The sequence below is a fragment of the Cupressus sempervirens genome, chromosome 8 (assembly GCF_028749045.1).
Source record: "Cupressus sempervirens isolate cs-2001-9-10 chromosome 8, ASM2874904v1, whole genome shotgun sequence".
Classification (NCBI taxonomy): domain Eukaryota; kingdom Viridiplantae; phylum Streptophyta; class Pinopsida; order Cupressales; family Cupressaceae; genus Cupressus; species Cupressus sempervirens.
In genome coordinates, this window is record NC_143125.1 from 545,388,747 (window position 1) to 545,532,925 (window position 144,179).

The 144,179-nt window shown below is 34.5% G+C and overlaps 2 protein-coding genes and 1 pseudogene across 7 annotated transcripts; 1 reads left to right on the forward strand and 2 right to left on the reverse strand.

Moving 5' to 3' along the window:
* Positions 1-357, reverse strand: part of LOC149543606 (uncharacterized) — a 63,078-nt pseudogene extending 62,721 nt beyond the window's left edge.
* A 23,927-nt stretch (positions 358-24,284) lies between these two features.
* SAMBA (valine-tRNA ligase) lies at positions 24,285-105,076 on the forward strand. 6 transcript variants are annotated; one of them, XR_016355666.1, is made up of 6 exons: positions 24,326-24,807; positions 26,991-27,092; positions 98,813-98,983; positions 103,507-103,576; positions 104,633-104,737; positions 104,834-105,076. XR_016355666.1 is itself a non-coding variant. In XM_089798388.1 (3 exons), exons 1-3 carry the CDS (start codon positions 24,630-24,632, stop codon positions 98,905-98,907), a joined length of 375 nt encoding a protein of 124 aa, XP_089654514.1. In that variant the 5' UTR covers positions 24,285-24,629; the 3' UTR covers positions 98,908-99,220. The 6 variants fall into 6 exon arrangements, 3 of the variants coding, with proteins under 3 accessions (XP_089654514.1, XP_089654516.1, XP_089654515.1); XR_016355667.1 differs by lacking the exons at positions 104,633-104,737; positions 104,834-105,076 and adding an exon at positions 103,694-104,196 and having other exon boundaries at positions 24,318-24,807; positions 98,822-98,983; XR_016355665.1 differs by lacking the exons at positions 104,633-104,737; positions 104,834-105,076 and adding an exon at positions 103,694-104,196.
* LOC149543608 (uncharacterized) lies at positions 77,507-83,664 on the reverse strand. Its single transcript, XM_089796543.1, has 6 exons — positions 83,298-83,664; positions 83,028-83,180; positions 82,542-82,942; positions 82,032-82,437; positions 81,619-81,896; positions 77,507-77,686 (listed from the first exon to the last, which is right to left on the reverse strand). Exons 1-6 carry the CDS (start codon positions 83,509-83,511, stop codon positions 77,507-77,509), a joined length of 1,632 nt encoding a protein of 543 aa, XP_089652669.1. The 5' UTR covers positions 83,512-83,664.
* Positions 105,077-144,179: the final 39,103 nt, after the last annotated feature.

A 144,179-nucleotide genomic window follows, 5' to 3' on the forward strand; every position in this document is an offset into this window, starting at 1 on the left:
AATGGCTTTGAAGGCATCATACATTTTCTCTCCAACAGACTCATAATCCTCTTCATCCACCTTGATAATGTAAAGCTTTAACATGCCTTCATGGATCTTATTCATGGCTTTACAAATGGTATCCATTAAACTAGCCATGCTCACCTTCTTCCTCTTTGCCTTCTTTGATGAGGATGGTGATATTCTTTGTGTCATAGTTGCACTTGATTGGTTAGATTGAACAAAGTCATCATCCAAATTACCATTAAGATCAACTAGTATATTGAAATCTCCTTCATTATCAAGATTGAGGGCCTCATCCATAATGTACCCTTCTTCAATCTCTTGAGTTGTGGCAACTGTAGTACCTTCTGCCATGTCATTCCCACAATGAAGGCTAGCTCATTATAGTATTGGAATGGCTACCTTTTATACACTTTTTCATTTATGAATTCTTTCCTCTACAATTTGGCAATCAATTAAGTGATTATTTGTCTTTCAATACTAACTTTACAATATAAAGTTATACTTAAATCAAATGAATGTTAAATATCATTTTACCTTCAAAATGTCATTCCAAACACTATCTTCTACATCCACGCATTGTGTACCTTCATTCCAAGCAAAACTACATGTATTTCTTAAATCTTTCATTACTCTAAATCCCGCCTTCCAAGTTTTCAATTTATTCTTCAAATTATCCTTGGTCAGATTTTACTTTAGTTCATCGTTTAATTGCCTTTGAATGTAGGTCCAAGCTTCTTTTTTGAAATCGCCTTCACCTTCTCATCCAAGATGGACTTGCTCTTGAAGCAACTCAAGGAATTTGTGCTCCATATCTCTAGTCCATAGTACTCTGTTTGTAGAAGAAGGTGTATTGCTGACTTGCATTTCTTGAACCATGCTAATGAACATAACAAAAATGGGTCAAAAATATCAAGCATATATTATTGACTTCATTACTAAAAAGCCTACATTCCCAGAGGACTTCATTAGTTACAAGCATATATTGTTGACTTAATTAGTTATGAGCATATATTTCTGACTTCATTAGTTAAATAGCTTGACTGCTTTTATATTCAATAATATTGCTCCCAATAGACAAATAATAGTTTCATATTGGTTACTCTACAAAACAATTGAATGTAGGCTGCCTTATAGTTTCATGAACAGGATGGTTGGCTTGTGGATAAAATTAATGAGAAGGTTGGATAGTATGTAAGAACGTATAATATTGGAATATGCATGATTAACAATTCAGAAAAGCCCTCCATTGAGATTTAGAAAGGTTGCATTTTTGGGTTGCATTGAGGTTCAAAAAGGCTGCATTTCAAGGCTCAAAGATGGAAAATATAAATTTATATAAAAGAGCTTAACTACGTACCAAAGAATGGATGTCAGATTCAACTTTTTAAAACAAATTAGATTACAACCAAAACATGTGCTAATTTAGCTAATGAATGAATATACTAGGAACCTTGACAAGTCATTCATTGATAAGATAATTTCCACAACAAGTCAAATTGTGATATTGCTATCAGGATTTAACTACATGACTGAAAATCACACAGTTAAATCCTCATAGAAATATCACAAGTCATTCATATTTTAAAAGTTGTTCTAGAAATTCTAAGATTAGCAACCATGGAAAGGATTCCAATAATATACTATTTGGCTAGAACATCACGGTTGAGATTTGTTCTTAAAAAATTCTCCATGTTCATCTCCAAAATAATAATCTATTCCAAAGCAAAAATAAATAAATAATGCTTTCTTAACAAAGAAAGACAAGATAAGATAACCCACAGTTAAGCCTTCAATTTCACTCTCTTCTTTCTTTTGGTCTCCTTCCTTTCAAATTTCAAACTTGAAATTCTTCTATAGTAAAGCACATCTTCTTAAAGTATTGCCTTATAATGGACATTGTGCCTGACATTGTGTAATTTGGGGACAGATGGGGATGTTTTTAATACAATACAAAATTTGTGTAATGAATTTGAATGCATGTTAATGAAAAGACGGGCTATCTAGTCGAAAGAGCCAAACCAAGCGTGGGACCCAACCCAACTCAATTGGTCTCGTTGAGTATATATGAGCTATATTCATTTTCTTGTGAGAGAAACTCATTGGGAGATATAAGCCACCAAGGTTAGAGCGAGACTCCTCAACCAATCAATCTAGTTCAACTATCTAATATAATACCAATGTTATTAGGCTTGATGTTGGGCTTAACTGATGTAGATAGCACAGGGTGAACCCATGCACGTGGCAAAAGATGCACTGAACAACAGAGGAACAATAGCTTCATTATGTGCAGAGGATCATGTTCTTCAAATACATGCTCAATAATGGGATGTGTAACTCAACTGGCTATCATTGATGGCATTAGCTTTGGAGTTATTAATTTTGTCCTCTTTGCCACTTATGGTTTCAGCTTCTTGGTGGGAGCTGAATTGGTTATCCACAAATTGAACACAAAACAAGCTAAATTAATTTTTAAGGTTTTATTAGTATTTCTATTAAACAATTACCACTTGTAGTAGAACTACAACCCTAGACAATGGTTGAATTACAACGAATTTGTGGAACCTTCAAGAAAACTGCAATGCAACAAAATGAAAGCAATAACACTTGGATATATAGGGATCAATGTATTGTGCACAAACAAGGCCGTAGACTAGAGAAATGGCAATGAGTAGGAAATTCATTCCTTGTCTTATAATGATCACAATCATAGGTTCCTAATAGAGTAAGGAGGGGTACTTGTGTAATTAAAAATGTACAACGTATCAACAACTCTACAAATGTGTTAACAACTCTACAAGTGTACAATAACTCTCCAAACATGCTAACAAAACAAATTCATTCATTCATACATCTTTAACAACCATAAAAATGATTAAAAAGTCACACATCTTCTATTGATTCAAATAAAAATGATAAAAAATATTTTCCAATATATATTCTACAACAAAATGTAACGTTTCAACTAGAACTAAGCTCAAGATCTACAATGTTCCCACATACTTCGAGCTATTTCATCTCGAAAGTTTCCCTAATCATCTCTATCTTGCTGAGTTGTCCCATATGTCTCAAGTATTGGTACATTTATCCCATCATGCTCATCCTCTTCAATTTCAACTTCAGAAGGAATGCAATCTGCTATTGTTATGAAGTTGTGTAAGATACAACATGCTAAGACAATCTTAGTTTGTTTCATGATTTGATAAGATGTCGCATGCCTCAAGATAGGAAAACATTGCTTCAGAATGCCAAATGTATGCTCTATTTGTATTTTGAATAGAGGAGTGTCGGTGATTAAATAACTCTCATGGAGAGTTAATCAAATTTGCTCTACAAAACTCCTTTAGATGGTAGCATGTAAATTGGTAAGGGGTGAGAAATCTGGGTACATTTGGATATCCCACAGCAACCAAATAAAACTTACCTATAGAAATGCACAAAAACTATATTTTTATAATCTTGACATGTATCTTATAACCCTAACAAGATGATTTCACATACCGGGATGAACATATTGTTATAACCTTGACATGTATCTTATAAATTTGACAAGATGATTCCACATACTAGGAGGAACAACTAGTGGATCTAATCTCGACAAAGCATAAGCAAGAACACAACTATGTTGCATACCCTTCCCAACCAACAAGAATGTATTGGAACTCATAATCAAAGGAACACACCCATAACATTTTGCGACAAGTTGCCTTTTCTATCATGATATTTAGCTTGTATGTCCACATCAACAATAAATGGTATATGGGTTCCATCTATGGCTCCAATGCAATTCTATACATTATAATTTTGTATTCAAATTTCTATTAATATAATTAATAATCAACATAATAACTACGCCAATAAGAGAGTTACCTTGAAGTAGGGATCAAAATGATCCTTCCCAAGAATTTCAAGAGGAGTATTTGGGGTAGCAAGCAACATATAGTGAGCATGGAGCACCAAGATAGCCCTCAAGACCTTGTGGAAGTATCTGCTAATTGTCTCTCTTGAGTGACCAAAATTATGAGCAATCTTACGATTCCTCAAATTGTGCCCAAGGGTATGAAGGAAAATCACTAGTTGCTCTTCTAATGTGATGTTGCAAGAATCTTCAATGCTTCCTTTCTACCTAAGAATAGTGGATAGATGAAAGAAGGTTGTTCTAGTCATACGAAGTTGGTCATGACAATAAGTCTCATTTGAATGAATAATACTCTTGTAAAATGGGATTTCATCTCTGTTGCACTTACAACTCTCTTTTCTAGCTTCTTGTGTAGATGTTGCAATAGATATTGCAAGGGTGACAATATCAACTACAAGAGAAAGCATGATTCTAGTCCTCCTAGCAATGAGACTGTGAATCCTTAGATCATTAGCAAGAGCCATCAATGACCAATATACAGATCATAAATTTTTTTGATGACAATAGAATGTAAAACAAAAATTATTAGCAAAAATGAGTGTTAAAATCACTCATTTGATATTTTTCAGAATGAGTGTCCTAGTCTTACCAACTACAAGTGTCATGTCAAACAACGAGTTTCAAGAAAATAGTAGATGAAGCAATGACAATTAAAGTAGGTCTATAATGCTATTAATATCATAATCTCAAGTTGGTCAAATGCTCTAGACTGCAACAATAATCTACATCTATATTAAGAGCAAGTGACTCAATTATATGCAGCCACAAATGACAGTAATGAAATGCCGATAATATATACTACATATAGGCCATGCAATAAAACATACATATTATCACAAAGGTAGACTAGATATAAATTTGTGGTTTGAGGTACAATAAATAATGACATACCCATCAACCCCATTTTGGGACCTCAACTCCTAATGCAAACACAATTCATTAACATATTCAATTACACAATTCATTAAACATATTCAATTACTATTAAGTATTGATATTTATAGATTAATCATTCACCACTTGCTTACCTTAAGTTGGTAATGGTATTTCCATATATGGAATTTAGATGACACGGGCTAGTTTTTTTAGTTTAGTTTCTTGATATCTGTGTTCAACTAGTGTTTGAATTATCCACTGCAGTATATAGATTATAACGTGCTTTCTTATTAAATTTATTATAAAGGTTGACTAGTTTTTGCATTTGCCTTTGTTAATATAGGTTAGAATTTATTACTTCCTACCTCTATTTCAAGAAATTGATTCTTGCCAAACAGGATGGATTAAATGCTCTATTGTGTGTAGTTAAAAACTCAAAAATAGGTTCCAGGTCCAGTTCAGAGGCATAAGAGCATGGTACAAACAAAGAGAAAGATGACCAAGAAAGGGGCTAGGGTGCCTATCATCATGGTCCTATAGGATTGGGCAGCTGGGTCATAGTTCAAGTGATTTGAAATAAGATTTGATTATAAGGCAATTTGGAAGGTCTTGAGACTAGTTTGACCCTTGTTTTGTGATGGGAACACTTGTGAGGACCATGACACCTAGCTCTAGTATCCAACCATTTTAAGCTAGATATGTTGATGGTAGTTTTAACATTTAACATATTGATTGAAATGTTGATTGTTTAATATAGTGTGTCTCGCTAGTGTAATCATTTTGATCCACTACATGGATCACCCAACACAACACATAATGTTGGGAAGTGGAATTCATGGATTCTCTCATCAATTGGTGTACAATTAATCTTTCATAATATAAGTCCATTGTTTTTAAGCAATCACATCAAGTAATAATGTGCAACATATAATAATCCAATAATCAACTACATAAGATAAATGTCCAGTAATCTCATCCAATCAATTGAGTTATAAATGTAAGAAAAAGGTCAAGATGTGAATAAGCATAACAAAAAGAGAAACAATAGGACCTACATTCCACAAGGATTCTAATAGCAGATGATATTTTGAAGTTTCTATATCATCAAAGTGGGCCTTCTGTCTTCTAATAAAAATGTCAGGTTTCTATCTAGTGGAATAACAAGTTTCTATCATTTCTCCCTCAAATTGAAAACCTACTGATATTCCACAAAACAATTAAGATAGTGTGCTAGCATATCCAACATTTATCTGCACATCTTTATGTTTGCATAACCAATCTTATCATCTCATTTTTATAAGGATTTTTCATCAACATAATTTTAGAATACAAATCATCTCAGTGCCATCCACATAACAGAGAATCTCTAACTTTGAATTTAAATCCATATGTCATACAACATTAAATCGTATAAGAAATTGCTTATATATTCAAAGTGCACAATAATAAAGTTTGAAATTACTATTCTCAACCACTTTGAACAGTTAACAACCTACAAAATTCTCTCAATCAACAACCACTTGCAAACCCATGAAAATGCATTAGAAAAAGCACACATCAGAAATATGCAGGCCTACTTTTTATACAAAACACAACCTGAGCATGAGGTAATAGATCCTTGAGATTTCAGGCTTGTCACTCTAGTTAAAAACCCAGTGATGTTCTAATATTTCCAAATTACGACAAAATGCTAATATTTCCAACATTTTAATTTGCAAGTCATTTCCGTTTTCACAACTCATCCTCCACAATTCTTTGGTGAAATTAAAATAAACATCTTGTATTTGGAAGGATCTGTCATCAACATATTTTCAGATTCAAGACACTTTAGCACAATCATCCACACAATTAAAAACCCATTAAATCAATTATGTACCATGCTCTTATGCCTCTGAACTGGACCTGAAACTATTTTTTGAGCTTGTAACTACACACAAGAGCTTCGATTCCAATGCAGTGTGTCCTTTGTCATGAATTAAAATGTTATTTGCCCTTGTCACGAGTGGAAACCCTAGATTGAGAAGATGGGTTTTTACTACACGCTTTGTCTATGAATTCACATCTGTTGAAATAGCAACCTCAATCTATGTTTTCAATTTGAAAAAATGAAAAAGGTCACAAATAGACAAATTAGCAAATTTTCTTTCGGGGCTTCTTAATCGAGGAGGTCAAAAAACTAGTTTCAATAGTCTTATTATAAAAACTCTCAATTTCATAACTCAAGGGGTCATATTACTTGAAATGGAAAGATACATACTAAATGTGGAAAAATCTATAGCAGACAAGAAATTGTACAAAATGTGTGGGGAAAGTGGTGAGGATGTACCTGGAAAGAACATCCATAAAAAAAAGCTCTGGCTAATATAAAACAATAGTGTATTAACAATGCTAGGGCACAACAAAAAAAGTAGTAAAGATACCTATAGAAATGCAGTGTGTTTGGCGACACATGAAAAGTCCTGCCAAAAAATACGAAACCCAAAATCCATTAGGTGCAAAACATATAAAATCCAAGAAATTGTGAAAGGGCTTCACTTCATATCAAGCAGAGATTGGTACCTGCTATTCAAACCCAAGGGCATACAAGGCAAAGCTGGAGAAATATAACCAATGTAAACATTCTTTCTTGGCTCTCTCAAATGCTCAACTGGAACATATGGAAAATCATTGCATCAAGCGGCAAAATGAAATGGGAGTCAAACTCACGGACCTGACAAAAAATAAAAATTGCTTTACTAAAAAGTGGAATAAGTATAGGCTATTCTTATTCCAACTTTTTTTATGAATTCCGCTATGCATGTTTTAGTGTAAAATGAGGAGAGGAGGATTCTAATTCCAATTTTATTTTTCACACACAAACGTTAAATTGGCGAATTCAAGTATATAACTTTTCCTAATCCGCTCCAATTCTTGCAACCAAACGGGCCTAAGAGCTCTTGTTCTTAACAATGAATATCATAACCATCCATCTAACAAGGGACACGATGCGTCATAGTTCCTACCATATGGTACAAAGGAGGTTGGAGTAGATTGGATAGGGCGAAGCTATTCATAAAACATAAAAATAATTCTCTTTATAGGTTTCCACAAAGAAGTAGAGATATGTTAATTTTCTGTTCTATGTGTGGTGAGCACTGCCATCATACATAGAACAACAATAACATAAAAATAGGTTTAGAACTGTTGCAGCACATCTCTGAAGAGATTTATATTCATATCTGATTTATCTTTTTATAAGAAGATAGCGAGGTTAAGAGTTGTTTTGATTGATCGTGTCTTCACTATCATGGAGTGAAGGATCAAAAACCCACAGTATCAATACAATTACTTTGATTATACAATATCTTATAATCATAGCATGAAATATAATCCATAACATGACACTTATTAGAGATTGAAATGCTCAAACACAAATATCTAATCATATAATAGTGTCACTTGGGTAGGCATCACATGGTTAGTTTCAGTGTGGTGTCCCTTTTCACTAAGGTTCCTATTCATGTTGGCATCAATATTGATAAGTAGGAGATAATTACTACAACAAGTTAAATTGTGATATTGCTATCAAGATTTATGGGAAATGGTTGAGGTTTTATGGAAATAGCTTTATTCAGTGTAAAATCAATAAACTAATCCTGTGAAAATAATGTTACATTGTTTTATCTTCTTCAATTATGGTATAATTGTTGCTTCCTATGCATTTACTATTTCATGGTAGCTGTATTATCAGAGCATGTTATAGGATTTCCACACAAAGGCACTGATATGTTTTCTCTTTGTTGATATACCCATGCAATATGAGGCCCGAGAGGTTTAAAGATTGAAGCGTAACCCTTTTACTAAGATTTTATGGTCTGCTCACCATTGTGGGCTATCATGATCTGCATTGCTTCTTCTTCTAAGACCCAGAAAGATGATATTTTGGATTACTATTTTATTTATTAGTTGAATTGTTCCATAAAAGCTTTACTCAATGCAGATCTAATTTGTTTCTGAAACAAACTTGAGTTTTCCCCTTTGGAGGTGAATTTACATTAATGAAAAAATAATGAATTGATAATTAAAAAGTTTCTTGAAGTATTTCATCGATTCTCTTCAAGAAGATGACCAATTACAATGCAAAATTTTGCATAATCTAGTTTAATTAATTCAGCATAGCTAAGGTCCGCTCCATAAACAACATTATGTTTAAGTTGGGCTCAGTTTTCATTCCACTGTAATTTAATGAAAATTCAAGAGCTAACAACAAATTTAATTAGGTAACATGAAAATGCTAACCTGGTTTATGAACAATGTAATTAACTCAAACACTTGGTAACCAAGTTATGAAAATAAATAAGACATATTAGCCGAGGAAATGAGCATATGATGAAAAATGACTAGAATGTATGTAAAAGAAACTAAGTGCAAATGTCTGAGTAGAAATGAAACAAAACTGACTGAAATGGATATAATCATGAAACAAAATTGATAAAGAATCAAAGATACTTCCTACAGCTGCTACAGATTGACTTTAAAGTTTATAATAGGGTTTTATAGTTAAGGTTTCTAATGGGATTTTTATGTGTCAGATATGTTTCGTTGCTCAAATTTTAGAAGTCTACAGAGCCTGACCTAAGGTATTTATGGCAAAACAAATAAGTGACAAAGATAGATTAGTTGAACTTGAATGCTACAGCTATACACAAAGTAATACAAACACCTTTCAGTTAAAAATAATTTTAAACAAAATCAAATGCCAACAGTCTTGCCTATTCAAGATGACACACATGTCTATAATTGGTCATGTCTATGTAGATTTAGAACCGCTTTTGAATGGGAAAGGATTACCAAAGCATATGTCTAAAATGCAAAATACAAACTCTAGAACATCACCCTATCCAAATTGTCGGCCTCTATGCAACACACTTACTGAATCCTCATTACACTACAATGTAGAAGTAAATTATTTTTGAATGTTGTGTCCCTAGTCTTCTTGTTTGGATGCTTGTGATGAATGCTTAGATACGCATATCAGGTAATCCATTGCTAAGAGACCAACAAAAGGACAATGACCACTCTCAAGCAATGAATCAATTATCATGAAGTAAATAAGACAGTAGAAATGACTAACATGAGCACACCAACAGCTAAAAAAGATATAGGAAATGTTTAGCAAAGTTTGACCCACAGGTAATCGTGCAATCCCTCACAACATTAAAAACATTCTATTTATAGGCCCGAGAAGGAATCTAACTTGAAGTACTCATAAAAGGATAGAGACATGATGAGCACTTATAGATACATTCATGAGTCTAGATCTCAATTCCCCTGACTTTTTGTTTCATTTTCCACAGGATTAAAAAACTGATACTAAAATTTAATCACTTTCTACAGAAATTGAAAGAAGATAAAAATGACAGGAACTCCTATGAATATTAGAAATACAAATAGGGGAGAGATAAGTGAGTATATTTGGAGAATGCTCTACCTACACAAATAGCACTAGTGGCTCTAAAGTTATAGCCTGTAGATAGTGGCCACTATTTATGCAAAGCCTTAGTAAGGGTCCAATAAATGACAGAGGGAATCAAATAATCTAAAACCGTCCACTACTTTGATATCTATGGTGATGGTGTTGAATGTTCCTTAACAGTTTTTCTTGTGACCATTTGTACTTGATCATTGAAGTACAATGGAACTTCATTTGTAAAAACTATGCTACAATAGGACTTTCATAAAAATACCATAAGAAACAATGTCAGAGTTCTTATGCAAAACGAAGGCAAAATTGATTGTAATCAAATCTGTGAATGCATAATTAAATAAACAATTCTTAAAACATATACACAGTCAATTACAAAAGCTGGGTATGGTAGATAATATGGAAATCAAATCATGGATAAGACTCTATTACATTATAACTTGATACATAGACATCACTGTACACATATTGTTGTAATATATGAAAAGCAAAACATAATATTATTGTTATATTGAAGGCTATAAAATTTTGGAGTCAAAGGAAGTATGTATATAGAAGGCTATCAAGTTTATGTGCAATAGAATTTGATAGCGGATAAATACATCAAAATGATGTTCTTATTTTTGTCTACTTTCATAATGCAAAATCTGTCTTGTTTTTGATTTCGTGATCTGCATTGCCTCTTCATTTTGTGGAAGAAAGGTCAAAGCTGGAATTCTATCTTTGATCCTTGAAATAATTTCATCCTGACAAATACAAATAGACTTTGTAAATAAACAATTTATTAGAAGATTAGACATTTCTTGAATTGTATTTGCTTTTAGGCTGTAATCTATATGATATAATTTTGCATGTTTGTGATAGCTAATTGACACATGAATTTAGAACTATTCATTTTTCTTTTAGCTTTCAATATATATTTAGAAGCTGGTTCCAATAGGTGCATGCACTCTTATGAAATACTTACAGCTATGCGTTGATCATGAAGATAAAATGTAATGTTAAAATACAAATTTGAATCCTAGTTGCATATCTAATGTATATTTCACAAACCTGAGATGCAAAGACAATCAAGTTATGTACAGGAGATAGTATATATGCATTTTACATTGTAGAATATATAGACAGTGTATTTACATTGAATGGCCAAATCTGATGCCTGCAAAATTGGTACCATGATTAATGCATTGCAAATGACATGTGATAGAGAAAATGTACATGATTTTTATAATTATAAATAGGTAAGGATGAAGAGGTAGTACCTATGTTGTTTCATGTGTAGGTTATTGGTTCATAAGAACTGCATGTGTAATGGTGTTGTATTGGTTGAGAGTGTATGTGCCACTTGCTGAAAAGTCTCAGAGTATAAATATTACTTCTGATTTGTCATCAATGTATTGCTGATAATTTATGTTTTTAAGAGCAGGAAGTAACTGTTGCACAATATTGTTTTCAATAGAGCAATTAATTGGTTGTTGGCTATGATTTGTGATAGCTGCTTTCAAGTACAATGAATATTTGCATGAGACAGTTTCATCACATCAGTCGTAGTGACCTTTTTCTCCTTCCAGTGCTCCATAGCTTTAGAATTTGCAGTTGCATTTTGGACAAAAAGTGTGGAATGGACTTGAATATGGATCTTCCACAACTAAATTTCCTTTGACCTATTGACAGTGTGCTTGTATTAGTATTCTTTAAAACATGGAAAATGAAATACTGAATTAAAATGACAAAAGATCTGAAATAACTTGCCTGAACTAGAGTTTGGAGCTGTCCGTGGAGTGCATTTACTGTTCTTTTGTTATGTAGTTTGCAGATAAATGTTGCTAGAGTTGTCCATAGACTTGGTTTTTGATCATTTTTTTTAGCTATGCTCCTAAAGACCAATGATGGTATTTCATTTCTTTCAAGTTGTTCATGTATCTGGATGTATTGGGGTGTGAAACTTGAATGCATATATAGCTAAACACAAATAGCAAAGTTAGTTTTTTAATTTCTAAATTTGCCATAGTGAAATTGTAAAATGTGATAGAAAGACGAAAATGGATAATTATTTTCATAGATTTATCAATGAAGTTATTTGTATGAGCTTACCAGTGCCTTGCTCATGTCACTGTTTCCATCCTTGATTTCAAGCACATACTGAGTACCTTTTTTGTATGCTGCCAGAATTATAGCACCAATTGTTCCAGTGGAGTAGTCAGTTGTGCTTGTGAGTAACTACTTTATAGTTGTACCAGGAATGAATCTGTATTCATGCAATATAGCTGGTATTGTTTGAACCGTGCTGGAATCTTTTAGAATTAGTATGCAGTCATTGTCTCCTCGATCAAAATCTGATTTTGGTTCTATGTCAAGTCTGTTATTTTTAATGCCATGCCTAGAATTATTTTACTTTCATATTTACTGAGAAGGTTGTTGCCACTGGCATTTAATGTTATAGTAAGCTCTCCTTTTGAATATGTAAGATCAGCACGTAGAACTTCACGTGTTTTGGTTGCTTTGTCCAGGAAAGTTTTGTAAACTAACAAGACATCAACTTTGAAACTTTGTCCTGCTTTTCTTGCATTCATATCTTCTATTAATATACATGGTTCATTGTCTTCTTTCGACCTGTAAAAAGTAAAGGTCAATATTTTTTATTAAGAAATATCTGCAAAGATGAAAAGATTGGAAAGTTTAGATTCAAAATACCTTTTAGTGAGTTCCTGGTGATCTTGTGGTAGTTCACTTGGCACTCGCTTTGGTGGAGTCATTGTTGTTATAAACATAACCCAAACTAGAGTCAAATTGCATATAGTTGAATGAATGTTGCAAGATGATCTGTCCACTATGCTTCAATCTTGTAAATGGAGCATGTACTTGCTGGTGAATTTGTCCATACATGATCAATGAGTGGTTTGTTTATGTTGTGTGTTTGATTTAGCACGAATTGAATATTGTATTTTTGCATGTGTTTCATGAGTGTTGTTGTGGTTATGTTTTCTATGGACATGTTTATGTTAAAGTCTCCAACAATGTAAAGCTTATTTATTGATATGTAGCTTGTAGCTATTTTAGTAATAAGCATTTTAATTTCGGCAATTGTTGTATGTGGTCGTACATAAACATTACAAACATTAACTTGAGAATCTGATTCATTAACTTTAATTGTTATGGCTTCAATGTTTTTTGATCTATGTTATATTGAATTAGTCACGAAAAGATTTCTTGAAGTAAGTATTGTTATACCATGTATATGATACATTGAATGGTTGTTGTATTTTCCAAACAAAATATCAATATTGCGTGGGAGGGAAAATAGTTCTTGTAGGCATATGATATCAATGGACATTGTATCGTAATCATTTAAAATGTCATTTGCATGAGCATGTAGGCTACGTGTGTTCAATGTACATAGCAATATGTGTGTATTCTGAGTTGTACAAGAGAATTGACTTTCAAGTTTTCATGTTGCATTTTAGTGTAGCCGAGACATTTCATGATGGATTTTTTTGTGGATTTTGAAGTTTGTTGGAATCAAATGTTTCAAGAGATACAATGAATTAATTGTTCTTGTTCTTGAAAGTGTTGTGTATGTTAAACCGTGTTGTGTTATGCCACTAGGATCGAATGTAAGACCATCCATTGCGAGGCCTTGGGCTCTATGTATTGTTCTGGCACATGCTACTTATATTAGGAATTGTTTTCTGGTTCGAACTTTTTTGGTAGTTGATATTTTTGGAATCGATCTTGCAATTCGAAGGATAGGAACCCATTCTTTTTGAATGTTTGGAATGTAGTATTGGCATAGTTTATTTCTTTTTTGTTGGCCAATTTTTGTATTGTTGAATTGTATCCAAACTATGTCCACTTCTTCTTGTTTGGTATATGCTTTAAATATTTCGTCTAACCCATTTACAAGGCCATCTTGCATGTTGTAGTTTCCTGGAAAAATTTCAACGAGAATGTTTGGCTTTACAGCTATTTGAGCTGGTAGAATCATTTTCTGTGTATATAGTCGCATTGCATTGAAATTTTCATCTTCAAAGTCTATTGCATTTAATATAATGTAGTTCCCAAAAACCTTGGAAAGCATATTGTTATTGTGTGCATTGACATCTTTTTTTTTGTAGAATAGATATGGGAATGTTGGATCAGTAGGTGGGGGTTGAAGACAGGTTTGATTGAGATAGTGTATATCATCATATGTATGTTGTCCTAGACATATGTTATTTAGAGTTGAGACAAATTTCTCATCTTTTTGACGCATTGTAGTGCTTAGTGAATAGCATTTAACATTATCAATCCAAAATGTATAAGGCATTAATTTTGTTGTCGATGGTTTGTTGTCAAAAATGGTTGAATCAAGCACTAGAAGTGCTTGATAGAAGTTGCCATAGAAAATTGTGTCTAGATTGCCAAAGTATGATGTTGGCAATTGCATTATGTCACGTAGTTGTTTGTTAATGTAACATAGGAAAGTAGAACCTACCAATGAAATTTTGTCTATGAGGAGTGCACGTAATTGACTATAGTTCTTTGACATTGTATCTAATGTTTCTGTACTTGGTGGAATGAAATCTGATTTATTAAAAGGTATGTGAAAAGTTGAATGCAGTGTACTTCCACCTATATTGTATGCTACCTTTCCTGCATATGCAGTTATTAGGCCTTTAGGTTTATCTGGATCATTGTTAATGGAATTGTTGTAAATGCGAATAAGTGCTTGAAAAATGGTTGTTGCTGTAAATGTTTTTCTAGTTCCAGGTCCTCCAGTTAGAAAAAGATGTAGAGGAGTTTTTATGTCTTTGAGCTTTTTCATTACTATATAGTTGACGATTACTTGTTGTTCTCTATTTAACTTTCTCCTCAAGTTATAGTAGTCATTGTTATTCATTATTTGAGGGAGTTGTATGATTTTGAAAGATTTTTGACTAGCACTTTTATACTGTTTGGGAAGTTTGCTTTCTATATCTTCATGCATATCATATTGTTCATCTAGTTCTTTAATTATTGGTTGTTGGCAAGTATTGGTTATGTTTTCTTCGTTGCCATTTACCGCATCAATAGCATTGTCAATATCACCCCAAGTTGAATTTGTGTTGTATGAAAACTTTGCTCGATTGTTATGAATTATATTTTCATTATGCATGTAGGTCTTTTCCCATGAGCCGTAATTTTGTTTAAATGTATCTTCAGTTACAATGAAGGGAACATATAGCAATAATTGTTCCCTGCAGTAGTTCTCTAGCTGTAAATGTTTGTTAAAGTTAATTAAATGAATGATATTTGGTTTAGCTTTTGGTTCAAGCTTACTTCCATCTTTTTTAATAACTTGATACAAATTCTGCTAAACATACATTAGCAATAGCTTGTCGACGGCGCAGGTAATATTCAATTAGTGATCTGCACATTACATTTTCAAAATTGTCTTGTTCTTTTTTTAATTGTTCAATTGGTTTTAATATAAATGTACAATCATTATGTGATCGCGTATCAATAAATGTGCATTTTCTAGAACTCGAGTGCAGTGGTAGAGCTAAAACTAAATGAGGTGCTTGTTGAGCGGACATTTGTTGTAGGTTTAGCAAAGCATTTCCAAGTTTCCCTATCATCTTGAGTGCATCTATATTGTCTCGTTGATGATCATCACATATTTTTTTGAAAGTCTTTGTCATAGACTTGTCAAATTTTGCTATGTATGAACTACAATACATTGCGGCAGCATATGCATTGAGAATAAACTGTGCATCTGTATTGGCTTTCCATAAAGGAGGTATCATTTTTCCAAAGCTATTATTCGAAATCTGTGAGGGCTTTCTCTGCATAAAGATTGTTTGTCTATGGATTGTTGACCTTAAAGCAAGAATGTAGTTTTCTTCAATTATGTCTATTTTGTTGAGGAAATTATCAAATGTAAAAGATGTGTCATACATTGCAAGTTCAAGTTTGCATTGAATTTTGTTAACTATTAAGCTTATGCTTTTTTCTTTTTCAAGTAACGGATCAAGTATTGTCATTGCTCTCATTGGTGGAAATGGAAAGTTATGTCTACAATGTTTATTTTTCGATCTTTTGCATTGCTTCGTATGATGATGTCTGTGGAGAATAGCAATATCTGGATCAAAATTTTTTGTTTTGCATGTAAGATATGTATCAACAAAATTTGTAATACTTTCATTGCTATGCTTTCCATAGACAGGTGCATCTTTCACCCATATGAGAAAGTGATCATGTTCATTTCTTCGATTTTGGAATTCTGTTACCGAAAAGAAATCAACTACATTTCCAAAAAAAGAATGGTCTGAAAGTATTTTTTTTTAGAGCGTTTATCTGATGTCTATAGTATCGCACACAAGCTATTGGATCCTTTTTAATTAGTTCATTTGTATTAAGTTCTTTTATCATATTTGATATGTTTTGTTTTGTTGATTGATGATTGTTGTACAGTTGTTTGAGTGTGTTCATTAGAGCCTTCCAGTTTTGTTCAGCACTAGTAAATGTGAGGAAAAATGTTGGAGGTCCTAATTGTCGTATCATAGCAAAGACATCTTTTTTTAGTTGATGTGCATAGTCTGGAGATATAGAAATTCTTTTGAAGTCGACATAGCTTATATTTGATTTTAGTGTTTTTTCTAAGTTTGGTTTGTGTTTAACATCTTTTGCTAATAGCTTTCTTCCTTTAAGTTGTCCTTTGTGAATTCTTATCCATATTGTGGATATAACTTGATGTATGAGTATTTTTATTGTTTTGAAAAAAATATTTCTTATGTGATATGAAAAATGTCTTTGTGAGTGCAACAATTCCCACTTTGCAATTTTTTGGTATGATAGTTTTTGGTCAATGTCATGGTCACGCGGATCACCAAAAAATAGTGTTGGAAGATTTGTTTCTTCTGCATATTTGTCTTTGAATATTCCAATGAGACACTGGTTTGATGCAGGTGCAATTTCTAGTAATTTGTCTTGCATTTTATGTATGTTAATAGATTCTGTGAATCCATGTACCAAAGTTTCACAAGGTTCATTCTCAGTGTCACTTTCACGCTCACTTTCAGTGTCATTTAGCTCATTTTTTTCAATAGCCTCATTATTTGTTTGTAGAGCTTGTTTCCAATTTCTATTAAGTTTGACATGTTCTATTTGGTAAAGTGTTTTTCTTATTAGTTGTTGAAGGGCTTGCATAATAATGTTTGGTCGTACCATTCCCTTTTGAAATGCATTTTTGTATTCTAGTTTCCTTTTCAAGGACACATCAATTGTTGTTGTACTAGTAGTTGGTAGAGGCAAAGCTGCCTGTGTAACATTAGTATCTATAGGTACATTGATTATTGAACCAGTTAAGCCAACTTGAGATCTTTTGTGCCCCAATTCCCAAATTTGTGCAAATGCAATCCGCAATGAAACAAGACACTCTTCTAATTGTGTTAGCATTTGCACATATTGCATTGGCTTTTTCATTTGAATGTTATACGGTGTAGCATATTGAGGAATCTTGTATTTTTTTAATGCATCATTACATTTGAGGCAAATAGAATTTTATAATGTGTTGGAATTTGATTTGACTAAATTGCAATAAGTCTCCTTTTGTTGAAAGTGGAATTTTTTAATGTGTTTCTTGAACTGTAATGTTTCACAAACGCTGCACATGTGTGTGGGTGTGTCGTTAATTGTGTTCTGGAATACATCAATTAGGGATAACGTTCTCTTCCTTTTTTTAGAGACTTGTTCTACAATATTGTTTCGAATAGACTTTTTAAACTTTTGGAGGGAAGTCTTTTGTTTTGCAACGTCCTTTTGTTGATTGTTATTTTGGTTTTTGTTTTCTAATTTTCGAAGACAAGTCTTTTGTTTTATAGGCTCCTTTTGTTTGTTGTTTATTTGTTGATAGCTTTGATCTATTATTGTCATAGTTTTCATATTTACATTTCTTGTTATTTGGTTTTGTGTAGTATTTCTAATTGATTTCTTAAATTGAGAGAAACGTAGTTGTTGTTAGTTTTGTGAATTTGGCATGATTGATTGTATCAACGGTTCAAAATGGCTACAAAGTAGATTGACATCATGGAAGAGAATCAAGTATGGTTTAGTTGTTAAAAATTCATTGAAATGCAAGTATTTTATCCCCGTTGTAGATGACCAAACACATATTCCTATATTCAACCATTTGGACAACCATTGTATACAAAATATATCTCCCCAAAGACCTAGTTCATCGCTAATTATTTTAGGATGTGCAGTTTTTTGCATTCTTCGCAAATATGTGTCATGGTCCCCAACTCTATGCAATTCGTAAAGTATTTCTAGATGCAATTCATGGTTATAAGAATTAACTGCTTTTGGTTCTTGTTTTTCTAGACTGGTCAAAAAATGCTGAACAATGCCTTTGCGAAGGTCAATTGATGTATACTTATTGTCAAGTAGAAGTTGTAGTGAATCAAATAAACAGTCCCCAACATTATATGTAAATGTTGGAATTCTAGACAATCCTTGTTGCCTAAGTGCATTGTCAATGTCAAAGGACATCTCACCGTTTTCTAGAATTAAAATTTCACGTAGTGGCCTCAATTTTTTAATTAGAATTATAAGGAAATTAGTCTAAATGAAGTGGTCATGAAATCTCTTTTTTTTTTGAAATGGAAGAGAAAAATTATAAAAAGGAAAACCTCTAACAAAAAGCAACGTAACGCTAAAAAATACCTTATAATAGTATTAATGTATAAACAGAATTGAAGGAAGTAAATAACAATAGCTTTTTCCTTAATAATCTTACCTGAATGCAAAAGCTTTTGCTAATACAATGCCTGGGACAATTTTCCTACTTCAGCTAATTGCACCAAAACGCTTAGAGAGAATGAAGTAGCATGTGATAAGCTGTTTAGAGGAAGAAAAAAAAAACATAAGTAAATGTGACGAAAAAATATAACAGCATCAAATAATTAGTAAAGTAAAAATGGTAAGGAAAAAATTACAACAAATATATGTTTAGAAATAATTGAGAATTTATTAAATTAACAAGACCTATAAATAAGTATAGATCAATTTATTGAATAAATTATTATATCTAAATTCATATATATATATATATATATATATATATATATATATATATATAGAAATATATAAATTTCTATAAAAAAATTATCTTAAAATTAATAATTATAATTCATCAATACAAGCATTCAAATATTATACAGTTCCATCCTTGCTTATAAAAACCCAAGGAAATTAAAAGAATATTTCTTAGTTCTGGATTCCCGATTTGCCAAGTAATTAAACAAATATTCTTTAAGAATTGCGCTTGCACAATATAAAATTATTTATCAAGATTTTCAGTGAGAGGTGAGCATGAATGAATTTTAAAACTGATGTTTTAGGAAAATTGTGGAGTAATCATGAATTTTATGCTTCATATCATTTGTTGATAGGTTGCTAAATTTTACAAATATTAACATATTACAATATTAAAAAAATATTATCATATTTGATTAAAATATTAAGATTATACAAATTACAAAAATAAACATAAATGTAAAACTAACAGGTAGAAAATAAAAAGTCAACATTTTCCATTTTCTAAAAGCATCTCCCAATCTTAGTCTCACTTTAAGGATCTTTATTATATTATTCGAGGGATTAGTCGATAAGTTTTAAGGATCATTAATTTACTATGTTTTTATTGACCTTGAACTGAAAAAGGCAATGGAAAAATTAAACCCACTATTTTAATTTATAAAATCAAGCAATTAAAAAAATTTGTTTTAATTTCAAACAATACTTATAATTATATATTCCACATATGACTATTTTTTACATACGTTCAAATAATATAATATTTGGCTTATGACTACTTGTAGATTTTTTGCAGTTGATACTTGTAATTTGCAATGAACTACAGTTCAGGTAACACTTACAACCACCTTTTAGTTCTAAAGTTGACAACAATGATAACTATTGGTGATGTCTAGTGAAAATCCTCGTTCCCTTTGGAAATTCTAGATGAATTCTGTCTACATTTTGATTTGAATATAAAGTGTGGCTTGGCTTATAGCATTCAACTTTAATCTGTATTTCATGCACATGGTTTTTCCTACCATATAGATAATTCTTAATTCTGCATGATTGTATACTGGTATTTAAGTGTGACAAAAAGCTCTATTATGCATTTGCCCCAGCATCAAAGGAGAATGCTATTGGATAAATTATTAAATTAGAGTTCCTCGCTCAATATTTAATAGATATGACATATGGAAACTAAAACATTTAAAGGTTGCTTGCCCTCACATTGAAGATTATTTGATGATGAAAACCTCCTTTTAACATGCAATGATTGATTTATGATCAATCATAAAGGGGTTAAATGTTGGGTTCAAGTGTGAAGATGGGTAGAGAGTTGGATGCTCATGACAGTTGCATCACAACATTTTGAAAAGCTCATGGGAGACAATCATTATAAGCAAGAACTAGAAAACCAAACATCAATACCCTTGAGAAGGAAGTTTTATTCTACTTTCTAATGATTAATTAAACCCAAAGCAATTAGGTGTTGGCTTAAAGACTTTGTGATATACAGAGTTAGATGCTTATTCCATAGTTACAACGCAATAGTTGATGCATAAGATGATTCGAGACCATATTGGTTGTTGCAGGAACATTGTATAAAATCAATTAGAATGTGGTTGCTGCAAATTTTAATAATAAAAAACTTTATGGTCACACAAGATATTAGCTTAAGGAAAATACAAGATTGGACAGCGTGTACCTCAACCCACTCATGCGTTTGATGCCTTAAATGTGCTTGGGGTAGGAAAGAGAAAGAGTTTGGATGGAATGTACAGAGTTCTTAAAAGAGATTTCTGAATTCGACAACATGTACTTAAACTTCTTCAGAGGGTCAAATGTCTGAAAGAAATGGTTTAAATATATTTTTTGGATTAGAGGTGCACAATTAAGATTATATCTCGAATTTAATGGCCAAAATAACTTAGCATGGGAGGATAAGATGAGATTGATGTAAGTTGAAGGATAAGATAAAATTAAGTGATCAATGGATAGATTATCTTAATTTGCATGGAGATATGAGATGCAAGCAATTGGAAGATTGGAGTGAGTGCAAGTGGATGAGGAAGGTTGTATCATGTGATGGATGATCAAGCCTACCTTAATTCAAATGAACGGTGAAGATGCAAAAGGTTGCGTTTTGACTTTTTGTGGTGAGGTAGTCGATCTTTATTTATTTTTAAATGAGATAAGAAAAGGATAATTTCCATTCATCTAATTAATTAAATAGACATGTTTACGAATAGATTATGTGATATTGGTGATCTCAGATACCGAAATCTTACATTAAAATGCAATTATTTACAAAACTATTTGAAAGCATGTGTTGATAAAAAATTTGAGGCCTGGAATTCCTCTCTGCCTACACCAATATATGAAATTTCCAATCCTGATTAGGATGAAGAGGAAGAAATAGGGCCTCTAGAAGTGAAAATTCTAAATTATTTGTTTGATTATATGCTTTGATCAATTATCGCATTACTGATAATATCTGCTCTATCTTTGCTACAAAGTTTTTGTCTACTTCCAGATCTATTAATGTCTGATTCACCACACAAGTGGCCCCAAGCTCTTATATTTCCTTGTTTTTAAATGAAAACTTGCCATATTAGATAGTAATATAAGCAATACAATATAATTTATATATATTCTAGCCATCCATGTTATAAGTTATTTTTGCAATATGAATACAGATAGTTAAGTTTATAATAGGCTTTTATAGTTAAGGTTTCTAATGGGATTTTTATGTGTCAGATCTATTTCGTTGCTCAAATTTTGGAAGTCTAGAGATCCTAACCTAAAGTATTTATGGCAAAACAAATAAGTGACCAAGATAGATCAATTGAACTTGAATGCTACAGCTATACACAAAGTAATACAAACACCTTTTAGTTAAAAATAATTTCAAACAAAATCAAATGCCAGCACTCTTGCCTATTCAAGATGACACACTTTCCTATAATTGGTCATGTCTATGCACATTCAAAACCCCTTCTGAATGGGAAAGGATTACCAAAGCATATGTCTAAAATGCAAAATACAAACTCTAGAACATCACCCTACCCAAATTGTCGGCCTCCATGCAACACAGTTATTGAATCCTCATTATAGTGCAATGTTGAAGTAAAATATTTTTGAATGTTGTGTCCCTGGTCTTCTTGTTTGGATGCTTGTGACAAATGCTTATATACGCATATCATTTAGGACTGACATGACAAATAATCTTATGACCTTCAAGAGATCATTTTGTAGGAAAGCCCAAGTGACATCGAGAATTCTAGGTAAGCTCACCATGGTTTCTGCCCTTTAGATGGGTTATAATCCTGTTAGGCTAGATGACTTTTCATTACAAATAGGAAGCCTTTAGTTTTCAAATAGGTAAGGCCTAAGCGATTAAAAGACAAAAGATATATATGCTAGCAGAAACCACATTGGGATGAAAGAATGATACAAAAAATCCAAAACTAAAGCATATAACTACCTCTTCTTGAGTGAATCATATGCAGATACGATAAGGTCACTTGTATCAATTCTCTGAGTTTTGCTCCATGTTGTAGACATGTAGAATTAACTATTTGTGACTGAATCAAGGTTGACCCTGAACATACCTGGCTTTTATAATACATATATTTTTATTTTATTAATGTGTTTTGACTCTGCAACTCATTGGACAGTAGAACAGAGGAGAACAGAGGGCCAATATCTCTGCCTTTATAAACACTGCACAATATTCATGGGTAACTTGAAAATTTGGCTCATCATATTATTTTCGTGTAGACTTGAACTTCGGATATTTATCAGATTTCAAGATAGCATAGGTACAGTTGGATCCCTTGAACATAAGTAACCCTATAAAATACTCACTATAAACAAGTCAAATTTTGGATTTCCCAGATGTCAGAAATTCCAAATGAATTTCAGAAAGTACAAAATTGCTAATCTAAAATCATCCGCCAATCAATCAGAAGTCAAAAGAATTATGCGAGAATTACTGAAAAAAATGATATAATCCCCAAAAAATACCATATGCAATCATGTTTATTAAATCAGAAAAAATTGGGAGGAATTTGCTTAAATCTAAATTCCTCAATTAACTACACCATTCCCAGTCCCACTCAAGCAATCTAAGGCTGGACAGATCGAACCGAACAAAAAATATCAAATTCAACAGAATAGACGATATTGAATCCAACCAAACACAAAATATTTCTAGATAAACATTGACTGCACAAAGAAAATATGGAAAAATAAATATTGAACACATAGATTAGAAGTGACTTGAAAGCTGAAAATTGAGGAGAGCAGAAGTATCCGCGAATCTTGCTCGTTAAATTTTAGGTGTTCTAGACAAACAACACTAGAAACGGTTAAAAAATTCTAAAAAGCGCTTAGTGGAAGAAGAAGTCATTTTGAGAGGTCATGACAAGAAATCTCACCACTGCCCACAGAAATAGAAATCCAACATGACTGTTTATTAGATTTTTGTATACTGCTGCGACAAATGAGTGTAGACAAGCACGTAATCCTAGATCCCAGTCGAATCCTATGAAGATTTTCAACTACCAAAAGACAAATTTCCTTGCTTTGTGTGAATGCAGAGAATAAGCAAACATAAATGTAGAAAATCAACCGACCACAAAAACAGAGATCTTCGAAAATGTAAAAGGTCGAGATAAAGGCGCAGGGCGTCGGTGGAAGATAATGATAAACACGAGCATTTATGAGCATTTAATTAAATCTGAACAACTAACATTAATGCAAAATTCAAAGCAGGACAACTATGCGCTGATATGTTCGGCGCAATTTATCGTGACAATTTTAACCGACTTTGGTTTGAAAAAAAACAATTTTCTCCTTGCCTAAATTAAGTACAGCCAATAAAACGTGAGATAAACAATATTAATAAATGTCTGAAAAATACTTGCTGAAAATAAACATTAAAATAGCTTTAAGAAATGGAAAAATACATTTATGCCATTGGTGAAAATAACAAGACTAATAACACCTCCATGAATGCGTATTCCCGATGGGCAGGAACTAAAAATTCATACACGATTCCTTAAAAAAACTATTTGCATTACAATATTACTGAAATCCCATATAAAATTATTCAGAATCACCGGCCGTTAACTTCGCTGGGCAGATTAAATAGATTTGAATTTGAGTTGAAACTGGCCCTAAAAATCAGTTATCTACTGATATGTAAACATACCATATAAGATCGGGCACAAAATTTTGTGCTTCAAATATTTGCAGGATTACCATATGGGATTTTGATTTGTAGGGAAGGCCTGCATTCCACCTTGTTTTGGTGAACCAATTGATATGGCGAGCACAGGTACGCGAAGTACAAATGCTAGCAGTGCATCCAATGCCAGTGCTAATGCGAGTTCCAATGTCAACATGAATGTAAGTTCGGGGGCAACATTAGATGAAAGTCTCTTCAATCAACTCACATCGGAGGCGAGCTTCCCTCAAGAGCAACGGGACCAGACTCTAGACGGTATTTCTTTTGTTTTCGGTTTTTAATCTTTTGAGAAACATGTCAGGTTTGCGTTTCTACAAGTAGAGAGTTCTGCGAACTAGGGTTCAGTTTTTTATTTTTTTGCAGTTTTCTAATGGAGAGAACTTTGAGAGACCAGTCTTAAGGTTTGTGTTGTTTCTCTGATATTTGACCAGACTGTATTAAAATAGTCAAATAGCCGTCATTGCAAGAAATCCTCATTCGAGGATTCGCATACGAGAGAGAAAACCCAGGAACAAGAATCTATAGCCTCACATAATAATGTCTGGGACAAAGAGGGGAGAGAGGACCTAATGTCCTCATCTTTATCGTTCTCTGTCTTCACAATGTTTGGATATGAATTAATGAGTTGGTTCTGTCGTCTATGACACACGCAGCGACGTACAAGGCTTTGAAAGCCATTCAAGTCACGAGCATCTTTGAGATCCACAGCAGAGATATTGATAGTGGGATGGGAATTGTTATTCTTATCCGCGATACCCCTCCTCCTGACGGCTTCTTGTATAAGAAGGTTTGTTTAAGCTCAAGAATGTCCTTGATAGTTAGGGTTTGTCTTTTTATGTCGAGAGTTGTTTTTTACATTTGCAGGTTTTTTAGGTACAACGGCTAGAATTTTGTTTTACGTGGAGAGAGGAGCTGGATTTAATGGGGGATTGCTGAGGAACTGGATTTTAAGTTTTGTATTGTAACGCGCACGGTTCTTGTTGTTTTTCATATGTGGATTATTTTGGTATGCTTAAGTCAGGGTTTCTGTCTTTACTCGGAGAGGATTATGTCAAAATATGGTGAAGCTCTAGTTGATTCTGCATGTGGAGATTTTTGAGGTACCAGGGTTAGAGTTTTTTTTTTTTCCATGTGCAGGGTTCTGAGAAAATAGGATCAGTGCTTCTTGTTAAGAAATGCAGAACATTGACAATTCTGTATTACTGCGTTTAGTGTCTGTGTTGTAAATGCAGTGTTTGGAGAAGACAGATTTAGGGGTTTTATAATAATTTAATAATATTGGAACTTCCAGTCTAACATTATTTAGTATTTTTTATTTCAAGTTCTAAGCTCTACCTGCAGAGGCTTCTGAGAGACTTATTATTTGTTTTTAATTTTCCCAAGTAAACAATATTAAGAAACCAGGTTTAGGCACTTACTGTCTGTACTTTTATATGCAGAGGCTTCTGAAAAACAAACGCTAGATTTTATGTTTTGTACTATGCAGATAGGTCTAAGAAATTAAGTTAAGTTCTACTTATTCACATTAAACATGTCCGACGAACTAGGGTCATGTATTGTGGGTTTGGATTTGTTTTACATAAAGGCTTCTGCAAAATGATGGCTAGGGCTTATGGATATATATGCAGATGACTGTCTAAAACCAGAATTGGTCTGGGGTTCAATTTTAATGTTAATGAATAAGTGTTGTTTTTTTAGATATATAGAGTTCTGTGAAACACTAAAGTATCTTTGTTATTGTAGCCAAAGGTTCTGAAAATCGAGTGTTCAGGTCTGTGTTTAATTCTAGAGGCACCCGACAAACAAGGGCTAGGGCTTATGCTCTACATACATAGGGCTCTCATAAAGTAGGTTTGAATTTTTGTTTTTATATATAAAGAAATCTGAAAACTAGGGTTAAGTTTCTCTTTTTTATGCAGAAATTCCTGTAAAAGGGACTACTGATTTTGTTTTTATTTGCCAAGGGTTCTAATTTTTAAACGACTAGATCTTTTGTTTATGTCCACATGCCTAGACGGTTTGGGTTTGTGTTTTATCTTTTTACAAGTAGTGGCTTAATAAATAGGGCTAGTGTGAGGGAAATATTTAGGGCTGGGGAATACTTTACAAGTATAGGATGTTGAGTGGATCTGTATAAAATATGTGTTGAATCATTCCTTTCCAAAGCTTACATACCAAAGACTGCATTAAAACATCTATTTGATTCTTATAGTGTAAGCTTTAAGTAAAGTCTGGTCACGTAATTTCTAAAAATATTTTCCAATCGGGTAGTTTTTTTTCTTGTTTAAAATTTTGCTGAAAAATGATCTTATTTATAAAATAGCCCATAGACATATAGATGCTTTTAATAAATTGTGTCTAGAAAATTAGGGCTGGGGTTTATATTTTATCTTGGAGGATTTTAGAAACTAAGGTTAGTGTTTTGTGTGCAAGTGCAGCACTAAAGGAGGATGTTGTTGGGTTGCTTGACAAGTCATTGGAGGTGGATGCATGGAAGTTTGCTGCACCACGGTCTCAATTACATCTCCTCTCATCAACAGGTAGGTTAATGTCATTCTTTGCTAATCATTAATTTTTTAAAGAATTTCTTTACTTGTGTTACCATTTTTATTTTATTTATGATAGCTAATGGACAGAAGCCTAGTTAAATTATTATTTTTTGTTGAAATTAATTATTATTGTGTGTTAAGTTCGAAGAGACTCGAACCTCCCACATGAGAGGCTCACGAGTTACCATTGTGTTGTAGGCTCTTGCCTCTTGAGTTGCCATTTTTCACACACATATACACACATCCTTTTTGGCAAAAGACTATATATTAGTTCGTAGACTTCTATAGGGATGCATCCTAGTGGGCCTGAGTAATGTGTTCAGTACTTGGGGACTTGAAGGTGACATCCTCTTCCTATCCTTTCTTTTGAAAGTTTTGAGGGATGTTTGTTTTTGGGTGTTTTTGAGTACTCCGTTTTGTCCCCAGTTACCTTCTTGCTGCCTTGCGTTGAGGATTGTAGATCAGATGTGGTATGATAGATGTTAGAAATTATTGGATTTATTTGTATTTAAGATAGAAGAATTTTTCTATCTTGATTTACTTTCACCATGTCTGCACACAGGAGCTTTGAATATTAATCATAGCTTTTCTGTTATTATTATAACTTAATATGTGTAAGGAATCAAGCTCAAGTATTATAATGGAAAACAGTATAGGGAACAAACTCCAAAAGTCTGTAGCTTATGAATCGAGTGTCTGCAATATAAATCACCAAAGAAGACATTATGAAGTTTGTGTTCGTTATGGTGTATATTGCAGATTTTCCACCCAACTTGAGAGTTGACAAAGAGTCACACCTGATGGAAGTGACTCGGCATAAAGTAACGACCATCTGGTCATGACTTTTAAGTCAACCAATATAAAAAAACATGCTAACCTTTGTATAAGCAATTCAGTCGATGGGAAATATGGATTAATTGGTCAATATACTAATTAATGTTTTTGAGTCAGAACTATTATTATTATTGATATGCAATCAGAATATGATTTAAATTATATATATATATATATATATATATATATGATTTAAATTATATATATATATATATATATTTGAATTGCATAATCATAAGAACATATATTAGATATATATTGGGTACTCTAATTGCCTTGGGTAATTAGAGTACCCAATATCACATAGCTGCAATAAAAACCATTGTAAAGCAAAAAAACCCTAGAATAGGGGATCATGAATGCCCCCCAATTAAAAAAAAATATTGTCAAAACCCATGCTTATTGCTGTTTCGCATCCACCAAAAGAGAAGGGTAATGAGAAGAAGAGGAACATGAGAAAACAGAAGAAGAGTGAGAAGAAAAGAGATTAGGAGGTCAGTTATTCAGATATAATTGGACGATGATCTGTGCTTTTTTCTCAATGCACCCATGATGCAATATTTCTTCCTTTGGAATCTCTCAATATTTTTGATATAAATCATGCTTTGTATTAGTCATAGTTGTTAGGAGATTAATAATGGTTTAGTATGACATTTTTGGAATAAAGTAGGAGACAGATACTTGGAGAAGCCATGTGTGTGTGTGTGTGTGTGCGCGCGCTGCAGAGAAGTGACAAGTAGGTGCATAGGAGTGGCAAAGAGTGCACACTTGATGAGTTGGTACAAAGTATTGGAATGGATGTGAGGGGCTCCTCTCCAGTTTTTTGGAATGTGAAAATGAAGCTGTTGGTGATTCCATAGAGCAGGACAAGTTGATCAAGGCATGCTGGGTTTTTGGTGACTTAATATTGAAGGAAAAACATGTATTTAGTAGATCCTCTATGCGATTAGAGCTTGACAACCCTCTTGATTTGGATTTCCTTTCAATGACTGGCTTTTTTGGTACATCATACACTAGAGTAAATGCTCTGCCTCCTCTCTTGTTTGGACTTTTTTACATCATCACCCCATTGCAAATGGGGACCCCTCTTTTTGTTTGGCAGTAGAATAGTTAATTGACTTAGTCTAGGTTTGGCAGTGATTTTGAAGCCTCAAGGTTGGCAAGACATGAAGTTCGAACAAGATCTTAGAGGATGTGAGTCAATGCTTAGTTGCATGTTCAGATCTAGGGCTGAACTGGTGGTTTCAATTTTCAAGCTATAGTTTGAGAACTTGGTGAATCTGAAAATGCAAGTTGAAAGTCATAAGATTTCCCAAGGAAAAATGAAATCTCAATTTGCCTCTTAAGTGCAATTCACTTGCACATGCACAATCCAAAACCTTGCTGAAACTCCAATTTGTGAATTGATGAAACTATTTCCAGGAGCTGTCAAGTGTTGTTTCAATTTCACATTGGCACAAATTTCATACAAAGGTGGGGATGTGTGTTTTAGTGGTTTAAATTTCTGATTGGAATCATTGAAATAAAGATCAAGACAAACAAAAAATAAAATCTGGGCAGTGTTATGAGTTTTTTATGCAAGTTTGTGAACATTTTCAGCATTGTAGAAAGATGATCAAGCACTTCAGATCATGAAATGTATTCTACATTTAAAGATCTGATCCAAGACATGGCAGGAGTTTGAGTGGAAATGGAGATCTATTTTGCATTTAGAAGGAGAATCAAGCGAATGCTATTCATTGAACAAAAAATTGAAATCAATATGGTGAAGCGCTTAACACTAGCTATGTTTTGAATTGACCTTTGGGTGAGCCCAAGCAAGGTCAGATTTACAACCTCCTTGGGGCTCCAAAGCCCCAGTACACCTTGATTTCCGCCCCCTTGTTGGACTCTAAACTTTGTAAACCTTGACACGATGTTTTCTAATTGGCAAAACAAGGCAATTGCTTGTGGAAAAGACATGAGAGGGTGGGATCTAGCCGCTGTTAAAGAACTGCAAAACATTCAGGAAGCTTGATCCAGTCACTTCACCTTGGAAAATAGACAAGCCTCAACAAGAATATGGAGAATTAAAGTCAAATTTGAAATTAGAAATGCAAGTGCAAGTATAAAACACAAAAGGGAATCATATATTTGATATATTTTCCAACACTTACTTTTTTTTGGGTTAGTTGATGCCAAGGCCGGATTTTTGATCTGCTTGGGGCCTCAAGCCCAAACCAACGATGAATTCCTCCTAGCACGTATGGTGCATTCCATAAATGCAAGGTGGAGTTGAAAGGTGAAATCAAAGCAAAACACAAAATTGACTTGTCCAAAATCAGAATTCAAAATGATACAATGCAAAATCTGGGAGACTTGATAAGAAACTTTAATGGTTTCTAGTCAGATTTGAATTGGCTAAGGCAAGAAACCATGCAATTGATGGAGAAAATTGATCGTGATATGAGGAAAATGAACTTGCAATTGCGAAAACCACACAACTGAAAGGAGAAATTGATTTGCAAATCCAAAATTTTGAATAATCATGTGGAAATTGGTTTTTTTGAAATCAAGACTTAGCGAATACTAGTTTGAATTGACCATTTGGGTGAGCTCAAGTGAAGTCAGATTTCTGATCTCCTTGGAGCTTCAAATCCAAATTTGACCTGCTTGGGGATCCAAGCCCACAACACAAGGTGGATTCTGCGCAACATGTAAAGCATGGTTGTTGAAACAAGAGGGGAAGACTTGATGAAATTGTTGCCAAAGTAATGCCAAAAATATTCCTAATTTATCGTTGTTTTCATGCTGAATACTTGTGGAATTTTGGAGTGTTCCATGCTTTCCACATTGCTCACTTTAGTTTATATTTGCTTTAGTTGAGAACAAGTTAATTTTTTTAAAGTTAAATAGACAATGAAAGATATTGTTGTTGAACCATGGGGATACCTCTTTTGGTACTTGTTGACTGCAACTAACATTGTAAGGATGGTCTGAATACATTGCAAGCACTTGACTTCAATTGTTTGATGTTTATTTATTTGCATAGTTTATGGTTTTGATGAGCATAATAAGTAATTTGAAAATCATGCACGCACTTTTATAAGATTGCATCCTCCTCACCGTAGTTGATTTAGTGAAGCAAGGACTGGTTTAGTTTCACCACAACATCAATAGTATCTTGCATTAGTAGGGTTAGAATCATGGGTAGCCTAGATTTATAAAATTCATATCCCATTTGCAATTTTATTTAAGTCATTTTTAGAAGTAGTTGCACTTCAATTGCTGTATCATTTTCATTTAGAAAGTTGATATATTCTCCACAAAGGGTTAATGTAAATGCAAATATGGATACAGATACAAATACAAATATGGTATTGGGTACGGATACGGTCATTTTTTGAGACTCCCAATATGGATACAGCTGGACACAAAATTAATAAATAACATATATACATATTTTAACATAGTTTTCTAAGTTATTATAGGGAATTTTCATTACTTCAAAATTAATATTGACACATAAATGCTACATAAATATTTATAAATGAATTTAAAGCTTTACAATTTATTTGTCTTTCTCATTCGGTGGAGGTTTTGTTTATTCTATTTTTTAAAAAAAATTGCTTTAATATATATATTTTACATTAAAGGAAAGATCTACATCAAATCTTTAAAAAAAACAAATCCCATAGTATTTTGTACAGTCATAGATCAAGTTTATTAGGCAGACATGGGTACAATATTCGACGTGTATCTAGGCAGTATTGGATATGTTTTAAAATTGGATACGGGGATATGCGCGCCCAAGGAGGGACAGAGGAGTTTCTAGCAACTCTGTGCATAGATGATAGATCTACAAGGAGTGTAGAAATTGTAAAGGTTTCTAGGATCTCTGATAAAGATAAACTAAATCTCTTTTGATGCAATATCAATATATACTGATGTAGATATAATTAGAACTGTATATGCAACTGAATTAGGTTTTGATTAGTAATATCGATGTGCTCTTGACAGAGTAAGTAGATCGATAATGTTCTTGATCACAGTCCAAATGATATATGTCTTTAATAGATTCGAGTGAGGCAACGATATATGACTTTTACTTGAGTGTTATCACTGGTGAATAGTAGATCAATGCCGTTGTTATTGATAATCTAATTCCCCAACGATCAGTGATAATATATGAGAAGAAGAGGTGCATGTCGGTGCATGTGCCGTAGGGACATGACTATACATGGCCCATTGGCCACGTAGAGTCATGGCCCTATAGGGTCATGCACTTCTAATAAACTAATTGTTTCAATAACAAACTAATAGTAATCAGACACCGAATATGATTAAGTATATGATGATTAATAAACATGTGTTAGGGATTATATATATATATATATATATATATATATATATATATATATATATATATATATATATATATATATATATATATCTCTTTGTGATGAAATAACATATCACATAACATATCTGAGAACTTCACTTCTTCTGAAGCTATACATTAACATAAATGACTCTAACCTTGCCCACTCGTGCTATGATATTTGCAAATTTCTTATTTAGAAATCATGCTTCTATGCTTCTTTCTGACTAGTGGCTTGATCTTCTTTTAATGGGAGCATCCTTGATAACATATTGACTTCCTTTATCTTCACTACAATAGTCTTCTCAATTTTCAATCTTGGGGACATACCAATTTCCTTAACGACTACTAATGTTGATTCCAATGATTTCCATTTAGTCGATGATTGCATTATGGCTATAAGTGATGATGTTGGTAGCAGATCTTTTGTCTTTAATTCACTTTTAAAGTTCCTATTAGTGCGAGATTTTTATCTTGCAATTTGAATACCCTTTTTCTGAAGTTGCTAGATCATGTATTTTTCCTTGTCTCCTTTGAATCTCTGTGATTATATGTTTTTTCCTTGATCATGGGCTTTGGTTCTACGAGAATTTCACAATGTTTATTACCAAATAGGTTCCTTTCTTTGACTCGATCTAGGAGATTCTTAACTCTTATCGTCTTTGGCTATGTTTGTATAGCTTGGGCCTTGGTTCTCCAAGAATTTTGGGATGTTTATAACCAAATAAGCCCCTTTCTTTGACTCGATCAAGGAGATTGCTACCATTTATCCTCTTTGGTTATTTTGTTTGTATAACTTGGGCTTTGGTTCTATGAGAATTTTGGGATGATTATAACCAAATAAGCCCCTTTCTTTGACTCGACCAAGGAGATCCTACCATTTATCCTATTTTGCTATGTTTATATAACTTAACTTTGGTGATGGTGAACTTGGTTTTCATGTAATTCTTTGATTAGTTGTGTTGGAGCATTTATGAAACTAGTTGATCAAGGTGCTTCTCCAAGAAGATATGCAAGGGTGTGTACTTTGCTCGATATCTCATGTAATTCCCCTTTCTACCCCAAGTAAAATAAGTTCAAATTAAGATGAGTTATCTTATATTATAAAGTCTTATAACTTTTTTGATGTATTCTTAAAAGTAAATAATTTAATATAAGTTTAAATTCAATATTCCTTCAATACAATATTAATGCGACAACATATTAATCAATGATTTACTGAATATTAAATAAAAGAACCCTTGCGATATCAATCTTAACCATAAATAAAATATTAACTATAGTATAAAGTATTACGATAATAGAGAAACATCTATTATTAGTTAATGATAATCTATTTGTAATTTGTTGTAAATATTAGAATGTTTCTATTATTTAGTTATCTTTTTTAGCTTTCTTTTAGCTAGAATAGAATATTTGTATTCTTTATGATAGTTTCCTAAGGAAATATTGCTTTAGTCCTTTGTATATATCGGCCTCTCGGTCTCTGTTGATAACAAGCAAGTATTTTACCAATTCCTTTGTAATATGGCATCAAAGACAATCCTTCAATTTTTTTTGAAAAATTTATAATTCCCTTTGAATTTATTTGCTAAGATTTTTCTCCAATGCCCGTTTAGGGTTTCCATTTTTTTGAGAAATTCTTCATAATCCCTAGGTTCGAGTTAGGGCTTTTTTGCAACTGCCATTCATCTTCCAGTGATTTTTTTTGCTGGCATCAAATCTGCGCCCAATCACTCCATTTTTTTGCAAATACGCCATTCATTTTGGGTTTCTTGCAGCCAGAACCATTTTTGCTCGAAACCTTAATTTTTTATATCGGATTCAATTTGTTTTAGAAATTCTTGATGGGTTTTTTCAAGAGCTCAATTGGGTTGTCGTCTATTTTTCTGGGTACCTTGATTTTCATGCCTCGAATTCAGAAATCAACAACACTATCTTTCTGGGTTTCTTTGAGAGCTGTTCTGAGTCATCCTTCTATTTTTTTGGGTCTTCCATTTTTTTGCTCGAAGAATGTGCCTCCACAGATTTTCTTGTTCTTTCATTGAAAAATGTGCCATGACATCTCTAACAAACATTCTGCTTGAGTACAACTCAAAATTCAATGTTTGAAATTATGGCACTTGGAAGCAGCGAACCCTAGCAATTTTTGAATATCGGAATACCTATCAAATTGTTCAGGGTGTTATGAAGCGTGCGACTGCTCTTGGTATTGATCAGGTTACTTGGGATTTGAATAGTCGAGTGGCGATGATGTTTCTCAAATTATCCTCGGCCAATGATCAACTCTCTCAAATTCCATCCGACAAGACAACTGTCAAGATATGGACACATCTCAAAGGTCTTCATGAGACTTCTTACAAAAGTAGAATTTTCTTTTTGAAGAACACTCTGTATTCTATTATCATGGATGAGCGAACCTCGCTCTAGGCCCTAGGCCCACCTAAACAGGATATAGGAAATCCGTGTTCAGTTGCTTGCCATCGGTCACAAGATGGAGGAAGAGTACATCGTGGTTATTACTCTTTGGAGTTTACCAAAAACCTATGAGCATTTTATTGAGACTCGCAACATCATGTCTTTTGGTGTTGATATGAAGTTCGTTGATCTCTGCACAATTTTGCTTTAGCAAGATTGGTGGAAACAACAGTTCGGTATCAGTTCTAGCTCTACCTCCATAGAGAAAGTCTTCGCTGCTAAATCCTTTTAGAAGGATTAAGGCAAGTTTATGCAGTCATCTCAGTAGAAGTCATCTGCTCCAGCTTCAGATGACTCCTAGAAGAAGAACATTCAATGCAACTATTGCCAGACGTTTGGTCATATGAAGGTTGAATGTCGGAAACGCTTAGTTGCCCAATCTAAACAATCAGGTTTACAGCCCAAAGCGAATGGTGCAAAGCACACTGAGTAGATGGAATTTGCCTTTTATGCCTTCATGGCGAAAGGAGTTACAAATCATGTGAAGTCGTTTACCTGGTACATTGATATAGGTGCCTCCTGTCATTTCACTCACCGCAAAGACTAGTTTATTGACTACTAGCCTTATTCAGATTTTGTTATTTTTGGTGGTGGAGAAGAGTACACCATTGTCAACAAAGGCAACATTTAGATTCAGTGTGTTGGGAGGAATCTCATTTTTCTCAATGTGTACTATGTTCTAGGGATGGGACTAAATCTACTCTTTGTCAGTCAGTTACCGCAACATTCTCAACACTTGGATGTCACCTTTAGCTCACATCAGTGTACCATCACTGATTGGGTGTCTTAGTCTATTGTTGCAATGGGTCTTGAGGATCATGGCCTTTTTTGACTTATTAATTCTCGTGATTCTCAAGACTTAGCTATGACTGCGTGGCAGTCTTCTGTTAGCACACTCTGGCATTAACGATATGGCACTTAAAATGTGCCTTATCTCTCTCAGCTTGCTCAGGATGATCTTGTCCTTGGATTGCTAGAGATTAAGACTCAACAACTTGAAGTTTGTGATGCATGCCAGGCTGGGAAGCAACATCGTACACTTTTTACAAGTGATGATTTATGGCGAGCTTCTCAGGTACTTAAATTTGTTCATGCCAATATTTCCGGCCCTATGGCCACTACTTCTATTCTTGGGTCCAAATAATTTTCTATTGTTTGTTGATGATTTCAGTAGAAAAATGTGGGCGTATTTCCTTAAACAGAAATCAAATGCATTTCTTGTATTTTAGAAGTATAAACCTTTAGTTGAAAAAGAGTCTGGGAAATTTATTATTACTCTTCGATCAGACAATTGGGGGGGGGGGAATTTTGTTTTCATGATTTCTCTGGCTTCTTGGATACTCATGGCATCAAACGCTAGTTAACCACACCCACATACCACAACAGAATAGTGTAGTTGAATGTCGGAATAGAACAATCACTGAGATGGCTTGATCCATGCTTGAACACAAACATGATCCGAAGAAGTTCTGGGTAGAAGCAATCAACACTGTAGTTTGTCTTTTGAACTGGTCACCCACAGTGGCAGTCAAAGGTAAAACTTCGGAAGAGGTTTGGTCAGGTCGCAAGCCCAACATCAATCACTTGAAGGTTTTTGGCTCCCTTGCTTTTGTTTGGATCTCTGATGGGTCACACACCAAGTTGGATGCCAAGAGTTCAAAACTCATGCTTGCTGGATAGGATAGTCTTTACAAAGCCTACTGCTTGATCAACATAGAGACATCTCGTCTCATTTACAGTCGTGATGTAGTCTTTGATGAGTAACGAGGACTTTTCATGCCTGTTTCTCTTGTTCTTGATCTAGCAGACCAGCCTATGAGGGCTCATAATTTGGGAGTTAGGCTTCAATGAGGTCCACCTGATGGGAGGGCTCCAATAGCTCCTGTAGCTCTAGTTATACCAGTGATCGCTGTTCAGACACCTCCAACTTCTCTTGTAGAATCACCTCGATTTGTAGATGCTTCACGGGAGTTTGATCCAGATTCTTTTGATGAGGAACTTGATCACCAAGCATCTCTTGATATTAATGTTGGTCGTTCTCCTCTTCGACCTAAGTGGTGGGCTAAGACACTTGCCGATCTTCGTGATGATGAACTCATTGATGGGAGAACTGCTCAGAAAAAGAGCAAACCTACAGAGTCTGTTAACTTTGCTCTCATGGACAACATTCATAGCGTGTTTGAATTTTAACATATGCCGAGGCTAAAGGAATTCCAGATTGGGAACATGCCATGACATTTGAACACCATAGCTTGCTGAAGAATTACACCTAAGTCCTTTATGATCTTCCACTAGGGAAGAAACCCCTTGGCTGCAAATGGTTTTACAAAATCAAATACAAATTAGATAGTACTTTAGACAAGTACGAAGCTCGTTTAGTTGCAAAGGGCTTTTCTCAGCGTTAGGGCATTGATTATGAGGAGATGTTTGCTCCTATTGCAAAGATGAGCTTAATCAGATTAGTCCTAGCTATGGCACACAGTTTGGCTGAAAGGTCAATCAAATGGACGTCAAGAGTTCTTTCCCAAATGGTGATCTCCATGAAGAGGTCTACATGATGCAACCTCTTGGTTTCAAGGTTGATGGTAAAAATCATCAGGTTTTCAAATTGGTAAGAGCTCTATATGGCTTGAAGTAGGCCCCTCGGGTATGGTACATAAAAATTGAGAATTATCTTAGTGAGCAAGGCTTCAAGAGGAGTTCTTCGAACTCAAATTTGTACATCAAGATTGCTAACAGTGACATCATCCTTCTGGGTATTTATGTGGATGATGTGATCATCACTGGTAGTTCGACATCTTTGCTTCTGGGAATGAAACAAATTTTATTCTAGCCTTTTGATATGACTGACTTTGGGCTCATGCATTATTTGCCTAGGTGTTGAGGTTTGGCAACAGTCTTTTGGTATTTTCATCTCAAAATCCAAATATGCTTCTATCTACACCCATGGAGAAAGGTCTCAAGTTATTAGCCAAGTTTGATTCTCCTCTCGTTGATGATACCAAATACATGCAACTAGCAAGCAACCTCATTCACCTCTTTGCTACTAGGCCTAACATTAGCTTCATAGTCAACTACATCTCATGCTTTATGACAGCTCCTAAGGCTGATCGCTGGATGGCATCGAAGCATGTGCTTCGTTATGTGAAGGGCACTTCTGATTATGGACTTCTTTATTCTCGAAGTTCTAATCCTAGAGTCAGTGGGTTCACAAATTCAGATTGGGCAGTCTCTGTTGACGATAAAAAGTTAACTTTTGGATATGTGTTCAGTTTGAGATCCGTGCTGTCACATGGACAAATAAAAAGTAGTAGGTAGTTTCCCTCTCCTCTACAGAGGTTGAATACAGAGGGACTGGTAAGGCAGGATGTGAAGCTATTTGGCTTCGTCGGATGCTTGGGGATATGCAAATGTCACCAACAGGACCAACTACTTTGTTTGTTGACAACAAAGGCGTTATCAAATTAGCCCAAAATCCAGTCTTCCATGAACGAACCAAACATTTGTATATTCACTGTCATTACATACGACAACTGGTTGAAGATCGGACAATAGATTTGCATATGTTCCTACCACAGATCAGACTTTAGACATTCTCATCAAGCCTCTTGGTCCTCATAAGTTTGTTAAATTTGGAGGACAACTTGGTGTTGTGGATAGATTAACTATTAAGGGAGGGTATTACGATAATAGATAAACATCTATTATTAGTTAATGGTAATCTATTTGTAATCCATTGTAAATATTAGAATGTTTCTAATATTTAGTTAGCTGTAGTTATCTGTTAGCTTTTTTAGCTTTCTTTTAGTTGGAATAGAATAGTTCCATTCTTTATGATAGTTTTCTAAGGAAACATCGCTTTATTCTTTTGTATATATCATAGTAACGAGAATCACGGCGATTCACGCTATTTGATTCAAGCCAAACGATTTTTTCGGAATCGGTGAATTGAATCAGCGATAAAGGGTTTATGAAATAAGTTACTAAATTTCAGGGTTTTTTAAAATTTGCCGATTCGTGGTTGATTTGATTCCGATTCATGGCCGATTTGCGATTCGATTTGACCTTGCCGATTCCGATTCTCGTTACTTAGGTATATATAGACCTCTCGGTCTTTGTTAATAACAAGCAAGCATTTTATCAATTACTTTGTAATAAAAAGATGGATTCTACTTGTAAATAATAGGAGACATTGGTTGCACATAGAGGATCGATTACAAGTCCTGGTTTTTTCACAAACAAGATGTGCTCTAGGAGGACATGATTCTTATGCAGATTTCCACACCTTTTATACTTGAAACAAATGCTACACAACATGAAAAAACACAGCCTCGAGCAGACAATTTTGTGTGTATACTATACCCCGAGTCAGACACATTGAGGGGCCCTTCTACAATTTTTATTACCTAGCTAGAGAATTATTTTCCGTTCAGTATTATGATCAAAATTGTATATTCACACATTTCTTAAAGTTATCCGAAATTTACAATTGCAAAAACCAATGATAATTAATCTCATATGTTTCATCTTCATCAATTTTTCTTTAGTATAGATATTTTAACATGTAACTTCAATATATAATTTAAAAGTATCCTCCTTTGTTGACATAACATTGACTTAGTGAATTACATGACTATCCCATAGTTATACCATGTAGTACCTCATCATTATATGTTCAACAAGCATTAGAAGGTGAGAATCATGCATTCCGAATTGCATTAATATCCTCTTTTATTATGTACAAGGTTATTGAGTTGATCAAGCTTAATCAAACTACAAGAATAATAAAATAAAGTATTCTTGATAGACATCTTAACAATAATATAACGATAGTAAATGACACAGAGTGATTTAGACAAATACTTTTTCTCATTGTAAGTGACTATGTGAATTGGATTTTAATTTTGATTCAAGGATGATGATTGATTGAATAAATTTATAGACACAATTATTTTCCTTGAACTATAAGGATACCCTCTCATTGGCAATTATGTATGATACTTTAAAAATGTGATACAAAACAATTATTATAGTTAAAATAAATTTATTATGAACCAAAACTTAAAATTGATACTGTTAAATTGTGTGCAATGGAAAAATATTTAATATAACTTTGCAATTTAGAAATAAATTGATGTTTTGAAGTTTCTCCCCATGTAAACATAACACGCCCCCATAGTTGATTTTAAAATGGCATATTTGGTTTTTAAAATGTGAATTCGAGGTCCTATGGGTTATGGGCCTATTATGTAATTTGCATTGCAAACAAACCTATATGTCAATTCCAAGCAACAAAACAACCATAGGGAAACAAAGGAAGGGTCATTATTATAGTTAATCCACCCGCCTACCACACATTTCAATTGAACATGATGACAACTATTCTAATATGCTATGTGACTTTACTAAATATAGCATATTAGAATTATTTTGTAGAGAACATGTGAATCGTATTCCTTATAACATTTTATATAGATAATATGTACTGTAAATTGCTAACAACATTTTATATAGATAACATGTTCTGCAAACTTACAACATCATCTACACTTGTTATAATGTTTTAGGATAAATTCCATTATTATGGTCATATTCTTATTTTTTATTTTCTCTATTCTTTAAATGGAAACACATTGCATTAGTGTATTTGATTCACAATTCTTTTTATTTTGTTCTGTGAAATTCTAAGTACATTGATTGATTCCTCTTCACATTTAGCCGAAACATGTACAACTTGATATACCCGCGTTATTTGGGATTTCTTTGTTTTAGTTTCAATGTCATTCATTAGGGCTTACATAAAAATTTCAAATTCTAAACGTTTATGATATTTTTTTTCAAACTTCTCTAGGTGATAATATTATCTTTTGTAACTCAAAGATTTATTAGAGTAAAATCTCTCTAATTTTGTTTCTCTCTCTTTCGTAGATTCACTTATATTTCTAATGGTCACTCTTCTTCTATGTTTCCATATTCTCTCTCTATTCAATATGGAAACTTTCTCTCTCTCGTCAAAATGTTTCTATTTCTCTCTTTGTTCGTTATAGAAACATTCTTGTGAATACTTGTATATATAGATCATTTATGATCTTTGTTTAATAACACATTCATTATTTTACCATAATATGGTACCAAAGTCAACTTTTTCGAAAAATAATTTCATTATTGAAATTTTCTTATTTATTTTTGGAAATAGCTTTTGAATATCTATAATTTCTTCATGAAATTTTAAGATTCATAGATTTTGGAAATCTTTGCCTTGACATGTTTAGTTTTTTTGTAGGAGTTTGTTTTTTTCTTCAAACTTGAGTAGGGTATATGCAATTTTTTTTTCTGGACTCCTTAGAAATATGTTTCCAATTTTTTTTTTCAAACCATCTAGGTTTCTTATATCTTGGGAGGGAGGCATTTTTCTGCAAAATTGTGGCTCTACTCTTTGTAAATCACGTTTTTTCTAAGGTTGCAATTATTCTAGAGGTTTGCAAATTGTGTTTTTTCATGCACTTGCATTTTCTTATCTTCTCTCTAGGACTCGTGTCTGGTATAAACATGATTTGATTGCGTTTTTCATTCTTCCTCTTCGTTGTTTGCAGACATTTTTGCTTTTTGTGGCTTCTATTTGCTTTTTGCTCATGATTTTATTAGATTTTTGGTTCCAAGATTGGTCGTTTTCTGCTGTTTTATCAGCATCTAGGGTTTCTCAACACCTTACATCCTTACATCTTTGAGCCTGCAACCAGACCTGATTTTTCCACCATTTTTCAGTCAAATTTGCCTTCTTTGGTTTTTCAAAACGACAACGGTTTCTTTCGAACCTTTCTTTTTGCGTTCCATTATTCAAAATTTTTGAAGATTCTTGGTGGCTTTTTACAAATCTCTGTTTTTTCTGGGTGAATTATTTTCTGTGCCTTGATTTTTGTGCCAGTGGAATTAAAATATCATTTTACATTCTTTCTAGATTTTTCTAGAGCTTTTTTGGGTATCGTTTCATTTTTTCGGGTCTTCCATCAATCTACCTCAGAGTTTGTGCCATTTATGATATTCACACTCATTTGTATCGAAAAACATGTAATGACATGTCTCACCAATCTTCTCTTGGAAGGTAGTCAACGATTCAACAGGGAGAACTACAACACCTGGAAGCAAAGAATGATGACAATCTTTGAGTATTATCGCCTTGAGGTGCTTGTTCTGGATACCAAGACTCATCCTACCACAGTTGATGCTAGTCAAGAGAAGTTTCATGAACGTAATCGTGAAGCGATTATGCTCATTAAGCTTTCAATTATTGATGATCAACTGCCTCAAGTGTTGTTTGGCAAGATAGCCACAGGATTTTGGAAAACATTGAAGGATCTCCATGAGACATTAGAAAAAAAGCAGAGCCTTCTTTTAGAGGAATCAACTATTCTCTATTATTATGGATGAAAGCAGGTCTTTACAGGAATATCTTCTAAAGATTAAGTACATCAAAGATGATCTTAAGGCCTTTGGCCGTACAATGGAGGAAGAGGATATGGTGGTCATTACATTGAAAAGTCCACCATCATCATATGTCCACTTTATTGAGACGCTCAACATAATTGCAACTAATGTAGACCTCAAATTTCCAGATTTGTGCACCAAACTTTGCAGCAGGATAGTTGGAAACAACAGTTTGGCAGCAATGCTCCTTCATCCTCCTTTGAACAAGCATTTTCAGCCCAATCTTAAACATGGATAGAGGCCCATCTTAGTCATTTGCTCAATCTCAAAATAGCTCCAGAAGAAGCAAATCTGGTGCAAGTATTGCCACAAATTTGGTCATGTGATCCAAGAATGCAGGACTCACATTACTTCTTACTAGCGAAAGTAGGGAGGGTCTCAGTCACATGCCAATATTGTAGGACATGCAAAGCTCATTCATCACCCCGAGTCTGCCTTTTACGCCTTTTGAAGATTCTTTTGCATATTTATTTATTTTGAAGCTAGATTGACCATTAAGGGAGGGTATTAGAGTAAAATCTTTCTAATTTTGTTTCTCTCTTCCGTAGATTTACTTCTATTTCTAATGGTAACTCTTCTTCTATATTTTCATATTCTCTCTTTGTTCAATATGGAAGCTCTGTCTTTCTCTCTTCAGAATGTTTCTATTTCTCTCTCTTTGTTTGTTATAGAAACATTCTTGAATATACTTGTATATATTGATGATTGATGATCTTGGTTGAATAACACATTCATTAGTTTACCATAATAAGATTATGCTAGGCATATTTAAAATTTAATAGGCAACAAAGCTATTATGTAAATGCACCATTTGTTTTAAGTTATATTTAAACTAAAGCATTACAAAAGCTAAAATCTTGTATTGTTGAATAAGTCATGATTTATTGAATTTTAGATTTATAGATGTTATTATTTTCTTATGATACAAAGAATCCTACAAGTCAAGCTGAAAGTGCGAGAGATAGAAAAAGCCTGTATCTTTCTATTGATCACAGTATGGTGAACTAAGGCTCCTTAAGGGTTGTCATGAAGGTGTGCAATTTCAGATGTCTGAGGAAAATAGAAGAATGTCATGACTATGCTAGACAAAAAAAATATTAAATAATAACAAAAATCTGATAGGCTATACAGAAACACAACTTGCACATTTTGAACAGCTGTATGTAAAAAGGAAAGTGCATCAATATTTTAAGAAGCCATTCATTGTGTGCCATCATTAATTGTCCAATTGAGTTTTTCTTTTGAAGAAAAATTTGAACTGATTGGCGAAGTTACAAAATTATGTATTTGGTGAATTTATAAAATTACTATGCGTGAAGAAATTCACCAAAACTATAATTATTCAAAATAAAGCAAGAGGTTATACGAAAGCAACTAGATCTGGTGTCTGGTCACCTGCAGAAAATTGTATATTCCAGGTCATTTCTTTTTGTGGTTTTTTTCATCATTATCTGTTTAATGGAGACTTTAGTTTAAGAATTTTTAACATTTTAACAATAGTGTAAAATAACTGAAGTTGACCATGAGTAATTGACGATTTATAACAGCAAAGAATGAGCAAACTTCATTAGACATTGTAGCTGTTATTGTCATCCTTGTAATTCTGGACGCTTTTATTATAATTATTTAATGAACATAAAATAATTATTTTTTTGGAAACTTAGAAACAATGCATTAGGAAGTAAATTTTTATTGGTGAAAGCCAATATGATAATAGCAAGTGATTTTTTAACTGAATATCTGTATCATGCCAATAAGTTGTAGATTGAAAATTTATTTTTATGATTCTGTTTGTCAGAATATTGTAGGTAAAAAAAATCTTTTCAATGCAGATATATTAACCTAACATTTATTTATCATTGTTGTTCAAGCATCACTTTACACTGTCTGTCTGGTCTGTCTGTAGTAATCAGGACAGAGAGGAAGCTTTTTGAACGAGAGCATCAATCCAATAAAAACTGATTAGATGTCACTATCAGCAAGTGATTTTTCCCTAATTAAGCATTTATGTGTATTAACATTAGACCTACATATTTAAGATTCATTTTGTTTCAAGTGGTTTAATATTATATTAAATTTTATAAATTGTTGATTCCTATATTTTAAGATCTGGACTATTTGTACTTGTTTATACTTTAAGAGGCAGCAAGGAATGAATTTATTTGTCACACTTTCCTCATACATCACCATCCTACGTTTGAGATGTAGATATATCTTGAACAATTATTTCATTGAAATAGAGGATACAAAATCGTATTGATGAAAAAATGATTTTAAAAACATTCAGCTATATACGTGAATAGATGGAAGTGATTATTGGAATTTTTTGAGCATCAGTCAGAACATATTTGTACTTTGAATTTATCCTCTTTATTTAGATTTATTTGAGCTGGGTGCTAGAGAGTAGTTTCATTTACAGTACTGGCAAAGAATTTTTCAAACCATTTTACTTTTTAGAAATTGCGAGTTACAGATGGTGCAAAAACAAAGCTAGCTCCAAAATATTCAATATATAGCATTTTAACCTACTTCTCTGATTCACTCTTCATGAAGTTTGGAAAAAGCACTATGTAGTTCTTCCTAGGATTTTGAGAAAATTTCTGTTAGGCTTGTTCTATCCAATTAAACATTTTCAAATTGCTAAAAAGGTAAACATGATGAATCATTTAATTTGGATTTGTGATATTAAGTTAAAGCATTTAAACAGAAGTCCAAAACAAATTCATGATTAAATCAATAAACTTTCTGAGTCAGAAATATTGATAAAAAAATTTAATAGGTTGAGCTCACCTAAGTATTGTTTTGTATCTCAAGAAATTCTTTACAATTATAATTTATTTTGAAATATGGTATTCTTCTATAGGCTTCAAGAAAATATGCTTTTTAATGCAGTTGAACTTTTGCTATATTTTCATCTATAATTAATTTATAATTTTTTTTGATTGGTAAAAGGCCAAAGCCTTGATAACAACAATACAACAAAGTGTCCTTATTAAGGCAACAATTACATTTCATTATTGAAGTATTCATTTCCTTTTGTATCTTCTTCATTAATTGTTTCCTGCTTTTATCTTTGCTTTGAATATTTCGCCTTTGTGTTTTAAATCTCTTAGATCGTTATCTTGCAAATTCAGATACTTGACCAAGATCGTTGTTGGATTATACAAATTTCCACATATGTTAACCTTAATTTGCTATCGTATGCCTCGATCCTTATTTTTTTTAGTTTATGAGAAGATTAAATGCTTTTCTTTTATTTTGATAGAATTCAGTAGTTTATATAGGCTTAAGTTTTTTATTTTATAATTTAGTTATTATTAATATTTAATTCTATTTGTTATATGTTTTAACGAGTATATTACTACCGTCAGCTCTTGCATTTGCTAAAGTATCCACTTTTTTGTTGCTTTCCTTGTATATGTGCCAAATTTGTAGTGACTCTAATTTGTCCATTAATACTAGAGCTTGTTCTAATTTGAAGATTTGTTATAAAATCTGTTTGAAATGGGGATGACCTTGTGACACGATAGTGAAGATGCAGGCCTCTTTGGAGGGAGGTTGGAGTTTGAGTTTTTTTGAACCTCCTTGTTTTGTTGATCTCCTAGCCTAGATGTTGACCATTGATATGGTGGTGTGGTGGATCGGGAGCCAAAACTTGCGATTGTATAGGCTTTGTTGTTTCCTACTACCAACAATCGTAGATGATTTGGAAGTTGCTTACCATTGTCGAAAATTGAGATTATAGTGCATTGTGAGAGAGATATCATTGGACTAATCGCAAACATTCTCCTTCAGGATTCATGACATGGCTTAATTGCCTCCTGTGTTCTATAAGTCTAGTGGTTTTTACGGGCATTGACAAGTGAATCTTTTGGTGCAATGACAACTGCTACTTGTAACAAGTGGTGTCAGAGCTTGGTTGCAAGTTTGAATCTCCTCAGGTAATGGAGGGGGGATTGTTGGACTAACAACCAATGTTTCCCTTCAGGATTTGTGACATGGCTTAACCACCTCCTTTGTTTTATAAGTCTAGTTGTTGTATCAGGCATTGATAGGTTGATATTTTGGTGCAACGAACTACTTCTAATAGGCACAACATGGAAGTGTGGAGATATAGCAAGGTGAATATTGGCATTTAATAAGGACAACAAAGGTTGCTCGGTGGTTTGTCCCTTAATTCGAGGACCAATGAACAAATGACTGGTACCCTTAGTCGAATATGAGGAGATATATAGAGGATGCCTTGACACTCGTTACAGGGATGTGGTCCTTTTATGTGAGTTCACCGATTCATAGAGAAGGCCAAGTAAGCTTTGAAAGCATGTTAGGTACTTGATTTCCTCTCACAAGATGAAGGGATGACAACTTGTAAGAGAAATCTTATTGCAAATGATTGTAGTTCAAGTTTTCCATTTCAGAGGTTTCATCTTCACTGTATATGATCATTTTTTGCAGGCATTTCATATAAGGCTTTAATAGAAAAAAAATCACCTTGAAAATATATTCCAACAAGTCTTGATAATTGAAGCATCCATACATATATAATTGACATATATAATTCGGTCGACATTTTTCTATACTTATATTGAGACCTCTTTAGCAAAATGAAATGGTGGCTTAGGTTTGTTCTATCATCCATGTTTCTTTTCTACTATCAAAGGATATAGACAGAGATCTTTAAAATATTTGTTGAGTTTGGGAATTTGATCACCTCACATATGGTTGAATAAAGTCAACAACAATCATTAGCTTGAGAATAAACATCAAGGACCGTACATCTTACCTCAACAATATCATTTGATCAAGATGGTCTCCTAGATGCCAATGCATCACTAACTACAATGGAACATAAAGCTCCTTTGACTACATAAAGATGCTTAAGGAGTATTATATAAGAAGCAAATTGTGTATCAGTTGGTTTTAGGAGTTCAATTTGCTTAAATTCTCAATAAGCTTAAGTTCTCAATAATTGGCTTGTGCGTGATGACAATAACATATAAACATTTGTGCTTTCTTGCCCTTTTCAATGAGATTTGGAATCCATTTAAAATATACTGATAGTTTTGAGGAGCTTCATTTGGGACACATTTCAATGATTGGCTTGTGCATAATGATGATAAGATTTAAACACTTGTGCTCTGCTGCCCATTTCAATGAGATCTTCAATCCATTGAAACTCGGTAGTTTTCTTTGAGTGCTTTATTCAATGAATGCACACAACACGATGACCAAAATATATATTCATACTTCTTTGCACTAACTCCTCCATTGCTTTACAAATAGAGGTAGCATGTGTAACAACTGGAACACAATAAGTGTTTTCAGCTCCTTGATGGCTTTAAATAGCTAGTTTTGAGGGAACCTTGCATTTTTTTCTTGCTTTGAGTAGTCTATTGCCTTAAAAAGAAGGGCCTTTTCTGCATGCTACTATGATGTTAAGATGTGGATGGTATTCAACATTTGTCAATCGATGCATCATTGTGCACATCCATTAATAGTTTGTGCTCTTTTCATTCTTGTAGTTTTTTGCTTTAGTTAAACTTTTTGTTTATCAATTAGAGAATTACTACACTTTTCATACCTTGGTGGTTTATAAATTGTTGGTCCATTAGTGATAGAATGGAGCATATCCTTGTAGAAAGGTGAGTGAGCAAATCTTGGATGGTATTCCATTTGCATAAAAGGGGCATGTAATTGCTACATCAACTATATCTTTCCCTTGCAATTTAAACTTTTCCAAATGGTATTTGGGTTGTCAGTATGGGGTCTCTTACAATAGACTCCTACACCTTCTATTGTTATATGTTTAGAAGACACATCGATCTTTGGTAGTCTATGTTTATTTTGAGTTGCTTCTGTTGGTGAAGTATGAGAGCTCAAGTGAGACACTTTCTCATCAACCCTTTCATGATCCCTAATATCTTGATATCTTTCCAACTCATTGAAGCAATGTTTGACACTTTTTTTTTAGGGTATGTAAAGAAAATAAGCCCTCAACCTTGAGTAAGTGCCTTGGAATGTTTTAGGACAAAGTTCACATTTGATGGTGGTTGTTTTATGTGACCTCTTCTACTTGGAAACACAATTGCAATATTTTTATTGTGTGCACAAACCTTGTTTTCGTCTAGTTCACTTTCTGAAAAAAACAATAAATTGAAAATATAGAATCTATCAAACTAGATTGACTCTTTAAACTTAAATTGAGTGATATTTTGGCAAAGTTGAGGCTTTAAGTACTCTTATCTTGTTGATTGCAAAATTGTGATCTTAGGTAGTTCTTTTAAAGCATTGCAAAAGTGCCATTTGATCATTAAAAATTCCTTAAAAAATGACAAAATTTATATAAAACCCTAATTTAGTGTCCATGGTGTGTAAAAGGAGTTGAAAGCAGCTTTTTGCACCATAAGGTCTTGGTACTTGCATTAAATAATGTTGCACCTAATTATCTAGAAAATATTGACACCTATGACCTTCTCACACTTTTTTGTTTAGTCTTAGATATGTTCATGAAATAATGTTGAATGATTTGCATTCTACATACTCTTGTATTTTAACTTTCTCTCATTTGGCAATTGAATTGGCATCTCATGTAAAGAACCTCGCTGCTTGAATTGTTGTTTGTTTCTGAGTCTAGAGTATAAAAAAGTCCTTGCATGATAGTAAAATATAGATTGCATGTTTGTAGAATGTGTTTTTTGTCTTATTGGTGTAGTACTAAAACGTTAAAACTCTCATGTGATGCTTTTTAGGTTTCAGTTTTTCATTTTATATTTTCTATTTTAAGTTTTGTGGACAAAGACATAAAGAATTGTGGACGAGAATTTTCATGCAATGAGGGATGTCTCCACTTTGTTTATAGTATGGGAAATATGTTGTCATTTCAAAGACCTGTCCCAATGGGTCAAAGATGCACTTCCCTACAACCTTTGTATTATGTCTATCATTATTGGTCTCTCAGATGGATAATGTTATCAATGACTTGTTATGGTACCTACTTCAGAATTTTTAATCTTTTAGATGTTTAAGCTGATAGGGTAACTCACTGCAAAAAACTCCCACCAGATTGTTCGGAAAATTTGGTGGTATTATGCCAAGAAAAAGTTGTGGTGTCTAGAAAATGGTGGAAATAAGAAACCTTCAGTGCAGAATTTGTGTTTTTTGCCAGCTAAGGTTTCCTTGACAGTTAGAACAGCTGGATAACAATAATTTTGAACAGAAGTAAGACTGCCACGTTAAGGGTAAGGTGGCTGAATTCTGGAAGACGAAATCAAATTTTGATATTTTTTCGTAGAACATGCAAAACGTGGCATTGTGCCATTCTCATGGAAAGATTGTTCTGGACAGGGCTTCCTTACAGTCAGGTAATTGAACAGGACTTTTCTCATGCCTAATTTGAGTTTTTTTTTTCATTTTGCGAGGACACAGACCCTGCTACAGCATGTGCCCTTTGATGAATAATTCTCATTGGAACACTTCAATTCATGCTGCTGCTGTTTTGTTCAGGTTGCCCGAGGGAAGGTTTTGTTGTGCACAAGGTAAATGGGCTTGAGTGGAGTACTCGTAAAGATTTGGGGTAGTTGGATGAATGTTTTCAAAACCCAGAGATTTACCGTCATCGTTTACAAAGTTTGAGGAAAAACACCCTTTTCTCTGGCATGACCACTGGTCTATAAATGGGTATGCTACAGTTTTTACATTCCTTGATTTGGTGGATGAATTGTCTGCAGAGGATTCTAGAGTAGTGGTGAAGGTCGGAGGGGCCCAAAATTCTACCAAATATGTTGTTGTGCATATAAGAATTGAGGAGAACTGGATGATTCATTGTAAGAAGCCATGATCTGGGTCCATGTGAGAAGAAAAAGCTTGGAGTCACTGGTATTTATGCTTAGTATCCTTATATAGTGCAGTTTGTGATCCTCTTTGTTCTTATTTCCATGTTTTCTAGTGCTCTCTGATCTCCCACTTTGGAATATCCTTCAATTAGTTATCTTTGTTTGTCAATGATCAGTTTTTATGCATCGTCTGGTAAGTTTTAAGAATTGTGTATTGCTTCTTTGGCTGTGGGTTTCATTGAAGGGAAATGGGAAATGTCAAAATGGAGGTTTATCTTGGAGAAAAATCTGTGTGGCTTGCAAGGCATATTGCATCGTACCTTGTCTGTCAAAGCATTCAATTCCCATTCTTTTGATTTATTTTGGGATGGAATTGTCTTGCCTCCCATGGTTAAGAACTTTCTAATGATAAATTTGTGAAAAAAATCTACTTGTATCACTAAAATGCCACTTTTAACGATGACAGAGAGCTTTAAAAATATGAACTAAATTGTGACTTAAGTAGTTTGAGGCCTTTCTTTTACCAAAAGATCAAATTGGTAGTTTTTTGGTCAGTTCCATATTTGATATTAGACATTTCACAGTTGGACAAATTAACAGCATAAGACATGATGTTTCCAGTTCATTACAGTTAACTGAGGATAAGGAAATTAGAAGTAACATGGCGTTGTTTTCATAAATTATTGATATTTTTTGCCCTCTACAATAAAATTTGAGACAAATTATTCCACTAATATATTGACTCTTTTACTAAATTAGGGATTTAAAAATAAGATTTTTAGAGTTAGTGACAGGGATTGAATTTTTAAATTAATTTATAGTTTAGTTTGGATTTTTAAATGACTCAAGCTTGTGATTGTGTGTGTGTGTGTGTGTGTGTGTGTGTGTATAGTTTATTTTGGATTTTTAAATGATGCAATTTTCTGTGTGTGTGTGTGTGTCTGTGTGTATAGTCAGTTATTTTTGGTTCAGTGCAAAAGAATTTGAGGCAGGGAGACGACAAGGGCTTGGCACCACAGTTTTAGAGATAAATATAGATTTTCATGGGAGGTCCAATTTATAGCTATCAGACTGGAATTATGGGAAAAGCAATGTGTAAACACAAGTGAGCATAATCTTTTTGATAGTCCAGCTTTGCTTATGAATGACCCGGGATAATGATTTCGTCATCCTTTGTTATTCAGAGCTTTCCTCTGTCTAGACTTCTGTGATATAGTTTATAAGAGGAACATAACTTGTAACAAAGCGTTTTCTTTATAATAATGAACATTTTTATTTAAGCAAAGCAATCAGCCTGATGATCCTCGGAAAAATTGTGACTGCAACTGTATATATAGAAGTATCCTAATAATTAGTGTTGTTGATGAAAAAGAACCTCATGCAACAGTAGCAATGGATGCAGACATGATGATATGGCTAATAACCTGTAGATTGTTGAATTATAGTGTCTATAAATTCTCTGACATGGAAATATAGTGGAAGGCAGATCCGCTATCACCATGGTAAGGGACACATTTCAGAACTTGAATCATTTTCTCACACGCTTTCTATTGTCACCTAACTTTTGGTTTGTAGAGATCCATGAAAATAAAATGTATAATTTGATGTAATTTGGTGTTTTGGCTATGATTAATAGTCAATATTTTTACTATCCATGAAAATAAAATGTATAATTTGATGTAATTTGGTGTTTTGGCTGAGAGTAATAGTCAATATTTTTACTATAACATAATAACATAATATATAGTATTTGAATCTAAAATTATAATAAAGTGAAGTACAATTCAATAAACATATTAAACATTAGATATTACTTTTATAAAGTACCAATACTATCTATGAAATATGAGTTTAAGGTAGAGACTCCTTTACCTAGAATGTTGTAGATATTTACTTCTTTCTGTCTTTCTTATTTTTTTAAAGTTCTAACATTAGCTTCCACGACCTTACGAATCAAATATATTAGATATTTTTTTCTTTTTTCCCTAAGAATTTAGTGGGAATGTCCAAAAAAAATATTTTTTCTTCCTTTTCTATTATTAAAATATTTGATGGATCCTGCACAAATGGATAAAACTGATCAATGCTAATTAACTATTTAGGTAAGTTTAGTAATTTTTACAATATATAAAGTACTAAGTTGTGTTTCCTTAAATAATCAGATTACTTAACATCATTATTGTTTATGACAAATGGATAATTAAAAATAGTTTGGTAAGTAATAATAGTTAGAAATTTACCTCTATATGATTAAAAATAAAGTGTAATGCTTAAATTGTTTAAAGAGTATTAGGTTGTGAATTTAAATTAGTATAATAATCCATTTGATATTTAATAAAGGCCTAGAGTTTTTAAATTTTTTTTTAATAGTTCTTGTTACGAAGGTCATTTAATGACTTGATTGTAGATATTTTAGGGAAACATCCAACACACTCCCCTCTTATATTAATTTGGGCCTTCTACTTGTAGAGACTCACACTATTGTATATGGTAGCAATTACAAAAAAATAAATCCCTTCTTTTATTGCATTATTTCATTTAATTCTATAGTAGTTATGTCTCTCCCAATTGCTTGTGTCAAGAATGAGATGTAGAGAAATAGGTAAAAATAAAGAGGTATGGAGATTGAAAAGAGAGATTGGAATAAAGAGATAAAGAGATAGGGTAAGATGGAGAGGAAGAGAGAGATAATCAGATAGAGCCAAATTTGAATTATTGGCTCCAAAAATCTACGTTGTCCATTAATATGGGGGAATGATAGTTAAGAGTGATAGAGTAATACATGGAGATATAAGGGGAGAGAGTGGGGGTGAGAGTGAGTAAAATGAATAATAAAAGAGAAATGAGGGATAGCGAGGTGAAATGACCGATAGAGGTAAAATTAGGGAGGGCTACATAAGGAGAGACAAAGAAGAAGGGAATGAGAAGGAGAGAAATAAGAAGAGTGGGGAAATGAAGAGATAGATTGCTAACAATATATGAGGTGATAGATAGACTATAGTTAGATAGGTATAGGTAGGTCGGTAGGTAGATATATAGATAGATAGGATAAAAGAGAAACATAAATAATAGGATATAGATAGAGAAAGGTGAAAGGTAAAGACCTAATTGTAGGTGTAGAATCTCTGTTAGAGTGGGCATGTTCGGGAATGGGTTTTAATTATAGTGAATGTTTTTAGGATGAAGCAGAGTGGGAGGAAAAAGGAAATTTTGGTTTCCTATGGTGGCCAAACAATGTGAATAAGGAAGCTTATAAGGAAAAAATTAGGGTGGAGTGGCTCAAGCTAGTAGAGGAGATTCACTCTTTCTAGGAGAGGGCAAGATGAAGGGTTAGAGGTTTGAAAGTTTCTCACCCTCGATGTTGTCACACTACGAGTTATCGTAAAAGGCGAGTGGTGGTTAAGGTGGTCTTTCTGTTGAGGGTGTAAGGGGGGAAGGAAAAATGACCGAAATTTTGCTTTTAGCTTCATTGGAAATAGGCTTACTGATTTCCAAGATGGACGATAGGAAAATTTTGATGTGTGCTCTCGATTAAGCAAACAAGGGGTAAAGCAATCAGTGGGTGTAAGTGACATATGATTTGAAAATCGAGTTGACAACCATGAACGACCTTGGAAAAGCATCTGATAAGCATGGAAAATTTTGTGGAAGGAATGAGGAAGACAAGAAACAAGCCATGTAGAAAACCCCAGTGCGAGGAAAGAGGAAGAATGACGCGAACAAGGCAAAATGGACAATCCGAAATCAGCAGGGCCATTGATTTTTTGTTCAGAATGAAGCGAGGGGTTGTTTATTGAAGTAGAATCACATTGGTAGTTAAAATATAAAATCCTATTCTTTTTGTAAGACCCTCATATATTGAGGATAGTAGGAGAAGCATCTTTGCTTAGCAATTGAAGATTGTAAATGAAGTTTAGGTGCAAGGTGTTGGTTGTGTGATGACTAGTTTTTAGAATGGCCTATTAATAGGCCAACGCTGAGGCAAATAATAACAAAATAATTAACAATTTTATGATGAAGTTCGGCTGGTCTATACATGTCAATCCGAGAGCGTAAGCTTGTGAAAGGTGTCCAAGCAATATGCTATCAAGGGATGATAGTTGTGAAATGAGGGATTATGAATGCAGCTACGACACACAAAAGTGAGTCTGTGAAAAACTAAAGAAATCCCAGCGACAAGAACTGTCACTTACTGGCGACAGGAAGATCAGAAACATAAATAACTCAATAAAACTAATCTGTAATTAAAATAATTACAAATCTTAATAAATTATCATCTCATAATCTAATTAATATGAAATATTATTATGTAATCAAATACGGATATTGAGTATATAAACTAGTATACTACGATCAAATCCATACTATGGAATGCTTAGCTAATTAACATACAAATGAAAACTAATTTTAATGCACTCCAAACATAACTAACAGAAAATAATCACCGGGTAACTTTAGAGTGGGCCCTTCCTCCTCAGCTACCTGGTGAAGAAAAATAATAGTTTTATACCTCCAAAATCATGCAAATACGAAACTTATATTTCAGAATAATAATAAGTCTGTGTACTATGCTGTGTGTTCTACAGGACTGTATGTATATCCTCCGCCTGTCTCTCCTTGCTTATATAGATGCAGCTTATAACAACGTAGAGTAGAATAGATATAATGAAAACCAAACATCAGCCAATGTACAAGCATATTTACAGGTTGTAGGCAGTTGTAGCAGAGAATAGGAAATATCAATTTTGGTTCCTGCCACGTATGAAGTCCTCCATTTTAATCACCATACAAATAATACCAGAAATCAGATATGTGCCAATATTAGACAATAATTTGTTATCATTCCAGCAAGCATCATTGTCAGCATCTAGTACAGTTTTGCAAGAGTCATATTAATACAATTTGTTTCCACGTGAGGCTTGGAAATGCTGAGTTCACGTCCTTAGCGGAAGTAACGGCTTAGTTTCCTGTAGCATGGGTTTAATTGTTTTTGTTACATCTCCAAAATGAGTTTGTTTGTTTTAATCACCGTACAAATATTATATGTGGAGATTCAGCCATTAAGGTATTATGCTATTCGTGGCTGGCTTGATAATATTTCTTAATAAATACAATAACATGCAAAATAAATACAATCACATATATGTATTCACATATTTTATCAAATAACTAGATTAAATATTACTTACGTATATTAGATCATATGAAACATAGAAGGATAAAATGAAATATAAAATGGGGATTGATAGGAGTTTGAAGGGTTATACGGAGGATAATATATGGTATAATTTGGGACAAATATTGATCTCATCACCTATCTATGTAAATCTTTTAGTCTATTAATAAAATATCTTATTACCAACCAAAAGAAGAAGAAGATAGACATGCAGGGATAGGGATAGGGAGCTAGACATGAAGAGTTTGTCAGTAATATGGAGACAAAAGAATACTAAAATATCACAATATTGAATTTGTTATATATATATATATATTCAGATTAGTAAAATATAAAGACAAGGATTGACATTTACAATATGTCTAAAGTGAAATCTCTAGGTGCCTATGTATTCAATCCACTTTTACCAAATAGTGCTTGAAATAAAAATGTAGAATTTTTCGATGTAAAGAACAATAAAATGAGGAATTATCCCATCAAATATTTTAGCATAAAATGAAACAATTATGGGAAAAATCTCCACACAAGCAATGTTGCTACATCATGTAATATAATATCACTATCGGCATAACCCTTGCAGCCTTCAAAGGTGCAAGTTCTAGTTACGATATTTCTTATTCTTTTTAATTAAAAAGATTGAAATGTGAAAATTATTATCTTAATACCCATTTGTTATGAGGTTTTCACACCATCGACCAATTGCAAATGAGGACCCCTTCTTTTTGCTCATAGGTTTAGGTGGTAGAGCAAGTTTGGCAGCAATCCAAAACTTGGATGGCTTTTCTAGAGTATCAAATGGGAAATTGGAAAAATTGACAATATATGGCTCTATGTCAAAGTTTGGGAGAAATTGATGAAATCTGGCTAAGGGTCAAAATAGAGAGAATTGGTAAAATTTGGCTGAATTTGGGAAATGAGAAATTAAAAAAAGAGCTAAAAATGTGCCTAAATAAATTGTCATAAAGATGGAAATAAAAAAGTAATTTTAGCGATAAAATTAAAATAGTACTTCCTCTTGTTATGTTGAAACATAGAACGACGAATTCCACCTAGTCAAGTGGCAAGCTTGCTGCATAGAGGAGTGGATTTCACCTATTGAAGGGGCATCACTACACCGAGAAGTGGATTCCACCTCTTCAATTGGCAATTTTGGCACATGAAGGACCATCTTTTCTCATTTGGCAAATTTACACATAAAGGAGTGCACCTTCTCAGGTGGCAAGTTGCCACATCAAGATGTGGATTCCACCTTCCCATCTGGTAAAGGAAGCAAATCATGTCTGATTGGATGAAGGAAATAACTCTATGTCATGAATTTGATGAAGAAGGAAGCAATGCAAGGGAAGAGGGTGAGAAAAGCTCAATCAATTACTAAGCTCCTTTGCTATGTGATGTGGGCCTTGATGGAAGTAGGGGACATGACTAAGAAAGGAAGAGGGGGGGGTGAAACAATTGCCACAAAAACTTACACCACTTATTCTCAGATTTGGAAAGTAAACATGGAAGCATAAATCTAAAACACATCATGAACACATATATTGCCAAAAATTCTGTATGTGGAAATCGGTTAAGGGTAAAACCACAATGGTGATGAACCCACAAGATAGGTATACTCTATTAGAACTATTATAATGGAGAATGCACATGCATTCATGTACACTACATAGAGCTTAATGCTCATATTGAAAAGGCTTACTGTGCAAGGAGGGCTTTATGATTCAGATTTTATACAAGCAAATTTGGATCATATTCAGAAATTATGAACATTATAATAGCATCTCCTGTATGCTTGGATCAATTCCATTGAAGCATGAAACAAATTTCTTCTAGATACTTCTTTCTCAATTCAAAAGATGTATGACATTCAGCACACATACATACACATTTCTGTAACTTGTGTAAAATCTTCTTTTGATAGAGCATTGATTAAAACTTCTCTAGCAACCAAATTGCAAGAAAGTTTCTTCCTTTTAGCCTCTAGATTGGATTCGAATTTATTTAATGTCTTAGTATCCTTCTTATTCTCAGCAATCAATTAGTATTCAACTAGGGTGAATTAGTCGTGTGGTATTAAAGATACAGCTGTGCAAAATAAGATGAACAAGATATAAGCCAACACCATAAGACATAGGACTTTTGTTTTCGAAAATACCCTGTTAAGGGAAAATCCCTAGTGGGGACGATACCCACAAGATCACACACTAGTATAATAATGTCCTTATTAGTAGACCTGACCCTGTTAGGAGTTGATACAATGTGTAGTACATCAGTTCGTGTTAAAGGACATGAATGGACTGATGGCAACTCACTTGCCTTTACAACTCCATTGAAGTGCATAAGGAATAAGCATAGATTCCACTCATACCTCTATCAAACAATTTGTCCAATCCTTAAACTCTTCTTTGATATCTAACATCAAGGCTTGCATCTATTCATTCTATACCATTCATTACAGCAAAGTAATTACTATCCTTTATATAAGCTACAACAAGCAATTGGGTTGGCTTGTTAGGACTTGCCCAATTCACAAATATTTATATCAACCAATGCTAGTGTACACATGGTACTAAATGCAAGTGCATAACAAATACAATCATTGAAATACATGCCATGACCCATAATCAATGCTTGTCAATCCATATCGTATGCAACAACACCTAGTTGGCTCTGAAAAAAAATATCAATTGCCACATGTTAGCATTAGCCATAATATGACTTAATCAAGTCATAAATCCCATAGTACACTCTAATTGAAGTATTTTACCATGAATGATGCTCACATACCAAGACTTCAACTCTCAATCAAGTTACACTCAAAACACAACCACTTTATTTCCCCTGTTATTGGCATGTAACTAATCTTTACTAAAATAATTGTAACTCACCCAGAGCATCGCATTAGAGCATACAACCTTATTAGACATAAGGCCTATACTAGCATTATTTTAATGTGATAAATCCCAAGGCGACATTGCCTTGCTGAGGTTGAGGAAATGGACTCAAACTCAGCTAAGTCTTGGGCGAGTTTTCCTTGACTTGCGGAGTCAACAAACTTGTTGGGCTTGCCAAGTTTCACTGGGTTGACTTGGTGGTCAGGTGACATTCATAAAGTGCAAAAAACAACATTTTAACTGATCTTTCCTTTATTTCTTCGGTTTAGATTGCATGTCTAAGACCTCAAAAAGTCATTCTATCACTTGCAAACAAAAACAATAGAGAAAGAACTTGAGAGAAGAGTATTGGAGTTTGGGAGATGGATTAGAAAATTGGTTGGCTGTCATATATTGGTTGCTGATTCTTTGTGTTACTTTGTAGCATGCATCTAAGCATTGAGAGTAGTTAAACAAAGCATTTGGAGGAGGCTTCTTAAGACTTGAGTTGTATTTCTATTTCGACAACAAATTTGAAGAGGTAAGATACATTTCTTTGTGTTATTTTGTATTTTTTTTAACTTCAACAAATCTTTTTTTCATCTGCATTTGTTTGGAACTTTGGACTCTTTAGACGAGTTCCATTTTATGCTGATGAAAAACTTGAAAAGTAAGCAGCCCTAGTGTTTGTAAATTTGATTTTCCATATGTAGATGCTTATTAATCTGTTTATTGATGCAAGACCATCTTGGGTCAATAAGCAATCTTGCATCATTCAAAAATATTGCTTTGTTTCCTCTACCAGTTTTCTGTTTGTGAAGTAGCCGTTGCTGCTTTTGGTTTGAAGTTGAATGCGGTTGACATCATGTTGAGCACCTATTTTAGATCCTTATCCGATGTGTGTATAAGTTCATGTGTTGTGTGCTCTAAGTTATGGAATGTTTTCTCTGGTCACTGTTTCCTGAGATTTCATCTAGTGCGCATGTTGTTTCTTTTGGCATAGTTTCGTATGATAACATGTCTTGAGCAGTTGGGAGTCGATTCCTTGATTGTGTTTGGACCTCTTTTTAAGAGCACGTAAACAATTGATACCCATTGCTTGAGTTATGGTTTAAACCTTCGAGGTAGGACCTATATTGTAATTAAATGCCTGACTGGCCGACTTGTGGTCTAACTGGCTATATAAGAACTTTTTTTGTTGTAGGAGAGTGGCATGGGAGCATGTGAGTAGGATGATAGAAGATAGATAGCATAAATTCTGAGAGATTGCGAGTTTGAAGCTCTAATGTTGTAAATTCATTGTTATGGCCGCAACCTTGAATGCCTTACAGTTGGGCATGTTGGTTGCTAGTTGATGGCATATTTTATCTTTAGTAAATATACGAATTCTACTGTCTCTTTGCTGCAATTCTCTATTTGTTTCTATGTTTACTATTGGCAAGTTGTTAGGAGATTGGATCTGATTCTAGATTAGCTTCCTTTTCCTACTACCCCTGTATCAGGGGGTATTAGTGTAAGGTTTATTTTCCTTGTGAGTGTGGATCATGGATAACCTTAGTTTGGATGAGTCGTAGGGTGGCAGATCTGGAATCTGACCTAAAACTTGCGGAAGGTTACGATCTTGCTTGAACTATTGTCAAGATGGTTCAAGGCAGAGGAAATGCAAATAATGCTATAATGGACATGTTGAGGTAGATTGCAATGAGACTTGAAGCTGTTGAGACAACCCAGAGATGAGGTGTATACCTTAAGAATGTAAGTGATGTTGAAGAAGTAGTACCTAATCCTGATCCTGTACCTGAGGTTGAACAAGATGAAGAAAGGCTTCTGAGAGTTTTGTCTAGGGAAAACTCTAGAGTTGCTGTTGAAGCTGCTTGCTATGATGGAAGACCTGAGACTAATGTTGTAGTGGATTGAATCTCTAAGATGGATAAGTATTTTGAGTATCAAAGCACTTTAGATAATAAGAAGGTTAAGATAGAAGTCACCAAGTTGAAGGCTTATGCTTCACTTTGGTGGGATCATTTTCAGATTGAAACGCAAAAAAAGCTAAAGAAAATATCAAGACTTGAGTTAAGATGATTGGCAAGTTGAAGAAGAAGTTTCTTCCTGCAGGTTACTAGGTTGATCTGTTGAGGAGAATGTACAATTTGAGACAAAAGGACTTGAGTATGAAAGAATATATTGAGGCATTCTACAAGTCAACTATCAAATTTGGACACGTGGACGGTGAAGTTGAGAAAGTGGCTAGATACTTAAATGCGTTGAGGACATCAATTCAAGATGAGATCAACTATGTGTAGATGGATAGTGTTGAAGAAGCATATCAATATGCCTTGAAGGCTGGAGAATGATTGGCAAATAAACATGATGGAAGACAAAGAGGAAAAAATGGTAGATTCTAAAGAAGCAGAGGCAAAACCTATGGAGTAGTAGCAGATCTGACAATGCGATACAAGATAAGGGAAAGATTGAATGGAAAGAACCTGTTGGAAAGAGAGGTAATTACACTAGAGGTAGCTACCTTGGTTACTCTAGCAATAATAATGGTGGTAAAAGAGAAGAAAAGTCTTGGTTTAATGACACTTGTTTCAAGTGTGGCGAAGAAGGACATAGAGCTTTTAAATGTACTAATTATGGCAAAATATTGGAGGTAGTAGTAGAAATACCTTGGCTTGTGAAGTTGTTTAACCACCTAATGAACCGGAAAACGGTGAGAACTTGATGTTGAGAATAATCTTCTTGAATGAGGAAATTGATGAAGAACCTGTCTTAGAAGAAGTTTATTCAAGATTAAGTGTAAGATTGCTTGAAAATGTTGCAAACTAATCATTGACAATGGGAGTTCAGATAACTTGGCATCGTCGAAGCTGGTTAACAAGTTGTGGTTGTAGAGGTTGAGATATCTTAAGCCTTATCATGTTGCTTGGATCCAGAAGGAGCACAAGATACTTGTAAGTGAGCAATGCCTTGCTAAATTTAGGATTAGAAATTATTATGATGAAGTCTTGTGTGATATTATGTCCATGGATTGTTGTCATATTCTATTGGGTAGACCTTGGCAATATGATAGACAAACTTTTTATGATGGTAGATTGAATCAATATACTCTTTGGGTTGATGGGAGAAACAAGTTTTGTTGCCTTTAGTAGAGAAACCTGATGAGAATGATTGTACCACAGTAAGAGTATGTTCAGTTGAAGGAAATTAGTTTGCTAAAGATGTAAAGGAGCATAATGTTTGTTTTGCCATAATTTCTTGGAAGAATGAGAAACAGGATGAACTTGAGCATGCACTTGAGATCAAATCTTTGTTGTTTGAATTTCAAGATATTATTTCTGATAATGCATTTGATGGTTTACCTCCTGTGAGAAGTATTAGTCATTGTATGTCTCTAATATATGGAGCTACTTTGGCTAATAAAGCACCACATAGACTAACATCTGCTGAAAATGCTGAGTTGAGTAGACAAGTGTTGTATTGGCACCTAAGAAGAATGGAAAATGTGCATTGATTCTAGAGCTATAATTATGATAATAGTGAAATATAGGTTTCCTTTGCCTATGATGGATGACATAATAGATTGTTTGAGTGGTGCAAAGTATTTTATTGATTTGAAAAGTGGCTGTCATTAGATCAGAATTAGAGGAGATGAACGGAAAACCACTTCTAAGACTAATGAAGGTTTGTATGAGTGGTTGGTTATCCCTTTTGGTTTAACTAATGCACTTAGTACTTTCAAGAGGCTGATGAATGAGGCATTAAAGAAATTCTTGGGTAAGTTTGTGATTTTGTATCTTGATAACATCTTGATATTTAGTAAGACTAAGGAAGAACACCCTGAGCATATTAGACAAGCTTTGTATAGATTAAAAGAAGATAGGCTGCTGATTAACTTGAAGAAATATTCATTCTTGAATGAAGAAATTGTGTATCTTGGTTTTGTGATTTCAACTGATGGTTTGAAGATGGATCCCGAAAAGGTGAAAGTAATTCTTGATTGGCCTACACTTGAGAATGTTGGAGAAGTTAGATCATCTCAAGGATTGTCGAGCTTCTATAGGAAGTTCATCAAAGATCTCAGTTTAGTAGTTAATGCCATGATTGAAACTATGAGAGGAGATAAAAACAATTTGAAATGGACACATGGAGCACATTAGAGTTTTGAAACATTGAAAAAGAAGATTACAAAATTACCTTTGCTTGCTTTACCCGATTTTAATAAGTTCTTTTAAGTTGATTGTGATGCTAGTGGAAGTGCCATTGGAGCTTATTTTGAGTCAAGAAGGAAGACCAATAACTTTCTTTAGTGAGAAGTTGAATGATGCTTAGAAAAAGTATTCAGTTTATGATAAGGAATTCTATGCTATTGTTCAAGGTTTGAAGAAGTGGAGACATTATTTGATGCCTAAAGATTTTGTGTTATTCACCGACCATAAAGCTTTGCAATATTTGGGAAGCTAGAATAAATTGAATCAGAGACACATGAAGTGGGTTGAGTATTTGCAATTTTTTTTTGTTGAAAACCAGGAGTAGACAATCAAATGAAGTTGTTGACAGAAATGAGAGTTTGAGGTACTTGGTTTTGATGATTTGAAACATTTGTATGAAAGTGATCCTTTGTAGAACTTTGAAAGGGTTGTAAGAATCAGTTATAAAGGAGCAAGATAAGTGGACTGATCATTTCATTCAAGATGACATGTTGTTCAAAGAAATGCAAATGTGCATACCTAGAGGGTCTATGAGAGATAACATAATGAAGGAGAAACAAAGTGGAGGACTTGCTAGACACTTGGTATTGACAAAATAATAACATTGATTTTTGATAGATATTATTGGCCCCAGACTTACAGGGATGTGCAGATTATGGTTAGAAGTTGCAGAATTTGTCAAACAACCAAAGGAACTAGGCAGACTTGGGATTGTATTCAGCATTGGTTGTACCAAATAAGCCTTGGGAAGATATCAGTATGGACTTTGTTTGTGGTTTAGAACTTAGAGATGCAATAATTCATTCCCGTAGTAGTTGACAGATTTTGAAAAATGTCTCATTTCATACCTTGTAAGAAGAAATTTGATGTAATAGATGTGGCTAAATATTCTTTAAAGTAGTAGTAAGATTGCATGGTTTGCTTAAAACTATTGTTTCAGAAAGAGATAGTAGGTTTACTAGTTATTTCTAAAGAACACTTTGGAAGAAATTGGATGGAAGTTTAGTTCCACATTTTATCCGCAAACAAATGGACACATTAAAGTTGTGAAGAGAAGTCTAGGTAAATTTGTTGAGATATTTAGTTGGAGATAAGCATGCTAATTGGGATTTGAGTTTAGCACAAGCAGAGCTCGCATATAACAATTCTGTGAATATAAGTACCAAGAAGACACCTTTGAGATTGTTGATGAATTGAATCCTAAAGGGACTGTCGAGTTACGAGTTTTGAATATGGAAACGAAGAGAAGTGTGAAGCAAAAGAATCACAGATTTTATGAAGATTCTACTGTTGGACTAATCGCCAACGTTCCACTTCAAGATTTGTGAAATGGCTTAACCACGTCCTGTGTTCTATGAGTCTAGTTGTATCGAGCATTGACAGGTCGATCCTTTGGTGCAACAACAACTATAGCTTGTAAATAGTGGTATTAGAGCTTGGTCACAAGTTCAAATCTCCTCGGGTAATGTTGAGGGGGGATTGTTGGACTAACCGCCAGTGTTCTCCTTCGGGATTCGTGACATGGCTTAACCGCCTCCTGTGTTCTATAAGTCTAGTTGTTGTATTGGACATTGAGAGGTTGATCTTTTGGTGCAACGACAACCCTAGCTTGTAACATCTACATGAAGAAGTAAAGAAGAATCCAGAGCACAATAATCTTGAGTATAAGTAGAGGGCAGGTAAAGGGTTGGTGATGAAGTGGTTCATTTGAAGAACATATTTCTAGTTGGTACCTTCAGTAAGCTAAAGATGAAGAAGTTTTGTTGTTGTAAGATCCTAAGGAAGTTTGACAGTTGAAATGCTTTTGAATTTGAATTACTAGAAGACATGGATATTTTACCAATATTCAATATTGCGAACATCTTTCAATATCTTGAATCAGATGAGGGATTAAAAGATGACCTAGATTATCCCAAATGGAAGACAGACAACATTGAGAAGGTTTTAGACAACAAAGGAAATAAGAGTACTAGGGGAGAGGACTACATGGAGTATCTAGTTTAGTGGAAGGATAAACTAGTTGAAGACAATTCATGGATAATACAAGCTGAGTTGGATCTTTATGATTTTGATTTGAATATCAAGGTTTCCTGATGTGGACATCAGTTCTTTGCTTATGCCTAGTGTCTAATGTAGGAGCATCTTTGGTCAAAGAGTAATCTTGCATCACCCAAAAATATTGCTTTGTTTTATGTAGCAGTTTGCTATTTGTGAAGTAGCTAGTTCTGCTTTTAGTTTTGAGTTGAGTGCGATTGACATCATGTTGAGGATCTATTTTAGATCCTTATCCTATTAGCACATAAATTCACATGCTATGTGCTATGAGTTATGGACCGTTTTCTCTGGTCGTTGTTCCCTGAGATTTCATTGAGCATGTTCGTGTTATTTCTTTTGATGCGGTTTCCTATGATAAAATGGCGTCTTGCGTAGTTGGGAGTTGACTCCTTGATCCTGTTTGGACCTGCCTTTAAGAGCGTGTGAACAATTGATGCCCATTGCTTGAGTTATGGTTTACACATCCAAGGCATGACCCATTGTAATTAAATGCTTGACAGACCGACTTGTCCCCTAGCTCGCTAATATAAGAACTTGGATTGTTGTAGAAAAGTGGCATGGGAGCATGGGAGTAGGATGATAGAAGATACATAGCAGAAATTCTTAAGATTGTGAGTTTTAAGCTCTGATGTATTAAATTCATTGTAATGGCCATAGCTCGGAAGGCCTTGTAGCTGGTTATGTCGGTTGATAGTCGGTGGCATATTTTATCGTTATTAAATCTATGAATTCTTCTCTCTTTGATGCAATTCTATGTTTGCTTCTGTGTGTACTCTTGACTAGCTATTAGGTGATTGGATCTGATCCTAGATTGGGTCCCTCTCCCTACCAACCTTGCGCTATTTATGGTATATTGCAGCAACAACATCTTGGCTCAGCCCGAGGGTAATGGAACTAGGCCTAAATCTAACATTGGTGATAACCATATTGTAGCATTAAGAGATAGGGCTTGGAAACATGCCATTCTTGGCCATAAAACAATGAGCTTTTACACGTTGACATCGTATGGTAACATATAATGGGGGAGGCATTAATAGATTGAAGTATCACCTTTTACATATACAAAGGCATGATGTGAAACCATCCAAGGTAGTACTCCAAGATGTCATGCCTATATGTGTTACATCCCAATTTTTGACCTAGCTTGAAATATAGACATTGAGGTTCACATGAAGTCACTTGGTAGTTTAATTTGATATAATCTGGTGAAATGGTAAGATAGTTGGTCGTTATGATTTCAAGCGAAGATGACATGTTAGTTGATCGTTAATTTAGAATTCATGGAATTAAGATGAAAGGTTAATTGATACAATTATTTATAATTTATAATTTAATTACAGAGAGATTCCTTGCAGAGAGCATGTTGAAGGGGTGGAAGCATTGTCAGAAAAGAATTAGGCAGGGCATTACCATCACTGGCAGACGGATAAAGAACCTAGCGATTTGAAAACAAGACACACCCGTGGAATTGCATGAGTTATTTAAACAAATGATTTAAATAAAATAATTAAGTTAAAATATAAAACATCCCTCAAAGGATTGCAAATTATCTTTCATCATTATTATTTTGATAAAATATATACTCGTGCATTTAAACATAAAAATGATATAATAACACTATAATTTAATAATCGATTTCAATAATATTCAAAACTATAATAATGATTGGGATTATAATGTTCGAATTTTAACAACATTTGAATTATTATTTTGAGTTATAATCTTTCAACCCTCTTTCATATCTTTTTCCTTAAGTAATTGGATTCGTATGGTTGCTTGTAACCGGTGGAAGCCAAATTAAACTCTTGTTTCTTGTGAAATGTCTTTAAGCGAACCAAAATTAGGCTTAAGTGGGGGGAATACAAATAAAATCAACCGCAAGTTGTGATAGGGGACGGATGGCGCATTCTTGGTGTGTAACAGTTTTAACCTAGCTTTCCTTTCTTTAATCTGCTACGGTGCCATAGCCTGAGGACATTACGTCTTTGCTTCGGTTCATATTAGCAATCAGAAATTCATATGCCATTTTTCATTTGTCTCCATACGTAATAGAGTTCATATATCATTGCATGCAGAACACATCGGAGGGGGATATACAGAGTTATTCATTTGAAAGATTAAGTGATACGTCTTTGTTTCTTCAAGCAATTGTTTCCATAGAACCTGCGGGAGGTGTTAGAGCCTAGTGTTAGGCAATCAACTATGGGGCAGTCAGCCACGTAAGGAAGTCTTGCTCAAATCAAGTTGTATTTATTTTCCTTCTTTCTTAATTCGATATGACTGAGTCGGAAATTCTTTTCTTAAGTTCAAATTCATGATAACTGATCAATATGAAATAGGTTATCTTTCCCTTGCTATAACATCATAAGATTTCCCACTCTCTCAAAAAATCTACTACAAGAATAAAGTGGAATAACAATGTGGATTCAGTAATATTTTCCTAACAGTTTTGTGTCAGGAGAGAGAGCAGAATAAAAACATAATCTTTTGAATAGACATCCGAAGTCTTTCTTTTGTAACTTTACTTTATCCTTCTTGAAATTATGTCACACCATTTGATAACAGGAAGGGAGCACAAAGGATATCACCAAGTTAAAGTGAGAATGAGGTGATGTAGGTGCGATAAAGATAAATGTTAATAGAGTTAATACTGTCATGAGATTAGAATTTTTGGGCGAAATGAATTAAGACATAGATCCTTAACCATAGCTTTACAAGAATTCGTTATCATACTACTTGTATATTTTCCAAAAAATCATAAGAATGTCTTTGTTATTCAGAGAATGTAAAATTGTATTTAAATTCGGAAAACCACAGATCCTGTCCATCATATTATATTGCTTCCCTTATTCTGATTAAGAATGCCATAGTTTCTTTTTATAAAAAAGTTAAATATCTCTGTTTCTTTTAAGGATTCGAGACAAATGAGTAACAATCCATTAATAAACCTTTATAGTTAGATCGACATATATAAATATTTCAAAAAGGTGAACACCAAGGAATTCACTAGGTGAATTGCCAGAGTATGGTGAAGAGGTGTGTGAATTATCACAATAAATATAATTTGTTGGCATCAGAGAATCGCCGACTCAAAGGCCTGATACAGGTGAAGAGGTGCAAAAAATCAACAATATTAAAAATGTTATAATAACAAGACAATTAAATAAAGCATTAGCTCAAGCATGAATAATGTTGTCAAGAATAATAACATTATGAGATCTCTTAATAACATAATCATAGAATATGTAATGATGGTTGTATGTAATCTTCTTGAATAAAAGGAGCCTTCTGCTCTGAGAATTCCGAATACTTGGGACTCACCCAGTTGTGAAAGATGGGTGATGTGGTGTGAGAAAGGATTCATCAATAATATGAAGCAATATCATTTGTGACATTTCAATACTTACCATTTAAAATTAATTAATAGCTCATGCATATTCTTGTTACTGTGATCTCCTGTTGCCAAGTCGTATGGCGTGTTTATATCTTGAAGCCCAGTGATTGGTAGGATGTTCCCTGACAATTTCGGGTAGGGAGGGCCTTTCTCGTTAGAGATTGTGTGGGGATATATATTGTGGTCTGAGGTTGGGTGGTAAAGCCCTTGACAATGTTTCGCCTCTCTCAAGATGTCGGATATGCGTCGCCCTCAGTATTCCAAGCTCGAACTTAGCCATGCATTGAATTGTTTATCAGAAACAGGTATTATTATTTTTGTTTTGTTTATGAGAAAGTAAGATTTAATTGAAGTATTTCATTGTTATCATCATTTCACTTTCATATAAATGACTACTGAATATAAGTATTTATCTAATCTTGAGAAACTGTCATAGATAAGCAATCGAAGAAAAAGAAATCCAAAGCCCTAATTGATTGTGTGGCAGCTGGAACCTTAATTGATACAATGGTATTGGAAGCCCTAACTGAATTTGTGGTATGGAAAGCCCTAGTTGAATCCGTGGTTGCGGAAGCCCTAAATTGAATCCGTCGTCGTGGAATACCTTAAATAGAAGTTGTCGTCGCAGATGCCCTAATTGAATTTCGTGGTCGCGAAATCCCTAAGTGGTAAAGTGGTATCAAAGGCCTTAAATAAACCGATGGTGATTGATGCCCTAATTGGTAAGATGATTGATGCCCTAATTTAAATTATAGTTGTAATCATCAAATGATTTTTGAGATAGTAGTCGATTTGAGAAATTGTTATAGTGTATTTGTGGACTAACCCGAGTGGTTGTAGAAGCATACTTAGATGATTTTCAGTCTCAGTTTCTCGAGGTATGTGATTTCAATTTTTGAAGTAATTTCATTAAAAGGTATTTCAAGCATTTATTTAAGAAATTTTTGTTTAACTGACTTTAACGGTAAATTTTCTTCACTTGAACATGAATGATGTAATTGCCTTCATATGAAATTGAAGTTATAATTGTATTCTTTGAGTATGTTGAATGTTAAATTAGATCCTGAAAAACCGGATGTTACAATATGCAAGCTCTTTTAGAGGCATCTCAATGGAAGAAATAATTAAAAAAGAAGCAACAAGAAGAGATGGCACACTTATTTGGAACTTGAAGTGCAGAGGGCTCTTCAAGTTATCATGGTAACCCTCTAGTTCCACCTAATAGTTCTACATCTCACAGTGTGAATATTGGGCCTTGGGTTCATAAATAAAGATCCTCATTTGATTCCATCTTTGTTCCATGCACAACTTGAGGTGCACAAACATCGCTTGAGTGCATGGCTTGGAATAAGGAAAAGCATGAGCAAGCAAAGTTGGCAGTTGGAGAATTCTTCTTCTACAACAACCTTCCATTTAATGCAATAAGGTAATTATTATTTTAATTTTTAATTTTTATGTCTTCTCTTGCTTTCAAGACTCAAGAATTTGTATGTCTTTCTTCTCTTACTAGTAATTTAGTAAGTATAATTATTTGTTTATTTAATTTGTTTCAAGTCTCCTTATTGGCAAAATTCTATGTGTTACTATTGTTTGTGGTTTGGGGCTCAAAACCCTTAATGATGAAGAGCTAAAAGGTCCTATTTGTGCCCGATGAGTGGCTGATATACAAGTTGAAATTGAGGAGTAGCGTAAAGTATGGCCTGCGAAGGATTGCACAATCATGACTGATGGCTGGATTGAGAGAAGAAATAGAACAGTGCTGAATTTTCTTGTCTCCTCATCTTGCAATTCAATATTGTACATAGAAAGTAAGAAGTTAGGAAGTTAATAGTAAATTAATTGGTGATTGTTGTTGTACTAAATTTCTTTGTCCTCTCTCAGGTTCCACAGTGTTTTTGAAATCAATTGATGCCTTAGGCAAAACAAAAATGTAGAGTATCTATGTGAGATAATTGAGTAAGTGTTGAATGAGGTGGGTGAGAAGAATGTGGTGCAAATTGTGACCGATAATGCAACAAATTATGTTGGTGCTGGTAGTAAGTGTTGAATGAGGTGGGTGAGGAGAATGTGGTGCAAATTGTGACCGATAATGCAACAAATTATGTTGGTGCTGGTAAATTCCTTATGGAGAGGCACTGCCATTTGTTTTGGACCCCTTGTGCCGCCCATTGCATTGACATCATTTTGGAGGATTTAGGTAAAATTCCTTGGATCAAAATATGTGTTAAGCAAGCAAGAAATATTTGTGAATTCATATATAATCATTCTTGAGTCCTCAGCCATATGAGGTAACACACAAAGAAATAAGAGTTGTCTCGTCCAAGGGTCACTAGATTTGCAACAAATTTTCTCATGTTGCAATCTTTGCTTAAGCCAAAGACTAGTTTGTATGTGAGCATTGGACAAGTTCATCATATGCAAAGATCAATGTAGTGGCTGAGGTTTTTGATAGGGTTTTTGATGAGAGTGGCTTTCGCAACCTGCCAAGGAAATGGTGGAGGTAATTTTTCTTTTTCTCCTTATTTCCATTTCATTTCACCTCTTATTGTTCGTATGCACATTGCTGATGCAGAGAAGCCTTAAATGGGCTTTATTTATGAGGGCATGAATAAGGCGGAAGAGGCCATTCAAGCTTTTTATGCCAGGAGTCAAGTTAAATATTGTCCGATATGGGATGTCATTGATAGGTAATGACACAATCTACTTTACAGGCCTATAAATGCAGATGTCCACTTTTTTAATTCAACATTACCAATTCAAATCAATTTTTAAGCTTGATGACGAAGTGTGTAGTGGCCTCTACAATGTTGTAGAGAGAATGTCACCCGATGAAATAGTTAGAATAGTTATAGTGCTGAGATGTATAAAAACGCACATGAGACCTATTGGCACGAGACTTGTGCAAGAAAAATCGAACATAACTAATACTGGAAAAAATCTATGATTCCAAACTCTAATTTCTAATTTAATTACCACTTTATGTTCTAGATTCTAAATTGATGAAGTCAAAGTTATAGAACTGATTTAAAATTTTCTTGTTTCAAATGCCTGGTGGGAGATGTTTGGCACTTCGGTGCCAAATCTACAGAGAATTGTAATTCCTATCTTGAGCCAAACATCTAGTGCTTCAGGATGCGAACGCAATTGGAGTATGTTTGCAACATATACACTTGAAGAAGCACAACAAGTTAGCGGCAAAAAGTTTGAATGATCTTGTATTTGTTCACTATTACCTTTGCTTCTGTCATGAACAAATTTTGGGCACCGACACATCTATCATATTAGAGAGGGTTGATATACAACTAGGGTGGAACACAAAGGTTGGCGATCATGTCTTCAGTGATGAAGACTAGGAGCGGGTTGCTTAGGTAGATCAAGAGGCAGAGGCAGTGGCAATGGGAGTGGACGAGGCTAGAGCATAAGGAGATGCGATGCAGGACCCTGAGGCTGAGAGCGATGGATCCAACTCTAATGATTAGGATGATCATGATGAGCATGTCTTTGAGGTTCAACCTCAGACATAGGGAAAGAGAAAGACTAGAGTCTTCCATGACCTATGTTAGGTGTACTTGTAGGACATAGGCTACTATGAGCCTTTATATAGATATATGTTTCGAACTTTTGATTGCATAATATTGTAGACATTTGACAATCACACTATACTTATGTTTTCTTTGAAAAGTTGTGTATGATTGCAAAGTAGCTTTTATTTATCTCAATTATTGTGTATTTGATGTTAATTGGCTAAATGATGCATGCAAAAAACTTAAAACCTTAAAAATCTTGGAATTTTATGGTTTTTTAATATTTGCCAAGTCCTTGCCTAGTTTGGCCGCTGAGTTCAAGGCTCGTAACAACACTCTATACTCACTCAACATGATATAATTGTGCACACATACTCTGAAGTGTTATAGATTGTTCGTATTGCTTGGTCCGATTGCTTGTAACATGCAAAATCATAGTGTATATGAAGCAACCGACACGTAACTGAAATATATGTTGACATCAATGACAAAACTTGAATGTTAACATCCCAAATAACAACAATTCCAACTAAAGTCCAACAGGAAATTCCACATTCCATCCGTAATTTTGAATATGAGGTCTAATTTGAGGCTATCTGCCTTGTAGTAAGTATTGATAGACTTCTTAGCGCTATTTATCACCTTGCGAAGATATCCTGTTGAGCTACCATGAAGAGAATTCTAACTAGGGCTTTTGACACCTACAATTGAAAAATAGAAAAAAAAAAAATTGTGAAAATTAGAAATAAAAATTAAATATTTTAATACAAAAATAAATATTCAAGTTTTCGAGTTACCTATACAATCTTTTCAACTCTTTGTGCAAATAGGCTGGCAAAGAGAATGTATGCAACACTCTTTGCATAAGTCTTTTTTGAATAACTTGAGTCTAGTCATGCTTGATTCACAAACATTTGGTTCAACGCTGTGAATGATCTAACAAAACTTCACAATGTTAAGAAAATTGTTGCAAGCCTTCTGACACTTGATCTAACCAACTCTTTCCTATGGGCGTGTTCTTTCATCAAGTGAAGTACCTAAGGGTGATTGTAGATGTATTTTATGATCCTCCTTGAATCTTTAACAATTATTGTCACTCTATCTTGCTTGCATATATCCTCTAAAAGAAGGTGACTAACATGTATTGCGCAATGTGTCTAAAAAAGTGTTTTGTTTCTCTTGGAGTATTCTACTAGCTTCAACATGTGTTGTTGTATTAATGGTTATTATTTGCACCACATTTTCAACTCCCACCTCCATAAAAACTTGCTTGCTATAAGTTAGAGCCAAAGTTTCATAGTTTTCATCTAGTTGGAGTCATCCACCAATGTCAAAAACAAGACAGTATTCTTGCAAAAAGACAAAATTAATGATAGTGCAGTTATTGCCATCCAGATGTGAGCAACCAATAGTGCAGCCAAGTTTTTTTCATCCCTTTATTTTGCACTTCCACGACTTCTTTTGATTGCATATGTGAGCAACTTACAAGCACAAAATGAAATTAAGTGCACAATTGTAATAGAAAAATAATTAATTTACAAAAAATAGTTACTACTATAAATAAAAACAAAAGAATATAAATTTGGTCCACAGTCTAACATATCTAAACTTTAGATAGTAATTTAGTCCACCTTCATATTGTACCTGGTTGCTTTTAATGATTGCTGTGCTCAAGGTTGGTTTCTGTGGGCAAGATAATCACCTATAGACTGCGGTGCTGATAGTAGTGCTCTATTAGGAAGTAGCAGAAGTGGTGGGTGAGGTAGTGGTGGGTTCGCAGATTTGTGGGCCACAAAGAGAGCCCACCAAGACCTCAAGTGTCTCTTCCTCAAGGTTAATTGTAGCATCTTGAGATTCAATTATGCTTATTTTCATGACTAGTTTTGTTCTTTCCCGTTCTAGCTTTTCTCTTCTTTGGCTGCAAGTAAGACATTAGTTTTTCTTTTTGTTTTCTCAATGGTCCCACCACTAACCCTCGTATCATGCTTAGTCAGGCCCATGAGTCTGAGGTAGTGGTGGGTTCGCAGATTTGTGGGCCACAAAGAGAGCCCACCAAGACCTCAAGTGTCTCTTCCTCAAGGTTAATTGTAGCATCTTTAGATTCAATTATGCTTGCTTTCATGACTAGTTTTGTTCTTTCCCTTTCTAGCTTTTCTCTTCTTTGGCTGCAAGTAAGACATTAGTTTTTCTTTTTGTTTCCTCCATGGTCCCACCACTAACCCTCGTATCATGCTTAGTCAGGCCCATGAGGTGGTGTTAATGGTTGTAGCTTTGACTGAATGCTTCCAATCAATGAAATCAAATGCTTGATATCGACCTTAAACATTTGATATCTATCATTTACTAGTACTATCACAGAGCATTATTATTATTATTGGTATATATATGTATATGTATGTATGTATGTCAGATCTATGAGATTTCCACAATCCATGAATATGAGTTTTAGTTTCTGGATTCGATTGTGTGACGTTTTTTATCATCAACGTTTTTTATCATGATTCTCTGGCATCCTGATGATGGATCATGCAGTATGATCCGAAATGTTGATGATAAAAAACTACACACAATCGAATCCAGAAACTAAAACTCATATGTATGTATGTATTTTATATATATGAGATATTTTATACATATATATAAATTATTATCATAATCATGATAGTATATTAAGCAAATATCATTTGTCATATATTTTAAAGCAATAACTAATGCGAGTTAAGATATTAATAAGACACAGGTCTCTACGGGAGGCATGCCTTTTTATAGCATATAGATACTCATTACAAGAGCAATTTGAAACATAGATGTCAATAAATGCAAAATAAAGTTATAGCAATCAAACATGACATATCTCAGGTACATTAGAATCCGAAAATACATAAATCTAGTTGAACTTTATCATGGTATCAGACCAGATTCAAAACTCTGGAACCTGTATATTTATTTTTGTTTTCTGATGAATTCTTATTTGAGAACAATCTAGGGTATATAGGGAAGATTGAAGTCGCCAATACTAGAAGGACGATGCATAAATAAATATTCATAGAGAGTGCTGGAAATATCGGAAGATCTGAGTCATGAATTGTAACACGATCATAAATCTGCTATAATAAATGTTGTAGGAGCCAGTGATGTTCGGATAATGTTGTGAGGGTGTATATTAATTTCAATGGATTGCCACACAGTAGTAATTCTTATATGGTCGATCTCCTCTATTGCTAGATTGCACCTGAGTCTTCGAATACCAGCAAATAAGATTTATCATAATGATCATGGACTTTCTGTAAATATGGGCAAATCAAGATAACGGTTGGCATGAACTCCTTGTATTTGCTAAGATATCGTTCAATGTTGATGAGAGAGGATGGAGTATTGTTAATCTAATAATTCACAATATGAAGACTGAAGAGCTATAAAAAAAATTAAAAAATCAAATGCCAAATGAAGCCGAGAATCTCAAATTGAATTTTACAAGAGATTGCTCTGACCGATTTTGGGATGGAAAGCAAAAGTTGTTGTCTTGGCTGACAGCAATTGGTATGCCTTCAGAAAGGTGTATTTGTCATTAGCGATGTTAGTTTGGACCACTTTTCTCTCGTGTAGCCAAGAGCTATCCCATGGTTTTCCAGTTGTCTTTATAGAAAAATGCTTGTCTATCTGTTAGATTTCCATAGACATAGTGAGTTGGGCTGGGCTACCATTTTAGAGAAGCTACATCAGCACCACTTAGGAGTAAAAGTCATTATCATGCAGTGATTGGAACCTAGTATGCCAAAAATGGCTCACATGACATAATGGATAAAAATATTTGTGGTATCCTAGAATTTTAATTGAATTTGCCAAGATTATATTTGCTCAAAGTCGGGCACTGGAAGATTGCCTTTTGGAGACCACTAAATGAATCAGCTTCACGTGCTGTGGAAGAATCAATGTTGGCATCTAGCTTGCTTGGTACAAGCAGGATTATACCTGCAAGCAATTTCCAGTCCAAAGTGGACAGAATTATGTTATGAAGAGAGGTATAAACAGATTGAAATCAAGAGACAAGTGTATGGCAGCTGAACAATGTTAATGAGTTTACTTGAATTTTTTAAAACCATTCAGAGCTATCGTGTTGGGACAAGGTATAACTAACTGTACAACAAGCCATTCATCCTTCAATCAGCATAAACATTGGATTATCGTGATAATATCTATTACATATGTGGTGTTGTTCGAGACATTCAGATTTTGATGGGGAGCAGTACAGAGAGATCATCAAACACTGCAGGGGGAATTAATATATCCGAGTCATTTAAATGTCTTATAGATTAAAGATGTAGAAGACAAATTTACAAATAAATAAAGATATCTGTATTTAGAGGCTCATTGATTCATCCAGTGATTTTTTTACTGGAAAAGAACTCTGAAGAATAGCATTAATCTTATTTGTGGAAACTATATTTAAATATTCTAAGCAGAGACTATTGCATATTGATGTGATTTACGCATAGCTTTGAAGAATATTTTTATCATTGAAAATATAATATAATGAACAGCTGGAAGTATTCGTATGCAGCAAATTGCAGGTTTCTTGTGATTTACATTAGTCTTAAAATGACATGGGCTAAACCAAAATCTGTAACTTGGGCAGAGTCATTTGACTATGGTTGGATTTGGGAGTCAAGCCTTTTGATAGCTTAGTATATGTTACTTCAATTTGTAAATACATGCTTTTCCCAAAATTTGGAGATCGTAGCCAATATTTTTGGGCAAGTTTTATTATCACAAATAAGCGTATTTGAATATTTCAATCAATAGTACAAATTATCAAACATTAAGATCAGAATGTAAGTTTTCTTTGGGTGTCATAATGATAACATAAGTCATCGAATTTCATGATGTTGGTGCGCACTAAAATCACAAGATGGATCTGTGTGAAATTATGTACCACAAGATTACATGCCATTCAATGGTGGTACTTTCATACCCTCTGTAAAATCTTTTGTGCATGGATTGTGTCTCCGGTTTGCTACTGGAGGTGAAGAACTGGTTCCTTTATGTTAGAGCAGACTCTTACAGCTGAGACTGTAGAAGCTGACCAACATGGTGTTGCTTGAGACACAGGATAATATTAAGCTACTGTGCCATCAAGGCATGAGCAAGAGTCCAAAAGAAAAGTTCTATAAGACTTGCTGAAAAGTCACAAGAGATAAACGTGGTAGTAGCTGTTAATATACATCTGTAATTGCACTTGTCTACCTTGCCAAGGTGATATCAGAATTGATGACACAGTCTCAGAACATAACAATAACTAAAATAATTGGGTTGCAGCTAGAACAGACCGCTATGGATATTGCTTGATGGTATCTTTGTTACTACCATGATACAGAATCTGCTGTGACCAATCCACTTGGATATGAAGATGGGAGCTTTCAGAAATGAAGAGGAATAGAAATGCGGCACTAGGCTTTGCAAGGTCAATGTTAGAACATACAGCTGAGACTGTAGAAGCTGACCAACATTGTGTTCCATGAGACACTGGACAATATTCAGCTACTGTGCCATAAAAGCATGGCCAAGAGTACAAAAGAAAAGTCCTATATGACTTACTGAAAATGCACAAGAGATAAACATGGTGTTACACCGGTGCGGGGGTATGACAGTGCGGGGAACGTCAGGACAAGTTTTAGGTGCGGGACAAAAAGGGCCTCAATTTGGGGACGACAAGGGTGCATCGGTGGGTTGTGGAGGTGGGGTGGTGGAGATTGAATAGTATTCATATATAATTGAAAATGCTAATTATGAAATGATACTTCAATATAACATACCAAATATAGTTGAGTAAGAAACTTGAAATGCGATTCATGAACCATAAGTTCAAACTTGAAATTTGGAACTTCATAACCATTACCAATGACCACTGAACTTAGTAAAATTAGAAATACTAGAACTTTTAAACATAATAGTGATAATGATAAATGAAAAATATAAACCATACAGAGTACGGTGTACCATGTAAGTCAACCATTGACTATCAAATAATCAAATGACAAAGACGAAAGATTCAAAATTCATTGTTCAAATAAAAAAAGTTCCCATGCTTAAAAATAATAACAAAATACAAAAGCAAAAAAGTTTTTGTTTTTGAATTTTCATGCAACACGCTGGTCACGCCCCTCATGTACACTCGATTGCGTACCCTCACACCTCGACCGCACTTGTGTCGTCGCGTCCCACCCAGGTGCTTTGACCGATGCAGATGCGGTGCAACTGCGTTTTGGCTACTGTGGGGGTACTCGAGTACGTGAAGTATTCGCACCGGGGACGTACGTGCACTCGGTGTGTGGGGATTTTGACCTGTGTGCGTGCACCCAGGTTACACTGGATAAGTATGGCAGTAGTTGTTAGTATACATCAGTAGTTGCACTTGTCTACTTGGCCAAGGCAATATCAATATTGATTTCATAGTCTCAGAACATAATAATAACTAAAAGAATTGGGTTGCAGCTAGAACAGGTCACTATGGATATGGCTTGATGGTATTGGCTTTATCACCAAGATGCAGAATCTGGTGTGACCAATCCACTTGAACATGAAGATGACAGCTATAAAAAAAGAAGAGGAACAAAAATGGAGCACTAGGCTTTGCAAGGTCAATCACCCTCTATATTGAGGGAAGATGTGTTTGTAGATCCAAATGCAAAACCTCGTTTGAGTGATGGCAAGGATGAACATCCACATTGTGGCCAGGACAGATGTATTAAAATTGCAGGCTCGCGTATCCTTGTGCGCTTAATAGGCTGTTGCGAGTTTTTTTTGTGAATTGCCAAGGAGTATCATATGTATAAAGAGGATGAAACTCATTTACATGAAAGTAACTTGATGCTTGCAGTCACAGGAGTGAGTTAATGACCAAAAGCATTTCTTCAAAGAGGAGGAAATAACATTCACTGGGAGTCTAGCACACCAGTGAGAAGTAAACTTGGAAGTCGAGAGGTTGATGCATGTACTTGAGGCTTTTGAATGGAACCACATTATCTTGAATGTCAAGTGTTGCCAAGCCTTAGGATAAGTTCCCATTTTAGTACATTCACTCATTTTACTATGAGTAAAGGTATGCTTTTGTGATAGAGGGAGCCGATAGAGGATATGTTCTAATTGACTTTTGAGGACCTTGGTCATATTGATTCAAAAGGAGTAGACCATGTCAAGATGGATTCGCTAGTGATTAGGAAACTGTAGGAGTCAAATGACTGATTCATGAGATGAAGTTCCATGTGTGTAGACTAGGTCTTTATGCAAATGCCTACTTGGAATGCTATCACTGAATATTTGACAGTTGATATTTTATCCAGAACTTTTGCCAAAGTTAAATTTGTACATTACTGAACCAATCTTGGATTTATGGATCAGAGCCCTTACTAAGAGGGAGCCTCAACATCAATAATTACGTAAGATGTACTTTAATGCATCCTTCTCTGTGAGAGTGAAGTTTCAAGTGAAATCCCTTGTTCTACCCTCAAGGATTATTCATGGTGGATCCACCCTTTGATATTGTTCATGGTGGATGTCATGTGAGTTATTGGATGATCTTTGTGAAAACTTCTTGAGAGGCAACGATCTCCTAATGAAGTTTACTTGTGCTTAGTATGGTAAATTGACAACTTTAACATAGTTTAACCTACTGTCACGATGGAAATTAGATGGTTAGTATTTGAGAACATGTCATGATAGTTCATATCTCTTACATAATATTAACTGAGTACTGTGCACCTAAAATAAGTTATATTAGTGAGATATGTCATGGTGGATATTATGAGACGTAAAATTTGTGGATATATTTATTAGATGATCTTTGTGAAAACTTCTTGAGAGGCGACGATCTCTTAACGAAGTTTACTTGTTAGTATGGTAAAGTGACATTTTTAACATAGTTTAACCTACTGTCATGATGGAAATCATATGGTTAGTATTTGCGAACATGTCGTGATAGTTCATGTCTCTTACATAATATTAACTGAATAGTGTGCAACTACAATAAGTTCTATTATTGAGATATGTCATGGTGGATATTATGAGTTGTAAATTTTGTGGATATGCCATGAGTAGATATCTTCTCTACTAACATCATGAGACGTGATGCCAATGTGCATACCAAGAAAAAATATGAGTATGATGTATATCATATGGTTGGTATTCTTGGGCATACCATACTCCTAATCTTATCGTGAGGTAACAACAGTACAATGTGTTGTTTATTTGGATAGAAATCATCCTCCCTAGCTTAGAGGGAGTGTTAATGGTTGTAGCTTTGATCATATGTTTCCAATCGATGACATCAAATGTTTGAATGGCCTATCGGCCTTAAACATTTGATAACTATCCTTCACTATTATTATCATGGAGCATTATTATCATTGATAATAAATTATTGAGTAGATAGATATCTATATTTATATTATATATATGAGATATATTATCTATATATATTGGAGATTATGTTTTATATATATATATATATTATTATCATAATCATGATAATACATTGAACAAATATCATATATGTTAAAGCAATAACTATTGTGAGTTAAGATATTAACAAGAGAGAGACATGTCTCTTTATATCATATACAAATTCATTGATATAGTAACTTGAAACACAAAAATCAATAAGTGCAAAGTAAAGCTACAAGAATCAAACATAACATATCTCAACAACACTAAAATCCAAAAATACATAAATCTGGTCAAACTTTATCAGGTGGTGTTTCAAGCAGTTTATGCCTCTATAAATGAGTTTTTCATGCACAACGCTTATGGTATTAGGTTCTTTAGCAGGTGGTGTTTCAAGCGGTTTATGCCTCTATAAATGAGTTTTTCATGCACAACGCTTATGGTATTAGGTTCTAGTCCCTCAAAGACATACTTCCATGTTTTATCTCTAGAACCTTTAGGATGCATGGTTACATATCTAGATGTGCACATGTCTTCAGGGGTAGACTTTGAAGATGAACCAGTTGTAGATCCCTCTCTGTTTGCCATTAAATTTTTTAAACATCAACCTTTAGATAGAAATTGAAAACACAACTTAATATATTAATAAAAAAATTAGCTAGTAAACAAAATTAATTTAAAGAATTTCAGATTGTTGAAAGTTGAAAAAAATAAGAAAAGATGTTGGGGTTTGAAATTTCTTGCAAAAATTGTGGTTTTTGTCTTATAGTGATGTTTGTGTCTACAAGGAGTGATACTTTGTTTCCTAACATCAAATTCAATGACATGTGGCTATGTTTGTCATTTCTAAAAGTTTTGCAGATTTAGGGAGGGTCTTAACAATAGGCTCATGTGGCAAAGTGTAGTGATGAGAAGAGGGCAGTGTTCTCTGCATTTGTGATCAAGAAACCTCCATATTGTCTTTTGTAGAGTAGTTAGTACGATGACAATTAAGAAGGTTATTCAAATAATTAAGTTATGTTTCTAATTGTCTTCTTTAAGGAGTTTAGTTTTATTAGTTAGTTTCAATTTTTGTATTCAGTTTATGATTGTTTTGTTTAGAACAAAGTAACAAGAATCGGAATCGGATCGGAATCGGCAAGGCCGAATCGAATCGTGAATCGGCAATGAATCGGCAAATTTGAAAAAACCCTTTAAATTTAAAGATTTTAACAATTTAAAACTTATTTCATGCACCCTTTATTGAATATAACTTAAACACACTATAACATCATCAAATAGAAGTTAAAACTTAACATACATAAACATGGAACATAAAATCCATCACATATGTAACTATGTTATCTAAAATGTAAATTGTAGGCTAGCTGAAGTAAATAGAAATCAAATGATCACAATGATTTAAATCATAGAATGTATGTAAGATGATCCATAAGATATCAAATCATAAATGTATGTAAGAATCTAAGATGAAGATCCATGAAAGTTTGAAACATATGTCTATCAATGATTCAGTATCAATATTTGTAAACAAAATATAAAAACAAGGCTCCAGCTCAAGCCTCAGACTCATAGTCATCATCATCCTCAACATCATCCTGAAGCTCGGCTGCAGCCTCAGCCTCAGCCTCTGAGTATCCAGTTTGCCTAGTAGCAAGGCGTCTAATGTAGGTCCTAGAGGACTGCCGAGCCATATCTCCCGCATGTAAGATGGGCTCATGAACGTCGCTAGGGCTTGTGCCTGTGCGTGCACGTGTGCGTCTACCAATGCCTGAAGAACGTGCTCTAGTTGCCTCAGCCTCTATATCCACCTGGTCAACCCACACACGGTCTTCCTCAGTGAAGACTGGATCCACAACCTCTGTGAGCCACTCTGATTCTGGATCAATCTCCTCTAGAATGATCAGAGAGGAGTCAGTGCCCAAAATCTGTCTGATCCTAAGACGGAGGTTGTAATGAACAAAGACAATATCATTCAACTTCTGCACTGTCAACCTGTTTCTCCTCTTCGAATGGATGTGCTCGAACATGGACCAACTGCGCTCACATCCAGAAGCGCTGCTTGGCTGACTCAGAATACGAATGGCAATTTTTTGAAGTTTTGGGGTTGTGGCCCCAAACATTTGCCACCATCTATCTGCAATAAGGGAAAAATTGAAAATAGAAACAATTAGTCTCATTTACAAATTACAAGTTAACTCTAAAATTACATAATCAACTTTAAGATTAGAATCTAGATTCATGAACATTGAATATATTATTTAATTTTTACCTTGCTGTAGTGTTGTCTGAGCATTTATGGCCATCCTGCTAGAGAAAAGTGGCCCCTCTTTATTGTTGAACTGGTCTAGCTCAACAATCGCAGCAGCGCTATCTTCATCGCTACTCAACCTCTGAATCACTGTGTATAAGCCAATGAGAACTTCCGCATCCGCCTTGAACTCAGGATGGAAACAATATGCCGGATTCAGAAAGTAAGCTGCTGCATTGATGGGTCGATGGAGCTGATTCTGCCATCTCCTATCAATGATGTCCCAAATAGGGCCATACCTCTCCTGCACTCCTGCATATTGGGCTCTGATGGCCTCCTTGGCCCTATCCATGCCCTCATAAATGTAGCCCATAGAGGGCTTCTCCCCATCAGCAGTTCGTAGCAAAGCTACAAGGGGCTCAGTGACCTACATATAAAGTAAAACAAAAAACTTGAGTCAAAACTTAAATATAAAATAATATAACTTAAAGTAAAAGTAAAATACTAAATGTTAAATTGCAATAAATTTACCTGCAGGATTTCTCTAGCGGGTTTCCAAAAACCATCCTCATCAAATATGCAATCCGCCACATCTATCCCTACAGTGGTTGTAGCATAGGAAGAGGAAATCCACTCCCGCCCAACAAACATGCTCCTCAATTCATCCCTTGATGTCAACAAGGACTGCAAGGTGATGAAATTCGAGGAAAACCTCGTGATACCTGGGCGAGCTAACTCTTTGCCTTTTGTGTACTTCCTCATTGTACTAAGGACAAATGAATGATTATAAATGAATTTGCATATGTTTTTTGCCCTTTCCACACATGACTTGACAAACTCAAGTTTGCCAATTTCCTCCAACATGAGGTCAATGCAATGTGCCGCACAAGGGGACCAAAATATGGTGGGGTGCCTCTCCATCAAAAGTTTACCTACAACAATTTTAAGTCAATTAGAAATTCAAATTTCAAAATTCAAATAAATTTATTTTCAAAACTTGAAAAGTTAAAAGTTTACCTGCAGCAACATAACTTGCTGCATTATCCGTCACCACCTGGATCACATTTTGTTCTCCCACCTCTGTTATGACTTCCTCAATAGCCTCACATAAGTATGTGGCATTTTTTACATGTGCGGAAGCATCAATGGATTTGATGAACATGGTATATCCTACAAGTAACAAAACAACGAATTAGAATATTAAAATTAAATGGATCATCAACAAATTAGCATTCAACAAATCAAAATTTACAATTATGTATGTAGGAAAGTAGAATGATCAATTACCTCCACAGGATACAAGAAAATTGAGGAGTGTTCTATTCCTCCTATCTGTCCAACCATCAGTCATGATGGTGCAACCCTTTGCAATCCACTCCTTTCGGTTCTCCTCGAGCTCAGCCCTCATGTCCTCTACCATCTCATCCAAGAGGTATCCGCTCAACTCAGCCTCAGTTGGGGCTTTAAACTTCGGACCACAAATAGCAACCGCGTTTATCATGTTCTGCCAATAAGGAGCCCTGTCACAAATAAAAATTTAGATGTCAAAGACTCAAATTATAAAACAAGTAAATATAATTAAAGTTTTACTTTTACTTTTAATTTTAACTTTAAAGAAAACAACGAAAAAAGAATCAATTACCTGGCTGCAATAAATGGAATGTTGAAAAAGTACCAAAATTTGCATATCTCCTTTCTGGCATCATCATGAATTTCCTTGTTCAAATCCCTGCCCTCAAGCGTGGGTTGGGAACCAGGAGTAGTGCGGGGCACAAAGTAACTATCCATTCTGTTTTTTCGCACTCTAGGCTGCAATAGGTTGGTGCGGGACTCTGTCTCAGTATGTGATCGACTAGCACTAGCACGAGCAGAAGAACTAGGATAAAAAGGAGGCCTAGAAGAACCCTCTCCAACACAACCTACAGATGCAGAAGCTGATGCAGATGCAGATGTGGATGTGGCTGCAGATGCGGATGCGGGAACATGGGAGCCAATACCCCTTAACCCTTCAAGTTGCATTTTCTTATTGGCTTTGTCTTTTTCAATTTTTTCTAATGCCATTAAGCAAGTGCGTTTTGCCTCAGGAGTTTGGTGAGTGCAAATTGTAACATCGTGTCCAGGTATAGCAGCAATGTGGTATTTCAATCTATAAATACCCCCAGAAGTTATTTTTTCTTTACAAAAAATACATTTTGTTTGATATTTGGTTCTTCCAGGAAACTCTTCGTTATATTTCCAACATTCATGTTTTCTACCCATTGCGAATTTGCAAAAAATGAAAGCAAAGGCTGCTGCAATAAAAATTTATATGTAAAATATCAAAGTTTGAAGCTAATAAAAGCTACAAAACAACAAACCCTAGTTTGCAACTTAGTAAAAATAAAGAACATTCAAGATCTAAACTAAAAATCTTGAAAACTATAAAAATTTAACAAAAAATGCATAATACACTAACATGCAAAAAAAAAAAGAGCACTTACCTCTTGCAAATGAGTTGAGGAGTGTTGAGATTGGCTTCCTAATGCTCCCAATGCAATTGATGGCCTCCCCAAATGGATTGCTGATCTCTTTTGTGCTCTTTCTTCTTGTCGGTTAGAAACCTATGGCTTTTCTTTTCTCTTCTTCTCTCTCACTTTTCCTCTCTTCTACTCATGTTAAACAAATAGAAGGCCCTTTAGGGTTATAACAAAGAGAATAGGTCAAAAACAAAGTAAAAAAAACAAGCAATTTTTTTAAATTTTACAACTCTATACTTTATTGGCCCCGGGCGATTCCTGCCGATTTTTCCAAGCGATTCATGCGATTTTTTGCCTGAATCGCCTGAATCGGCGATTCACTTGAAGAAATCGGCAATGGCGATTTCCGACTCCAAAAAAATCGCCATTGCTGAATCTAATCGCCGAATCGCCGATTCAGGCGATTCTCGTTACTCTGGTTTAGAAACATCGTGTTGTGTTTTTCTATTTAAGGAGACTTCATCCCCATTGTTTAATATATCATTGAACTAGCAAGTTTGATGATAGAGGCAAGCTCTCGATCCAAGAAGATCATCTATTAACACATGGTTAAGCCTAAACAAGTGCTTGCCACAAATTGCATTCGTATACATAACTTTTCACAATTTACAACAAAGTTCATATGGACATTGCCAATGGAAAAGATCAAAATATCATCCAGGTAAACAGTGACAAACTTCTGTAGAAATCCTTTCAGTACCTCATTTATGAGCCGCATGAATGTGCTTGATGCATTGGCTAGCCCAAAAGACATGACTAGCCACTCATACAAACCTTCCTTTGTCTTGAAGGCTCTCTTTGATTCCTCTTCTCTTATTCAGATTTGGTGATATCTGTTCTTCAAATCCATCTTTGTGTGATACACTGATCTACTCAAACAGTTCACAATATCATCCATCTTTGGTAAGGGAAATGTGTATTTAGTAGTGATCTTGTTGACGGCTTAAGAATTTGTAGCACATCCACCATTCTCTATTTTTCTTTGGTCCTAATATTGCTAGTACAACACATGGACTTAAAACACTCTTGAATCAACCCCTGCTGCAATAATTTGTGTACTTGTTTGGTCAATTCTTCACTTTCTATTGGTGTGATTTTGTGCGCTGCCTTATTCGACGAACTGGCTCCTCAAATCAAATTCATCTGATGACTAATCTTTCTTGCATGTGCCAACCAATTAGGCACATTATTAAATAGGGTATCCTTAAACTCATCCAATATATGTGTAACTTCTATAGGTAGATCTTCTACTTCCTCTTTACCTAAATTTGAAATTAAAGCAAAAACACGTGCTCATGCCTCATACCTTTTATAAACTTTCTTCCATAAAGAAAATATATTCTAGCATTACTACATAGATTCTCTTCAATTTCGTTCAATGGCCTCATCTTATGTCTCACTCCATCCTTTGTCAAGGAGTAGGTATTTGGACGTCTATCATGTATAACATGCTTGTTAAATTGCTACAACCTCCCTAGTTATATATGACATGCATCCATGCGTGTGATGTCGCATAGTACCTCGTTATGGTAGCTCCCAATCTTGAACTTCACCAAGCACTCTTGATTGACCATGACCTTGTAGTCATCCTGCACCTAGGCAATCTAATATGGACGTGAGTGTTACTCTCTTTCTCGAGCTTTAGTTTTATAAGCATCTCCTTTGATAAGAAATTGTCAGTGCTTCCACTATCAATAATCACATCATAACACTTGTCCTCACACTTGCACCTAGTGCGAAACAAACTCTTCCTCTAATCTAGCTCTTCATTTATTAGGTTTTATTGACAACGAGAGTGTCGCCCCTTACTGTCATTTCTTCCTAAGGTTTAAGGGTTTCTCCTCTTTTGGAGCAGATGAAAAAGCCCACCACGAGCATTATTTGAGTGCTTAGACTGGGCTTCTTCATTTGCATACGCAACCGTTGGTTGGTCTTCATATTTCCTATTTGTCCTGCCTTGGCATTGGTGACATTCACAGGCTCGATGCGCTTCTTCACCACAATGCAAACAAGTTGTATGAGAACCTCCTCTTCTTAGTCCTTGCCCTCTTCCTCTACGTCTTTGATCCCTATTATTTTTGATTAGAAAAACAATTGAATTTATTTTCCCTGTGATTCTGACTATTGTTTGCCTCATTATTCTTTTTTGGATATTCACTTCGGCCTACATAAGATCGCCTGCTGTATCTTCCACCACAACCTCTTCCACCTTGCTTGCTTTCAACATTTTGTTTGATTTTTCTTCCACTCTAAAGGCAAACTGGTATGCCTCTAAAATAACTGGTCATTGTAATTAGACTCAACTCCTCTTCAATACTTGGCCTTAACCTATTAAGGTAAGAGACAATTTTCTCCTTGTCAAACTTCTGCATGACTTGTTTTGATGAGGACTCGACAAAACTCTTTTGTATACACTTGAATTGATCTTCTTGCTTGCTTTATCCCATGCATTTTCTTTTGTAGTACGAGCTCATAATTGATAAAAAACAATAGTCTTCACAATTTCTCTGCCATTTAATCCTACCTTGTGATTTTATCCTTTCCTCTATTTCGTTCCAACTGAATCTCTTGCCACCAAATTTTCGCATGCCCATTCAGTTTGGCGTTTGCAAACATGACCCTCTTAGGATTTTTCATACTCAAAATATTCTTCTAGATCATTGATCTAGTTGATTTGCTCCTGCAAGTTAAGATTTCCCTTAAATGCGAGGGCTTCAATCTTGGGTCTTTTTACAATCTTGGAAATGGCTTTGAAAACCTATCCTATTGAGGATCCCTGGTTGCTTCTGCTCCTTCGTATTCAACATGCCCTTGTTCGAATTCATCCTTGCTTTGATCTTTTGCCACAATATTTATTTCTCTACGAATCTCCTCTTGCAATGCTTGTATTCCTCTCTGGAGTGGTCTAAAATCCTGTTCTATCACACCTCTGACTCTTTTTCCATGGTTCTTTCTTGGAGACATTTTTTGTACTTATCGCTCAACTCACAACCATAGTCCTGGTGCAAATTATCTCACAGTCAACTATTTATCTCCACACTTAAGGAAAAATTGCTCTGATAGCCACTTGATGAAGGGCACTCCGTGTAATAACACAAACACATAATAGAAATAAGGAAATAATAAGTTGCAAGAACATAAACTTGGCTTCTTATTATCTCCAATAGTATGAAATTACAAATTTCAGAAATAAAATATGCAAAGCCACACAAGTGTTTTCCTTACAATATTTTGTAAGCTTTGATTTTAGTCTTCCGAAAAGAATTGACTTTGGTCTCGGTATCCAATGGTTGATTGCTGATACTTTTCGTTGGTGAAAATTGATAGCTCTTTTTACCAAATCTCGATGAAAATCTCCTTCATAGGGATAACTAAAGACATATATCTTTGGATAAGTCACCACAAACCTCTCAGAATTGTCGCAGACAACCCTACATGCCTTCTTTACATAGGCAATTCTCCATTGCCTAAGAAGGTCATAGAAATTTAACCCTAGGCACTGAGGCTGACCAAGCCTAAATTATTTGTCATATTTTACCACATTAGAGTAGACTCCAAAAACTTTAAGGAATTTCATTGTTGTACATTTCAGGTGGTGCGACTTTCGAAAACTTCAATTGACTATTATGACTCCATTTCGGAAATGCTACAACCTAATTTACAACATTTAATTTGTGCAAGTTCCGGTTGTCTGAGGATGACCCCTTTTTGGAACCTTTAAAACCTTCAAAACTAAGTTCAAAGTTTTTATAGCCTCTTGTGAATATCAATTTAAAAAAATAATTTCACAAATAGACATGATATTGTAATGAAACTTTACTGGTAGACTGATTTATCTAAAATTAACCTACATGGATGAAATCATAACATTTTGAGCTTAAACAACAAACTTACTAAAAATAGTAAGCCTCCAGAAATAGTAACTTTGCACTGAGATAGCCCTTATTTTTGGTTCAATAGTCCCTTTCTATTAAGTTAAATATAAAGTTACATATTCACAAAAAAAAATGCTGAGGGATACAAGATCACCCTAGGAGAGTTCACATGGCACGAAGGCCGAAGACAACTAACTATTCATAAGAAAATTAGTATAAGCCCTCAGGCGAGGGGGAGGGTCAATCTTGTAATTACCGTATTGAATATTGGGGTCAACAAGGGGTTTGGGAATCGATCACCTGTTATCCTCTTTATCTTTTTCCTCCTTAGCCCGGGAGGCAAAGTCACCAAGGCTAGGTGATGAGGATCTTTGAAAGAAGTGGAATGAGGCTATGAAGAATCAATAGGAGCAAACCAAATAGCAATAAACAGAGGTACAACTTGAGTAGCCGGGAACCAACCAGAGCCGTGGCGTAACAGAGAATTTGGGGGATGACGCCAACCATCATCATTGCCACCAAAGGAGTGATGACGAGCTTGAGACCTTGGAGTTTGGGACGGGTAGGTAGAGGAACTGCATCAATGGTGATAGTGGAATCAAATGACACTTTGGCAGTCGTAGACTTGGCATTACCCAAATGTTGCCAAAACTCTTGAAGGTAAGCAACTCCCAAAGCCACCTTGTTGGCTTGAACTTGAATTTGCATCATCGCATTATTACATATGCAAATTTTAATAGATGATGAATCATTTACATCCAAAAAATTGTGAATGAAAAGAACAACATTTGTTTTCTTTCAATAAGTGGAAAGAATCTCCATCTTGAAAGCATGCCAATTTGGGAAAACTTAGGACATTGTGGGTGAATCACCCAGTAGAACCATATGCCAAGAAAAGGGTTTAGGCCAAAAAAGGGTGAAAAGAATCTTGAATCTATGTATAATTTGTTTGAAAATGTTGGCAATACCAGAAAATGAGCAGAGTTGTGTTTGGCTGTCCACATAAAGGACATTTAGGGTTTAGATTTGTCTCTGGGTGTCCACGTAAATGACATTTAGGGTTCGGGATACCCACGTGCTTGAGTCGAGGTCCTTAAAAAATAACATCCAAGCAAAGTGTGTCGTATTTGGCATTAGGTATTAAGAAAGGGAAGTCTCTAGACCTTCTGGGAAGATTGATGCCAACATTGGTTGAGAATGGTAACCATGGGCAAGTGAGGAACAACCTAAGGGTACCCAATTTGAGCTTGTAGTGGGTAAAAGGAGGCCACAGATACCATTTCCATCTTTCCACCATGGCTTGATAGGCTGGACCCTAAAATTGTGAAGCAAGTGACGTGGAATAATAGAAACCAACGAGTCATAATTTTAGCAATCTGGGCGAGAAAGAAGAAATTGGACTGGGGAGTCCTCCCATGATCTTAGGCTCATAGTGGCTATATGGAGAATAAGTCTTTGGGTATTCGGATGGTGCATTTATGATAATGTGGATCACTAACACCTTGAGTCTTGGCAAGTGGCATCCCCTGGACATAAAATATGGGAGACCACCAGATATTGTGCTGGTTCAAAGTGAGCCCATCATGAAAACCATCTCTAGACAAACGAACCCAAGGCTTGATAGCCTCCCAAGCTTTCCATATGGTCTTAGCCATAAAAGTGCCCTGAATTTGAACTGGATCTTGCACAATAAGAAGGTTTTGAAAGCTAATTCCCTTCCAAGCTGGTCTATTGATTGGAAAGCTTGAAGAAATGGAATGCCTAAGAAGACTTTTCCAGGCCCTATATCTCGTAAGAGCATGAATGATCCACTTAGCGCACATAGCTAAACACTTCTTTTGGGTAGAAATAAGACAAGGCTTCTAGACTCCTTGGGAAGGAAACAAAACTCGTAAGCAATTGTGAAAGCCATAATGGATAGCCCCATAAACCCATAGAAAGTGCTAAAGGAGCTTTCCCAACTTCAAATAAAAGGCTTTAGCAGGGACCCAACAAGAAGAATAAACATGAGTAGCTGCAAGAACCTTGGAGCATACCTAGAATTTACCAGCCAAGGAGAGTGGTTCAACAATCCAGTATGCAAGCTTCTTCATGATCTTGGCAATCACAACATTCCATGATTTCATAAGTAATGCTTGAAAGGCAAAGGGAATGCCTAAGAAACAAAAAATATCCCAATGTTGAATCCACTTCGAATCATATTATAGGAATCATGGTGGAGCAGGCAAGAAGGATTGTCTATAATAGAACATTTTTGTGCCATTAAATGACAGAACTATAAGCCAAGCAAAATGTGTCGAGGCACTGCAAAGCATTGGGAATATTCTCTTCTTCCTCAATGAGGGTAAGAAAGGAGTCATTAGCAAAATGTCCATTGACAAGCTGAGTAGGTGACTCAAGTAGGGACATTCTTCTAAGCAAGATAGAAGAGATTGTAGTGGCGAGCAAGTAGCCAAAGCCTTCAACAACAATCACATAGAGAGTTGAGGCAAAAGGGAAACCTTGGCAGATGGACTTGAAGACACCAAAGGTATGAGATTGCCGACCATTGATATTATTGCAAGCAGATGCATCCCCAAAAAGCATTCAAACTAATCAAAGAAATCATTCACCAAAGCAAAGAGCTTGAAGCATTCCCAAAATAAAAGGCCATTCAATATGATCATACACTTTGGAAAAATCAATTTGGATGATTCCTCCCCCTTTCCATGCCCTCCCAGAGAGTAATAATGTTGTCAAGAATGTACCAAGACTTGATGAATCCAATATGCTTAGGCCACACAACCAATGACAAAATGGGGGATTTAGAGGGCTATAGCCTTAGCAATGATCTTATAAGAGATATTGGGCAAGGTAATGGGTCTCCAACTGCAGATATCTTTAGGATTGCCAACTTTGGGGATGAATTTGATATTGCCTTTGTTAAAATGTCCCTTGGGGACTGAGAGTGAATGATTTCCAAATAGATGGTATAGAGGTCAAGGTCAACTCACCTCCAGAAAGCCTTGTTCACACGGAATGCCATCACACCCAAGGGCGTTGTCGTTTACCATTGAAAAAACGTCCTCCTTGAGGTTTGCAAGATAAAGCATTTGATCACAAAAGGTTTGTTGTTCAACAAAAAGCCTATTGGGAACGAATGCAATACAATCCTTCAAAGCTTGGTCCTTGATAGTTGAACTTCCTTGCGCTGTGAAAACTTTCTGTAACATCCAGTTTTCTCGGGTCTAATTTAACATCTAGCATAAGCATAGAATTCAGTTATAACTTCAATTTCATAAGAAGGCAGTTACATCATTCATGTTCATGTGAAGAAGACTACCGTTAAAGTTAGTTAAACAAAATTTCTTAACTAAATACTTGAAATACCTTTTAATGAAATTACTTCAGAAATTAAAATCACATACTTCTGCAACCACCCCTCCACAAATACACTATAACAATTTCTCAAATCGACTGCTATCTCAAAAATCATTTGATGATTACAACTATAATTTAAATTAGGGCATCACATATCATCTTACCAATTAGGGCATCAATTACCATCGGTTTATTTATGGCTTTTGATACTGCTTTATCACTTAGGGCTTACGCGACCACAAAATTCAATTAGGGCTTTCGCGACGACGAATTTTATTTAGGGTTTCTACGATGAAAGATTCAATTTAGGGCTTTCGATACCACGGTTTTAGTTAGGGATTTCAATACCACTGTATCAATTAAGGTTCCAGTTGTAACACAATCAATTAGGGCTTTGAATTTCTTTTCCTTCCGATTGCTTATTTGTGATAGTTTCTCAAGATTAGATAAATACTTATATTCAATATTCATTTATATGAAAGTAAATGATGATAACAATGAGATACTTCAATTTAATCTTACCTTCTCACAAACAAAAATGATAATACCTGTTTCCGATAAACAATTGAATGCACGACTTTTCTCTGTCTGATGCATATTCGACGTCTTGAGAGGTGAAACATTGTCTAGGGCTTAACCACCCAACCTTAGACTACAATATATCCCCACACGATCTCTAACTAGAAGTGCCCTCCCTACCCGGAATTGATAGGGAACATCATTCCATCCACTGGGCATCATGATATATAACACGCCATATTACTTGGCAAGAGGAGTTCGCAGTTACAGGTATATGCATGAGCTATTAATTAATTCATATTAAATGGTAAATATTAAAATGACTTAATTGATATGGATTCATATTGTTACAAATTCCTCTCTTCTACCTCGTCACCCTTTTTCTTGGCTATATAGTCGGGTGAAATCCAGGTGTTAGAAATTCTCAGCACAATCGATTCTGTCAAATTTACATGCATCTAACATCTCACAATCTGTGAATACATAATTATGTTCTTTAAAAATGTTTGATTAATTAAATTCCACCTCTTCACCATAATGCCTGGAGAGTTCCATGGTGTTTGGATTCATAATAGAATTTTCATCTTTGCATGGCATGAATGAATGTATACAATCTAAGCTAATTTAAGTTGCTTACAACTTTCCTATATGCATAATTGACATGTTCTTAAGAATTAAGTTACATCTGTGGTATAAGAACAATTTTCCAATAACTAGCAATCTATTACTACCCACCATGATTCAATCTGTATTTATACTAGTTCTTGAACATTGGATTTTTCATGATTTCATATTCTTTTCCAGATTTAGTATAAATGGGTTAATTAGATTCTAAACTTCATTGCATTTCCTTCCATCAAATGGAGTCGGTTATAGTTAAGGAACAATAAACGATAGAACATACTTTCTAACCTAATATCTTGCAAAATAATATCCAATTGGATGATGTTTCTTCAAGTCATTGATCTTAAATGATTCAGAGAAATTTAGAGTCGGTTATGTATAAGATTAAAGGAAATCATCATCTTATATAAATAAACAGTGAAACGTTTTCATATAAGAAATTTGCTAATCTTAATATAGACAATGACAAACTTCTCCTAAATGCTGTTGTCGTTTAACCTCTAAAAGATAACAACATTCGTAGTGATGGAAGAAACGACAGATCTATTGATCAATACAGTTTTATTTCTACTTGCTAATGCTAGGGCAAACATGCTCCGAACTGTCAACTCACGGGTTTTAATATGTATTTATAACATCAAATAAGTGTGATGGTTGCATGAGTTTAACAAGAATCTTATGTGGCTCTCTGTCCTCTAACAGTAAGATGAGCCTGTGTCCAAATAAACCCCCCGACCTTGCTCTGCAACCCACGGTAGTTAATAATGGCTCGAATGTAAATCAGGAAATGATCTGAACAAGGCTCAATCTCTTCAACATTGGTTGACAAGGAAACTCCGTTGCTAAGCGTTGCCGGTAGTCAAATAAGGAAGCTATTAAATAAATAAAAAAAGCCTGCCTCTACGTCTGCCTATAGTTACAAGATTCATTTCGAATTCCCAAGAAGTCTAAAAGAATTTAAAACATAAATACTATTAAACATGTTAAACAATAATCGATTGAAAACAAGAATAATAAAGAAGAAAATAGAATTAAAATTCAAAGATTATAATAATATCCGAACATTATTATAAAATACAACTTTTAAATTATTAAATGATAATGGTGCCAAATCATGGTTATATTTAAATGAACATTTATAAACAATTATTAAAGATACTACGACGAAAGATAATTAAAAACTCTTTAAGATACGTTTTATATTTTAACTCAATTATTTATTTAAATAACTCATGCAATTCCACAGTTGTATCCAGTTTCAAATTGCTAGGTCCTTTACCCATCTACCAATGATGGTGATGCCCTGCGTAATTCTTTTCTGACAATGCTTCCACCCCTTCGACATGCTCCCTGCAAAGAATTCCTCTGTAATTAAATTATATATTATAAATAATCATATCAATTAACCTTTCATCTTAATTCCATGAATTCGCGATTAATGATCAACTAACATGTCATCTTCACTTGAAATCATAACGACTATCTTACCATTTTGCCAGATTATATCAAATTAAACTGCCAACTGACTTCATGTGAACCTCGACATCTATATTTCAAGCTAGGTCAAAAATTGGGATGTAACACTTTCTCATAGCGTCGGATAAAGGCTGGAAGAATGATAGAATGTTCGGAAAGAATAGTCTGGCCTTCAGTGATTTTCTTAATCCCAACAAAGGAATGACCAATTCTGAGACAAGTGAATCCTTGGTTTCAAAGAATGAAAAGAAAAATTGAGCTGTAATCATGGTACAATTAAGCCTCTTAAAAATCCTATTTGAGCCAGCTCTAAATTTGGACCAAATGTGCCAGACCCTACCATGATGATGATGATTAACATTGGGATCAAAGAGCCCCAATTTATTACACATGTACTAGGCTTCACTCTACCCAAGTTTCCAATGAAAAGGTAAAATACCATCTTTATCAGTAGCCAACTCTACCATATTAAAATCTCCACTCATAACCCAAGTGGCAGGTGGCAAAGAGCCCGCTATCCAACACCATAGGTGGGATCTTGCAACCGCATCATTAAGGGCGTAGACATTGATAATCCCAAAAAAATGATTATTGAAAGACGACAAAATCCATCAAGTTGCTATATGGGGTTAGAACCATGATCAATAATAGAAGAATGTAAGTGAGGAAATGAGAGTAGAAACTCCACCTCAAGCAACATTGTGCTAAGAAGGCAAAACAATGTTCTCAGGCCAAATGACACAGCATGCAACATCAAGTAAAAAACCATAAATTTTGACCTCTTGGAGGCAAAGAACATCTAGGAAACCAATCTTGAATGTCATTGTTGTCCCTAAGAGAGGAGAATCTATTATACAAGAACTTTGAATTGGTTCTGAAGCTAGGAATGGAGTCTCCTACAGAGATAATCCTTCGCTTTTCTGAGTTGCTATCTGTCATCTCAGTATACCCAGGAGGGTTGTGGGATTGACGAAGAGACTAGGAAGCAATACTCATTGTAGGTAGCAGAGTGCACCCCTAAGAGCCAGGAAACACTCGTTGAAGCCTAGTTCCCTTGCTAGCCAAGGTTTGAAACAAGAGCCAAAGGAGTGGAAACCAACTATGTAGTTGTAGTTGCCAAAGTGAGAATCTTAGGAATCAATTGAGAAGTCAAAGCAACATGTTGCTTTAGAGAGAAAGTAGTTTTGCCTTTCCAAACCACAGTGGTCCATTCATCTTTTTTCACAGGCTTAGCTGGTAGTGATGGGGCCTTCTTGGGAGGGGAATTCAGTAGAGGTATTGCAAGTGGGAAGTCGCTAATCTTATGCTTTGACGGTTGACACCTTTAGCAGGTGTTAGGCAAGTTCAAATACAACACCTATTGGGTAAAGGTGTGGCTACCTACTCGAATATCAAGAGTTTCCTTGAGTCGAATGCAAACTTGCTTCTGGGTCCAAGCTTAATAAAACAATTGCATGAACGGCCAAGAAGGCAAGGGAAAATTAGGGAACTCTACCGAAATGGGAACCTTAGATATTTGTTGTCTAGGATGGAGAAGTCTCGAGACCAACGCCAAAAGAGTAGAGGGGAGGACTGAACAAACCACATACCATGACCAAGGTTAGCCTCGACATGGGAAGGGCTGGAAAAACAAAACAAATAGAAACCCTTGGTGAGGTTTTTGATGCCATCGAGCTGGGCACCATGAGGAGTCCTGGCCTTGACCATCCATTCTTTAAGCATGCTTTTAGGAGTTCTTCCCACAAAATATTTTTGTAAGGTCTTTGTAATGTCCTTTCTCCGGTAGTATGTAATTTGGGACTAATTTCATTTTCCAAAACTCCTTTCGGTAATACTTATATGGAAATGACGATATGTTCTTTGTCGTCTTAAAAATATAATGGAATCTTTGGGTGTAGTTTCTCAACCTAATCTTTTTGAATCTATGAAATCAACACTTGTAGGATCGAATGGTTGCCTCTTTTGGTTGCAGCTCTCCATTATTCATATAAACATATTTTGAAATTTTAATCACAGCTTGGTATGTTGCCTCTTGTTTAAAAAATATACCACTGCTAATGATCACTCTACTAATATCTATTATTACTAATCATACCTCCTCCTGGGATTATTGTTACTGATCTTAATAACATATATTATGTGAGCATTAGTCATTATTATTGTTGTTCATTGACCTCTTTCACGGTGGTCTTAACATGGCTTTATATCCTTGATAATTGTCTTCAAATGTGTCTGCAAATGATGGGGTGTGTTGACCGAAGATTAACACCCCATATATGGTTTGATAGTTTTGTTTTCTTAGCATGCACAACCATTTTTAGCTCATTGTATCAACAAATACTTCTGGATTATGTTCACTGTTAATACATGGTCAATGCATCTCAAAAATAAAGAACTCTTATTGATAGATTCCTCTTCTCCTATGAATATATCTCCTGCGTTATCAGTGTGAATGGTTTATGATATACTATGCAATGTCTACTACTGTCTTTGGGTTTGATCTTACAGATAGGGAGGTACGTTCCTTAAGAATTTTTGATACTCAAAATGCATTAACAGGAGAGAATCTTTTATCCCCTGATTGTTGGATATAATGTTGAGTTCTAGATTCTTACTGCTTATGTCTGACATGAGCTATTGATGTATCTGATGACTCTAACCAAGTTGGACGTTCTGTGCCTGACGTGACTGGGTAAGCATTCACTCTTGATGGTTTATTTAAATTATATATTCCCATTTGGATCGCCATCCGTTATGTTCTTTGATTGTGAATTTTTTAAACTCTTGTTTTCCGGCTGGCTCTTCCATGCCTGTAAATAATCACTATCAATGATTGTTCAAAGACTTTCCTTGTTCTTGCTTTCTTGCTCTGCTAAATTTCTTTAGCTTGAACGTTCTTATGTCCTAAAATTTGACTGTCCAATCCTTCCTGGTGTACTTGATTACATATTAAAATGTTTGCTGCTTGCTGGTTAATGGTTTGATGTGTTTATTCCCTGGTTGTTAGATAGAATGAGTTATGGATTCTTACTGCTTATGTTTGACGTGACAACTTGATATATCAGCCGACTCCAAGCTGTGTTGGACATTCTGTGCCTGACGTGGCTGGGTAAGCATACACTGCTGATGGTTCATGTAAATTATATACTCCCATTTGGATCTCCATCGCTTATGTTCTCTGATTGTAAATTTTTTGAACTCCTCTTGTTCTCTGGTTGACTCTTCCATGCTTGCCTATAATCACTATCAATGAATGTTTGAAGCTTCTCCTTGTTTGTGCTTTCTTGTTCTGCTAAATTCCTTTAGCTTGAATGTTCTTATGCCCTTCTAAAAGTTGACTCTCCAATCCTTCTTAGCATACTTGATTACATATAAAAATATCTGCTGCTTGCTGGCTAATGGTTTAATGTCTTTATTCTATAGCCTATCAAATAAAAGTGGATTCAAATCATTCTCTGACGGAAGTGCCTGATGATCTCCGTGTGTGAAATAAACTGCGATTATCTTCCTTTATATATTCCTCGTAGTGGGTGGAAAGGAAACCTTACCAAGATCAAAAACTTGTGGATTGAATTTAACATACTAAATATATAGAAACAAAGTATCAGATCTCATGAACTAGCTACCTCCTTGTAAATTAGCATTACCCTTCTCAAAAGATTCAAACATGATTTCTGAAATATTCCCGGCCACAGATCAGCTGCATGACAAGAAATTATTAAGCTCCATATTGAGGTGATCCATCTTTCATGGTCATCAGGGCTTGGCCATAATCCAGTGAATCTGTTGACTAGGGTACACTCAACTAGAGCATCCATAGGATGGTTTCTACATACCTCAACAACGGGGGTGAAATCCAGGCAACAAATGCATGCATTGAAGAACACTGAGGGTTTTGAACCAGGAACTTCCTGATTCACAGATTTAGGCAGCTCTTTTCGCAGTACATCGTTATTTGCATTTATAGGAGACATAGGCAAAGCATGAAAACAGGATGAAGCTAGGGAAAATACAGAGAGCTTCTGGGCAGAAAACTAGTTCGTTCTTACGAACATTAGGGTTTTACCAACAGCATTGTAGAATATATGCAAGAGACATCACAAAAACCAAACAGTCAACCAATTCATTCATATAAATTCTAGGAAGCAGGATCTTAGCAACGGAGTTGCCACTCTAAGAGGAGAGATTACAAACATCACTTAGGGATCTGTCACTAACTTATAAAATAAATGTCCTTAACAATAAATCGCAAAGTCCTATCATCATTTCTTTCTTCACAAGTTGTAGGAGTTTGTGAGCTTTAATCATGTAAATAATGGGCAAATGCTTTTACATTAAACATGAACTACACAGTTTACATTTTTAGATGCTTGTAGATTTACAGCTAGCAGGTATTGGACATTGATATCTATTTAATGCTTGCTTTATGCAGGAATTCCAGCCGCTAGGTGGATACAAAGTATGAGGCAAGAAATTAGAGAAAGTATGAAGGTAGAGCTTATGGAAACTGAAAATTCACAAGCATGAAGTTTTTGAGTGAATTTGCATTCTTCCAAGGTTTCTACTCGAAGAAACACACAGAAAACTGTGTCTGTATGATTATGTAAGTTTTTTTACTGGGCTAAAAATGAGAGAATTGTTGATTATGTAGAACTAGAACTATTTTTTGGGTAATGTGGTACTAGCAGTTTTATCAATCAGATGTCTGGAAAATTTGACAGGTAATATATCAATGTAGCTGTATTAACAAAGACTTTAGATTCTTAGAATCTGTAGCGTTAGAATTATATCTGTAACTAGAATTATATTAGGCAATGGAAGCTTCTGCTATTATATCTTAGTTCAATTTCGTTCCATTCTATATGCTGTCGAAAATTGAATCTTAGATTTTGAACTAATTTAAGGATCTTTGTGCTTTGTATTAAAGGATTCTAAGAGACCCCAAACCATATTTTTACACCTTTTAAGCCTTCTATTTTGTGTGTGTGTGCGCGCGCGCATGTGTTGACATTAATAATTTTTTTTTTGTCATCAATGCAACACAGACATGTTATCCATGTGTCGACCACTTTACAATCTCCTGTTAATCCTAACAAATGCATTAAAGGATTCTAAGAGACTTCAAACCATATTGCTACACCTTTTAAGCCTTCTACTTTTTGTGACAAATTTATTTCTTACTTGAGATACTATTAAGGTTGAGTCACCATATATAGAAAGTACCTTGATTCCATGATTTATAATAATATTTATGCCTAATATGAGTGCTTCATACTAAAAAATATTGTTAGTACATTTAAATCTCAATAGAAAGGAATACTTGAAAGACATGCTAAATAAAGAAACACAAAAAACCCATAACACCATTATGTTCCTTACCATATCTCCCATCAAAATATATTTTCCATAACATTTAAGTGTCCTCCTTTGCATGCATCTCAATTAGATCATTATTCGTAAGAGTGGGTTTATATATAATCACTTGAAAGTTCTCCATATCTGATTGATAGAACTTATTCATTTGATTATAATTAACATCTTCAATGATGTAGGCTGATCTCGGGTTTCTATCAATTTTGACCTCTGCCCCATTTAGGGGGTCTGTTACATAAGACATATGTAGTTAAACATGTCTTGCTACTAAGTTAGACCATTTCTTGGAAAGAGCGTTCTATAATTACCAAATACCTCTACAATTGTTATGCCATTTTTGTATGATGCATTGAGGCATGATGGCAACATGAATTCTACATTATTCATTACTCCAACCATTAGGACTAATTTGTTATCTATAGCATAGAAGTTTCCATAGGTTGTGTGAAATTCAATCCAAGTTCTCTACTAATATAAATACGCACGATACTTTTGGTAGCACCTAAATCAGTCATACAGTTCTTGACAATTTTTTTCAATCCATAATATTAAAATAAAATGGATCAACCTTGGATAAATTCTTTGTAACAAATATTCTAAGATATATAACTATCTCCTCCACAACAAATCCTTTATTCTTAGGATATTCTTTGGTTACATCTCCAACATTAGACAAGATTTTCAATGTTTCATTTGTATAGTCAAGAAATTCTATGATTTCAAATAAAGAAACATAAATTTTTACTTGAGATAAAGCATGAGACATGCAAGAATTAGAACTTGAAAATTTCTTACCAGTTATCTTCTTGTCAATGGATCTTGTTAACTTTGGAGGAGCCTTCCGATCCACTAGTTTAGCAATCTAAGTAATACTTACCTTACTATGTACATTTTCCTTGTCTACCTTCCTTTTGATGTTGGACTTTGATTCTTTACACAAGTACATTTGGCCTTCATTTTCAACGTCCATTTCCAATGTTAGGCCATTTTGGATTATGAAATCAACTTTTTTGACACTGTCTTGAAAAGGTCAAAATCTTGATGCTACTTAAGTTTGTTGTCAAAATTTTGATGAAATTGGGATATGAACAATAAAAAGAAAAGTGAAATTCAGTTTTTTCTTTTTTGGGATCACGAGCGACAGGTTGGGCTTCAGTTGTGCTCATCGATTTAAAGTCATTTTGAGCTGCAAATCATGCCCCTTTACTTGACCATTTTGTTTGTATGTGTGTTTGTAGTAATGGTAGAAGATAATTAAATGAAAAAACTAGGGTTTAGATAGAAAAAATGCATACCTAAGATCTATTAAGGATTATTTGGATTGCCCGTTGCCCTTGTTTTTGTTTATTTTTTGTCTATCTCCACTGAAAAAGATCACTGTAGAGACATAGATAACAATGATGCAACAAGGGACACAATATATATTCACTCTTGAAACCTAAATGAATGAGTGAATGGGGAAATGAGTTGGGGCATATAATAAAATAATCCTACATATTTCTCATCAAATCCATCAAATCCAGTAGGCTTTATAAATCAAAATTCCTCAAATCAGGGTTAGTGGATGTGTTTTTTTTGTTTGCAATGCAAACTGATGTATATTTTTACACCCTATGACGTTGATGGACTTGGTGGAATGTGTGTCTAGTATTTTGAATGTGTTTCTTCATTCTACTCTTCAATGTGTTTCTTCATTCCACTATTTAAGAAGTATTTTGATAAATGGGTTTCAGATGTTTCAAAGCTTGGCATTCATTGTTTGACACCCTAGAGTAATATATGATATACTAGTTTAGAAACCACCCTACAACTAACCTCAAAATTAAAAGTTATCTTTTGATCAAAAAATTAGTTTTAAGAGTAGAGGACGATATCTCCAAGCCTCACAAGTCAATCTAGCTGAAATCATCAGTAGAAATCTATGTAGATATGCTTCTAATTAAACCCATAGAAGCCCTTGTAGTCTTGTAGCAAGTAATTGCCATAGGTAATCGACAAAGGAAAATTGTTGGAAATCAAGAACTGTATAACAATCAATGTAAACTCAAAAAGAAACTAACAAAGTATTAGTAAGAAGAACCATGAAGCAAATAGACAAGAGAGCCCAAAAAAGGAAGTCATAATGACATAATATTCCAATAATATATTCAATTAACTTGGAAAAGATATTGGCCCAAGATATATATTCATACTCATATAGGCATCTTATAGATTTAAATTGTAAAACAAGTCATGATGACATAATATTCCAATAATATATGATGAGACACAAAGCTAACTAGTTTCAACAGATGCATGAGATGTCGTAGGACTACTTTGAGCTATTTTTATACTAATAGTAACTAGACAAGACCATGACATCTAGGTATTGCTAAAACAAATTACCGAGTTTTACGCTTGTAATCATCACTGATGAAAATGGTCCAAATATGATCTTTATGAGTTACATGTAGACACTACAAATAGACAAAACTGCTTGTATTGTGAAGGAAAGATTGACCTCCCATTCTTATTTGGTTGACTCTCGCTATAGCCACTAATTTGTCACGTACTAATAGATGGGATTGACATATAAAGAAGAAAATCTCATCCATAAATTGCATGCTAAAAAAGTGATGATAAAGTGAATAGAGGATCATTCTTTTGGGTTGTCTAATATATCAGTATGCATCCTCCATATTTAATGAAGCCTGCAAAACCTAAATAAGGAAAATGCAAGCATGTTGGTGGCTAATGTTGGTTGCCTTTATCATGAATCTACTAATGGTGGCTAATGGTGGTGGCCTTTATCATGAATCTACTAATAGATATCATGAATGTAAATTTTGTGAAATGTAAATTATGCACAAAAAACAACAAACCTTAAAATATATTAGTGTGAAATAAGTTACATTTTGTAAACACATTTGTAAACATATACAAATTTTAGAAAGTAAACAAAATTCCTCTACATTATTATAAAGTAGATATAAAATTTTGATATTAAGAAATAGCTTACAAAGAGAAGCTTTTCAATTGTCATCATCAAGTTAGAATTAGAGTGCTCAATGGTGTTGGGTAGACATCATTACTATTTTTCCTTAGTCTGCCAAGTGAGGTTCAACCCAAGTTTCTAGGGAATAGACAGCAGAATTCTCTAGTTTTAGTCAGAGATTCTTGTAAAGGATTTACAATTCTTGGAGAAACCATATACACCTTGAGTGTGAGCCACACAAGCCTACAAATGTTTTAAAATCCTCATTAAGAGGCCACAAATTCATAATGGGTAGAAAACACTTATGAAAAAGGCTTATTATTTAAGAAAGTTAGTTTATTTTTTAATAATTCCTAAGGGTGGTGGTTATAAAAGCACCTCACATGAAAATAAATCTATAGATATCATTAACATTATGTATTGACTACAACTAGTAAATCCTTATTTTGCTATATTTTTTTATGTGTTACTTATGCATTGATTTGTTTTTTCTTGGGTGGATTTCATAGTCATGGATTAATTTTGTGTAGTAAGATATACACCTCCACGGGATAGAAAAAAGACCAATATTAGTGATAATTTACAATCATTTTCTAGACCATCCCGTGATGCTAGTAATGGATCATTGTAAGTGTCATTATTGTTGACTGAGACATATACGATTCTACTAAAAGTAGCTAAGCTTCTAGGTACTTTAAAATTGTTTTGATTTATATTGTAATTGTAGTTTATTTATTCATAACTCTTTTTGGACTGATGATCTGATGATGTTTTTGTAGGAAATGATATTTTTTATGAAACTCTTTATGAAATGACACGGAAGCTATTTGGGCCCACCATAAGTAAAAGGTATGTAGCTTCATATCGTTGGTAGAATATTTTTCGTTTCATCCATTTATTGTACTATATTCAAGTTACATAGCTTCAATTAATTTTTTTATCTAACGCGTTTGTTTTTTCCTAAAGGGTGAAATGAGAAAGAGGGTGGCTTCAAAAATTAGCTCATAAAATATTTAGAAAAGCTCTTTGGAAATAACATTTTTGACAATGCCAAAGTTCTTCAAAAAGCTTGCAAACATCTAAAGTATGTGAGGGACCAATAGAAAAGGGCTCTAAAGATTAACCCAAAGTGTGAGCATCCTATGATTCCACCTATGTAGTGGAATGGAATTATGTAAGATGCAAAATAGATAAGACAAAAGGATAAAGAAGTTCAACCATAAGACGACAAAAGAAGTTATGCAATAGTATTAAGTAGAATGTAATCATGCATGAATTAGTGATCTATATATTTATATAATCTAACATATTTCAATGTTTTCATAGAATGCAAGACACATCAAAGGCTATAAAGGCCAGACTAGAAAATCATGGCCAACACAAACTTGGCTTTGATGGCTATATGAAACTTCACACATGACTTGTAAGTAACAGTAAATAAAATTTGGAATCAACTTTTTAGATAAAAATTGTAATTTGTTTGGTTTAATCAAACACACATTGAAATTGATGATATTAAGCCAAAAATAAAGGGCCCAGAATTTAAAATTGCACCCACAAAAGAAGACAAAAAAATTCCCTCAAGCAAGGCTATAAAGCCGTGGGTGCATGCCTACACCAAGATTACTATGGCCATACCAAAGATTCTGGTGCATCGGATGACACATGTAAATAGGTCAAATGAAAAATAAATCAAATTCAATACTTGAGAAATCATATTTTTGATGTTAATTCCAAACATAAATTGACTATTCTTTTCTAATGACATTTCACTGCATATGAAGGCCATGATGTGTATCTTAGTGATGGAGGTATTCGTTTCCTATTGAAAACAAATTATTGAATTATTAATACAATTTAACATCTTTAATTACAATTGTTGTAACCATTTTTTGAATATTTTAGAGCATGCCAAACATCATGGTGAATGAGTGGAACATGATATGAGTGTTTAGCATGTTGAGGTGGGGGCTGATCAAAATGCTATTGTAGATGATGTGGCACAGTTAGGTAAAAAAATCCTTGTTATGTTCTTTTAATTAATGAAAAACATGTAACAATAATACAAAATTATTTTGAATTTAACCCATTTACTTGTTATGGTAGTGGATCCCCCTTTGGCGCAACAACCTCATGCTTCTCAAAAATCACGAAGCATCATATGCTGGGATAATCACAAGAGGAGGAGAATACTGAAGATATTGATGTTCCTATTAGCGTTTACCTTAAAAAATAAAGAAAAAGTAAAAAAAGAAATGATTATTATAAACCTTGTTTGAGAATGAAAGAACAATGTCTTAATGAATTATTGATGAATGTTGCATAATAATGAGTTTTATGTCATGTTAATGAATATTGTTATGTGATTATAATTATTGATGTTTTAGTGAATTATTGATGAATGTTGTGTATTAGTGAATTTTATGTCATATTAATAAATGTTATGTGATTTTATTAGTTGAACGTTATAGTTCATAAATGGATGGATGAACGAATGAATGAAATATGTAACTAGATGTTAGTGAGAAATTTAGAGTGATGTTGGGGGGTGGGGGTAGGAGGGCCAAATGAGCTTTTACCTTCATGTGGTTGACCTTGTGAAATAGAGAATATTAAAGTATTCTTAAAATCAAGTGAAGATCAAACTAACATACCCTTTCTTTCTTACCTTAACAAGATTGCCAAAATTTATGTAACCTAGCCTCGTATGCCATGAGTAGATAAGTTATCCTCATTTCTAGATGTACCAATTCACCATTTAATCACTTCAAATACTTCAGATCTAATCATTAAGCAGCTTAGTCTCTATAGCATATAATCAACAACACCAATTTGTAGTTCACTGCCCTAATATTAAAAAACTTTCAGAATGTAAAAATATTTGAAATGACATTTACACAAGTATGACACCAGGATTTAATGTGGAAACCCAATTTGGGAAAAACCACTAGTAACATGTCACCAATTTTCACTTTTATGAAGCAAGCTCTTTTAGGATCCAACCCTTTTAAATGTTACAAAACAATGTTAAATGTGACTTTGTTAAAGGATTTAATCACCTTGTCAAGAGTGGCCTTGTTAGAGGGCTTTAGAATATTCCATTGGATTATCACCTTGATGAAAGTATTACTAATGAATGTTAGATCAACCTTGATTAAAGGATTTTAAAATTGATACAATGGTTAGAAAGTAACAATAGGTTGATCTGACAAATACAACTCACTTTGAAAATACATATCATAGTTTTGGTCCAACAATTGATGCATTGACTGGACTCCATTAACATCAATATTCACTTGGCATCCTTTTAAGAAATTACTCTTCTTCTCAACTCTTCACTGTTAATCCCTCTACTTAAATTTGTTGATCAACATAATCAACAATTGCTCTAACCTTGCTAGTTTAGTCCTTGTGCCTCCTTAAATAAGTAGTTCTGATCTTTTTCCACTTTAACATCATCGGATCTTAGAGTTTCAATTAGATTCAACACATACAATGAATTTGTCCACCTTCTTACTCATCTCCATCTTTTCTAGAAACTTCTCTTAAATTTAAGCTAATGATCTCTCACTAAAGGTTTTCCTTGCATTGATTAATCCAGCTCATCAATCCTTATCTTCAACATGCTTTACATATTCAAAGAAATTGATTGTGTCAGCTGAAAATCATAATTTCCTCATATATTGTCTCAATGTTGTCACTTAGCCAACATTGTCTTCTCACACTCAGTCATCACTGAATTGCCCGATCGATACAAACGGTTTTGTTTGGTAGATACTTGCTGATACTTGGTCAATATTGATATTTAGTTGATACTGTATTTCTCATTTCTTACACTATGGCTCAATCAACTCTAGCATCATTTAGTATAAACTTCTAGTTGCTTAAGCTTTTGCTCTTTTTCTTGGTTAAGCCTATGCATTTGGTCTTCCTTTGATAACTTCTTCTAGACTTTAGTACAACTATCTTCTTCACTTGTGTTAGGATTAAACAATCATATTTTGCAGTCAAATTCCAACCCATTAAGTGCAAATTGTAGTTTCTCATAACTGAACCTTTCTTCTAATTCCTTTTAGTATCTCATCTTCTCAAATCCTCTTCACCAATCATTTTGATATGAACTCTACTTAGCATTTATCTCACCAATAAGGTTTGACATCAATGACAACATAACAATTGTTCCAATTGTAGTTCCAACAATCTCCCTCTTTGGCATTGATGCCAACACGTGTAGTTACCGTGCTGTCCAAAACATTCAATTGCTTTGAGTAGATCCCTCTGTGTTCAATATCATATCTTCATTAATATCCCTAGTGTCCAATAATCTCCTTTTTTTAAGTTTCATTCTGATTCTCTTCCATGTAGCTCTAATATGCAACACATAGACACACGTAGACTCCCTCTATTATATCAAATCATGAAATCAATTAGCCCCCTCTTGTATTGTTGGCACCACCATTCACTGATTTCTCCTTCTTTGCAACATCTCAAACTATTTTCTTGTCCATATGCTATCTTTTCATGAATGCCTCCTTCATATGGTAATCGTATGTTATCTCTGTCTAGACGGTAATTGACATTGTCTCCCTCTTTGACAACAATGCCTAAGAAACTTCATATTTATCATGCATCGTTACCATGTAGATTTCTTTTTGTCAATACTTTAGAATCTCATTCACCATCTGTCATCTTTTCTTATGAGTGATGTCATATTTTGTTCTTTCCTCTTTACTACTTAGGCAACTCCTAAAGTATGACTTTGTGCATCAACTTGTAAGATATTCTGATTGACACATTTGATGCAGAGCCCCATCTTAACTTAAGTAGCCTTGGCTAGGGAAATCACCCCTAATTTACCTCTTAGATACTCATGTGCATCCTTAGGTAAAGCCTTAGTGAAAATATTAGCTATTTACTCCTTGGTGTTCACATATTTCTATATTACTTCTTTATCTTGAACTAACTCTCTCAAGTAATGATACTTGATTGCAATATGCTTGGTCGTTGTGCAAATTACAAGGTTATTTGATATACTTATAGAACTTGTATTATAACAATAGATAACAACTGGGTTAATGATCTCTTCCTACATCCCTTTCAACAATTACTTGATCCACACAATGTTAGAACAATTCACTATTCTTGCCAAATTTTGAGCTTCTGTTGTTGATTGTAAAATGTAGTTCTTCTTCTTACTAGTCCAAGAAACTAGTCTCTTTCCTCAAAAGAAAGCTCCACCACTTACTTTTTTCGTCATCAAAATTGCCTGCCCAATCAACATATGTATACACTTTCAATTCAAACATGTCATTCTTCTCATAATATAGACCATAGTCCAATGTTCCTATTAGATTCTTAGTATTCTTTTCAATGTCATCATATGATTCTTTTTAGGATTTGTAGAAAATCTTATAACAATCCCAAGTGCTAATGCATTATATTGTCTACTGTGAACAACATATTGTAGTTTCCCAATCATTGATCTATAAAGTGTCTAGTTCACATAAGTAGAATCATCATTCTTAGAGAGCTTATGTCCATAAACCATAGGTGTGCTAATTGATCTTAAATCTCCCATCCCAAAAATTTTTAGTATCTCTTTGATATATTTTGATTGAGTAATGTAGATACCTTGCGTGTTCTAGTATACTTGTAAACCAACAAAGATTTTGATTTCTCCAAACATAAACATTTAAATTTTTTTCAAAATTTCATCTGCAAATGATTCAGATAAAGAATCTTGTCCTCCAAATATGATAGCATCGACAAATATGTCAGTTAATAGTATCCTTTTACCACCTTCAATTTTCAAGTACAAATTACTATTGTCATTAGTCCTTGTAAAACCAATCTTCACCAATTAATTATGCAACCTTTCATACCATGATCTAAGGGCTTATTTAAATCCATATAGTGCTTTTTTTAGTTTACATACCCTGTTCTTCTTGGTGCAATCAACAAACTCTTCCAATATTTCATTCATAATTGCAATTTTAACATCCATTTGATACACTTTAAATCCTTTGTAAGAAGAATATGCAAATACAAATATTACTGCCAATCTTGCAACTGGGGCAAATATTTTTCCATAGTCAATACCTTCTTGTGCATATCCTTTGCATACCAATCTAGCTTTCTTCCTTGTGAATTCTCCTTTTTCATTAAGCTTGATCTTGAATACCACTTGGTTCCAATAACATTCTTATCCTCCATTTTAGATGTACAAATTTAACATATAATCACTTCAAATAGTTTAGATTTAATCATTAAGTGGCTTAGTTGTATAGAAAATAATCAACACTAGAAAATTGTAGTTCACTATTTTAATAGTAACAAACTTGTAGAATGTAAAACATTAATAGTAAAACATTTCAAGTGACGTCGACACAAGTATGACACTAGGATTTAATAGGGAAACTCAAATTGGGAAAAACCACCACTAACATGTCACCAATTTGCACTATTTTAAAGTGACCTCTGTTAGGAACCAACTTTGTTAAAGGTTACAAAATACACTATTAAATATGACCTTGTTAAAGGATTTAATCACCTTGTTAGGAGTGGCCTTGTTAGAGGGATTTAGGACATTCCATTAGAATGTCACCTTGATTTAAGGATTTACTAATGTTTGTTAGGTCAACCTTGATTAAAGAATTTGAAAATCGACACATTGGCTAGAAAGTAATGGTAGGTTGATCTGACAAATACAACTCACTTTGCAAATGTAGATCAAAATTTTGGTCCAATAGCTGATTCATTGACTATCCTCCATTAATATCTCCATCATTGATTTTCTTGGCATCCCTTCAAGTAATCACTCTTCTTCTCAACTCTTCATTGTTAAGCCTTTTGCTCAAATCCACCAATCAATAGGATCAATAAATGTGCCAACCTTGCTAGATTAGTCCTTGTGCCTCCTTAAATAGGTAGTTATGATCTTTTTCTGCTTAAACATCACTATATATCTTAGGGTTTCAATTAGATTCAACACATGCAATGAATCACTCCACTTTCTTATTCATCTCTTTCTTTTCTAGAAACTTATCTTTAATTTAAGCCACTAATCTCTCTCCAAACCCTTTCCTTGCATTAATTAATTAAACTCATCAATCCTTATCTTCAATATGCTTTACATATTCTAAGAAATCAACTGTGTCCAATGAAATCACGGTTTCCTTACATACTATCCCAATGTTATCACTCATCTAACATTGTCTTCTAACACTAGGTCATCACTGGATTGCTCAATCGATACTAACTATTCTATTTGGCACATACTTGCTAATACTCAGTTGGTACTGATGCTCGATCGACACAATATTTTTCTTGGCTTATACTGTGGATTAGTCAACTCTAGCATCACTTGGCATAAAATTCTAGTTCCTTAATCTTCTGCTCTTTTTCTCTGTCAAGCCTATACATTTAGTCATCCTTTGATCACTTCTAGGATATAGTATAAGTATCTTCTTCACTTTTGTTATAATTAAACAATCATATTATCTTTTCAAAGTCCAATTGATCAAGTGCACATTATAGTTTCTAATAACTCAACCTTTCTTCTAGGTCCTTTTGTTATCTCTTCTTCTCAAATCCTCTTTGTCAATTAGCTTGATATGAAACTCTACTCAAATAGAATTTGTCTCGCCAATAAGGTTTTACATCAATGAAAACATAATAATTTTAGTTCAAACAAATTATGACAAATGTATCACTACGTGTTTTCATTGAATAAGGATTTATGATAGATTCTACTTATTTGTGTTGTGTTTCTCCTACATTCATAACTTTTATGACCAAATTCATTGTAAGAAGAACGTATCATGTTCACATTTCTTAGTACAATAAAAAGAATAACTAAAAAGATTCATTATGCACATAGCCTTGAAGTCATCTAATCAAAACATCTAGGAAACATAAACATTTCTAATGTGTCTCAGCTGATTTGGTTCAAAGTCTTTGAGTAAATTTGAGCTACGATATCTTAAGGAGGGGAAACTATTTTCTATATCAAAGACATGTTAGAGATCAAAGTAGTCGTGAAGAAATAAAGTGGTGTAAAAATAAAAGGTATTCATCCTTGATATAGTAATTGACTACCCTCATTTCTACATTTCTATATAGTATTTGTATTGTCCATTGTGAATGACATCAAACCCTTTTTTTTCTTTAACAAAAGTGTTGCACTTGTTACAAAATTGAATGCGTCGACCAACCATGAAATTATTCCTAGCTTTGACATGACATATTTCAAGGCATAAATGAGGTCTGTTGAACCTATGCTGTGTATTTTGTCATCTAGGTTTCTATTAATTGTTATGATAGCTCTTTTAGCAGTATTAATATATAAACATATTGATTGTTTGATTGATAGAAGTTAATGTAGGTCTAATAGAATTGTATATGTTTACAGTTTGATGATTGCGAACATAAAAATCATAAATAATAAATGATTGTCAAGTCTATTGCTTTCTTAAATTGTATGTGATGTGGTTTTGATGTTATCTATCACAACCAACTAATTATCTTAATGCCATGAAAGGGCCTTACATGCATTCCTCCTCACCCCATGGTCAAGCCATGCCACATCATGTATAGAAAATGAGAGCTCTTTTCAACAAATTCAGGAATGTCTTTGATATACAAAATAAGAAAACCATGATATTCACATGCAAATAAGTTTCATTGTACCCATATATTATATTCTATCATTCTTGATTGATATACTATTCATTAGGAATGGTTTCTTCTAGTGCAACCAGAATTCCAAGTAATGTTTTATTCAATAAACCAACCAGTTTTTTTAATGTTTTCAACATTATTCAATCTTTCCCACTAGTTGATAGTTATATAAGTGGTCAAGGAGGTTCAAGTCCAAAGATGTTTTGCGATGTATTTTTTAAGTTCTACAATCTGATTTCATAGGTCAAGGGTTTGATTCTAGAGACCTTTTTCCCATTATAAGTACATAACTTGCTCTTGTTGAGTTGAAATTCATTTTTCTTTTAATGATTCATGAAGAGCCAAGTGGATGAGTTGGTTTAGAGTAAAATTGAAAGGTGGCATGTTCTATGTTCAAACCTCATAATCATTTTGATTTATTGCACTTATTAATTATAAGACTTTCAAACTAGACACGGGTGGTTAGTTCCCTAATATATCCTTTAAGCTTAAGGTGCCTATTTGGACCTTGGTTTCATCTTCGAATCAACTTATAATATTGAGGCTTTAGTAACTATTCCTGCACACACCTGCATCACCAACCAACTAACATAAATATCTAAAAATAACATTGTAATCATATAGAATTATATCAATAGTAATATAGGTGTTAGATGGGTTAGTAGGGTTAGAAATCCATCTAAATCTATAATCCATAATCCATATTTGAAATAAGATGAAAAGTATCATAGGAAATGTGTCTCAAAATACATGATGTAAAGTATCATCTAGCCTCCTACCATAATCATGAAGCATAAGAACAAAATATAGTACTTCAAAATAGATCTCAAATTATGTTTCTAGGATGGCATTACACAAAGAGGAACAAGGTATAAATAAATACCATAAATCACAAGATTTTTGTTTACAAGAAAAATCCTATTAAGAAAAAAACCATGGCATGTATGATGCCAAAAAGATCATGCACTAGTATCATAATGTCTCTATTAGGAGACATGGCCCTATTAGGAGTCTATACAATACATCTAGTTTATTATTCCTTATTAAAGGATAAGTCTTCTAAAGGACATAAGGCCTGTTAAAATATCCTTCAACCCTATTAGGACTTGATGGGAATAAAAGGCTCACTACCTAAGCACAGTACTCAAAGGGTGAAGGTTAAATCCACCTCAAAATACCCATTGTCTAAAAGAACAAGTTTTTATCCATATTATATGAACTAATTGATGATAACTCAAATTACTTTACAATTTCATTAAAGTGCATAAGCAATAATCATAGATTCTACTCATACCTCTATCAAATCATATGACCAATCCTTCAACATTTCTACGATATCCAACATCAAGGCTCACATCTATATTATCCATATAATGTTTATTCCATCCCATACACACATTACAACAAAGGAATTACTTTCCTTTATACAAGCTACACCAAGTAATTAGGTCGAGTTGTCAGGACTTTCCTAATGAACAAATAATTATATCAACTAATATAAATTATACACTACCAAATACAAGTGTATAATAATTACAATCATTAAAACATGCACCATGATTCTTAATCAATGCTTGTTAATCCATATTGTAGACTACACCATTTAGTTGGATCATAAGAGTAAATATGAAATCTCCACATGCTACCATTAGCCACAATATGACCCAAAATAGTCATAAATCACATTATTCACTCTAATCTAAGGTTTTTACCATTGATGATGCTTATATACCTAGAATCCATCTGACAACCAACTTAGTCACTCATAACACAATAACCATCTCTATCATATTTTCTTGTCACTAGCTCATATCCAATCTTCACCAAAACTTGAGCATCACATATCAACACATTACATCATACAACCTTAGGCATAAGATCTATACTTGCCCACAATAATTTAATCATATTGGCATATTCTAAAATATATATACTATCTATAGTGCTATGTCCAATTGCATGTACAATCTAGAATCATAGTTTGTGCAAAGAAATGAACACATCTCTGGAACATATGTTGACATCAATGACAAAACTTGAGCATCAACATGCCCAAAAATAACAATTCCAGCCAATATCCAACAAATTCGAACCCCAATTTTAGAATCAACCTTGAAATAGAAATAAAATATGCTTGAAAGGGGAGCATACTACTCTATAAAGGGAACTAGATATGAGAATAAATGTTATTATGAGTTTTGATGTAATAACGTGATTCCAGAAAAACCTAAAAATAAAATCATAAAAGCCATGGCATAATGAAGCATATTATTGTATATGATTCCTTGAATTAGATGGATTCTTGTTTATTTCCTTACCCATGTATCTCAAATTAAGGGAGGGTAACTTGCTTATATACCTCTTAAATCATGTTGAGATGCAAAAATTGAAGAAGGATGACATAGTCTTGAAATCCTTTCTAAAACCAAGTTTTTTTTTTTTTTTTTTTTCCCCTCTAAAACCAAGTTGGTGATAAAGCATTTTGATTTAGGCCCAAACATCAAGAAATGGGGTGATTTGGTCACATTATTCCCTCCAATGGAATACCAAATTTGAACCATGGGTCCTATTTGAAGAGAAATTACTGGAGTAATATGCAAAAGTAAGCTTTTTTATCCAAGATTAATGCAAGTATCCATACATATTAAAATGGAGCCTAGGTTAGTAAGATATTTCATAGATATACATGTTAGCATGAACGTTGATGATATTCGTATGGGGGAGTATTCTAGCATTGTTAGAGAAGTGGAGAGACAATTAGCATGACTATGTGTTGTATTCATGACTATGTTTATCATTGATGTCAATATACTGAGAATATTGGCAAAGTAGTAGACAATGATTGAGGTTGTATGGATTGAGTACAAAAGATGAGGTCAAGCGCAGTTGGGGACTTGTTCTACAACGTGTCCTCATTCAGTGGTCAAGTATGCATGAAGAAAGTTGAAGATTGGTCGCTGTTATTTGTGATTTACAGAAGATGATTTGCAGACAAAGTGTATGAGAAGTGGTTTCTGGTGTTTGGATTATATCTTCTAATAGGGATAAAATTTGGATGATCAAATTTATACAAAGATATAATAAATCCTAATGATGACATAGTGAGTGTGAAAAGTCCAAGGTTGTCCATGTGAGAAGTTGTGAAGATTGTGAGCCGATGGTATTTTGTAGTTACGACAAAAATGTATTATAGTGTGTTATCTTAATGAGGTCCTATTGTAATTAATTGCAAAAGCATAAAGGCCAACTCAATGAATTATTTTTAGGATTTGCTATAAAGGAAAATTATTTTCCTAGTGATGTAGAAAGAGTGATGTGCAAGAAGTAAGTGATATATGAATTTAGTACATGTGAGCAAGAAATGAAATGGATCATTGTAATGTGAGTTTACAGATTTGATATTGAGATTTGAGAAGTGTTTTAGTGTGGTAGAGGCACTGTAAGAGGACAAAGAAATTATTGAGTTGCTGAGATCAGTTGTATTTCTATTATTCTAAAAGGAATAATATATAGAATAGTTGGATGGTGTGTTTAGTGGTCTTTTCCACGAAGTTGTTTGGATAGTGGGCCCTTCTACCTTCTACAACTCCTAACAAGGCTAACACAACTCCTAATGGTTGGAAAAATTCTTAACAGGGTTAGAATCTCCTAGCAGGGATTCAAAGTCTCCTAATAGGGACTGATATGTGCTAAATATATTTCATTGGCTCCTAATATAGTCTGTCCTCTTACAAGGAACTTTTATATTAGTATATCATTTTGTGGATACCATCCCCATCGAGGTTTTCCCTGGTTAACAAATCTAGTGTTATTGTGTATGTGTATCTTTTTATGGTTGTTATTTATATTGATCACATGTTACAAGTTTAATAAGGTTGATAAAAAGTTATATTGATTAGATAATTGATTAAACCCCCATCTTAGTTATCTTAGAGGAATTTACTTTCTAACAATTGGTATCAGAGCATCAGGTCCTTGAAGGAAAAGCTTAATAGCTTAAGGAGATCAATGACATGTCATTTTAGAAAAGAAAGTCCTAAGTTTATGGAGTTAACTATGATAGTTGGAAAGAGAAGATGAAGACACATATGCTATGATTAGGTCCAAGATTCTGGTTGATTATGAAGAATGTGAAGACCATTGTGAAAGAAAGCAAACTTGAAGAATGTACAAATTCTAAAAGAGATTTGTTTATGTGTAACATGCTTCCTAGAGAAGCACTTTTGTCATCTCTTCCTAAAAATGAGTATAACTAGGTAAAATTGTTGGTATCATCTTATAAAAATTTGGAATGCTTTGGAATCTATTTTTGAAGGTGATAAGCAAGGTAAGAGAATTATATTGCAAAATTGGATATGTTTATTTTAAAGGATAAAAAGATGGAAGATGAATATGTAAGAAGTTATATTGGCAGAATATCAAAAAGTATTGCAGGAATCAAGTCTTGTAATGGAACTAAAGATGAGGATGAGAACATATGGAAGATCTTGAAGACTTTGACACCAACATTCAAGAAGACATCACAAATGATTAAGAAAGCGATACCTCTTACTAAGAAATTTCCCAGAGAGACTCTTCTTGGAAGATTGGAAGAAACATAAGTAAGTCTGAAATAGTATTGAGATTTTCCTAGAGTGGAGACTTCCTTTAGCACATTAAGTATTTTCCCTTCCTTATCAAGGAGTGCAATCACCAGTGGATATTATGCTAGCAGGAGTAGATCAAGATCTAAAGAAGACAAAAAGATTAAAGAAGGAATTACCTTGCTTGTGAAGAGAGAACCAGATGGTAAGAAAATCTTTAAATGTTAGACACGTAATGAGTTTGGTCATTATGCCTCTAAATGTCCTAAGAGAGTAAAGAAGTATAAGAATAATTTCAAGTTTAGAAGGCCTAAAGAATGTTTGTATGCAAATGATGATGAGAATATGAAGAAAAGAGTGAAAGTGATGATGAGTTGGAATTTTTTTTCTATAAAGGAAGAAAATCCTGAAAAAGAAGTCAGAGAAGAGAAAAGTCCTAGTGTCATAGGTTGAGAAGAAAGATGATTGGGTCATAGATAGTGATTGTTCACATCATATGACTAGTGATATGAATATTTTTTTTGAGTTCAATAGTTGTGATGGAGGAATTGTTAGAGTGGTAACAATGCAACATATCATATCAAGGGAATAAGATCTATTACTCTTGATGGAAAAACTAACACATACGATGTCAATTTTGTTGATGGATTGACAATAACATTAGAAGTTTTATACAATTGGTTGATAAGGGATATCAATTATAGTTTATATAAAAGACATGCATCATCAAGCATAAGAATGGTAACATGATTGGTATTGGTATAAGATCCAAAGATAATGTTTTCCAACTGAATCCTATAGAGATGACATGTTTGGTTGATAAAGTTTATAGCAGATGGTCATGGCATAGAAGGTTTTGTCATATAAATCTTGATAATATTGTGAGAGAAAGTAATACATTTGCTATAAGAGATTTACCAAAAATTGTGAAGCCTACTGATGTTGTGTGCAATGAATGCGTGGTGGCTCAATAGAAGAAAAGTTCTTTTCCTAGAAAGAAGTTTTTTACAATGACAAATTTGGAGATTGTTCACACAAATCTGAGTGGTCCCATAAAGATAAGAGGATTCTACGGTGAAAGGTACTTCATGTATATTGTTGATGAGTTTACTAGGATGATGAGGGTAGCATTCCTTAGAGAAACATCTGAAGCATTTGAGAAGTTTAAGCTGTTTAAGAATAGAGTTGAGAATGAGTCTTGGTTGAAAATTAAATTTTTAAGATCAGATAGAGTGGAGAATTCACCTTGAATGAGTTTGATACTTTTTGTGAAATGAATGGTATTAAGAGGTAGATATCAACTCCTAAGACTTCTCAACAAAATGCTATTGCTAAGAGAAGAAACAAGTCTATAACAGAAGAAGCAAGAGCTATGATGTTTGAGAATAATGTATCAAAGACATTTTGAAGAAAATTACTTAGTACAATAGTGTATACAATGAACTGAGTGGAGATCAAAAAATTTACAGACAAAACACCTTATGAATTATGGCTTGGACATGCATCATCAGTGGAAAATTTCAATTTTTTTGGAAGAAAGTGTTATATCAAGAGAGATGATGATATTTGAAAGTTTGATGCAAGAAGCAGTGAAGGTATGTTCTTGTTGAAAAGAGATTTTTTTAAGTGTAGAACCTATAATGAAAAAATCATTATTTTGTCAATGATGTCAAACTTGCTAATTTCTGGTGAGACAATTTCTTTTTGGTCTGAACACTATCATTTGTTTGATTGATGAAGATGATTTGAAAAGAGAAGATAACAAGAGCACCCAGAGAAAGGTTGAGTTATTTAGTGTATAAAGGGATCACTAAGACCAAGTAAGACATTGATGCTATAGTGTAATGTTTATCTACTTAAATTCTATAATGAAAGGTTTCTTAAGAAAAGACTAGAAGAAGATCAAGTAAAGAAATGTGTTTGCTAAGCTTGGGCAAGCAAATAGTGCAAGCCAAGTAGAAAATAATAGAAGTTAAGTGAAAATCAATAGGTGCCAAGCAAAGATGAAAAATAGTGGAAGCCGAGTAAAGTTTAGTTAATGTTGAACATCAATAAACTTTAGTATGTGCCGAGTGAACTAGTGTTTGCCAAGTGACAAAATAATGTAGATGCTGAGTGATGACAAAAAGTGTTAAATCAAAGACTTGACAAATCTAAGCTAAGTAATTTGATTTCTTAAATTATGTGAAGCATGTGGAAGATAACTATGGTGAGTTGGTGGCACAAAATACAAGATAAACCAATTTGAGGTGAATTCAAGGAAGATTTTAGAAGAAGTTTCTAGAGGTAATCAAATAGAAAAGTGGGTAGATTCATTGAATCTTACCTAACCCTAGAATGGACAATTATGGTGAAGCGACAAAAGATCTAAATTCTCTATTTATAGAGATATCATGCTAGAAGCAAAGGTTTTCATGTGCGAGAACCTAAGGAAGACAAGAATTTTAGGATGTTGCTTCATCTAGTGGCCAAACAGAAGAGACTAAATTTGGCATACAAAGTAAGAAGGCTTAAGAGGTTGAATGCTTGAAGGGTAAAAAAGTTTTTAGAGTTGAAGAGTATGAATGCCAAATAGAATGGAGGATTGAACTAGAGATATGTAATTTGCAAGTGAGTTGCACTGTCTAACAACTATACCAATGTAGATAAATCCTTTGGATTAAGGTTGACCTAATAGTCATTTGTAAATCCTTTAACTGAGTGACATTATAATGGAATGTCCTAAATTCCTCTAACAAGGATCAATCCTAATAGGGTGATTGAAATCCTTTAACAAGGTTACATTAACGTGTATTGTAAACTTTAATAGGGTTGGCCTTTTATAGGGCACCACTTCAGAAGAGTGAAATTGGGTAGCATGTTATTGGTAGTTTTTTCTAATTTGGGTTTCCATGCAAAAACCTTGTGTCAAATTGTGTGAATGAGTTTGTAGCATTTCATGTTTACAATTCTACAAAGTTATTTTGACCTAGGACAGTGACCTACTAAGTTAAGGTATTGTATGATCTAATGGATGGATGCATGTTATGGTTTAATGGATATGAATCTATTACGTAATGAAAAGTTTTATTTGTACATTTGGACCTTGGATAACTAATTCACTTCCCTCTTAGTTATTCTAAATAATTCCAACATGTTCTTTGGTTATTCCTTCAAAATCAAATATTATAGATTTTATTAATCAAAGGAATAATACTATTGTTGAGAATGCAAATGTAAAAATAGATGAAAAGTTTGGAGTTCAAGAGAAAATGTTTGATTATAATTCTAATGATGAAGAGACTAATCTTAAGCTTATCTAATAAAACGTTTAGACTTTTTATGAGACTATAAATAATTTGTAGATTGAATTTCAATTTGTTGAATAGAGAGAGGAACCAAGATTTGAGCCTAGACCATAAGTAAGAGTTGAGACAATGACATCCACACCAAACAAGATTTTGATAAAGAATCACCCTACTGATCAGATTATTGAAAGAAAAGACTAAGGAGTTATACAAATAAATAGAGTACATGAAGAATTATTTTTGATTTTTCAAGTTGAACCAAATAGTGCAGATGAAGCATGTAAAGATGATCATTGGATTCAAGCAATAAAGGAAGAACTATATCAGATTGTGAAGAATGAGACATGGGAATTGGTCCCTAGACCAAATGACAAAAATGTTATAGGAACTAAGTGGGTTTTTAAGAATAAAATGAATGAACAAGGTGAGGTTGTGAGAAACAAAATTAGATTGGTATGCAAGAGATATTCATAGAAATAAGGTATAAAATATGAAGAAGTATTTGCAACTATTTCCAAAATTGAAGCAGTAAGAATGTTCTTGGCTTATGCAACAAATAAGAAGTTCAAAGTGTATCAGATAAATATGAAATCACCATTTCTAAATTGAGAACATAAAGAAGTCTACATTGAGTAGCCTAAAGGTTTTCCTTTGACAAAATAAGGAGATATGGTATGAAAGTTGAAGAAAGCATTGTATGAACTAAAGAAAGCACCCAAAACTTGGTATGCAAAGTTAGATAAGTATTTAAAAAAAAAAGGGATTTGCTAAATGTACTACAGATAGCAACTTATATATGAAAGAAATTGAGCATAGTTTACTGATTATTGTGATATTTGTGGATGATATAATCTTTGGAGGTGATGATGAAGACAATGAGAAATTTGTTGATGAAATGAAGGATGAATTTGAGATGAGCATGATTGGTGAAATAAAACATTTCTTGGGTTTACATATTGTGCATAAAAGTGATGGTATTTTCCTATCATAGACTAAGTATTTGAAAGACTTATTGAAGATATTTGTTTTGGAAATTTGTAAGCCTGTTGATACACCTATGCTATCTGGTCACAAGTTATCTAGCAAAGATGACACACCTATAGTTGAGAAGAAGAAATATAGATCCATGAATTGAGGTTTGCAATATCTAACTCATACAAGACCAGGAATATAAAATTTAGTTGGTATAGTAGAAATATTTTAAGAGGATCCTAAGGAGTCACACTATGCAACAGTAAAATGACATTCAAATATTTGAAGGGTAAAACTAGTTCTAGGTTGTGGTATGATAGATCAAATGACTTTACTTTATGTGTATATATTGATGTGGACTGGGCATGCAATATGAATGATAGAAAGAGTACAAGTGGTGGGTTTTTTACTTGGAGGAAGATTGGTTTCTTGGCTAAGAAAGAAACAAGATCATATTTCATAGAGTACATCAAAAGTAGAGTATGTAACAACAACAAACAATTGCAATTAGATCATGTGAATGAAACATATGTTGGAAGATATCATAATAGGGTTTTTAGAACCTGTTATCATACATTGTGATAACACAAGTATAGTGAGTACATCTAAGAATCTTATATTACATTCTAAGACAAAACACATATCGATTAAGTATCATGTTCAGAGAGAGAAAGTCACAAAGAAAGAAATCATATCAAATTATGTTAATACAAAAGAGGAGATTGCAGATATATTTACAAAGCCTTTACCTAAGGATACATTTGAATATTTGAGGGGTATACTTAGGGTTATGTCCCTTCCTACTTTAGAGTAGATGATGCAAAGATTGCATTAGTCCAATGGTACATAGCACTATTGTTTATCTAGATTGAATGTTGATGCTTCCTCTATGGGAGAGTATATGTGATTAAGCAGAGTCATGAAGGACTCTTAGTAGTTTCTATTGAACATTGTCTTTGGAAACTTGAGATGGTTGAAGAAATTTGAGTAGATGATTGACATAATGATGCCTTTGTCATTGATTTCGATGAGGGAGATAGAGTGCATGAAAAAATTCTCCTAAGAATGGGGGAGAGTTATGAAGAAAAAGTTAGAATTATGAGGGAGAGAGTGCACATGAATGAAGATATTTATGAAGAATAGAGTAATCGTATTTGATGTAAATGGGGAGAAGATAACTTTATCAATGTGGGATAAGGAGTTGTTGCTAAGAGTTTAAGATTTGATTGACGAAGGGGATTTGGAAAGATGAGAGTAGTAAAAGAAGAGCAATATGTTTGGTATTCTTGGAACTTGGATGTTTTTCATCTATGTCACCATCAATGCCAAAGGGGGACATTGTTAGCATAAATGTTGATGATATTCTTATGGGGGAGTATTCTAGAATTGTTGGAGGAATGAAGAGACATTTAGCATGATTGTGTGTTGCATTCATGAGTATGTTTCTCATTGATGTCAACATATCAATAATATTGGAAGAGTAGCACACAATGATTGAGGTTTTACAAATTGCATACAAAATATTAGGTGAAGAGTAGTTGGGGACATGATCTATGTGTCTTGATTTAGTGGTCAAGTGTGCATGCAAAAATTTGAAGAATGGTAGCAGTTATTTATGATTTACAGAAGATAGTTTGTGGATCGAGTACTTGAGAAGTGGTTCTAGTGTTTGGATTATATCCCCTAGTATGGATAGAATTTGGATGAAAGAAGTTAGAGAGAGATAGAAAAAACCTAGCGATGATGTTAGTGAGTGCACAAAGTCCAAGGTCATACATGTGAGAAGTTGTGAAGACTTTGAGCTGACAATATTTTGTAATTATAAAAGAGATGTAATGTAATGTGTTATCTTAATGAGGTTATATTGTAATTAATTGGGAAAGCATCAAGGCTGACTTAATGAATTATTTTGAGGAGTTAGTATAAAGGAAAGTTATTTTCCTTGCTATGTAACATGAGTAGTGTGCAAGAAGTAAGTAATCAGTGATTTGGTAAATGTGAGTAAGCAATCAAAGGGGTCATTGTAATGCAAGTTTGCAGATCTAGTATTGAGATCTAGGAAGTGTTTTGGTGTGGTAGAGGCACAGTAAGAGGACAAAAAAAGTATTGAGTTGCTGAGACTAGTTTATAGGACAAGAGTATATTACATGATATAATTATATATATATATTTAAATATTTTTTGGAATGATGCCTATATGTGCTCCTAGATTAACTATGATATTATAAAACGATTTTACACGAATATGGGGCTCAATAATATTTTGGTTATTAATGTTCTAAAAGTTCATAGAACATTTTAAAATAGTGGTTTTAAGTCACTAATTTTGGTCTTATAATAATAGTATGATTTTTTTGGTATTTCTAATATAATTTCTTCCTTTGCAAGGTTGGATAATTAATTTAATAGGTAGGGTTCATTTTCCTAAAAAACAATCCTTATATTATTCCTCTTTTCTATTATCTTATATAATAATCTAATTGGATTCCTCAACCCCTAGGTCATGTATTTTCTTAGTAGGGAATGGTTCTTGTTATCATCTTATGAATACTCTACAACATATTTTCCTTTGGCATTATTTGTTCTTTCCATTCTCTCCATCACAACCATATTCTCGATTCCATATTCCACTAAAACCTTCATTTTCTATTTTTCCTCTCTTGATAATCCACTAACTATTTCTCTTTGATTAAAGAAAGTCAACCCCTTTCCTCTTCTTTATACATTTTTTTTATAAGCATCATCCAACACTATATAGATTTTTATGTGGAACTTCCATCATGACTTTGACCCCTTGTGGCGCAATTTTCCTAGACATTTATCTTATATTTATATATTGGTTAAGTTTATAATATTGTTATGATATTAGAAAACTAAAATAATCATGTATAGAATCACCATATAATCTAGATATATCTTTTTTCCCCCAATTGTTTGTACACTAGCCATCTTCACTATATTTAGTGTAAAAACTCTCTTTTCTCTTCTACTTTTCTATTAGCCTTAACATTTTACACATTATCAGTTAGAATATATAGTCCAATGATATAACTAAGAGCGAGGGGGTGGTGGGGTGGAGGGGAGGTGAATCAATTATACAACTATAATCACAAACATTAACCTTAAACAAACTTAACCATGTGAGTAATATAAAATGAAACCACAACAAGATACTCATACACAATTAACACTGGATATGTTAACTAGGGAAACCCTCGAGCAGAGGGAAAACCCTAGTGGGGATGGCACCCACAAGATGATGTACTAATATAAATATTCCTTGTTAAAGGATAGATCCTATTAGGAGTCTGTTATGACATTCAATACATATGAGTCCCTGTTAGGAGACTTTGAATCCCTGTTAGGATATTCCAACCCTATTAGGAGTTGTGGAAGACAACTGGACCCACTGCCCAAACAAATTCAAGGTTAAGATCAAAGAACCCATTGTCCAAATGATCTCTGTATTATTCCTTGCATAATAATATAATTGAAATGTACTTCCTCTATCTCTATCTTGTCAACCGAACTCCTACTCCTTCAGATCTTGTAACTAGATCTCATATTGTGCATCCAATGATCCCTTGGATTTGTTACACGCATTTAGTAAGCATTCTGCTCCTTCTTGCACTGTGCACTAATACTTTGCATTCCACTTGATCCTCTAATCCAAGTCCTCTTCAAAATCAAGGAAAACAAATTTCCTTTATACTGTATCTTCATGATAATTCCTTGAGTCGGCCTTGAGGCTTTCTCAATTAATTAAAATAAGACAGTTAATTAATTCACAATTACAATAGCACTGTCGGCTCACAGTCTATACAAAAATTTACACATGTGAGACTATGTCTTGAACACATGCTGATGTCATCACCTGACTATCTTCTATCTTTGGCTAACTGCGCATCACCTCATTATATCTTGGCTTTAAAAAGATATAATGCAAACATCAAAAACTGCCAAATAGATGCTCTATTTTTGCACTACTTCCAGTAAATCAAGTGTAACTTTTGTACAACATCGAATAAAACTTAGTACTTTTAACCACATCATCAAGAAAACCTCAGGAACATGTCCTCCAGTGTGCATCATCTAGAACTTTCTTAGCTTCTATGCATATTAAGATTATTGACTACTATCCTTCTAGTCTTAACAAAATTACTGCTATGTTGACATCAATGAAAAATACAATCATGAATGGAACATATCAATACTCTTCAATGCTTAGGATACTCCCCCAATGTAGTATCATCAACATTCATGCTAACATTATCCTCTATATTTTTATGGTATTCATGGCTCTCAATTAAGGATAATTATTGGGTAGGTGTTATCCATGATTTGTGGTGCTATATTCTATAGTATGTAATTATTGTAGTAATTCCTCTATTGAAATTTCTTATGGCCGTTGTATTATGAATAATATCCCATCTTATCCCTTGTCCCTTTCCACCATATTGTTCATAAAAAATTATGAAAGGATAGATAGTCATATATTTCATGATTGTCCTATTTTAAATTATTTTAAAATTCACACCTAGTAAGCTCTAGGGAACTAGTGCAAAACCATATTAGTCTTGTAAATATTCTATTTTTCTCTCTCATTTGAAACTCATTTCTTAAATTTCAGTAATTTCAACAAGTCCATTGAGTCATTTTCTCAATATAGGTGAAGAATGTGGGAAAAGGTAATCGTTGATGCCAAAAGGGTTGGGTATTTCAATCTTTAATGCTAAGGAATTCAAAATAGTGCAATTACTATCATGCCCATGTTTGGTAATTTGAGTTTAAAAAGTGCAATGTTAAGATATATTGGTAAGACTAGTTAAAGTATATTTGTAACATCATATTGTATGAAATTTTAAATTAAATACAAATTAATCTCTATCAAACATAAACTTATTAATGATAGATTGCTCACTATTTGAATTGGCCAACTAGGTTGACATTTTAGATTGATTCCCTTGAGGATTTCAATGTCATCCACTAAAGATAAAATGTGGACGATCATTTAAAATGTGGATGATCAGTTTGACTAGATGAGTGTACATTGGTTATTGTGTATGCTAACATTTTTTAGAAGAAATGTATGGGCTATTGGACCTAATTTGTTACACATTTGATTTGGGTTTATCCTTGTCATAAAATTGTATTGAGTTTTTGTTTTGTATGATACTTAACGACAAGAATCCTTTCAAAATCCTCTCTTGAAAAGCTAATCTAGGATCAACTCCAAGGTTCCAGGTGATCTAGTGACCTACTGGAATATGCTCAATTAAAGGTAAATGTGCATGTTCACGAGGAGACCTTTGTTAGCTCCAACCAATTTCAGACAAGATGTTTGATCTACTATTTGAAAAGTAACCACAAAAGAGATATATTTTTGGTATTTTTTGTTTTCTGATGAATGCAATTTATCAATGTAACTAATGAATTCTTATTTTAACCAAGTGTTTGAAAGAAAAAACAAAGATAAGGTAATTAGAAATTAAAGAAAATAACTTGAAAGATAAATTTCTAACAGACATTAACCATGGTAACAACATGTCTGCGAGTTAAATCTTAGAAAAGATCAGGTAGGAAATCAATAAAAAGAAGAGCAATTCTTCCTTAATTCCACCGATGCAATTGTCGATGGGAACTCAATAATAACTAAAAGATGTTTTACTTCTCATAAAATTGCAAGGCCACGAAAAGTGCACTCATGCAAGACAAGAACTATGCAAGAACAATAAGGTGATCTTTTTCCCAACTTAGTACGTCAATGAAATTCATTAACACAAGGAAAACACCAGACTAAAAGATCTCACAATCAAATCAACACAACAAAATGACTGGCTATTTAATCAATGCATTCACACAAATAACATAGTCTGACAACAATAACTACACTTAGGATGAGAGCACCAATAGCATATATTATTGCATCAAAATAACGGCCTAGAGTACATATTACATCCATGTATTTATAAGAAAACATCTCTTATTTTTGTTTTGAGTATGAGATCTCTTAAAATGCAAACACATGCTAAAAAATAATAAAATAAATGTAATTATATACAAACTGACTCTCTAAATGGTACTAAGTAGGTCTTCACCCTTGTTTATATCATTTAATGGGTGCATGAGCCTTTAAATGACTTAAAATAATACAATAAGAAGGAGATAAGAAGAAGCAAGCTTCAAGAGGATCTGAGAGTCATCGAAAGTTCTAAAAATGGAAGCTTGACCATCTCTGGGTGTTTCTAGGAGTTAAACTGCCGTCAAAATGTATTTTTGGTGCATGGAATGCTTTAAATTAGGAATTGAAAGTTAACTATTGGTGAACTATAACTTCAAAATTTTTGGTTCACCTTTGGGAATAGCACACTTGTGCACCTGTGCACCTTGATGACAGGTTCTAAAAATCCAAAAATTTTCTAAGTGTCAAAATTAAACTTCTAACATTTGGGTTTTTTCCTTCCTTATCTCAAAGAAATGTCCAGATTTTTTCTCTTGAATTTATCTATGATCTCCATTAATTAGGTAGCTTCTAGAAAATCTAAAGCTCCATATTTATCTTTAACTATTTGCCAATAATTGCTAACCTCCATACAAGTTTCTGCAAAATCCTCAAGTTTAGTGTGTAGTTCCAATAACTCCTCTTCAATCTTAAATGCTTGCCTGATATCTTCATTTGATGAAGCATCCTTGAAATTTCTCTAGAATTGTTGGATTGCATTGAATTGAGGCTAGTTTTTGACTCATCTTCAAAAATGTCAAGACAAACAACGTTGTAATACCTCTCTGCTTCCAAAATATGCTCTTGAGTCTAGTCTCTTAATCTCTGAATATCCTCATGTAGTCCCTCAATGACTTTATTACTGGCAACTATCTTCTCTATCAAATCATTGATCTTATCAAGCTCTTTTGCTATATATACATTCATGAGTATACGATACCTTTGACCTTTTATTGATGTCAAAATATGTAGGTCTTTTGCTCATGTATGTACCTCATCCATCTACTCAAAATCTTGGTTCACTATGGACACCAATTTTTAGGTTTCCTTTTGGTGTCTGTTCTAACCTTGATACTTTGTGTAGGTTGCAAGCGAATGAGCGCACAATGCAAGGGTACAGAGGTGTGGTTGATTAAGGAGTGCAGAGAAAAGTGAGGGGAAAAGGAGGGGTACCAAGTTTATATAGACTCTGACCTAGGGTGCACACCTGTATATGTGTGCACCTCGGGAGGGAGATAAGTATGCACTTGCGCATTGAGACAAGGTGTGCTAGTGCACTAGTACGCATTTATGCACTAACACTTCTTAAAATTTTCCAATTTTTCCAGTTCTGATACCCCAAGTTTTATCAGTCAAAGACTGAGGCTTGACCCTGACTTGGGAAGAGACAAAATGACCCAAGCCTTGGACTAGGGGTCTGGGAGACAAAAAATTTACTAGGGGGTCCCCATTTCTAAGAGAAATGGGGCGTGCGTTGTAGAACCACAACAACTTGTAGATTCATTAATAATGTTATATCTAACATGAGAATGTAAATATCATTGTAATTCATATACATAGTTAATCTTGGTTTGTTCTTAGAGAGGAAGTTCGTGTGCTTATGCTCAAGTCTAATGAAAGATGTGTGATGATAATATGATATTTATATCAATCATTATTGAATACTATATATGCCATGTGAAGGAGTTGTGAAGTTTATTAGATTAAAAGTAATATGTATATGTAGTCTTGGAAGTTCTCGATTCACATCTCTTGTAATTTAGTGAGATTGGTTTCTCACATGTTGAGTTGTTGCTCACATCTAGGTTTAGATGATCGGTGTCCCATAGAGGCAATGCCTATAAATTCAATTGGGGATTTTTTCTATGATAGGTCAGTGCCCAGTTTATATTGTAAGTTCTCTATTAGTTTGTGAGTCTTGATTTGGATTGTAGATCCAAGCATCTATTTCATCATGATTTTTCTATTTAGGGTTTTTCCTGCATCTAGTGTTCATATGTGGTGGTGTGTGATTTGGTTTACTAATTTCTAAGCTATTGTAGTAATAAATTATAGTCCAAATGTTATCCTAATGATTTGGGTGTGATATTGATTGTGATACTTACATAAAGTATTCACAAAAATTAATGTTAATAAAAGATGAAATCAACTTGTACTAATTCATACATCCTCTAAATATTCTTTTCTACCTAATAGAAGTTTACTAATGGTTTTCTTATTAGGTTGGTATTTCTTTTTGTTTACTATTTTAATTGTAACTTTAATTTTCCAACCCCTCCCTCTCAACCCTCCTTGCTAATATCCCTTAATTAACTCTCTCATTCTCTTATCTCTCTCACCTCACCTATCCATCTCCTCCTTTCTTATGTCTCTTGAATGTGATAGCCTATTTCCTAAAATCTATACCTTAAACCTTATACAATATTATATGGAGAAAGCGTTGATGACATAAATAGGGGAGGGAGAGAGACGACGAGATACAAAATAACCTTATCATCTAAACCCTATAAAAGGGAAGATAGGTCATGATTTGGATATGGAGGTACAAAGAGTAATAAAGAGAAAGAGATGGATGGGAAGGGAGGGAGGGAGGGAGGGAGGGAGAGGTAAAAAATGAGTGATTGAGTGACCTAGAGAGGGAAAAGGTAAAGAGTTAAGGAAAATAATAAAATGATAGAGAAACCTCACAAGAGAGAAATATGGGTAAGGAGGTAGAGATGGTGATAAATAATTAGAGAGGAATGTATGTGTGTGTGTGTGAGAGAGAGAGAGAGAGAGAGAGAGAGAGAGAGAGAGAGAGAGAGAGAGAGAGAGAGAGAGAGAGAGAGAGAGAGAGAGGGGGAGGGAGGGAGGGAGGGAGGGAGGGAGAGAGAGAGAGAGAGGGAGGGAGGGAGGGAGGGAGGGAGGGGAGAGAGAGAGAGAGAGAGAGAGAGAGAGAGAGAGAGAGAGAGAGAGAGAGAGAGAGAGATTCTAATGAAAGACATTGGGTTAAATAGATCACGGGCACACAAAATTTGGTACTCATAATACTTAGCATGACCAAGTCTATTGTAACATTCCCTAATGGTTTTTAACATGAATATTATATGGAACAAACTAAAGTTCTTAATGTGGGACAAAAGCAAAGTGGAAACAACAATCATCCCCCATTGACCACTTCAGAAAATTAAGCAATAGATATTACCAACAATTATTAGGAAAAATGAATTAATTTAGAAGTGGATGCACTAATCAATGCAAATGGTAGAGTATAGAAATCCCCAAAATAGTGAACTATACCTACAAAAAAACTTGTCAAACTTTGCAAAATAAAATGTTTCTTAACTTGAAAGTATTTCTAAAATTAACAAAGAAAAAATAAATAGAAAATGGGGTTAGCACTAGAAAATAATTGAACATAAAACCCTATAACCACAATTTCTAGTTCCAACCAAGGTGTAGGTTCCAAATCATGTGTATGTGTCATATAGTGTATGTTTCAAAGTATAGGTACATGCAAATATCTAGAACTTGTAATGTGAAATTAACACACAAACTCTAAATTGAAATTAGTAATTAATATGTGGGTCCTATTAGACTTTCCAAAACAAAGTTGATGGATGAAAGATAAGATAAATAAAATACAACATTTTCCTTGCTTCTTACCTTCTCATCTCAAGGATTGAAATAAAGTAGACACCTTTCGCCACTTTATTTTCTCCTATTATGTTGTTGTTTGTTGTTTGTTTCTTCACAAACCACCAATATGATATTGGCATTATGATGGATTGAGAGATTACATGGACAACAAGAGGATATGAAGAAGGTTCCTAAAATGAGAGAAAATGCCTCAATTTGTTGACTTTTGGTGTGGAAAATCAATGATTGGTATTCAATGTAAAATGGATGGTTTGTCTTAAATGTAAGAGATGACATGGATTGATGGTTAGCTTTCTGCAAGTGTCACAAGAAGGATGGAGGTGCAATATTAAAGTGTGCTAATACATATAAATGAGCATACATTAGTGTTAGAGTAATTATTTATTTATGCGTATTAATTAGATCATCTTGATTTAATTAATTAAGTTGTCTATTACTCTAGTTTACTTAAGCTGTCTCTTAGGTGTATATAATTATAATGTGCAACCTAGTTTCCTTTCCCTTTTTAGGGTTTTGTTCACCTTTAAGGTTGAACTCTTGTATTTTCTTTTTAATTATCTTGGAATACATTTTGCTCTCACTCCGTTGAGATTTCCAAACTGCGCTTTTTTCCTCTTTGGTTTCCTTTTAGGAACAAGTTATTTACATGTAGGTGTTCTTGGCAAACTATGAAGTTGATTTTTCTCAACTTCGACATGGTACCAGAGCTTCCTTGTTGCTGCTTGGTTTGGAGATCTTGAAGCTGTGATTCGAAGACGGAAAACCTAGCTTCTTGTAATTTTTTCTCTTCAATCTGGTGGAGGTTCCTTTTTATGGTGCACTTTGGCCAAAAACGAATGTTGCCATTATTCTTAGAAGGCCTAGCATAGTCAAAATTCATATAAAATTTGTCAATTTTGGCCATAGTAGCCTCTAATTTTTTTGGGCCTCTTGAAGCCATACGAATGAAAAAAATTTAAAAAAACATTTTAAAAATGTTATTAAAGAGCTTTGCTCGACGGCCGCCAACATGCCACTCACGCATCACTGGCGTGTACCCTATGCCTGGCCTGCGCCTCACCCCTACCGGCGTGCCATTGTGGCTTGGCTCTGCTTTTGCTGCCGCTAGCCCACCACTATCACCGGTGTAGCTCTGCTCGACGACTACTGACACCATCGCTTTGCCGCCCGGTAGCTGTCGCTACCGGGCTGCCATCACTGCCGTTGGTGACATCATTTTCCGTGAGGTGACATTAGTTTTCTGATGGTGACATCATCATTCCGTCACCAAATTTTTTTTTGATAGGGTTGTTTTTCTAGCGACCAGAAATTTTTCTGATGGTCGACCATTTAATGGCCATACAACCTTCAAATTTTTTTCTAGTCTTAGTAATTTCCTAGAGAACTCATTCTATGGAGGGGTAGTTGGTTTTTCAACCATATCTTTTGCATATAGTGTTTGTTTTTGAATTTTAAGGAAGCGCTAAAAAGCTGGTTCTAAGCTAAAGATGATGATGCTAGTTCATTTTATGACTCGACCATTTGAGCTCTTATTTTTGGCATTGAAGTAGAGGCTTCAGTTTCCTCCCTCTGTACATCTAGCATCCAGGTTTTCTTCTCAATTTTTGTGCTTTACTTAGTTGTTTCTTTGGTTTATGAGGGATAAAGTTATACATTGTGGGGAGGGTCCATTTTTATTTCTATAATTTAATTAAAAAATGACCCTTATACTTTTTTATTCTTCTCTCAGTGTCGGACCCCTCTATGGCCTACTTGACACCACACAACTACCACAATCGGAAAGCACACATGACTCAACTTCTTATGTCACATGGCTTATGGTCATGTCTGGATGAAAATCAACCTATCTTACAACGCCCATTTGAGGTTCTTCAAGATAGAAACAAAATGGGTGAAGCCATGGACTTGATTGCATTGAACATCTCTAATAGTCTCCGATTTCACCTGAATGGTTTGACCACTCATTGGGCTATTTGGACCAAGTTTTACAACTTGTTTAGCACAATGAATGAGTTTTGGACACTACAGATTGATGTAGAGCTGACTTCTTTGACACCTACCAACTTTCCCACCATTTAGGACTTCTTGATGAAGTTGAAATCTTTGCATTCAGTTTTGCAATGATGTGAGAAAAATAAGACAAATGATGAGTGTGTTTTTTTGATACTATCAAAGTTGCGAGGACAATATCAAATCTTTTCTTCCACTTTCTACTCCACTATGGATTCTTTGGGTAACAAACATCAAATACCTTCTTTTCAGGAATTCTATGATCGGTTGACATAGGAACAAGCAAAGATCCAATAGGTGGATGCTTCTAGCTCTTCTAGCCAAGCATTGGTTGCTCAGTCTTCTTAGGGGAACCAAAATTGAAAGCTAAACCGAAGAAAGATATACCAAAAACTAATCCCAAACCTCCAACTAACCCTTCCAAGGGTAAATCTTCTTTGAAGTCTACTGAGTCTTCCTCCAAAACTAAGAAGAAATTAGTTGAGACCTGCAATTTTTGTGGAAAGGATGGACATCCTGGTTCTAGGTGTTGGAAATGTTTGGAGCGTTTAGAGGAATCCATGCAAGAGCATCACATTTCTGCTCCTAAGTCTTCATCCCCCCTTGTAGAGAAAGGTGACACTCTTACTGCACAGACTATGACTTTTGGGCCTACCTAGATTTTTGATTTTGGTGCCTCTCACCATATGACTCACACTCAATAGTTGATCACCTCACTTGCTCCTTGTATGACTTCACAAATTGCTATTGGAAACTCATCACATCTTTTAGTCTTGGATTCATGTTTTGTTGCTTTAGCTGGGAGTTCTCTTCAGGATGTTCTTTTTGCCCCTGACATCTCGATGAACCTATTGTCTATTTATTAGATTTTCCACTCGGGCTCTAGTAAGACAGTTGAGTTCTCACCACATGATGTGGTTATTCGGGACTTACATGATTCTGAGTTGATTGTGGCTACTGGGAGTGTTGACTATGCATCTAGCCTATATAGATTTGATGGATTTGAGTCTTCTAATGGGTCTTGTAGCACATGAAAATTCACTAAGCAGACTTTGTCATCAGCATTTGGGCCATGTCAATTACAGAAATCTTCAGTAGATGAGCACACAAGCATTTGTTCTTGGGCTTCCCTAGATATCCTACACAGATGGTGTTTGTTAGGGTTGTGCTCTTGGCAAACAACATAGGGATCCTTTTCCACATGGACGAACTACTCGTGCTTTGGCACCATTGGAGTTGATTTATAGTGACCTCATGTCATTTCCCACTCCTTTTTTTTGGTGCCAGATATTTGCTTACTTTCATTGATGACTTCTTTAGGCACACATGGGTGTACTTTTTGAAGTACAAGTCTGATGTCTTTAATTCATTTTGAGTCTTCAAGACATTTGTGGAGAAGAAATCTAGTCTTTTTATTTGCTAGATACACACAGATAATGGGGGGGAGTATTTGAACCAAGCTTTTAGGGATTTTTTCTCTAAACATGGTCTTCAACATCAGTCTTCAGTGCCTTACACCCCTTAGCAGAATGGTGTGGCAGAGAGAAAGAATAGAACACTTTTGGAGATGGTTAATTGTATGATACAATCCAGGTCCATGGATTTGTCCTTTTGGGAAGAGGTTGTAATGTCCCTTTTTAGCATTCATAGCATGATGTTGTTGTTAGCCTATTTCCCTACGGTCCCATAGGCTAACTAGGACATTAAAGGGGCTTAGAGGCCATTTGACCTAGATAGTTTCAATTGCAGGTCTTTCTAAGGGTTTTGAGGCGACTTTGGGCATACTTACTATTTATAGTAAGTCATCTTGGACATGGGTGGACATCTAGTGGCAACGGTATGTCAATGGTAATTGTTTAAAATCGACATGAAGACTTGTTTATCATTGATAAGATTTGTTATGCATTGATAAAGCTATTTTATTAAGTTAAATTTAAATATTTAACTTTATTAATGCATAGACTATAGTTTGTGAGAAATATTTAAATTAAAAGAGTCCCCTTTTATTTTATAACACATTGGAGACATAAGTTACATAAAGGGAGTTATGTTTTATCCCACATTGAGAAAACAAAGGATGGAGCTCTTGTGAGAACACTATAAAAGAAATGGAAGAGCTTTTTTTAAGCAGGCTTGGAAATATCAAAGAAATTGGGTAATATTCTGGAGATTATATCTCAATAGTTTGAAGGACGAAATCCCTTCAAGCTGGAAATCTTGACGCCATTGAAAGATATGGTCTTGAGATTCAACATGGTAACAACAAGCTCATGTCACGTGGTACTATAGTAGCGAGTTATTGTAGCAGTTAGAATCATTGTAGCAGCGAGTTACTATAGCAGCAAGTTCCTGTAGTAGTTGGAATCACTGTAGCAATGAGTTACTGTAGCAATCCGAATCACTGTAGCAGTGAGTTACTGTAGTAGCCTAAATCATTGTAGCACGGTACTGAAGCAACATATTACTGTAGTAGCTCGAATCACTGTAGCACAGTACTGTAGCAGCGAGTTATTGTAGCAACAAGTTACTGTCACAGTCCGGATCACTGTAGCTGCGAGTTATTGTAGCAATTTCAGAACTATTAACACTGCTGTAACTGCAATGGGTATGAACCATCATTGAACTTTATAGTTGATATAATGTGTTGAGTTTATTGAGAAAATATTATTGTTATGGTAGTTGTAATTTCCTGATAATCTGAAACAAGAAATAAATGAATGGTCATTGTTATTAGTTGCATATGGTTCTATGTTGCCTCCTATTTGCATCTCATATGAAACACAAAAAATCTTGAGAAACCATTGATCAACATCAAGCTGAAAACTATAAAAAATTTGGTTGCAAGACAATTGTTTGACAAAATTACACAAAGAAATAAATATTAAAAAATAACAGAACAAGGCAGGTTGTTACAGTGGTATCTGAGCTTGTTTATCCTGCCATCCTAGTGGGTACAAACACAATGAACAGGTGGTGATATGATAGATTGGAGTGTTCAACCTTTAACTCATCACTATAATTTAAGAAGAACTAGGGATCGTCTAAACATAGGACAAGAGGAACAGGGAAATCTAGAGGATCATATTGATACAAGTGAATAGGTTATTGGCAATATGGGAGATAGGAATGCTCGGGATCCTAGAGAGGAAAGATTCTTACAGTTATTAGAGACCTTGGCACAAGGACAACAATTAGCAGAACATAGGGCACATGAACAAAATCAGAGAATGGAGCTTATGATGCAGATGATGGCTTGTCAAATGGGGTTGAACGCTAACATGGGTGGAGGAAATAATCAAAATGGTAATAATCAAAATGGTAACAATCAAAATGGGAATAATCAGGATGGGACACATAATGGAGGTGAACAAGTTGGGAACAATTTCGGTCATGCACCCTAGCAAGCTAGGATAGTGAGTTCAAGGACCATGATTCTCACATTTCCTCCTAGAGTCCCAGAGCAACCTGTACCAGAGCCCCAGATCACTGATATACATGACTAGTTGAGGAGAGATTGCGAAGCCAAAGGTCCAGATTTTACTGTTGCAATTACCTTTAGGGAGTATATGGATGTGCAGATAAAACATATGCCACATGGACATGACAGGAACCAGAGCTATGAGCTACGGAAGAAAGTAGGGAAACTTTAGTTACCATATTATGATGGCTCGGGGAAGTCTACAGCAAGAGCTTGGGTTCAAAAGCTTGAAACATACTTTCAATTGAACCCTATGCCTGAGGAAGAAGCTATTAAGTATGCAACAATTCATCTGGATGGGTTAGCACACGAGTGGTGGCATCATGGTATGGTCACTATGGGTCATGCACACATTACCTCATATGTGGAGTTTACAGAGAGATTGATTGAACGTTTTGATAGGAAGGATCTAGAACTCCATTTCAAGGAGTTAGCTTAGCTTAAACAATAGGGATCATTGGAAATATACATTTTAGAATTTCAGAAACTTGCAGTGTTAGTAACAGATGTATCTAAACGGAGGATACTGGTTCTATTTATGGATGGGTTAGCTGATCCGTTGAGAGGGTGGATTAAAGTTTTCAACCCTCCCACTTTGCAGGAAGCCATTAAGAAAGCTCATGACATGGATTCCTCTTCAGCTTCTAAAAATAAATTCCAAGCAAAGAGTTTCCCTTCAAGGAAAGATAAGGACAGTAAACCTTTTCATAGAGAGACTTAGCCACCTAAGGAGGAAAGCAAGAGGTTGGAAAATGAGACACTTAATGATCTTAGGAAGAAGAAGCTTTGTTTTCATTGCAGGGAGCCTTGGGATTTGTCACATAAGTGTCCATTGAAAGCAAAAGCTAAGTAGATGGAGTACTTTTCAGCCGAAGAGTCAGTGGATGGAGATTCAGAGCAATCATCAGAATCAGATGGAAATGATGATAATTCTTCACATGAGGAAGCACGTAGTGATAGCACGATAGCTCAGCTATCCACTATACAGGAGGCCATCACTTTTAGAGTTAGGGGAACTTTGGATGGACAGAGATTTGTGGCACTCATTGATACAGGGGCAACACATAACTTCATTGATGAGAAGTTTGTGTCATGCAGAGGGCTACATATAGAGGAGCATAGGGGATTTAAGGTGATGGTTTCTCATGGCTTCAAAACTGATTGTACCAAGAAAATCTCCAACTTGCATCTTCATTTGGGAGATTATGACATGGTGGGAGATTTCTTTGTAGTCAACATTGGTGATTAGGATATGGTGCTTGGGATGAATTGGATGAAATCTCTGGAAGAGTTTACATTTAACCTCAAGAAAATGGAAATGAGGTTTGAGGCAAATGGAAAGAAGATAGTACTCAGAGGTTTGTTAGATGGGAGACTATGAGTGGTGTCACTCAAGCAGATGCAGAGTTTCTTCAGACACAACCAGGTGCAGTGGACAACAGAGTTCAGAGTAATGCTTGAGGTGACAGAGCAGCATAAACATGAGTATCCACCTGATGTACAAAAAATAATAACCAAACATACTAAGGTGTTTGGTGAGATACCTCCAAGGAGACCCCTAGATAGGGGAATCAAGCATGTTATTGAGTTAGAGGAAGGGGCTAAGCTAGTCATCATCACACCCTACCGCCATCCAAAGAGATATAAGGATGAAATAGAAAAGGCAATCAAGGAGTTGATTGACATGGGGCACATACGGCCAAGCAAGAGTCCTTTCACTTCTTCAGTAGTATTAGTGAAGAAGAAGGATGGTACAATGAGGATGTGCATTGATTATAGGGAGCTAAACAAGAAGACAATAAAAAATCGATACCCTATTTCGCGCATCGATGAGCTTATTGATGAATTACATGATGCATGCTACTTATCTAAGATTGATTTGAGATCCGGCTAGCATCAGATACGGGTTAGAGAGGTGGATGTGGAGAAGACAACTTTTAGATGCCACTACAGACATTTTGAGTTCTTAGTCATGCCCTTTGGGTTGACTAATGCCCCCGCCACTTTCTAGTCCTGTATGAATAGAGTATTCAGAGATCAGTTGAGGAAGTTTGTGTTGATTTTTTTTGATGATATACTGATATACAACCATACTTGGGAGGAACATTTGAAGCATATTGATGCAATGCTCAACATTCTAGAGAGGGAGTCATTATATGCCAAGATGAGTAAATGTGAGTTTGGGATGACAAAGTTGCTCTATCTAGGGCATATTATTAGTGCAAGAAGTGTTCGGGTTGACCCAGACAAGATTAGGGCCATTCTGGATTGGCTACCATTGAGGAACACTTCACAACTCAATGGATTTCTTGGGCTTTGCGGGTGCTACCATAGATTTGTGAAGGGATTTTCACAGATAGCAGCACCACTTACAGATTTGACACAGACAGACAGTTTCAAGTGGTCAGAGAAGGCTCAAGATTGTTTGGACTGGTTGAAGGAGCTTATGAGTACATGCCTTGTTTTAGCCATTCTAGATTTCACCAGGCCTTTTGAGCTGTAGTGTGATGCCTCGGGAGAGGGCGTAGGAGCTATCCTCATGCAGGAAAAACATCCCGTCACATATGAGAGCAAAAAATTACGAGGTGTTGAGAGAACTTACAACATCTATGACAAAGAAATGCTAGCAATCATGCACGTGCTAGCTAAGTTCAGGCAATACTTAGTAGGGAGCTGATTCACAGTAAAAACATATCATAACAACTTGAAACATTTCCTTGGATAGAAAGATCTTAATGACAGGCAACAGAAATGGGTGAGTAAGTTACAGGCTTATGATTTTGACATAGTCTATGTCAAAGGGAAGAAAAATATTGTTGTAGATGCTTTATCCAGAAGGCCTCATTGGCTTTCTGTTGGGATAGTCATGGATGATTGGAGAGAGTTGATCTTGGTAGAGTATGCCAAGGATAGATGGGCATCTAGTGTTATTGAAGGAACTATTCAAGATAGTCGATACACTATTGTAAATGATCTGATCATCTACAAGGAAAGGATTTATTTAGTACTCGGGTCTGCTATGAAGCCGAAGATTTTGAGGGCATTTCATGATTCACCATTGGTAGGACATCCCGAATTCTTTAAGACATATCAGCAGGTGAGAGAGCGCTTCACTTGGAAAGGACTCAAAACAGACGTGCTTTAGTTTGTTAGGGAGTGCCCAGTATGTCAGTAGAACAAACAGGAACATTCCTTTCCAGGTGGTTTACTACAACCCCTACCCATACCAAAGAAGAAGTGGGATAACATTTCCATGGATTTCATCACAGGCCTCCCCAAGGCACAGGGTCGAGATTGTATTTTTGTTGTGGTAGACAGATTGACGAAATTTGCACATTTCTTTGCAATTTCGTCTACGTATTCAGTAGCACAAACAACAGAACTATTTTTTTGAGAGGTATTCAGACTACATGGGATACCACGAAGCATAGTCAGTGACAGAGACAACAGATTTATGAGCCACTTTTGGCAGGAGTTGTTCAGGTTATGTGAAACAGAGCTCAATCCGAGTACCAGTTACCACCCCCAGACCGATGGGCATAGTGAACAAGTGGGTTGAGGGATATCTCTGAAACTACATTGCAGGCAGCAGAAAGCTTGGGTGAAGTGGCTACATCTAGGGGAGTACTGCTATAATACCTCTTTCCATATGTCTATTCAAATGTCCCCTTTCATGGCACTGTACGGGTATGATGCTCCTAATTTTTTGGATTTGTTATTTGGGGACAGTAGGGTGCTTAAAGCCAAGGATATTTTGCAGGAGTGTTAGGACATTATGCGATCCTTGAAAGAAAATTTGTAAAAGGCACAAAATCAGCAAAAACAATATGCTGATCAGCACAGGGTTGAGAGGTCTTTTGAGGTAGGAGACGTGGTGTACCTCATGTTATAGCCATATAGATAGTCCTCTCTCAAGAAGAGTGGAGCAAAGAAATTGAAACCACGCTACTATGGACCGTTCAAAGTAATCAGGAGAGTGGGCGAAGTAGCTTATGAGTTGGAGTTGCCTGCAGACAATAAAGTGCATAATGTGTTCCATGTGTCATGCCTTAAGAAGGCATTGGGCCACAATGTGGTGCCTTTAGTAGTATTGCCACCTCTTGATGATGAGGGAAAGCTTATCTTGGTTCCCGAGGCTATACTTGACTCTAGGGAGAGGGTGCTTCGCAGGTGGATCATCAAGGAGCACTTGGTCAAGTGGAGGAATCTACTAGTGGAAGATGCTACTTGGGAAAATGAGCAGATATTACAGCATCCAGAGTTGAAATTGCTTGGGGACAAGCAATTTTGGGAAGGGCGGACTGTAATGTCCCCTTTTTAGCATTCATAGCATGATGTTGTCATTAGCCTATTTCCCCATGGTCCCATAGGCTAACCAGGACATTAAAGGGGCTTAGAGGCCACTTGGCTTAGATAGTTTTAGTTGCAGGTCTTTCTGAGGGGTTTTGAGGCAACTTTGGGCATACTTACTATTTATAGTAAGTCATCTTGGACATGGGCGGACATCCAGTGGCAACGGTATGTCGATGGTAATTGTTTAAAATCGACATGAAGACTTGTTTATCATTGATAAGATTTGTTATGCATTGACAAAGCTATTTTATAAAGTTAAATTTAAATATTTAACTTTGTTAATACATAGACTATAGTTTGTGGGAAATATTTAAATTAAAAGAGTCCCCTTTTATTTTATAACACATTGGAGACATAAGTTACATAAAGGGAGTTGTGTTTTATCCCACATTGAGAAAACAAAGGATGGAGCTCTTGTGAGAACACTATAAAAGAAATGGAAGAGCTTCTTTTAAACAGGCTTGGAAATATCAAATAAATTGGGTAATATTCTGGAGATTATATCTCGATAGTTTGAAGGACGAAATCCCTTCAAGCTAGAAATCTTGACGCCATTGAAAGATATGGTCTTGAGATTCAACATGGTAACAACAAGCTCCTGTTGCGCAGTACTGTAGCAGTCGAAATCACTGTAGCAACGAGTTACTGTAGCAGCCAGAATCACTTTAGCAACAAGTTACTGTAGCAGTTGGAATCACTGTAGCAGCGAGTTACTGTAGCAATCCGAATCACTGTAGCAGTGAGTTACTGTAGTAGCCTGAATCATTGTAGCGCAGTACTGTAGCAGCAAGTTACTATAGTAGCCCAAATCACTGTACCGCAGTACTGTAGTAGCGAGTTATTGTAGCGGCAAGTTACTGTCGCAGTCCGGATCACTGTAGCTGCAAATTACTGTAGCAATTTCAGAACTACTAACATTGCTGTAACCGCAATAGGTATGGACCATCATTGAACTTTATAGTTGATATAATGTGTTGAGTTTATTGAGAAGATATTATTGTTATGGTAGTTGTAATTTCCTGATAATCTGAAATAAGAAATAAATGAATGGTCATTGTTATTAGTTGCATATGGTTCTATGTTGCCTCCTATTTGCATCTCATATGAAACACAAACAATCTTGAGAAACCATTGATCAAAATCAAGCTGAAAACAATAAGAAATTTGGTTGCAAGACAATTGTTTGACAAAATTATAGGAAGAAATAAACATTAAAAAATAACAGAACAAGGTAGGTTGTTACAGAGGTAGTCAATTGTGCCAACTATATTCAGAATTAGATGCCTTACAAGGCAGTTCGACACATGAATCTTCAGGAGGCTTGGTCTCATGTCAAGCCTGATGTATCTTCATTTTGAGTTTTTGGCAGTGAAGCATGGGCATTTGTACTTGATGCTTAGAGGAGAGAAATGGAGCAAAAGAGCTGACACCTCATTTTTGTTGGCTATTGTGAGGATGTTAAGGTATATAGGTTGTTTCATCTTGATTCCAGATAGGTCCTATTTTGATCGGATGTCTAGTTTGATAAGTGCCTTCCTGCAATAGATACCATGCCTCCAGAGTCTACTTCACTTAGCATTACTCTCTCATCCTTTCTAGTCTCTTTTTCGGATGATGAGGATGATGATCTTGGTGATCCCCATATACCTCCACCACAGGATCCTCCATAGATGCCTAAATGGGCTTGTGCTACAGTTGAGGCTTCCAGATCTCTAGTTGGTGACCTTTCCACTTCTTGTCATACCCATTCTAATATTGCGGGTTCTAGTCTTCTAAGTCATGCTATTTGCGATGATCCTTAGACATTTGCAGCATCAATATTACATACTATGTGGGACAGTGCCATAGGGGAGGAGTATTCTTCTTTGATGAAGAATCATACTTGGGATCTTTGTTCTCTTCCTAAGGGAAGAAAGTGTGATGCAAATGGTTATATCATACTAAGTTTGCTATTGATGGTTCTATTGATAAGTACAAGGCACATCTTGTTGTGAAGGGTTTTTCACAGGTTGAGGGTATTGATTACACTAAGACATTTTCCCCTGTCACCAAGATGAACTCTATTCACCTTGTCTTATCCCTCATAGCTTCTCAAGGATGACCCATTTTTCAAATGGATTTAAAGAATGCATTCTTGCATGGTGATCTTACTAAGGAGATTTACATGGAGTAGCCTCAACGATTTGTGCAAGATTCCTCCTTGGTTTGTAGACTTTGATATTCATTGTATGGTCTCAAATAGGCCCCTCAGACTTGGTATGAGAAAATGCACTCCTTTCTACTTTCTATAGGCTTCACACACTGCCATTCCGATCCTTCAGTATACATTTAATATCTTGTGGCTGAGGTTTTGATCCTTGTGCTATATGTTGATGATCTTCTTCTCACAGGTAGCTCATCCTCTATGCTTTAGGATGTTCAGTGTGCATTGATGGAACAGTTTGAGATGACTGATCTTGGTCTGTTACACTACTTTCTTGGTCTACAGATTGTTCAGTCCTATGCTAGGATCTTTATTTACCAACATAAGTATGCTCTTGACATGCTTGAACGCTTTGACATGTTTGATTGCAAGCTTGCTCTGACACCTTTTCAGTTGGGTGTTACCTTGTCTACCTCTTGCACTTTGCCTACAGTGGATCTCACATTGTATCGGTAGTTGGTTGGTAGCTTGTTGCACCTGACACATACTTGTCCTGATCTCTCCTTTGTAGTTGGTCTTGTCTCTTAGTTTTTACATGAGCCTCATGAGAGTCATTAGCAAGCTGCTAAGTGTATTTTGAGATACATTCAGGGCACACTTATGTATGACATTCATTACACATAAGGGACTCCTCACATTGTTGGCTTCACTAACTCAAATTAGGCTGGTGATGCTGATGATCAGAAGTCTACTTCTGGCTTTGTCTTTTTTCTTGGCTCTAGTCCTATCACTTGGTCATGCAGGAAGTGACATGCTCACACGCTTTCATCTACAGAGATTGAGTATAAAGCAACAGTACATGCTAGTCAAGAGATTTTATGGCTTCGGGAGTTGATGACTAAGTTTGGTTTTCCTCCCGATTGTCCCAGTATTCCGTGGTGTGATAATTAGAGTGCTATTCATATTTGCCACAACCCAATGGAGCATCAATGCACTAAACACATTAAGCTTCATATGCATTTCATCCATCAAAAAATTTAGGATGGTGTTATCTCTTTGGAGTATATTCCCACTGATGCACAGGTTACCAACATCTTCACCAATTTTTTTGCATCGCCATGCTATCTTCAGTTGCGGTCTATGCTTGGGGTTATAGAGGTTGTCCTTGGAGGGTCTTGTTGAGGCCTTCCTTCCTTCATCTTTTTTTAGCATGTTTGTTCTATCTCTTTTTGGAGAGGAGTTTTTTCCATTGGGTTTTCTCCTTTGTCTCTGGTTTACAGATATTTCCTTGTTTTGAGTACCTGATCAGGTCTTGTTGTCGGGACCCTTTTTTCTTGCTTTCATAGTTGTGCTAGGTTAGCTTACCTCTTGAGCTTTGCTTAAGAGGGGTGTTAGAGTAATTATTTATTTACACTTATTAATCAGATCATCTTGATTTAATTAATTAAGTTGTCTATTACTCTAGTTTACTTAAGCTATCTCTTAGGTGCATATAATTAATATTTTATATTAATTATAATGTGCAACCCAGTTTCTTTTCCATTTATAGGGTTTCGTTCACCTTTAAGGTTGAACTCTTGTATTTTCTTTTTAATTATCTTGGAATACATTTTGCTCTCACTTCGTTGAAATTTCCAAGCTGCTCTTTTTCCCTCTTTGGTTTCCTTTTAGCAATAGGTTATTTGCATGTAGGTGTTCTTGGCGAACTGTGAAGTTGGTTTTTCTCAACTTCTACAATTAGGAAGAACATGAAAGAAACATGTTTAAAAGGTAGGATAACTATGATGTAACCTTTCATACTTGCATGTGTGAGAAAGAGAAGGGTTAAAACACTTGTCGCATATTGACAAGTTTGGATTTTGATTAATGTAGGTGGATTCAAGGTTTGGGATTAACTAAGCAAGGATTAAGGGTTGTGTGAATTTTTATATTGTTGTTTGTTGAATGTGGCTTATCAAACCAACAACACGATATTGGAATTATGATGGATTGGGGGATGAAATAGACAAGGGGATATGAAGAAGGTCCCTTTCTAAAATGAGAGAAAATACCTAAAATTATAGACTTTTGAAAGCGAAAATAAATGACTAAGATTCAATGTGAAATGGATAGTTTGTATTAAATGTTAGAGATGACATAGACTAATGGATATGTTTGTGACAAGTGTCACAAGGAGGATGAAGGTATATGAGTTAGGTGTGTTGACACATATATGAGAATACATTTGGAAGACAATGAAAGAAATACGTGTAAGAGGTAGGATGACTATGATGTGACCTTTCATATTTGCATGTGTGAGAAAGAGAA

What these genes read in the sequence shown, in the direction of transcription:
- LOC149543608 (XM_089796543.1), bottom strand. Translation starts at nt 83,511, where the DNA reads ATGATAAACGCGGTTGCTATTTGTGGTCCGAAGTTTAAAGCCCCAACT. An exon ending in CCGCTAGAGAAATCCTGCAG is followed by an intron (nt 82,438 to 82,541) that starts GTAAATTTATTG and finishes CTTTATATGTAG; the next exon opens with GTCACTGAGCCCCTTGTAGC. An exon ending in TCAGACAACACTACAGCAAG is followed by an intron (nt 81,897 to 82,031) that starts GTAAAAATTAAA and finishes CCCTTATTGCAG; the next exon opens with ATAGATGGTGGCAAATGTTT.
- SAMBA (XM_089798388.1), top strand. Translation starts at nt 24,630, where the DNA reads ATGGCGAGCACAGGTACGCGAAGTACAAATGCTAGCAGTGCATCCAAT. An exon ending in ACGGGACCAGACTCTAGACG is followed by an intron (nt 24,808 to 26,990) that starts GTATTTCTTTTG and finishes GTGCAAGTGCAG; the next exon opens with CACTAAAGGAGGATGTTGTT. An exon ending in ACATCTCCTCTCATCAACAG is followed by an intron (nt 27,093 to 98,812) that starts GTAGGTTAATGT and finishes TGCTTTATGCAG; the next exon opens with GAATTCCAGCCGCTAGGTGG.